Below are 126,635 nucleotides of genomic sequence, written 5' to 3' on the forward strand. Positions count from 1 at the left end.
ATATTATCTTTCGTGTGATTTATAATATTAAAAAATTATATTATCATAATATTATAAAACATTAAAAATGTAATATGTATGTAATGTCATAATATTAGTTGAATATAATTGTATAATAATATGACTCAGGAATTAAGGAAAGTTTTCTCTCTCATAGTAATGTAATTTTATTTCCCAGCACTAGATATATATGCACGCATATAAATTCAAAATTCGATATTTTCTTTTATTAAATTCTCAATATGATGTAAATCAAAATAGTGATTTTTGTTTTACTATTGTACGTAATATTAACTAAACTAACAATAAACATTAAATAATTTATATATAATAGAGATGCTAAAATTAGAAACAATGAAAATTATACATAACAATAATTACACAATAAAGTAGAGAAGTAATTTAAATAAAAAATAGAAAAGATAAAGATAAATAAAATTACGCGTCATTTGATTAAGAACTAAGTATTTTGCAATTACGCAAAAAATATCTAAATATATATCATAAAATAAATTTAATAATAGTAGAGAACAAATTATATTTTTATTATTAAGTATAAATTATTCATAATATATATAACGTAATATATAGATATGCAATGTGTGTAAGTGAAACACTTTATAAAAAAATTTTAATCACATATACATATATACAAATTTTATATTTTCAATTATCAACAGATAGATAAGAAACTTTGTAGAATCTATAGACCATCGCATGTTAAAAGCTCCTATTATAAAATCAAATATTTTTTGCATTCATTAAATAATTACTAATCACAGGATTACCCTCCAAGTATTTGCCGGGAACTAACTTTCTCTAATAATCTCCGAGCTGAGTCTCGGAATTGAGCGGCAAACCGCCTCGGACTCGGCGACGAAGTCCTCTCTTCACTTTTTACTGCCATAGCTCATTAGTCGTCGTCGTCGTCGTCGTCGTAGTCGTCTCCACTTCGCAGCTCATTTGTACGCCCGACGAACAGCAGCAGATTGGCTAACCAGTGATGGATAACGGCAGGATGGAAATTTTTGGAAAATTGAAATATTTCACACACACACACACACATACATATATGTATATAGATATATACGACGAGACCGGCAGTCGTCGACAGCTCAGACCAGCGGCGAACAGCGTCGGGATATTTGGCTCGCATATATGCACTCCGTCCTCGGCGACACAATAGATTTACGTATTCGGGTAAAAGAGGTAGAACAGTGGTACTACGATAGCCGCGGGGAATCAGCAATCTTGGCAGCGTACCAACTGTCGCAAATAGGTATGCACCACTGTGCTAACAGTAGAGAGAGACGTGCGATTCTTCTTTCCCACATCTTTTTCTCCTCCTTTTTTTTGTTTTTTTTTGTTTTGTTTTTGCGATCCACTATTTACAAACATATGTAGACATATGTATGTGCATGTAGCGTATCTACATTTTAATGAACATTCTCTTCCTGAGACGTATAGATATGTATATGCGGCCCGCACACAATTCGTCACGTCCAAACCCGACCATTACGTGTATCCCGTCTGGCATCGATCCTGCCTGAAATTCGTTGCTGGAATGAAATAAATCGATTCGAACTGCAATAAAACATATATCGCGAGCTTATGTGCGATAAGTTATATGGCAAAGCGATATTTTGTACTCTCGATAATTTTATAGCTCCTGGTTACATTATTTATAGACCGAAACACTTGAAAGCACTATATCATTCTAATTTCCATTTCAAGATACAGTATAATTTACTCATTAATTAATTGTAAGTTTTTTTCATAAAACTTGTATAGTATAAGAGAAATTTAGGTTGCATATATGTGCGGAATATTTATAAAAATATTAATTTTGTCAGAAATTCAACATATTATTCTGTCTTATCTCTAATAACATTAAATTGCAAAATATATAATTATTAAAGAGAATATTATATTTATTATTTACATTTAATATAATTTATAATTTTAGCTAGCAATCTCAATTTCCCACTTTAATTTTCCACTTTCCCTTAATTACTTTCTATGAAACGTGAGTTTGATGATTGTCAGTTCATGGAAGGATCATAAACCATTAAACAAAGCAGAGTTTCTTACATTTGCAGGATCAGATTCACGTTGCAATTATCGAGATGGATACATTATCGAACATGGAGATTCTCGGTTCTTATACATTCGAAGAAGCCTAGTTCTCGCGCGGGCTATCGGTAAAAAGTTTTGCATGCTACGCTTTTTTGGCAGGTGAATACACGAGAACCCTCTTACACGCCGACCTGGTTCGATCCATGTACACCCTCACATGTGAAGAGTACATACGCAATTCTGTTCACAAAGGAAACAGTATGATATGTGCCCTGCGAGCGTATTATTAACTTCAAAACCGGTAGACGTAATATTTCGCTCATTACACACTGCAAAGAGATCGCAGAAACATAAACCTTACTGTACTTTACGAAGTATGCTGCCTCTCATATGTGTGTGTGTGTGTGTGTGTGTGTGCCGCGAAATCCCATACAACTTATAACTCTCTCGAGCGTGTACAGAGATGGTTCTGAAAGAAACTTTTAAAGAGCATTTATTACCGGACTCTTGTTTCGCGAATTCGATTCGGTCGCGTCCTTTCCTTGTTTCCATAAGAATGTGTTGCATTTATTTATATCTTCGTTCATATCGAAGATCGAGAAAGCCATGATGATATGGGGGCTAGAGTTTTGCTCGGTGTATTTACGCTCCTTCGATAGATATCGAATAATAAATCTGCCGACCCGTAAATCATTTAAAGAAGGGGAGGGGTTGACGAAACTTAATGTCGCGCAGAACAATAAATACGTGAAAATTAATCGATTTTGAGAAACCACGTTGATTACCATCGCCAAAGTTTTCACGCTCTCTCGCTCGACCAATTTCGCCACGTTGCTGTGTGTCACGCCAACTACTAAATTATTCCTCCACAAGTCTGTGCGCAACTTTATGCATAACATCCTCCGAACGTTTACTTCTCGTTAGATAGGAATTGCTCGCTATGCGATCGATAAATCGACGCTACACACATCTCTCGGCTGACCGAGAGGTGATCGTTGTAAAGCGATCTGCGCTGATGCCGGATAATATATATCGAATATCGAAGGAATACAGAGCGTTGGACGCAGATTGCCGGTTAATCGAGCCGGCCCCTAAATGATTTATCAGTGGATAAAATTTGTCGTGTTAGTGTGCGAGCGAGGGTATAGGGTACCATACGTACGAGGCACGCAAGCGACATTATTTACGCAGATGTGTGCGACATTTCAGAGTTTGATGAAATCTAATTGCTACCTATGGTACGAAACGCAAGTTTCAACCATTCCACACATCTAGAATTCTCCAACTTTTTCCTGCTCTAGATAGAACGTGATGCTTTTTGCGTGCCAGTTAAACGATAATTTATCTATCGATTCTAAATTCTAGTAGTAACACTCCGCGAGGGAGCTTAAGCCAGGTGCGAAAGTCGGTGGCACGTGATCCATTTCTCTCTCTCTCTCTCGATCCACATTCGTATATATAAAATCTGATTCAACTTAAAATTTTCCTTCCCCCGGATATTCGCAACTGTCGTAAAAAAAAAAAAATACAGAGAACTTGAATGAAAAAAAAAAAACGCAAAATATATAAATAAAATGGTCGATTATAATAAGCGCGAGGAGAGATTTGCGTTCCCGCTTTGAATAAATCAAAACGCAATTCCGCTAACACGTTGCATGAAAAATAAAGCGGGACATAAATCACTTTGTAAATGTTTCGATGTTAAATAGCTCCGGAACGGACGCAACTCCGCAACGAACCACATTAAATTGCAATGAACGACAATATCCGCGGCATTATAATCATCGACCACGCCTTTACAACTGTTCGCAGGCGCTCTCTCGACAACACGTGCAAACCACCGCTGCAACCAGTTTCCATTCGAGCGTGGAAACTCCGTAGAGAGATGCTGCACCTGCGATTAACCCAACCCACACAACCCGGCACACACTCTACCCTCGTCGTCGGGGTAGTATAACTGCAGTCCTACGAGCGTGGTGTATGGCGCGCGTGTTGCGCACGTTGTGGCGGTTTTCGTGCCGTGAAGGGGGCGAAGAAGGTGAAGGGGGAGAGGGAGGGGGATCGACGAAAATTCCACGCTCGAAATCCGTCGTACATACGTAGCACGTAACGCTCTGCGGGAAAGTTACACCGGAGGAGACGCGCCCTCGTCTCGTCCTCAGCCCCCTTGCCCCCTCCAACCCCCTTCCTCCCCCTGTCTCCCTTGCCCATTTTCCCGCGCCGGTCCACCCAGTCGAGCAGAATCGCTAAGAAGTTTGGGGTAGTAGTTCTGTGAATGCGTTCAAGTGCCACAATTGCGGGAGATAAGAAAAAAAAAAAAAAAAAAAAAGGAAAACGAAGACGAAGATCCCTTGTGCGATGCTAGAAGAGAGAGAGAAAGAGAAATTCGAAGGGAGTGATATATCCTCGCTATCCGGAGAGGACCCCCGACGGTTAGTAATGCATTCGCTATCGAGAGCTGGTGGTGCGCTCGCTCAAGTTCGAATGCGGTCGGCGATCTTCCGCATGACGGACAGTGGTTCGATGGAAAGGAAATAACGCGGCGAGAGATAATAATTTCGCTGCGACAAATGCGTTATTATATCTGATAGTCTGACTGTCTATTGCGACATCGCAGCGTTATCACGCTGCGAACAACATAGCGCGCGAGCAAGCGTGAAACATTTTGTCGAGTTAAATTAATTGTATGTATGCGTGCATGTGTATGTGTATATATGTACATACGCGTACGTAAAAAAAAGAAAAAAATAGAAATTTGTATTTACCGTATCGTAAATGCTGGATTGAAACTTTTCAAGATACCGTATACACTAGACTGATAGGAGGAAGCTCCCGTATTTGATCATGTCGAGAGTCGAGATGATCTTGCGCAGCGCGATTCTACCGCCTGCGGGATATAGCATGTAAGACGTAGGTGAAGCGTATATTCATGGCGCGAAATAGCAGCGCCAACTATTGTTCATCCAGTTTATGCACGTTCGGACACTCTAAAGAGCCTCCACACGCTACCAGGCACCCAAGCCGACTACTAGGACTATCCGGCGACTAGCAGTTCTCTACGGTGGCAACTCCACCACGCCGACAATTTACCGCGACGTCGCGCACGACAAATTAATTCCCGCGATGCTAACCACCTAACACCTTGTAAACTTCGGAATGATTAACTACCTTAACTGCGCGTACAATAGGTAGGATAGATAAGGCCGATCTATGACTTCCAACCCGGCCGCCCAACGTTACGATATATGGATTAAGCCTACGGTAGAATGAAGCAACTAGACACAGTAAAAAAAAATGATTTATCTATTGGTAATAACTGACTTAAAGCACACATATAAATAAGAAAAAAAAATACTAATTTCTAGTAAATTCTAGTAATACATAATTTTCAAACTTTTTTATACGACATTAATTTGTACATTTAAATGTATTATTATAAAGGTCATTAGATTAATCTGACCATAGAACTTAACTCATAATAAATCACATATCTCTTTGTGTTAAAATTATATTACTATAATTTAAAAAGCATTTCCATATATATTTTAGAAAAAAAGAAGAAATAAAAGTTAAAGTTTATTGCTATTAATAATATTCTATCCATAAAATATCGAGAGCGCGATTATTACTTTTGAAATGGTAGAATATTTCCAATCAAGAATAAAAATATTTAAAAAATCGATATTTATTATTAGCATAAACAATTAATTGTTGATATTAAAAGCATGGATTAAAATGGCAATCATCAATATCTTTCAAATTTTTCATCAATATCTTCGACATTTAACAATATCGACATTACATTACATCATTTCTTTGATGATAGAAAGCTGAGAATTATATATACAAACACAATATTAATTTGCATTATTATATAATTATCTTTAAAATAAGATGTGTGCAAATTTTTCTTATTTTTTATAAATACATTTAATATGTTCAAATGTACTTTTCTCTTATTAAAAAAAAAAGAACTCAAATAAAATATACAACATAATCAAATGAATTATAACTAAACAATTATTTTCAAAATAGATAACTGTTAAATGTTAATTTACATCGAAACATTAGACTCTGTATAAAGCTTCGCTATGATGCGAATAATCAATTTGAAACGAAATCGCAGATATCGCTGCATCATCGAAGTTTGCACGCACCGCGTAAGAGGGGATTTATTTTCGGCCGTTGCGCAACAAACATTTCATCGGAGTAGTGACAAGGACTGAAGTTATCGATCCGTAATAAATCTCTCCGTTATACCGGTACGGTCGAAGCTTTTATCCGTATAATGCCATACAATGGCCGACCGAACCAACCGGTTACAAAATAATACGAACCCTCTGCAGATTTCCTGGAAAATGCGCACCTCCCTCGTCATGGAACCCAGTTTGTTCTCATTCAACAAATCGCTTTAATCTCGCTCGAATCGCACGAATTCGGTCGAAAGCTTTCAGAAACGACGATCCGAGTAAAACGCATGCGACGTACATGCAATAATACACGAAAGAGATACGAAATTATCGTACTATCGTTCAAATGCTCGCATACAAGAGAGATGTAATTAATTATTAAAAAACGAATAAACTACTTGTATTATATAGAATAAGTGATATTTTAAAAATGAATTAATGAGTTGTGTAATATTATACACATGTATATATATATATATGTATATATATATATATATATATATATATATATATATATATATACACACATATGTGTGTGTGTATTTATATATATTGATAATAACATAATTTAATGATTTAATTATAGAGTTAATTTATTCATTGATTTGATGAATTTAGATACCCTAGAAATATCTCTTCAATTTTGGGAATGTTCGACATAAATTATATTAAATGATATTTGATAATTATAGCAAATCTGTTTATAAATATAACTGTCTTGCAACTTACTAAAATTTTATATAAAAATATATGATTTATAGTTGATAGATGTCGCAAAATAGTCAAATTTGAAGATAAAATTATAATTTTTGATCGAAATTATCGCTTTTTATATAGAACAATCTATATATTATAAAAATACCGCTTCTATAAAATACTTTATAAAATACTTCCATAGCTTCAATAATAGAAATTTTTGAATAACAAATACATACATATATATCTCTTGCAGATTAAAATTAATATAACAAAAATTATATAATGCAAAAATATTCATAAGGATGATAAGAAAAAGGAGACAGAAAATACAATTCAAAAGCACAGCAAAATAAGAACTGACAGTATGAGAAGTCTCAGATATTTCGATTTTTTAGAGAACTTGATAAACTGCACGCATCCAACAATAGCTCAGATTTTACGGTGATTGCCTGCCATAACGAAGTTCTACTCTTATGCGTGTTGGAGAGAATGTCAAGCCATCCCGGTTTGGAATGCAATCATAAAAAGCTGAATGAAAATCCATTACTTGGACATTCCTCTTCGATGTCCTGCGATATCCGAAGGATTAATTGATCCGTTTCATTATTTTACCGGTAATAACGACCGGCGAACGCTATTTTCATCAGATTTCCTTTTATTTTTTCGATAAACGGGATCAAATCGTTCTTACTTATTGACATCTGTTAGCGCGTGACAATGTTTCAAGTTACTTCACTTTTTTGTGCAAAAAATTTATTACGTTATACGTATCATATATAAGATGTAAAAAAGATTGCACTGAGGATTAGATTGCAATGCAATAAAGAAAATTATACAATTATCGATTAATTAAAAAAGTAATAAAGAACTTTAACTGTATTAATTAAATTTTTCTACATTAAGTTCTAAATTCTCTATCACACTATCTTAGTTTCAAGAATGACTTATTCATTTAATATAAATAATATAAATATTATATTGTTATAATATTATTTTATTTTACGCAATATATATGCAATATATCTTGAAACTCCTTGTTGAAAAATACTTGGAGCCCAAAAGATGACTATCCTGAACTTTCGAATGCATTGCTTCCTGACAAAACTTTCCGAGGCACTTTCGATCGCAGGTCGAGAGATATATTCAGCAAGCAGAATACATTGCCCGAATATAACGCGAATATCGATACCGAATGCGTTTTATGTTCTCAGAGAGATCGAGCGAAGCAACGAAATCACGTTCTGTCGTGTACATAAATAACCTTATATGCACATTATTTCGTACCAGTTGCGCAATACGGTTGAACTTATGTGGCTGTGAATTACGCAATACCCAACAGTTAAAATGGGCACCAACACTTACTGAATTATTAGGAAGAGACATTTAATAAAAGTTATGTACACTTTTTATAGTTATGTATCTTTCCCCCCATAGGTCGTACATAATTCTAAATTTAAATCTATTATTTTATAAAGCTTTCCAGATTTACGCATTATTGGATCAATAATAAATTGTATATCTAATAAATAAATTGCAATTCTAATTACATTAAATATTATGATTAGATTTTTATTACGCGCGCGCACATAAAATCTTTTTATAAAAATGCTTAGTATATATTTACATATATGGTATTCATACAAATCTTTTATATCGACAAGTTGTTAATTAAACATTAATACAATTTATTGTAAATCTTATTAAACATGTACTTCTATCTGAGTGTCCTCATAATTATTTCTTTTTTAAGGTGCTATAAGCTGAGCACTTTCCCTGTTTAACGTTTTCTTATTACAGTCTTAATGAACATTTGGCTCCTAAAAAACTAACTTTTTCTCTCGCTCTATTATTCCTATTTTCTCTTCTTTAAGCACACACATTTCACTATATCCTTAAACTTTGTCGGATATATCGATACTTCTTTTGCTTTCATTGTTCCTATTTCTTATTAGTGTTGCGTTGATGATTGAGCATTCACAGTTTTAAATTACGATATGTAAAGAGATCAAATAAGATAGTATGAAAGGAAACGAAGCAACGCTAAAAAAATCTCAGAAAACACAACGTATGCAAATCACGCCAACTTCGGATGGAAATACCATATGGGTAAATAAACTGGTCTATGTACAGTTTCCTCGTTTAATTAACAGCGAGAATATTTGATTCTGACCCTTTGTTTACAGTGCACACCATATTTGCAATCGCACCAATGAGACTAATAATCAAACTGTAATATAACGGCGCGGCGTATCTCGAGTGAGCGTACACCTGTAATACTTCCGATGTGAAATTATGTGACTCACTTGCATAAATTTCTATGTAGAGTACTATTACGCAATTCACTCACAGTTATCATTAACAAGTCTAAATAGGCATATATGTATCTCATGAACGAATCTCGATTTCAGATTGCAAACAATACTCTCAATTCTTTTTCTAGCTGCCTGCCTGATATATAAATTGTTCAATACATTAATTTTTATAAATTATAACTTTGCAAAAATATTGCGAATAAAGCCTGAGAAATGGATTAATTAAGAAAAGATATAAATGTAAATCAAAGAAAGGAAAAAGCTTGATAACTAATTGTTTAACAATTAATATTGTTATACAAAGCAAAATATAATAAATAAATAAAGATAAAAAATAAGTTAAAGAAAATACGCACACAGATCAAGCTGAGTGTATATTAATGTCGAATACGAACACATATATTCTGCGTACTGCGCGAGAAACGTGACCAATCTACCTAATTGTGCAAAATATGAAATCAACGATATAAATCATTATGACATATGCTCGTATGGCATATCTAACTTTGATGACGACACAAATCATGTAATAATTTGCTATTGAATGTTCGATATGTAATTTACGATTATTGCAAAGGAAATTTAGTTCCAAAATGTTCAGTGTTACAGTGTATTAAAAACAAATTTTTTGACAGATAAATTACAAAAACTTTTTACTCTCTCGCATAAAATCAAATAAAATATTGTGAGAAATATAAGAAACATTTTCAAACATATTTAATAATAGGACATTTATATTATAATAATTGTTATATAAAGAAGTGTCTTTATGAAGTTAGAATATATTCTCATTTTCAAACTCTTGATAAAATTCCGATCTTTCTCTTATAAAAAAAAATTTATAAATTAATTACAAAAATCTCTTTCTCACAAAGCATTTAAATATTTGTTTAATATCTAAGTGGGTTTAATATATGTATAACTTTCGATATCGTTAAAATAAACGGCTCTTTAAACATTATAACAACTTAAACATTAACATTAATTTTTCATGAAGACCCAACCGCATTATTGACGTGTATAGTCGAAACGAAAACTGCCAATATGTTGTCAGTTGTGCATTTGGGATTGCAGTTAGTTGCGTAACTGTCGATGTAGCGGATGCTAGCAACAAAATGTCACTTACACCGAACTTTCGTAGTGACCACGGGAAGATTTCGCCGCAATTCTCAGGAGTGCCGAGATGTCGGGCAACTTGTAGGATTCCGCATCGTGGATCCAGACATTCGCGGAAGTCTCGGCTCAACACTCTGTGCACTCTGCCGCGAATTGCTATAATAAATTCATAGGCAATTCTTATGCGGCGCAGAAAGGAATGGAGGCCATATGATTTTTTTATGCGCGTATAAAAGTTGCAGCAGAAGTTCGATTAATTTTCAGCATACACTTCAAAATAAACAACAAATAATGCACATTTTTGACAAATTGTGTCTGTTGCAAAGAAATAATTTTATAACATTTATTAATATCTCGTTGCTACGTTATGCTTTATTAATAAATAAAAGTAACTCGAAAATATAATGTACATTTATAATATAACAAAATTATTCCTGCCCTGAAGAATACAATATTTTATCATGTTTTAATATAGACTATCATATACGAGTCTTTTGACATATATGCTCATATCAAATTTTAATTTTACAAAATTAGAAGAATAATATATTAGAAAACTAGAATTTTCATATATGTAATAATAAATTATTAACAATTTTATCGAAAAAACCTACTTTATTTACATAAATAATCAGTATTGTATTATACATAAAAGAAAAGTCGATCAATAACGTGTCTTACTCTTCTTATCTAACATTCTTCAAATCGTCTACGGATCTCAACGTAAATTAATCACTCTTTTCGTCGCTTCACAACACATTTATCACATTTTACGAGGGGACAGATTCTTCTCCTCTCTCTCCTACCGAATGTTTTTAACCTTTCCTTGAAACAACTTGCAGATTTGGTTGAAGATTTTTTCTCTTTTTTTAAGAAAATCAACTAAACCAGAAAAGCACGCCTTACTTTCTTTATTTTAATCCTCTTAATTGAGTTAGCATCTAAATTTTCATTCCATTTTTATATGCATATAGCAATATGGATATTTTTATATATTATATTTTTCCATGTCATATAATAACTTCATTACTTAACTACAATCTACAATTGTTACTGCAATATAATGTTAATGTAATATGGATGGATCTGTAACAATATAATCATTTCATACACAGTATGTAGGAAAAAACAATCTTCTTAGTAAAAACTCTCTTTTACATAACCGAAAACAGCATTTCTGCGTAAAGCAATTTTTGAATAATCTTGAACATACATTTTGTTCTCTCAAGGTGCACTTATTTCAATTAGATCATTATTAATGCAGAATGCTAGATTTTCAACGAAAGAATCATATTCTAATTTAAACAAAAACAAATGTAAAAACAATAGAAAATAAACGGAAACAGTGAAAGTAAAAATTGGCTATAGAAAGAGATACAGTATTATTTAATTTTACAGATTAAAAGCAAATTAAATTGTTAATTTTATTGAAGAAAATGAATGTGACTTTGGACATATACAACTTATTTATATATAAATCTTATTAAAATATTAAATCAATGTTTTCGACGATGTGATTATTTTATAATATGAGTATCGTATTACAGTGTGAGGTGAATTTCATAAATTATTTGAATTTCATAAATTTGTGGTTAGTAAATCAATTGCGCTATAAATGAATTAATTAGTCTCTCATAAATAAGATCATCAATTAATCAACAATATGACGAAGTAAATAAATTAGCAATGTGATCAAACAAATAAATAGCTATTATGTTATGTTCTAATTAAATAAATAAATACATACATTATTTTTTTCTAATTCTTCTCATTAAAATGTTAAAATAAATTCGTAAAATACGTGCAAAAAATTAACTTCTCTTGTCTTTTATTAATAATAAAATTTGAACTTTTATCGAATTTCTTCTTCTAATTAAATTAATTGTAGCTATAACTATTAATTAATTTATTTGTAGTTTAGACGACTTAAAAGACATATTATTTCTTCATTCCATAATTTTCCATATTGTCGAAAAAAAAAAAAAGAAAAAAGACCTTTTCTCTGCCGCGCATCATCGAGCGACAAACAAAAGCGTGAACGACAAGCTTGCGCGGTTACCATATGTCAGGAGGTTTTCGAGTGGACGGTGTACCCTCCCTTTGGGAGCAACGATACAATCTGAGCTCTGCTGACAGTTTTCTTGGCTCCCTCGACTTCCCCGCTATGAAAACCTCCTCGTCCGACGTCTTGCTACCTTGTACGGCCTCGCTCTATCGCCATTTCCACTACTGCTCGTTGTCCTTGTTCCTCCTCTCATCTCTTATACGATCCCGTCTCTTTTGCTCTCTCTCCCCTTTTCTTTTCTCTTCCACTATAGCCGGCTTCTTTTTCCTTTTCTTCGGTTCCGCGACGGTACCTCTTGCCGCACGGGAATCCCCTCTGACACGCAGAATGGATGACTTGAGAATTTCATCTCGTAGCCTTTCGCTCGTGCGTTCTCGCTATCGTCCTCGCTCTTCCGTATCCTCCGTTCTATCTTTTTCTCCCTCTCCCGCTGTTTTCGCTTCTCCTTTTTTTTCCTTCCCGACGCGACGGCTTCTCCGACCGTTTCCACGATCCAACGCGCTTAGCCTTCTCCGTCTTATCGCAAAGGTAGCGTCGTTGTCTTTTGTATCGTGATGCTGTACGCTTTGACGAACGAGTCATCCGCGTGCGGTGTCGCGGCAAATAAATAGTCGTCGTCGTGGTGAAGCGATGCGGAGGATGCCAATTCACACGCGGAAAATCGTATCTGCTGAATCACGCGCAACCATTACGCACAATCGGTTTTCCTCGAAAATTCTTCTTCCGCACGTTTCCTCTTTTTCCTCCCTCTTTCTTTCGGATTCGGGGGCGACGAGCTCGTTTGCCTTATCTTATTAGAGATTTTTCTCGCGAGCTGAAAACGCCGCGATGTGATAAATATTTCAGTGTAGTTTGAGCCTTTTTTCTAATTAAATATTGGATCAGATAAATAAAATTAGATCCGAAGCCGAGTGAAACATATGTCGCAGATATGCGTTTTTGTTAAATTACTTAAATTACTTAAAAGTAGAAATTGCAGAAGAAAAAACTCAATCGGATAGAATAAAACGTAATGCGAATTTGCAAAATTACTACAATACACAATTCTTTGAGAACATTATATGCGGTTATTTAACGTCACATAATCCCGTATTTAAAATATAAACAGATTGACACCGCATTATTAACCGCTATTACAGAAATATTGGAAAGCATCCCTTCGATTATGTGCATTCGTGCAAAATGTCAATCTTGCAGCGCGTGCGCATACATACACATACATCAAACAGTATATTACGTATGAATTTATGAGCATAAAATTGCTATAAATCAATTCCGGAGCGTTTTCGCATTTTCCGCGATGGAAACGACGGTCGCCCACATACCAAATATGCGAAACGTTTCGGCATACCATCCTGGATTTCGTAAACGTCCCAGGTATCATGCTGAATACGGGGATACGTCGACAGTCGCGTCGTTTTACGATGGAAAGACTATGTACGCTGAATAAATATGTATGCCCGCGTAATGCAATATAAGACAAAAAGAAGTGGAAGAAAAGGAGCTTTCTCATTTCGCCGAGTCGTTTAAAAAGGAGCGACTCTATTGTCTATGGTGCATCCAAGCGAGATGCACTTGTCAGCGCAAGTCGAAACAAAATTGGTCACACTTAGAGTTAAACGAAAAAACTAATAATATAAAAAAGGATATTGAGATTTCCCAAGCGCATACATTGATTATTATTATTATTAGCATCGTCGCAGACTCGAAGAGACGCGATAAAATTGGAACGGAATGTTGAATTATAGATCACGATTCTCGTTAGACACACGTCTAGCTTGATTAATTTAAACTATCAAATTTCACGTTGGACCCATTGTCTGCGTTATATTTAGCTGTGCATAATCATTCAATCTAATAATTTTTTCTGATAAGTGCAAACATATTTTATCATTTGCAATGTTCAGAATACATCTCCAGACAGCATTACAATACAGACATTTAATCCTAAAGAATAAAATACTGAAGATTAATTTTAATTAAATTTTATATTAAATAGATAAATATGTATTTAAAAAAATTATTTTGCACAGATAATTTATTTAGTTGGTTTACTTTTTCCATTGAGAATACTCTTATATTTTGTATAGCAACGAGAAATTTGTGTGTATTTATATATCTACAGATTTAATATAACTTAAAAAATTATATATATGTTTATCTAAGAAATGTAAATATCTAAAAAAATTTGCCTTAGCAAATTATATTTCTCAAACTATCCAAAATTTGGAATTGTTATTGTATATTCGTTCCTTGCAGCGTGGTAATTGACGATTAAACAATACGCGAGAATACCTATAAGCGGGAGCTTAGTTAAGCTTTGGTTTAAGCTCGTGTAGTTGCGCCTGTGTGAGCAGGTTCATGTAACTTGTTAAATAAAGGTATTTAATGCTGCATTAGGATGCACGTGTTCGGAACAATGTTGCGGACGATATTTACATGTGTTAATACACACTTATACATTTATTACATATATGAAATATATTCTTTTATAAACCATTATAATAAAGCATGTATAATAAAGCAATAAAAAATTATACAATTAAATTTAAATTAAATTAATCTAATTTAATTACAGAAATATAAAAATATGCAATAATTTTTATTTGAATTTAGGATAGTATAGTATAATTTTCGATATTTAGCGATGAAAGAATATATTTAAGTTACAAATGATTCAAGAGATTAAAAACATCTTTTATTCATTGTTCTATTGCATTCTATCTTTTCTTTCTTCTCTGTACAATACCATATAATGTAAATGAGAATCTGTAAGAAAAGTGATAAATCAATCTTTTTGACATTTGATCGCAATTTAAAACACCGGTCATCAATATTGGAACTATTGTAGCCGCATCGCCGCTTTAATCGCCGTATGAAGTAATTGTTACAGTTTGATGCGCGTGATATATCCGTCGATACTATCCATAGACTAATGTTTAATTCAAACGCTGATCTTTACTTTATGAGAGAGCGAGCCTGGCTTAACCTGGCCTTCTGCGTGAATCCCCGAAAAACTTTCAGCAAAGTTGAATCGCCTTTTTCCCGACGCGGTTATCCACGAGGTATTAACACGGATCGTAAAGCCGAACGTGCCCGTCGGCGATATAACTGCGATACGTTTCTTGTAGAAACTGAGTGAGAAGAGGAAGAGAAAAGAAACGACCGCGGGAAACAAAAGGAACGATCCGAGAAATGCGGGGCGGAGAGGAGAGGAGAAGGACGAGAGAGAGAGAGAAGAAAAGAAGACGAAGGACTTCACGATGCGCATCCACTCGAAGGCTTAATAAACCGATTTAATTAAAGGAGCAGCGTTTCGCGAGAACGAGAAGCGCGAGAGAGGCGAGAAGAGAGGGGCAGACAGGGAGAGAAATGCGCAATTAATGCCACGGACAGTGGAAGAGGTGCGACAGCAGTGCTCGAGTGAGTCCTTCCGTAAATACCCGCAATATTGATTCCCAATTCCTTATTCCAATGTCCATAATCCTGGACTATTACACGCGCAGCCGGCGCGTAATACGTTTGCCAATCTCCATCCACACAAATCCCTAGCCAGGCATTGATGACTAGACTCGCATCCGTGTGGTAGTAGAGAATTAGGAATTATTATTCTCTCTCATTTAATAGTTGCTGTACGCTCCTAGGAATTAACACGATGGAATGATGGATAGAGGCCCGGAAAAGACGGCAGATCAGAAATTTACATCGAACGTCAAAGCGTTATGTATGGTTAGTCCGCATAACGCGGATGAGCAAAATTGGAAGATAAATCTATAATTCGAAACTTCAATCACTCAGCCATTAGCATAAAATCATAAACGCGAGTCAAAAACAATAAAAAATTACACGCACTTTACATATCGTGATTTATACGCAAAGTAAGAATATAGATAGTTTAAGTAGTACGAGTACATATATAGTAGATAAAGTAATACAAGGCAATAATTGCAATCAGCCTTTTCGTCGCGCAATCACTCTGCCATTAGCATAACATAATAAATGCAAGTAAAAACAATAAAAAATAACACGAATTTTATATATTGTAATTTTATTATGCACAAAGTAAGAAGATAGATTAAGTAGTACGAGACAACAATTTCTCATTCGATTAGTCTTTTCGTCACGCAATCACTCAATCATTAGCATAAAATCATAAATGCGAGTCAAAAACAAAAAAAACTACCTGCACTTATATATTGTAATTTTATTATACGCAAAATAAGAATAAAATAATTAAATAAATATCAAGAATTTCTTGCTATATTCAGCCTTTTCGTCGCGCAAATACTCTGCCATGAGCATGAAATAATAAATACGAATAAAAAATAATAAAAGATAACACACACTTTATATATCACGCACACATATGTATATACATAATTTGAATATTTTGTTTTTCAGATCAATGTGTGCTGTGTATTACAACTCCGCTACTATCGGTGAGTGAGAAATTATTTATTTTATAACATTTCTATAGCGGTAATGGGGATGTATATAATATGTTGAAAATATTAAAATAATAATATGTTTTAAATAATATATTATATCTTTTATTCGCGATTAATATTTTTTGACAAAAATTAGTTTATAATTGTAAAAAATATTAATCGAATTTTAAATATTATAACATCCCTTTCTAAAAAAGGCATATTAATTGTAAGTCGATTCTCGCAAGTATTGTTGCATTTTTTCCGCGATGCTGATTGACTGGTTCGATTCGCATTGTACGTTGTGCGTCATATTTGTAGCATCAAGAGGCTGTCATCGCGAGGGTTAGTAGTTTAACAGTTTGTCCAAAATAAAATTGAATAAAATAATATGTTTTAAATAATATGTTATAATACTTTAAACTCGATTAATATTTTTGATAGTTATCAGCTGATTTGTGTTAAAAAATATTAATCGCGGATAAGGTATATTATAACATATTATTTAAAACATATTGCAATTTTAATATTTTTAACATATTATTTTAAAATTTAATTAGCAAATTAATACTTTAATTAGCTGATTTCTGTCAAGAAATATTAATAAAGCGTTACTTTGCTAATTAAATTTTAAAATAATAATATGTTAAAAATATTAAAATAGTAATATATTGTAAATAATATGTTATAGTACTTTGTTCGCGATTAATATTTTTGACAGAAATCACACACACACACACACACACACACACACACACACACACACACACACACACACACACACAGAGAGAGCTGTGATAACTGTCAAAAATATTCATCGAGTTTAAAGTACAATTACAACATATTATTTAAAACTAATATTATTATTTTATTTAATTTTATTTTGAACAAACTGTCAAACTGCTAATCTTCGCGATGACAGTCAATGAGTATCGCGAAAAAGCGACAACAATAAACTTTGATATATGCGAGTATCGATTTTACATATCTTTTTTGGAAAAGGAAAGAATTCATCCTTTTTGTCGCGCAATTACTCTGCCATAAGCATAAAATAATAAATACGAGTCAAAAATAATAAAGAAATAACACGCACTTTATATATCGTAATTTTATTATGCGCAAAGTAAGAATATAGATAGATTAAGTAGTACGAGTCAACAATTTCTCACTACGTTTAGCCTTTTTGTCGCGCAATTATTTAATCATTAACATAAAATCATAAATACGAGTTAAAAACAATAAAAAATAAAACGCATTTTATATATCATAATTTTATTATGCGCAAAGTAAGAATGTATAGATAGATTAAGTAGTACGAGTCAACAATTTCTCACTACGTTTAACCTTTTCGTCGCGCAATTACTTAATTAATAACATAAAATTATTAATGCCAATCAAAAACAATAAAAAATTTACGCACTTTATATATCGTAATTTTATTATGCGCAAAATAAGAATTTAGATAGATTAAGTAGTACGAGTCAAGAATTTCTTATTACGTTTAGCCTTTCTGTCGCGCAGTTATTTAATCATTAACATAAAATCATAAATGCAAATCAAAAACAACAAAAAATCATACGCAATTTATATATCGTCACTTTATTATGCGCAAAGTAAAAATTTAAATACATTATGTAGTACGAGTCAACAATTTCTTACTATATTCAGTCTTTTCGTCGCGTAATTATCTTGTCATGAGCATAAAATAATAAATACGAGTCTAAAATAATAAAAAATAACACGCACATTATATATCGTAATTTTATTATGCGCAAAGTAAGCATGTAAATAGATTAAGTAGTACGAGTCAACGATTTCTCATTATATTTAGCCTTTTCGTCGCGCAATTACTCAGCAATTAGTATAAAATCATTAATACGAAACAAAAACAATAAAAAATTATACGCACTTTCACTAGCGGATCCTGACATCGTTAATGGGGAGGGGGGGGGGGTGCAAAATTATTTTATTTAATATTTTTGATTTCATGATTAGCTTTTATTCCAGGATCAACGACGTCGATAGCTTTTTAATGTTTGTTTTTCTTTATTTATATTTTTTAAATAAATTCAGCAAAACTGTTTCTTTTAATTTGCAAGGGGGGGGTTAACCCCCCAGGATCCGCCAGTGTGTATATTTTTTTTTATATATATATTATATATATATATATAAAAGTATAAGATACACTGTAAATTATACTCATTACGCATTCAAGGAGTTAAGTTTAGATTAAGTCAGACATAGGACGAAATGATGAGATAATTTTGTTGCACAAAAATAATTAGGCGAAATTCTTTATATCTATATAATATATACAATATGTATGTATAAGATGCATTGTAAATTATACTCATTACGCATTCAAGGAGTTAAGTATAGATTAAGTCAGACATAGGACGAAATGATGAGATAATTTCGTTGCATGAAAATAATTAGGCGAGAAATTCTTTATATCTATACAATATATATATATATATATATATATATATCTACTGGCGGATCCTGGGGGGGGAGGAGTTAACCCCCCCCTCCTGCAAATTAAAAGAAACAGTTTTGCTGAATTTATTTAAGAAATATAAATAAAGAAAAACAAACATTAAAGAGCTATCGACGTCGTTGATCCTGGAATAAAAGCTAATCATAAAACCAAAAATATTAAATAAAATAATTTTGCAAAACTTCCCCCATTATTGACGTCAGGATCCGCTAGTGAAAGTGCGTATAATTTTTTATTGTTTTTGATTGGCATTAATGATTTTATACTAATTGCTGAGTGATTGCGCGACGAAAAGGCTGATCATAATGAGAAATCGTTGACTCGTACTTCTTAATCTATCTAAAATCTTACTTTGCGCATAATAAAATTACGATATATAAAGTGCGTATGATTTTTTATTATTTTTGATTCGTATTTATGATTTTATGTTAATGATTAAATAACTGCGTGACGAAAAGACTAAACGTAGTGAAAAATTGTTGATTCGTACTACTTAATTTATCTACATTCTTACTTTGCGCATAATAAAATTGCGATATATAAAGTGCGTAAATTTTTTATAGTTTTTGATTTGTATTAATGATTTTTTATACTAATTGTTGAGTGATTGCGCGACGAAAAGGCTGAATATAATGAGAAATCGTTGACTCGTACTACTTAATCTATTTACATGCTTACTTTGCCCATAATAAAATTACGATATATAATGTGCGTGTTATTTTTTATTATTTTTGACTTGTATTTATTATTTTATACTCATGGCAGAATAATTATGTGACGAAAAGACTGAATATAGTAAGAAATCACTCTGCCATTAGCATAAAATCATAAATGCGAATCAAAAACAATAAAAAATAATACGTATTTTATATATCATAATTTATGCGCAAAATAAAAATGTAATTAGATTAAGTAAGACGAGTACACATATAGATTAAGTGGTACGAGTCAACCATTTCTCATTACTTTCAGCCTTTTCGCTGCGCTGCTATTGTTATTATACCCCGTGTACGTTTACATAAATCTTATGTTATCGAATATTTACATCAACTACACAGCTTTATAAAACGAGTTTATCGGATTTAGTTTTGCTGTGGTGTGTAGTGGCTTAATTCAAGCATAATCTATAAGACTGCAAAAACGATTTGATGGGAGACTGGAGCAATTTATTACTGCTCGGCACGACAACTTTTCACGATGGATGACGGCTTAATGACAACGCCTTTCCAGGAGACCCCTAGACGTGGGATCGATTCCCGATGTTCGTGGATCGCGCCGCATGAAAGAGATAGTGCTCGACGCGTGCGTAGTTATAGCGTCTATGTCCGCGTAGAAAGCGATCCCCACGGCAGAGATTAGCGTGTAAAGTGCTCGAAACTCGTATAACATTACTGCGCTGGATGAAGGTGCGCCTCGATTCTGCTAGGTCGCGAGCTGCCGGGATGCGTGCCCGAGCACACCGGCGATGGCTGCGAGGGGAAGGAAAGAGGATGAACGCCGGGTCTAAAACAAACTTTCCGTTGTCTGCTACAAGAATGATAATGCGGATGGCGTTCGGCACGTTTTGGATTAGGTTTCGAGTACGGGACTGCGAGAGATCGAAAGAGTGACGGAGAACACTTGCCGAGAGTGGAGGTGGTAGAGTAGGGCGTTCGCACAGAGGTGAGAAAGCAAGAAGACCAACATTTCGGTACTGTGTAGGTGCGAAATGTAACGGAGTCGAGTTTGCAATCTCGCGCGCGCGCACGCTTGCAAGAATGAGAAGGGGGATATTAGGAAGAGAGAAAGAGAAAGAGAGAGAGAGAGAGCACAGAGGAATGGCGAAGGGGCGACGTCAAGTTAAACGCGAGGGAGAAAGACGGATATGGCGAGACTGATGGAAGATGGGAAGCGCGAGCATGGGTTGATATTAGGTATTTAATAGACAGCTCTAGGGAGTTGCTCGGGCGAGCGAGAACTGAACTGTAATGTTAGCACGCGGCAGGAGGGATTTCTCATAAGCTGACCTCGGTGAGCCGAGAATATAGTTGAAAGGGTGTCGGGTGAGAACGGAGAGTAGAGAACAGGGCTCGTTCTGACGGAGACTGAAGGCGATTCTTAGTGGTGTTGCGGGGGTGGTGGCGCCGACGATGACGAGTGGGGGTATGAGGGAGGCAGGAAGAGCGGCGTGGTGACCCTACCTCCGGGCTTGTATGCCCTAGACGAGAAAAAGAAAGGGGGACAACTTGAATCTGAGTTTTCTCCAAGTAAACCCCATGGATTACCAGCCGCTTTAACTTAGCGACGCCCCTCGTTTCTCAGGTGTCGTTCTCGGGGTGTCATCATATTGGATACTTTCGGGGTCCCTGGCATGGCGCGCGGGCCACGGTGCTGTTATTAGAAAGAAATTTGATATATCGTCGTAGTTGCGCCAGGATCTACGCGCCGGCTGCGGGCACTTATTCAATGAAGCCAGAATCAACAAGGGGATTTTTCACGCCGGATACAGATCAGACAATCAGACAATGATTGTATATTCTGGAATAGTAAATAATTATTACTTGTTACTATTGAAAAATGTCAAATTAACAACATTATTAAGATTGACATGCAACATATATTTTCATTACACAAGAATATAAAAGACAAATACAATAACTAAAAATATAACTGAGAATAGTAAATCGTTTTAACGATGTACAATTTATTTGTACGCTTATAAATTTAATATATCGTCGAGGATGTAACGATAGCTGTTGAATAAGCGTGTCGAATTTTATATTGTAATATAAAAAGTGTTATAAAAAGGTGTTTAATTATTTTTTTATTCGCTTGCAAGTTTAATTTACAATTTCTAATTAATTTGATCATAATTTTACGATATTGCTGCGTTTTTTAGTGTCTTGTTATAAGCACAGATAACGTCAAATATTTTATATTAAATTTAAATATTAATAATTTCTATCGGCGTGTAATTTGTCAATCTATTTCTTATTACGTTTCATTAAAGCCAGTAATAAATAGCAGTACAAAATTTAATAAAACGAGTTTTTCAAAATATTCCTATAAAATCTTAAAGCAACGCGCACAATGTTTCAAATTTTTTAATTCTGTTAAAGTATAAGGCCTATTTAAGATATTTCAAAAAAATTAACATTTTATTTTTTAATAGAGTTTTTAGTTATATATTACCATCTTTATATCAAGTGATATCACGGATTTAAAAACGTGCTCACATTCCATCCGCGCGCGAAATTGAGTGATTCAGCATAAGCAATAGACAAGCCGTTTCTCTTCTTAAGCTGCGCGCCTTCACCGTTCTGCATTAATGAAAATTCATATTCTTTCCAAGCGACTTGCAGCGGCACTAAGGGATGCTTCTCCTTCCTAGAAATTTTTCGCGATGAGACGCACCCTGATTCGTTCGAAGACATCCCTCGCTCCATTACCCAAATCTTCTACCTCCTTCCCGACTTATCTCACGCACTGACAATATGCCAAATGCATATTCAATTTTGAAAATCCACTCTGCTCAGTTGTAGAATATCTTTGTACGTGACGCGGACATCCAACGTCAATTTGACGATATAACGCGCGAATACGCGATTGTCTTGTACAACTTGCGAGTATTTGCAGTATGAGAGTATGACGTGAACGCTGCACAGCAAAATATACTATTTTAATATTGACTAATTTTATCCTAAATAAAATTAATTCGAGCACGCAGGAGCTAAATCTAGCAAAAATGAAGAAAGAAGAAGTTATTTTTCGCACTTTATATTTAAATACTCATATATCTTCCATAATATTAAGAATAAAAATGACTTATAATAAGTTATAATTAGCAATATCCTAAAAAGAGACAAGTTTCTCTTATTAGACATACAGCTCTCATCGCTCGAATAGGCGCAAAAACGTTCACGACACTTTTGGATCTTCTTGACACGTTTCCTCTCTCTTCCGTCGGTTGTCTAGATGATGACACGCGAGAACCGCGAAATGGCCGCGTGCCATAAGGAGGCAGCATATCGAGGATGGCTAAGCTGCATTCGTGCCATCGTTTGATAATCGGGCGACCGCCGTACATATTTCCAGGCACGTTAGCACGGTCCTCTTGTGAGCTACGGGAATGCTTGAAGATACATCCGCATCGCGTTCGTCGCCTCTGACCTGACAAATCCTATTAAATCCCTTTTCTATATTGCGCCTGGGGAAATGGACGAACGCGGCAAGTTTGATAAAAATGCCTCCCTATCCCCCAATGTGATATTGAACCAGGTAGGTCGACGCTCTCTCGTTTAATGGAACGATTGCCTCAAAGAATACATTCCAATGGCCGAGGAACGCGACCGGCAGGGAGAATGGAATATGATTAGGGCGAAACTACCCTTTTACCGGCGAGTGTCTCGTGGAAAGCACAAAAGACCGTGCATGTAAAACGCGCTCGCCTTCTCCCTCTTCTCGTCGGAATTATACGCGTTCGTATCAGATTTTTCAGAAAATTGGCCACGGTACTCCAGCGAGAATATTTATGAGAGTTTGGGAATACGCATTGCTGCACGTATTCCGCATCGCGGAACGCGGGATCGTTTAAAGAAGAATTCCCGTGGAAAATAAAGCGTTTGTTCTGTAAATGCCACGGTTTCTCTCGGAAGTATAGTATCGATAAGAAATGAATTATATTCTCAGACGAGATGGAATCAATATCTCGAATATTGCAGAATACGCATGTAATATAATTAAATTATAGCGTAAGAGATGTTTCTTGTTAGCAGAAACATGTGATACACGTTACATTTGCTCATAAAAATGTGCACGCATCTATAACGCGAGTATTAATGATGGATATATGAACACGGTAAATATTTAAAATTATATTATGTAGTCATCAAATGCGTTATGCGAGGAAGCAAAAGAGAAAATTTATATCAAACATACCAATTTGCACATGAACACATTATTTTTAATAATGCATAAATTTAAATTCCACTTTTTTTTAAATAATACACATCAACGATGCAGTATACGTAAAAGAAAATTATGATAATCGCGGAAAACAACCGCCCCAGAGCTGAGAGCCACATTGTGTGCCTTTGGTTTCTAATTAAATTATCCTAAACAGCCAAACAATTTTCTTTACGGGACAATGCTGTCTGCGTGAGGATTCGAATTTTCTTTATTGATCGGCAATGATGTCGGACGCTGCTGCATCGAAGTTCCGATCATTCATAAAACATGAGTCTCCATCAGGTAGTACTCCATAAATTTTCAAGCAGGAAACTACTGTGCCTCCATTTTCTTCGGTAGTCTGGAACATTTGTGATGTGGGGGGCCAGATCGATAAAAAATAATTATCTCGTGCTTCATCTGCAAGAAGCAAACAAGCTTTACGTCAATGTCAACTATCGTTTGCTCATCGTCAAAAGATGCGATTTTGAGTGCATAGCAAACGCGCGAGTTTCTCGTCTGCATCATGTAAATATTAGCCTCTTGATAGCAAATATTGTATGAATTCATGCAACCCATTATTTACAATACATTGCGTATATGTGCATATCTCGTTGCATTTTCACATATTACTATATGAAACCCTATATCTTATAGAGAGTTAGCAGATATAAGAAAGATCGTGTGTTATGTAATAATTTTGTGACATCTTATTTATTGACAAGAGTCTAAATTCCAAACATGATAATTATGCGACACAATATTATTAAGTTAAAGTATATGATAATGATTTAAAAATAAATATGCGCATTGTATACATAATTCTGAATTTGCATAATAATTTTATGCTTTATAAATTTTACTAACAATTGAAACACCTTATAATATGCATTCGGTCTCCATTCCCATCTCTGTAATATCATCTAGATGCAGTGCTATCGTATCGATCCGCAGCATCGCGTTGCCAATATATAATACACCTTCATCAAAGGTTCTAAATTGCATCGATATTTACCATGAAAACATATTTCAAAATATACTTCATTATACGTCAATATCTCTCGTTTAATGTAAAGTGCGAAGTTTCCAGCTGATCATTAAAAGTGTATTATCGACGAGGTCAAATATTTCTCTCTCTGTATAAGAAACATCTCCCGTGTATTCGAGCAATAAAAGTCCGAACCTAAATATATATATATATATATATCGAACACACAAATTGAAACGACGTATCCCTTGCTTTCATGTCTCATTACGCTTTTAACGGTGTACTATTCGCTGAGAGCGACAGAATTTCAGATTAAGGCATACGTGGAAGACGTTCCTCCGAATGACTCGAGCACACAGACGAGTAAGCACATTAGCAAAATCTTACCTCCCTCCCTCTCCGCGCGACCACAGTATGTATAAAGGATCCTTTATGTCTACTGCCTGGCGGTGATATCCTACGGGCAATAATAAAACTTTTCCGAACTCAAGGACCGTTCGCGCACGCGAGGAGCGAGGGAGAGACACGTTCTCAAGCAAATACGAGGGGGAAAACGGGATCTCGCGACGGCGGCGGTAGAAATGCCTGCGGCGAAGAGTATCCCGATTCCAGAGACGCTTGTTTCGCGAATCAGAACGCGGCGCGGCGGTTTTCGCCAGAAAAGACAAGTAGAAATTGAACGAGCGTTCGTATACCGCGTTTATTTCGACCTCATGACAAATCCAATCCGCGATAAATTGTAATCGCGATCAAACTGCTTTCACTTGACGATATTGTCGCGATATATTCCTTATAAGCGCGACAATAGGATTCTAAAAATATGTGACACATAACTGGCTGTATACATAAAACATTTCATGTACTCTTATATAGAATATAGATCTGCCGGGAGAAAGATGTAGAATCAGTCTAAAATGTGATTAATTTATATATTAAATCGTCTCATTAAACATTTTGAATTATTACTATATTAAGATAATGAAGAATTCAATTCGTCAAAGTTCTATCTTCTATAAATTGTTTAATACTGATAGATTTAATATTAAATTAAATAAAGATTTTATATCGAACTGCAATACGATCTTGATGAGCGTACTTATCAAATTTATGTGATAGGTACATGCAACTTTCATATAACGACGCAGTGTTATGTAGAGCATTAATCATGCCGCGAAATAAGGGATGCGTTTAATAATCCACTTACACACTGAGATGTAAATCCTGGAGACGCTGCAAGATATGACGTCGAGAAAATTCAAGATACGACCTATTCCAGCGTCTACTGTCGTTACTAATATACAGACGGGGAGGCGGTTCTGTGAGAGAAATAATAGTGGGCGGGAGATAAATAAGCAGCGAAGGAAATAAAGCTGAGGCTGCTGCAATCCGACCGAAAGGTACCGGAGGTCCTCGTGAAGGTGAAGGCGCACCGATGTAATAAGGTGCATCGTGCAGGCAGAATAAAAAGATCATCAATTACCACGTGGAGTCCCGGGGCCGCCTATTTTATACGACCTCGCGAGCTAGCTAGGTTGCGGAATATTATTCAGAGCATTAGGCATGCTCTCGACCGCGAAGAATTTCCATAAAACCGCTATCTGCCATCTAAGACGCCATAGCTCGCTCTCTCCTTGTGTCTCTCCTCGTCCTTGTCTTCTGCAATTCCCGTCCGGTCCTGCCACCTGCACTCTCGCCTTTCCTCTCTTTCTCGCCTGTCCCTGTAAAACGGGCGAACCCTAAGAGATGCATCTTCGTAGCTGCTGTTACACGCCGTTTACGATCATCTTAAAACGCGCCACATTCTCGGACTGGCCCTCCGAAAATGTACTTTAGCATGTTTACCGACAGTATCTTGCGAGCGAAGACAAGGTGACATTAGCAATAACTAGAGTATTGTAAATTTTATATCTTGTTTATTTCTCTATTTATTTTCTATTTACAAGAGTACTGTTAGTAAAGGATAAACGATTAAAAAAATAATCAGAATAAAGATGAGACCTTTAAATTGCGAAGACAAAACTTGACATAATAGATATTTATAATATCTAGAAAACACATTGCCATTCCTAATCGTATAATGAGAAAAATGTGCCAATTAACAAATATTATCGCAAAGTACAAAAGTTCAAATTACCAATTCTTTTTAGATCAATTAGAAAAATTATTTTTCCCTTTCATGTAGCAATCAGTGTCTGGAAAAACGATAATTCCGTTCGCAATCAAATTGGGGCTAATGGAAAAGAGAGTTTATGAATTAAATCAATTTCTCATTAAACTTTGTACGCATTTTAAATATTATTGAATCAGAATATTTTTAATCCCTCAAAGAAATCTATCACGTATCTATTATGATGTTATATTATAACGTAACTTTTTTATAAAGTTCTGTAAATTTTGCGCTGACCCGTGAATGAACAATGGAAATTGAATGAGTTTCACTTACTTGACCGTTTCTGTATAGGAAAATGTCGGTATATATCTTGGCTTAACGGCGAAAATTACCGCTTTCGATTTATATAGAGAATACGTGCTATTTTCTTCGTTTCGCAGCGTGGTTCATTACGCTTCCCTTAAAAGAAAAGCGGTTTAAGAACCCTCTTTATATCCCCTAGCCTTTCGTCCAACGAAAAAATACCCTGAAAGCATGAGTTTGTGTAAAGTACAAGCGGTTAATTAACACACTCGTTGCTATTATACCGAAAGCGGATATAAAAGGATTATAAGAGGTAGATGTTATCTCGCTTATTTTTAATGTCATATATTTGCATTTTTCATATTCGACAATCAAAAGCATTAAATAGATTTACAGTGCAATACAATAAACAATCTGCAAATTTAACAATAGCTTGCAATGATTAGTATATAAAGAAATTTTTATCGGGAAAAATTATATTTCAACAAACGAGCACACAAAATATTTATTGTATCGCGCATCATTAATCACATATAATTATAAATTAATATATAATTAATATATGTAATAATATATATAAATTTGATTTTCTTTTAATGTAATATATGTATATATATTTATATCACATATTTTTAATTTGAGATATTTCTTTAGAAAATAAGTGTCTGAGTTATTTCTCGTAATGTTGCTTTACACATACTTTGCTAGGAAATTTACAATAGTAATAATTCTTTTTGTTTCTACTTTTCTTTCTCTACGTGATATTCGCCATGTTTCATCCATGACAATGTATTCTCATAGCGAAACTGTTTCACGCGTTGACAAGCTGTTATTCGTAAGCAGAGTCGGTAACGGGTGGAATAATTTAGTTTTGCACGGTCCATATCGCTCTTCCAGCGGACAGTTAATACTATCCTCCTCGTAGCTATATTTTTAATGACTTCGTCTCTAAAACCCGTTAGGCAACACCTGTGAAAAACCTGCCCCGTGATTTTCGATTTTAATCACCTTTCTGTACTTTCGCGTAAACATAAATGTGAAAAATTATTTTAATTTTTCAACTAACTCGTGCATGATATCACTTTTTTAATTATTCCATAGATATTAAATTTACATGCCATTAAAATATTTTTTTTTTCATACTACAACGATTATTATACCTATCTAAAAACTCAAACCGCTGGGAATGATAAACTCAACGTTGGTTTCTCTATCTCTTTCTCCCTCTCCTTTTCCCTATTTATTGAATAAAATATATAATAAATAAAATGTTAAATAAACGCGCGCGGTGACTTTTTCCTTTTTATACTATCGCAATATGTAAAGAAGTTACACATAGTCGTTATCAATTTGTATTAATTTCAATAACTGCTCGTTGAATGCACTAAGAGCAGAAGAGCGTTTCTGTCATAAGCGAGAGAAATTAAGGTAAATGTAAATTGTACATTTCGGAAGCACAATCAATTCACATTTGGCAACAACATGGTCAGCCAAAGGGAAGAACGAGGCTGGACAATTTATTCCTCGAGTACCGCGAGGAATAGTTACGATTTGGCCAAAGATATCCGGAGCTTTCGAATACGAGAAGGGTCGTGTTTTCGCAAACGAGGCAAAAAGGGTGCTCCGTGAAGCGGTCTGTACGAGGTTAAACCGCACACACAGACGTCTACCTTTGTGGCAACAGTATTTGCTGCGCTGTGCGACGTTGGCAATTGATTATCTTGAGAAAGGTTGTAGAGTATGAGCCTGATGAAATGAAGATTTGCGTAGTAACTGCTGGAAAATGACGCACGCTTAGAAAGGGAAGATAAATCTCAATGGATTTAAATGAAACATTGATACCAACGCCAATTTTATACATATAGCTGATCGATAAATCAATAATTAACTGTAAATTATAAGTCTAGATACAAATAGACGCTGTTATACGCTTTGTTAATTATTGTTCTTCTGTTATAAAAAATAGAAAAAACTAATTTAATTGATTTATTTGAGCGAAAGCACACAATGGCAAACTCCCTCCTTTCACACACAAAACCAGAGAGTTTTTTATAATATCTATGTTCTATAAAAAAGAAAAAAAATTGTTTTTGTCTATCTAAAATAATTATGTACAAAAACTATTAAAATCCTTTATCAATGTTGACTTACAATTATATTTACGATTATTTTATTTAATTAATTAGTCATCAGTTAAAATAAAAGAGCATAATTATTATAGACAATTGGAAAAAAGTTTGAAAAAAAATAAAGTAAAGAAAAAAGATAATAATAGATATATATTTAACATGTAATTTTTATATATTCTGTTTGATTGAGATATTTTATTACGTTACTGAAAATGAGAGCATATTTGTTCGACGTATATAATTCATTTTTCGACGAACATATATAACTATTCTATTTCAAACAGTTCAGTACTCGGTATTCATTATAATGATAACAAGTTTGCTTTTATTCAATTAAAAACTTTCTACATCTTTTTATCTTATGGCCAGGAAGGAAATATGACAGATTTTCGGAAGCTGCTTGTGATAATCCAGCGACTTTGACGATTTGCGACTCTGTTCTATTCGCGAGGAAAAAGGGATTGCCTAATTAGCTGATTTTAAAGAGTTGAAGAGAACTTACTTGAAAAGCGCTTGCGGCAACTGAAGAAAATGTCTAGAAAAATATGAAGTATAAAATGAAATTAGCAAGCCTTGAGCGAAATATGAAAACATCGCGAGCGATAAAAATAACAACTCTGTATAAGGCTCTGGCTCTCCTTCGAGCGCTTTATACCGTGGTCCTGTGTACTTATGGCGATATGGACACGATGGGCGATCTACGTGCGCGTGTAAGTTTGCGATAATACTATCGAAGAATAACACGTCGAACATGTTTAAAGGATGTCCCTTTACAATTGTGCAAATGGAGGAATCGCTACGTACTAGATGGAACTGTTGGATGAGCCGGTACAGATTCTTATCGTTTCCTGTTATCATTTGCATTTAGACTGTGTTTCCTGAAGCAACAGCGAGCAGCTGAAATGTCTGCCTTGCGCCATATTCGTACTACTGACAATCCGAATCCGCATAAAACGTTACCGTTTACAATAACACACAACTCGACAGAGAACGGAAAATTATATTTGATGACTTTCCACATGGCAATTGGTTGCGTCCAAAGATTATTTCAGTATTATTATGGAAATATAGAAAGCTGTATAAATAATGTGCATAAAATAATCCATGAAGAAATAATTTAATTAAATTTATTGAGATAATTAAAGACTGAAAAAGATTTGCAAACGTACACATTGAAACTAAATTTTTGCATATCCATTTGCAAATCTATGTTTGGGTTACTCAGCGAAACAGTTATAATTTATACCGATATCAATTTATCATAATCACTGACGATATGTGTGCGATATTGATTTTATATACAAATATACAAAAATACCGAGAATAATATTTCGATAAAACTGGTAAAAGAAATGTACAAATTATAAAAATTATAACATCCCTTTTTTTTATTTATAATGCATACCATTTTATTAATAAAAAAAATAAAAAGAGATATACAACCAAACATAATGAAATATATAATAACTTACACAAAATTAATTATGAGAGGCAACTATAAATATATATAGATATTTCAAGTTTAACATTTGATATTTTCAGGTCATTAAAATATAGATTTATTATTTAAAATAGCCAGTGATGTATCATAGATATCTAGATATATCTTATTATACAATCTAATATTAGAAGACTCGTTTGTTTACGAAGCATCTAGTATCGCTCAACGTAGATGCCTTTGTTATCGCCGCCTCTTTCGTTCTATAACCGTCCAAAGGGATTCGTGCCGATGATGTACGAGCTAGCTTATGGAGAAAAGCCCTTTTTTCCCCTCGTTACTCCAAAGTGCGCTGCCAAGTTCCATAATAATTCTTTCCCGAATATCATTATTATACCGTCGGGTCTTCGTTACAGTCGATCTCCCGAATTTTACGTAGCTTCGGAATGAACTGAAGAACGTAACAAAGCAGAATGAATATATATATGAGCTGAGAAAGAGAGAAGTGCCAGTGTAAGTTTCTCTCTATACCCCATTATAACTCGTCAGTACTTATATTTTATATAAAATGATGGGGTAGAATCTTTAATCTCATCGATAATATATCAACTTTTAACAATGTTAAGTACCAAACGTACTGCATATTTTAAAAAGTTGCGCTTTTATAACTGGCACTTAAATGATTTGCTGAAGACTAGACATAATGATATTTTAAAAATAATAAAAATACAAAATTTTGAAAAAAAATTATTTTTATATATTAAACTATTTTTATAGTAAACTTTACTATAATAAGATACAAAGAAAACATGTTTAAAATCAGATTTATGTTATATATTTAATCATAAATTTAACATCTATGAATTATAAATCCTTAAATTATTATAAATGATTAAGAGAATATAAAAAAGTATTTGATTATTTATTTAGCATTTTAAATTTTACATCAGAGACTTTAAAACAGAAAACTATTAAAGAATATTCTTTCTATAGTATCTAAACTAAAAGTTATCGATCTTCTATCTATATATATCTTGCTGAGAAGAATATAGATATAATTTGGGGATCGAATAATTGAAAGAATTAATTGTAACCGTATCTGCCCTCTACGAGAGAAATGTATAAGTTACAGTGTGTAAGTTACAGTGTAAGTCTCATTGGTATATCCAGTAGTACATATAAACGATATTGCAACCAGAAGAGATTTACTTTATCAGAGTTATCACTTGTTGGTGCTCGGTAAGATATCGGATACTGACATAATAGAGATTAAATATTGTTTATATATATTATTTGTAGACAGTAAGATATTTGCAAATTTGCTAATTATTGTCTTTTAATTTAAATTTACATTATTTTATTATAACTTTAATATAATATATAAAATAAGTATTTCTTTCTATACTTATGCCTACAATTTTAATAGATGTTCCATAGATTTATTCATATTTACTATATCTTTTCTCTATCCTTTATTTATGTAATAACACTTCTCAATTGTATTCATAATAAATTATAATAAAATATTTTTGTAAATAAATTTTAAATACATAAGTAATAACTAATTTCAACAATGTTATAATTTAAAGAATAGCAAGAAAAGTTATTTAATAATAAATATCACAAGATTGTTATAAATATAACTACTTCAAATAAATCAGAATTATAAATAAAAATGTGGCGAGTAGAAGAATATGATCTCTGCATAATATATTTTTACTTTAATACAATCTTTTAACTCAGCTTGATGAAACCGATTTAATAAAATTTGCGTCGTCATAAATCTGAAGACTCAATGGAAAAAATAGAAATAGTTAACAAGACGAATACAACAATTCATACAATTATCACGATTGTCTAACATTTATTGCCCAAGTACACGATAAGGTACATTATATTTACATGGGAGGGAAGAGTTATTGTGACCACACAAATGCAAAAACTAATATAACTTACAGCTTAGCATATATACACGTCCCTGAGGCTTATTCTACAATATCGTACACATACTATTATACAATACCAGTAGCTCTATACATTGAAGAAATGCGACGCCGTACAATAATTTATCGGTTATCACATGTCTACGTATGTATATGTACATAGCACATAGGGTCATCACAAACGTACGCAAGCAGTATTGCGAAATTGATGAATCCAATTCGGAAATTTCAGAATCAGACTAGCAATTTGTAATCGATTGGCAGTGCATATGATTCATCGATATAACAAATTCGTTAAGAAAATGAAATGAAAGCTCGACTGATAAATCACTGGTAAATTGCTTTAACGATTGAAAATATTGTATATTCGATATTTTTGTAAGCGATGTGTGTATTATTAATATTCGTAGCAATCTACAGATTCATTTTTATCTACGTTTAACGTATATTTCAGAATTAATAAAAATATCTCACAAAAAATCAAAATACGCATATTTATACTTAAAATTCTTAATATGTTTAGAAATTTCGCATTTCCATATTTCAAATATACATATGTTTATTTTATACATAAATCAGACAATTTAGACATATATATTAATTATGTGAAACAACATATCTAAATTTCTAAAATAATAAATAAAATTTTTTGTTAAAATTAATGGATGTTGGCAGTGCTATATATGTATTTTGTTTGTAAGAAAATTGTAATTTTTTTAAAATAATTTATGATCTACAACTTAGAAAACATTACGTTAAGATATTATCTCTGTTCGTTGATGTATATATGACTATTATTTTTATATCTAAAACATTAAATTTATCTAGAATTAAAGTTGTGCAGAGATGAAAACCTCGAGAAAAATTCTCTTTTTTTCTCTCTCCTCATTATTGACGCTTTCTACAGATGAGTGTATATTATTTATATGTACAATACACGCAATAAGCCTATCATTAAACCATATTCATGGTCTCGAGGTATTTGAATTAAAAATTCTTTATTGATCATTCCGCTAATGACGGAAATTTTCAGAAAATTATTGTCATCCTGTAACATAAACGCAATAATTATATTAAGTTAGCAAATTTTACGCAAACATACAGAAAATACAAAAATTAGGAACATATTCGAGCAACAGGATAAATATAAAATGCAACTATATATAAATAGAATTATATGTTACAATTCTGTACTCATGTTATAACGCTTTACGATGCGATAAATCTGTTTTTGTTATCACAAAATTTCACACATTATTTAAATTATATAATAATTAATTATATAATAATTATATAATAATTAATTATATAATAATTATATAATAATTATATAATTATAAAAATAACAATTATAAAAGACAATTATAAAAATAATTATAAAATTATCATGTTTTTGATATCATAATAATATGCTATCTAAAAAATCTTTGATGCAGTAAGCAGGTTTTACAAAATATTATTACATTGCTGTCATATTCTTGAATGCACAATAAAAAAAACACATATTATCTGTTTATAGAAAATGTAAAATAAAGTAGTCTTCTTTAGCAATTGTATATATAGATCATTGAAATGGCCACTTATAACATAACGTAATATCATAAATCCATCTTGCAACTTTTTCTGTTTAAAAGCTATTTAAACGATGTACTTAAACGAAATCTCTTCTAGATGGAAATATTTTCAGTGAGGCACATTCCTTTTTTTTACGACGACGAAAAACGCATAATTTATGCGTCCAAGAAACAAGATGGAACTCAATAAAATCTATCGTAAAAATATTGCAAATATATTGCTTTATAAAATAATTTAATATAATATACAATGACATTATTGTGGAGGATCTTTATCATTTAAAGTATATATTCATTTATACATTATTAGTTTCCTAATAATTAAATTCCATTACATCTTATTCCAAATTTATTATTATCCTTGCTGCATATATACAAGAGTATTTATTATTTTTATCGTTTACGTACTATAAAAGATATAGGTAATTAAGTTTAACTTTCTAACATTTCTCATAACAGGATAATATAATCAAAATAATTAAAAGATCAATATATAATTTGAAATTAGGCAATCAAAAAATACATTTATAATATTTTCATTATCATGATAAAAAAATAAACTCTCGAACGTAATGCTGAAAAGATCGTAGATTCTGAAAAACAAACAACTTTTTATAAAAAATTGTTTGAGATTCCACATATGCACAATACGCACTCTCATTAAGCACCTTCATATATTTAGACATTATTAGCAAATTGCAAGCTATGTACGCTCTGTTAATATTTTGAGATGCAGAAGTAATGAAAGATATTGTTATATTCTTATATCACGATACTGTATTATAACACAATACTTACGATATGTGAGTATGTATGAAAAGAGATAGAGAAAAAGAGAGAAAGAGAGAATAATACTATGTATATTATTATAACTTAAAGATTGAACAAATCGAAGAGCAGACATTTTATATATTCTGTATGAAAATAAAAGCATGCCTGCATAAAATGTTCTTTTTTAAGTAGATTAAAATTTAATTTTTATACTACTCTTTCACACACATACATACACATAAATACATAAAACAAACAAAAAAATATTTATTTTATCAATTTATGAGAAAGTGCGATTACAAATAATATGTGCCCCTTTTTACTTAATTTACAGACTTTCTTCTTCAAGTGATGGCGAGGTCAACAAGGTTACCGCTCGGAATGGGAACGGTAAAAGCCAGCTACTCTGACGCCTTCAGCGTAAAGAGGTTAATAGATTGGTGGCTTTCTACGTCTTTAGATAGAGAGGTAAGTCTATTAGTACACGTTCGGCTTGCAATGTGTTAATTACGCTCCCTCACGAAGTACCCCGGTCACTCTGATCAACCAGATACTTCGGACCTTTCATGCTTCCATATAAAAACAGGTCTTCACTCTACGTTCACTTTATGCAAATTTCATGTACAACAGGAAGAGACTTTTTATCGGGAACACAGCGACCCTTCGCAGCATTATTCTTATCGACATTACTTCGTTGCGATGCTCGCCACGCGCGATGTTTAATCCCGCATCCAGAGAGTCTTTCTATATTACTTTAATCTTCTTTACGTATAGTTTTTTTTTAAACAACACGGTGGCCTACGTGGATAAACCACCGGCCAATATCGCGGTTATGGCAGTTATTCCGAAATTTGTAAGCAAGTGGCGATGAAACGCCGATGAGGCCGTCGCCGACTGAAAATCGATCTGCTCGTCGCCAATATCATCGCCTTTCAGCATCGGCTCGTCCTTCATACCGGCGGCCTTCTTTTCATGGCTGTGATCGATCTTCCATGTCTTTTTCGACTCCCGTCTCGAGCCCGGTCTGCGGGTAGTTGGCTTATCGATTTCTGAAAATATACGACGATACAATAAATTTGGTAACCAAAGTTAGAGGAACCAAGGAAAGTCAGATGTGTTTTTTTTTTATAAGAAGTAGAATACTTTGTAGTAGTTTTCTATGGATTCTTTTGTGAATTAAATTACTTGAGAAAAGTTTTTTGGGCTTCTTGAGAGAACACATTTTTGTGCTTCCTTTTACCAGACAGATTTTCTAGAAAATTACCGTTTCTCTGGTTTATAAACTTTTTAGGAAAGTCATTTTTCTAACAAAGCCATATACACATCATCCTTTCTTATAAAATGCTAGTGTTTAACATCCGTAATTATATTTGTATAAAATTTTGTTTATAATCTATTGTCAATTTTATTCAAAATTAACTAAAGATTATAATGTCACATTACGCAATTTAAATTTATATTGCTTTATAAGAATTTTCTCTCAATTAATTGCCATATAATCAAAAATTACACTAATGTCTAAATAATTACAATAACATGCATTAATTTTAAGAGGACAAATTAATATAGCAATTTATATCTTAATTACAGTATACGCAATTATAAATATATACGTTCAAATATGTGCACAATTACGACGAAATATGTAGAGAGAGCATAATTTCAAAGTTAATTACAGAAGCTAAAGACCCGTTCTCTTTAATTTCAACCATGTTTATCGTTCAATAGTATTGGTTTTATTAATCTAACCCTAACCAGTTCCAATATAAAATATTTACAACTGAAAGAGAGAGAGAGAGAGAGAGAGAGAGAGAGAGATGCCCGTCTGTAAATAGATCTCTTATATTAAGTATAGAAATGCGGGGCAGCAACGAATAAATAACTGTGATTTTTGCACACGTGGTGTCGATAAAACTCAATAATAATATAAATAAAACGCGCATAATTAATCGCTGAAATTTGTTATTGATAAACAACAGCGAGCACTTGAAAATTCGGGTTGATCATCAGCGTGGAGATCAAACATCCGTTAAACAACAACACGATAGAAAGTCGCTTTACAATCGAATCGTGTTTGAAAAACGAACGGGCGTAAATGGCAAATCGAGATATCGGGGTAAAGTCCTGTCCGCGAGTAATAACTGGAAAAATAATCGGCCAAGCGGTCGGACTTTCCGCGCGATGCTCTCCGGGTTTGACGTATTGGAATGTCGTCCGAACGGCGCGTTCCCGCAAAACCCGGAGAGCTCTTGTCACTTGCACGCTCCGTCGAAATGTCGAGAGTTCGAAAGCGATATTAATTCCCTCGCGCGTGCATCGGCATTGCTGTTATGAGAGTACAAAACTACACTTTTTCTAATTAATACCCGCGGGATGACAGCGCGCGCAACATTCTCAGGTGACAACCGGAAACAATTGAGATTACGGGACACAAAAGTGAATGTCAATATCCCTTCGACAGATTACGACAAGAACAATATGTCGCAAATGCAGTTTTCCTTCAACATTGATATATTAAACAGACATTCGCGTAAACTGACTGAAACTAAAGTACAGTGAAAACAAAAAAAAAAAAATATGTTTGTTAATTATTTTAGCGATCATATTCGTAATTTTTAAAATTATTTAAATTTATAAGATATGTACTTTTACACTTTAAAATATTGACGTAGTGATAGATCAATAATAGTATAATAATAAATTCCATAATTATTATCATTGTAATATAATTATACAAATCTTTTATATTTTCTTCTTGTTTGATCTTTCGAATTTCTCTTGTACGTCTTGTATAATCTGAAAATTATCTTTGCGGGTAAATTCGCAGGAGATAAATATTGAAATACTAATCAACTTTCGTTCGATGTGCAGGAGCTTATCCAACGTTGATTTCAATTCCCAACGACAATTGTGTTTACTTCTGCAAGATCAATGCATTTATGTTTGCCTATAGTACTGTTTACAAATCTAGGAAAGCATACGTTGCATATTCGTACAGTGGGAGATTCAGAATGCGCGCTCACGGCTATTCTGACAGTTCTCTGTAACAATGTAATTTAATAAATACATTAATTAATACGCTTGGACACCGCGTTTCGGCCGAATATCGGGATTGCGGTCAGCTTTATGTACCACACTGTTACCGAGAACCGTTGAAATGGTTATCGTTTCCGAATACCTTAAATTACTAATTTACATTTATTAGCATGCCGTTATATAATTTTCTTTGACGCTTTGCTGTATCTGCGGTAATGAATATTGCGACTGTGGTTTAAGATGCTCAGAGCTCTCTTCCATCTCACTGCAATTAGCCAGTAATGTATTTCACCCGAGAAGGCTCGCGCAATTCTGTTCACTTCACTACCGATGATGCCTGCCATTTCACGGTAACACTCTTAATAGCGTCTGAGCGTGAGCAATGAGCAAGCGTGGGAATAAAATAATTCAACTTGTCTTTTTTTTCTGTTCATTTTCTTTTTAGCTGAATTATTTCACAAAGAATCACCAGAATAATCCAGAGAATTATGAATATATGTACGTTAGAAATATTTCGTCTGCATCATCACTATCGGGAAATTAAAAGATGAAGGAAAGAGAAACAGATTGTAATTATTTTATTCATGGAAATGTACAGACAATTATATAAATTAAAAAGAAAGAGAAGATAAAACTTACGGAACACTGCGCGAACTATTGATTTAATTTACAATTAATTTACAACACACTATAATGCACCAATTTGAGATATAATAATAGAGAATACTAATTACATTACTAATTGCTAATAATCTTTAAAAATTATTGCACCGTAATTCCGGGCGTTGTAAAATCAGATTTACGGGATATAGCAATTACGATTTAATTCTTCCTCAAACTATATACATTCGCTCGCACCGGCGAGCGCAGCAAAAGTGAACTAACGACCATGGGCTTCTATACGGCGCATTTATCGGTCACATCTATACGCGCGCGCGCTCCCGCACCCTCATCCGGCGATATAATGCAATTTGAATATAGGCCATCATGCACAGAACTTTGCATGCCATGCGTGCACGTCATTGTGCAAACTCGGAACAACCGACGCGATGGTGCGACTCGCGCACAAAGTGTTTTATACAGTCTTACGAGTCGTATATAGCCGCCCTTAAAGCAAGCTCCTCTCTCCTTGCAACTCGTCTCTTCTCGCACAAGCCGCGACACGTCTGTCGATAATTGGTCCTTTTCCATCTCTTCGTGTTCTATAGCTCGAGTAAAATTCTCATTGTGAAGTTAACTGACTTCAGCAATGCCATATAATTCACGATTGGTTTCTCTCGGTAATTATTGTTAAGGGTGTCACTGGAAAAAAGAGACAGGACGTGCAGGGTGATTTCAGTGGAGAACGCGAGACAACCCGTTGGGTTAAACTATCGGACTAATTACTGGAGGAGAGTGATTCGTGAGAATGGAAATTCGTGACGGGCGTGTCTCGCCATTCTTGCCGTGTCGTTTCCACCGCAGCGTTTTATTTGCAATTGTCGGTAATTAAGTGCCTCGCGCACTCTCGCTACGAGTCTCCCTTTCACCCCCTTCGTCCTCATCCAATCATCATGAACGGCGCGATTTTCGTTAAAACCGTCACACTCCCTACCTTTCTCTTTGAACGGACCCGCTTCTATCCTTTCGTCGTCGTTACCCCGTCCCTTTCCTCCCACCGTCGACACTCTAATTGGAGAGGCGATCAATTAACATCAGCGAGGTCGAACGGACGGGTCGTGCTTTACGTATTTGGTGTGCTTACCACTTGAATCTCTCTCGTCCGCGAGAGATCCAATGAAATATAATGACGGCAGAACGGGATGGACGCGCGTGACGTAGTGGCACGAAGATGACATGACATGACGCGAGGCGACGTGGCTTCGACCTGGCTTGATTCACAGCAATGTTCTCTTCCAGAAGGCCAGGAAGGCCTTGCAGGCACTTTCATTCTCTATTGTACGCGAAGAAATGACAAGGCTACTAATGTCGTTAGCTAACGAGCAACATCTTTCACGTCTTGTGAGAGATCGTCGGTTCTTTTTATTCCATCACGAGATGGTAAGCGAAGGGATTGGGGTAAACAGGAACGGAGAAAGGTTGTTTGGCTTCCCAAAGTTCGTATGCACGGAACGATGATGGAGTCTAGCGATGGCGTCATGGAACGAGAGACGGGGTACATTTTGGTGCACTGAGATTGGGGCAATTACGTCGAGAAGGTTATTGATCGGCGATAAACCGATAAGTTATCCGCTTAAGAATCACGCGACCGCGCCGCTGATTTAATTCCGGAACGAGATGTTTCAGACTCTGCCCGAAAATAACTGTGTACACACCGAAAAACATGCAGATTTTTTTTCGTTGTATAAATCGTCGCATTATGCGACAATGAATTTTTAATATGTACATTTTTATTTTTATTTAAAAGTTTAATTACGCAAAATTGTGTGTGTGTGTGTGTGTGTGTGTTCTACATTATGTTTCTCAATAATAAATTAAACTAATTTCCTTGTATGTATGTGCGTACAAATCTCCGTAATTTTAATAGACTATTAAAAATAATTAAAAATTAAAATATACAAACTCATTATTTCTTTTTCGTAATTTATTAAAATATAATATTTTCTCTTGTCTCTTTCTCCGCGCATGATATACGTATTACAAGAGAAATTGAAGCGAAAAAAATTGTGCAACGAAATCACAAATTTAATTATTAATATATTAAAGTAATTACGTTATTGCAGCTTAAATGCCATACTATATAGAGCCAAATAAATTATATAAATAATGAAAAAGAATATATAAAATATTACAAAGAATAGATTTATAAACACATTACTCACTATAAAGTTTTATCCTTCCATCAGTTTCTCCGAGAGAATTCGTTGCCACGCACCGAAAGGATCCAAAATCCTGAACTCGTACAGATTTTATCATGAGCTTCATTGTCATCTCATATGATCCCTTAGGGATTGTTTCGACCTTATAGTTCTCGTCTGAAAAGCGTGAAAATACCGACATTTAAACTGTGCACATTACATATGCTGAAATAACAATGTTATCAAAATCAAAATTCTAGGGAAATTTGTACGATTAAAATTAACATTATATCACATTTTACAGTATAATTAATCCAATAAAAAACGGCAAACTTTCTGAATTGTAAAATATAATTCAAACAGATAAATACAGGATTTTTTTTGTATGGGTATGTAGAATTTTTTATGTAGATATGTTTATGTTTAAATTATATTCCATTTGTATTAAATAATTATATGTATAATATGTACAAATATTATAGTAAGCCAGTTGCTTTCAATTGATACAGTGAAATAATATTGCATACATTGTTTATAAATAACAGGTTTATTACATATCACAAATGTGGATTAACAACATTCAATAGCGCAATGAATAAAACAAAAATCATAAATTTCACATGCATACGTAGATTATAATCTACATATATTGGCTCTTTAATCGAAGTCAATAATTCGAGGGAGTTTGTTAACCGGAAGCGCATGACGCGCAAAATCGGCTTTTTTGCGTTGATGTAATTGCACTTGTCCCTCGTTGAAAAGCTAATCCGTTTCATTGCTGCGAATGGAATAGCACTAACTAAACAAGCTTTCACGGCAGCCCAGAATAACAGAAAATTCTGGATCGATGCGCGCAGCAGTAAACTTCGTATTTATGTTCCAAGCAGCTTAAGTATTATAGAACTGTGCAAAGTGTGCATGAAGCAGACCATGTTATTCGTGCAAATGTCATTTTCGTTCTGGCGTGTAGAAAATGGCACAAATATCGATTTTTATATCATTAGAAACTATGACACTGCCAGTGTGCGGAAATGTTACTTTAAAGAAAATTTATATTAATCTTATTAGTACAAGTGTGCATATATACACACATATATATATATATATATATATATATATATGTATATATTGCTTTATTCGTAAAAACACGCATTTTTTCATAAAAATTTATTTATTGTATCGCCGCTTATATAAATATGTAATTTTACGAATCTATATTTAAAAACGTAAACATGGTACAATCGAAAAATAAGTTTTATTATTCACATCTTATCAGATTATTTCTAATAATAATATTGGATACATAAATTCATGTCCTAAAATCGAAAAAATAAAATTATGTTATTGATTAAGCATTTTAATTGATTTATTACTTGCTCATAATAAATAATCTATAATATATTGCGTGTAATAATAAATTTAAATATTAAATATAAAAATCATTGATTTATTCATAAAAATAATTTGTAGCGTCATTGCATAATATAGCGTAATATTTTGCATAATATTTTCTCTTTTAAAATCACCGTATTTATCTCTATTTGAATACTTTTCTGATAAAAATTATACTATTCTAATTAAATATGACACAATACCAGTTAGTATCAACGCTAATAGCTAATTAGCAAAATAATTTCTATCGATATGCACATATGAATGCTTAATGACATAAAACTTCTCAAGACTTTATTTCTATTAGATAAGCGAAACACAAAGGAATATAATATACATGCGCATATATACATATATATGACAGTGCGTAGATTATTGCATTCAAAAATATCTACATTTGCGTCAATCATATAATAAAGAGAGACTTTTGCTTCTTCACAAATTAATCGACAAAAATTAATAGTATAATTTTATTCTCCGTTGATTTTCTCCGTAATTTCTCCAGTTGCGAGAGAAATTCTATCAAATGTTAATTGACTAGATGAAACTTGCGATAGCAAATGAAAACCGGGATCATGGGAACTGCAAAACATTCCGTGTACTTTTAATTAATTCGAATGTACCTTTTCATTAGAGCACTTTGCAGAAAAATTTCAGCCTACCGCGTGTATATATAGGGACGGTGCTGTCACGGATTAGCGAGTCGACACGAGATGGCATGCACACGTCTTAAGTTTTAATGCCACTGTGCCCTTGCCCTTAACCCCTTGGCATATCGCAAAGATGCATGGTAGCAATTAGAGTGAAACAGCCGCGTTAGCGCGGTGTAATTAAGGCGAATCGCATTACAACTGCTCGTGCGTGCACCTCTCGGCGTGGGCACGCGAAAGAAAAGAAAAGAAAAGAACTTATAATAATTATCTCAAATTGGAATGAAACGAGCTCTCGGTTTCAGTAAAATTCATTTTTCCACTTTTCCAGATGGTGAATATTATTCATGCGAATATTTTTTAACGCGATACGGAACATTATCTTAACAAGCACAAATTTATCAGCTACAAATTTGCTTTGTCTGTCCTCAAGAAATTAAACACAATAATAGTAACTTGAATAGCCATAAAAAAATTTGCTTTAAATGTGAAATATATGAGGATAAAGTTAACAATTTATTATTTTGTCATAACAATTTATTATTTTAATACACAATGATATGTATTTCTAATTTATCATTTATTTATATTGTTGGCGAAATTGAAAAATATTTTTTGTGATAAAAGCATAGAAATGTTTGCTCTCACCGTTGGTGATAGTCTCATTTGTTGGCCTTGTCCAATAAGTGATAGGGCTAGGATGAGCTTCGCTATGACATTCCAAGATGAGGCTTTGCCCTTCGTAAGCACCCACTAGTTGATTTTCGATCCAAACCATAGGCTGAACTATAAAAAGTAATACGTTTTCATAAAATTTGCATTAAAAAGTAAATATTATACTGTTAATAATTAGTGTCTATTATGTCGAGTACAAATTTTGTGCAAATGTATCATGTGTGTCTTTTATTATCAAATTCTTTTATTACATTGAGATAAAAAGTAAATAATAAGGCGTCATCAATTTTATATTAATGACGCTAAATTTTACTATAACAGCATAGATATATTTAATGCTGAAAATTTTTAAATTGCAAAAAAATAAGTTAATGAATCCATCGAGATTGTCAAATTCATCCTCAAGATATTTGACACTTGACGCAGTCTTAGGAAGGATTCTCTGCTCATTTTTAAAGTATTTTTCTATGGAATAGGTTCTTCTTATTTTTTAATCAATCCAGAAACGTCACTTGTCCCCGTAGTAAGCGGCTCGTGACATCGCATAGCAAAATTACGTAGCCAGCGGCGGGAAAGATTTAACTCCGTTTTCAGGAACAATGGCCCTCGGGATTAGCTATTCACCATGCCCATTCCGAGAAGCGTCATTACGCGAGATCGCTTACAGCACGCGCGAGAACGACAATTTAAATTATATTTTGTGGCAAGCGCGACGCATAAGAAAGAATTTCTAGAACAGAATACAGAACTGCATAAAATCATTCATGCGCAAGCACATAAGCATAAAAGATGTAACATGGAAACTGAATAATGCCAAATTTTTTCGATTGACACAGTTTTCAACTGAAACAGTTTGATTTCGAAGCAGAAATTATAATAATGCGATATTTTATTACTTATCTTGTAATTTTCTTTTTTAAAGATTAATTAATATATAATAATTGTATATAAAATTTAATTATATATATGTGTGTGTGCGTGTGTGTATGTGTGTAAATTTTAATATCTGATAAAATAAAAATGCATTTGACAATACTTCTCTCGATTGCAATAAAAAAGTCATTTATGCGTTTCCACGTTTCATATTGTTTCAATGAAAAGATGGTCCTTGGTCATAAAACGAAATCTAGGATCACGCAGTAAAATTACGTACAGTGAACAGTGAGAAGGATCCGCTTGCTGACTGTCGGTGGCACCCCGTTCGATGCTATACAGAGATAAGGTCCCATATGGAGACGCGTGATGCGTGTTATTTCCAGCTCTGGACCTTCGAAACTCGTCGCTGCAACAGTTTATAGAGAGATTCAGACATATAAATTCATATAAACCTGAGTTACGACGTCTAAGTTATGTACGTCGCTGCACTCATCGCCCAGAAACGCATCTGACAATACTAACACAATTGTACGCATTTGTGTTACGTTAATTTTTTACGAAATATTCTGAATCGTAAACACATTTATCATAAATTTTTTTCGCAATTTAAAATCTTTATATACAATGTTTTTCTTGAAGTCCCAGAAATGTAACTCTTCCAACCTAATTATCGATTAAATATATTTAATGCTTTAAATTATTACTTTTTAGCAAATACAAATATAATAATAATAATAACATAATAAATATAATAAAATAACAATAAAAACATTTTTTTTAATATAAAATACTTATTAAATTTTTATTAATATTTGTAGATTTTCTTCTCATTTCCTTCATATACCAAATATAACGTATACGTAATATATATCAATCAGAGCATGTGCTTTAATTACGTGATATGTAAGTGGCGAAAATGTAAAATTCTCTGCAACGTTCTGCGTGTAGCAAATTTTTCAAACACGCAATTTAAAGAAACACATTAAATATACTTTTTCATCTACATTTTCATATACCAAAATACAATAAAGCAATTAAAACATTTCGCAATATTAACAGTGAAAAAAATAAAGCATTGATTCTATTAAATAACATATAATTGTATTAGATTGTAAATTGTATTAAATGGAATGCAATATAAATATTGAAGTGAACAAAGTAGTACTCATTATATGTATGTCACAGTTGTAATTTCATGTGTTGTAAATTAATATTTATTCTCTGATGTTTTCCAATAATTTCTGTTTTACATGCTGCAATACGGTCGACTAGCTTAACATTATGAAACAATTGATTTCAAGTTTAATTAAAATGTGTATTTCCTTAATTTCGATATTATACAATTAAACGTGCTAATCGATTTGTATATTGAAATCACAATTAGTTCCACATCGTGAGTGCGTAATAAAGTTAAATTGACTAACTAGCAAAATTTATTTCCACAGATTGATTACCATATAATTTACATATACATTCTTTTATAGATCAGAGCGACCTAATAATCTACACATAGTTGTATATACATATGTATATACACTATTGTTAAAAAACAATGCTCTATAACTTACACAATGTAAAAAGGTTTTTAAGTAATTATATATTAAAAATAATTTATACAAATAATTTATATAAAATAAATATAAATATGAGTGCACAATATGTAGAAAACATTTTTTAATATAAAAAAATTAATAAAATTAATAATATAATTAATAAAATTAAAATTTAATTATTTAATAGATATGCGTAGAATATTTGTACTTCCTTTTTGATAGATTGATACTGGCCATTAATTTTGTCATTATAAAATCATTGCGTTGTCCTATTTATTTAACATTATATATTATTCCTCATATTTTTTGTAGCATTTGAATATATGCCATAAAATTGATGCATAACGACGTCTGCACGATATGTTGAAAAGCGTTTTCCCTCGCGCACCTGTTGAGATCTTTGAGGTAAATTCGCACATCAAATTTTTATCGTCTTCAGAAAGCAGACTCGCTTAGTATGGATTATGGTATAAGAATAAAGGGATAAAAGAACCTCTTTTCGTCTCTTCAACTATTATTGGGAGTCAAACGAAGTGCGCGGACTGAGTGAGAAAATCGTAAGAGCGATGGCGCACAGCTGTACGATGGAATACTCTATTTTCCGGTACTTATCGTCTAATGGAATCGCGATTGAACCTTCCCGCAAAATGAACGCGAGACGAATGAAGAGACGAATAAAGGAACAACGGGACGTGACAAAATGCTTAAAGCGATTCCTTAAAATTGGTCCCGAAACATAAAAAAATTTATCCGGTGAATAAAGCATAGAATGATAGAAACACGACGAACAATGTCTTGCTACAGCGAGATGTTTCTTTGCACTTTTTGACACGAAAGGACGAAAAATACAAGTGTGTTGCACATTGGCCCGTCGCGTCAGTGTTTCCGAAGTACATAACTCAGTAACATACTCGGCAACAAAAATAGAGTAAAAGAGAAGAGGTATGGAAGGATGAGAGAAGAGAATTTGTAGTCGAAAAAGAGAGGGATTAAAGCAGTGCTTTAGCTACCCTACTTGATGTAGACTACAATCAAGAATGTCCGTAGCACTTGCTTGTGCAATTAGTCAGCGAAAGATCTGAACAATCCTGACACAAAGCGGAAAACAAGAAAGATACTATTGAATAAAGCCGGAAACAAAAGCGTGTGAGTGATTGGATTGTGACAACAGAAATCTTGGGGGAATTTGTAAAAAAAAAACTCTTGAATTGAGTGAAATTGTGTCTCTCAATTTTAATTTTACGTAAAATTAATAATATAGAATTAACCTTTTGGAAAAAATATTAGCTAGGTTAGTTATAAATTACATAAAAATGCATGTAAAAATACTCTTGCATTTTAGTAATTATGAAATAAGTTAGTTGTAAACATATAATAATAGTTTAACTTTAAATATCAGCAATCATTATGCTTCGTAAAATTGTCATTAATAGAAAGTTCTCGTTGAAAAATATTCTATCGCAAACGCTTGTATTGCATTCTACAACAATTAAGAAATTAAATTATATGTTGATTATTAGATTTTACTTAAAGATGGCATAACGACAAATTTGTTCGCAATTGTAAACAAAATTAATTTCTTGCCGAATGGGTTAAGTAAATGAGTTTATATTATAAATGCTCGGCAATTTTATTTCGATAGACATTGCGCCGGCGGCAGTTTGTTGATAATAACATCAAGAAAGAAATCATTTTGTGTAACGAATCGTTAAATTTTCTCGCCAGTTGTGAGAGATTGTAGGAAGTGGAAGGATAGTGAAAGAGTAAATTATTGTTGAATGTTATATTGTCGAAACAATAAAAAATGCCAATAGAATTAAAAACTTTATAATTATAAAAATATATATATATAATATACGTAGAAATATTAATAAGTTGATAAAAAATTATTAAAGAATTGAATATTTGAATGGTATAATGCAATGTTGTTAATATGACTTCTCGTTATTAAGATTTCTCTCTTTGTCTATTATTTTATTATAAAAACAAGGACAATTTATACTTTAATTGATTCAACTTCAAATGTATATTCTACATTTGATCAATTCTAATCAGTAAGCAAGTTTGCTTTGTTCGCATCAATTGCGACAAACATGTTAAACCTACAATAAATTCAACAAAAAACTCTCTTCTCTCGTATCATCGATTCACATAGCATTCATGAAAACTCACTCAACGACCCGAGCAAACTTACAATAAACGTTCCATTCAATCAGCACGCGAAACGAGGCGACTTTCCGTTGTTCTCTTTTAGCGCGGAGCAAGAGAAAGCCTCGCAGCACAAACGTTCTGCAAACGGATTACGTTCAATATACGCGACGCGACGCGAGACAACGAAATAAGGTTGAAAGGGGTTGCGCAGAGACCGAGGCGAAAAGAAAACGGAACCGCGGCGATTCGATCCGGAATGGCAAACCGGCGCGACGGAATATAACCAGTTGGAGTTCGAAGCGATAGTAATGTAGCAATAGCGCAAAGATACACGTACCTTGCCAGTTTGACAAGATGATCGTGCCGCCCGACTCACGACGCCACGTGACCGTCGGCTCCGGTGTTCCTGTCGCCGCGCACCGTAACGTCACGTTGCTGCCCTCCCGCACCACCATGTCCGTGCTGGTGGGGTAGTCCAGGATATCCGGTGGCACTGAAACAATGACCACATTGCGACGAGAACGTCCCGGAGATTGCGTGTGTGCGTCCCAACACACGGAGAACATTGCACGGCCAGATGGATGGCTATCTCTCGCTGACCGATCATGCTCCGTCACCCCCTGACCGTGTCGCAATATTCTACGTGTACACCGCATCGCGAGAGCACGCGCGAGAAGCCTTCGTGCCCCATTCGCTTGCATATACGGCGAATTCGCTCGTAAAATCTCGATTTGCCTCGTCAGTGCTCGCGTTTTCGTCTCGTTGAGCTCGAATTCGCTCGAATCTTCGCAGCGTCCCGATCTAGGTCCGACCGGCATCTCTTCTTGTACCAGCCTCCGCTTTTTTCTACGCGAGCTACCTTTTTGTTTCATTGAAAAAGCTTTTCACCGATTTTCGACGCGTGTAACTTAGCGGATCGTAATTCAAGTTGTTTTATTGTATCGCAATCGGAAGCTCGATAGGGTATTGTAGAAGAGCGCGCGGTATTAGGGTAATGAATATATTTTTTTACGATTCACATATTAGTCTTTGAGCGCGAGACCATAAACTATGCTCGATCAAATTTTGGTAAAGCTTATGCGCATATATATATAATTCAAATGGCTGTAAATTAAATAAAATTATGTGCCCTTATTAACTTAAACATACATACAAGTTAACATATTTACATATATCTGCTATGTGTATGCGATAATTTGACAAATCTGATTGCTACAGAGAAAATTTTATAATTCATATCTTTGTATTAATATATGAATGATATAAACAGAGAATCTGAACTAAGAGAACGTAAGTGAATTATTTGAATAACTCGAACTGCATAAGCAAGCAATATATCATACAAAGTAAATCCATCGCATAACTTTATTCGAGTTAGTAAACAATGGTTGGCTATATGGCGGATTGCTATATGTTTAGAAGATATAATTGATAGCTTAGAGAAACTATGCTTATTCCTCTATCTTCTCTAATCTGAGTAAATAAATCAACTAAAATATCAAAACTAAATATATATATATATATATATATATATATATATATCTTTCTGTTTATTTTGTTTTCATACATATCGATGATTTCTATTTCAACTGATCCACCATGTATCAAAATATATAAATTAATTATTGCACGATTTATGCACACACACATGAACGTTCTAAAAGATATAATAATATAAAACGTAGAAAAATATATAAAAGATGAACCAGATGAGAATAGAACCGTTCAATTTTCTCTTTTGCTTTGACAAACGCAGCAAAATATTCCAGAGAAACTGTTCGCCTCAATAGGAACAAAAATTCAGAAAAATCTTCTCTCTCTTGTGGTTAGATTTTTTGTATTTATATAAAACTATTGATCAGATTATTGTATATATTATTTATCGTGAAATTTTTATCTATATTTATCAAATAAGTATATAGATATTAAATCAAAATATAAAATTATTCTATTATGCAAAACAAACTTTTTAAGAAAAACCGCTTTTATGTAAAAAAAAAAAAGCGTTTTTAATTATGTCGTAATTAATTGCAGAAATTACCACTAGTGCAAGAATTATTTTCTCCGGATTATATTAATCTCTTTATTATTAATTGTATTATTTTTAATTATTATTTATTATCTAATTATTATTTAGTAATTATGGTTTTTCATAATATATATTCTTCAATAAAATAATGTTTCGAAAAAATATGATTCTCGTATTTCTACATCCAAATTTAAGGAAGGTCATTGCTCCTATCTATATCGGACAGATTTATTCACGCGCCAATACTCGAAAGTTAAATTAATCAGTATCTCTTAAATAATATTTAGAAGAGATAGTTATAGAAATAGAAGTAAAATAGACAAGATGACAAGATAACAGTACAGAGAAATGAATATTCCACATTTATCTAATTAGAAAATATATAATATAGATATCGTATCATGAAGAATAATACATAAATGCCTCTTTTAAACTACAGAAAAATGTTATAAAAAGTTTTTAATAAAAAGAACAATTGCTCTTACTATTTCATAAATCTGTTGAAAATTTAAACTTTATCTTGAGCTTTACGTATATATATATATATATATATATATATATATATATATATATATATGTATATATATTTAAAAAAAGTATTTCTCCAATTTAGTAATAAAAATTAATTATCTTATAATATATCATAGATATTTGTAATAATAAACATGTGCTATTAGTTTTTATATTTATACTAAAAATAAAAAGTAATTATTAAGATTGCAAGTCTTATTCAATCATTCGCGAAAGAACTTATTTTAATAACAATTTATTAAAATTATTTATATATTAACTTATTTTTTTTCAACTAAAACAAGATACTTCATAATTGTCAACATACAAAAAAAATGTCTTTTTCCCTAAGATGTATATTACTCCCTATGAAAGAGAGAGATTTTTCGTAAACGTAGTTAAATTCATGTTTAATATAATAAATTATTTACTTTTATTGTTATACGCTATACTCAAACTAAGGTATATCTCACACACTAAGAAAAAATACTGTATCAGCAAATTCTCCTCTATATTTTTATCTTTTTATACCGCTTTATGCGGGAAGGAATCTCTTTTTTTGACGTAGCTTGTAAACATTTTTACCTTAGCGTTGGCAACACAAAGATTACTCGCACATATACACGGGACCGCTCTTGCTCAATACAGTGTATAGAATATAGAACAATGTTTACGTCATCGCCAGCACTTCGCGATGATCGACCCACCCTTTTTCGCGAAAATAATCTTTATCGCACGAGGATAAATCGGGACCAGCACCAGTCCCGATACATTTTTCGCGACAACAATGCGAAAAATTTCATTATCGAGTTGCTTTCGAAACGGAATAGAGCCGAATATGGCCGGTGCACATGCAGTTTGTACCGGAAAGACGGCTGGCCTGGAATGGTTTCTCACAGCTTACGCGGACCGAGTTCTTTCTTGGTCACGAAAGAGGCTACCTTCGTGAATAGTCCTCTCTCAGAGACCGACGTCGCGTCCCTCTGGTGAGTTACGAAAGACGTGTTCGGAAGGCAAAGAGGTTCTAGGACGAAGTTTCCGCGAACGCGAAAAAGTACCGGCGTGAATGGTACTTCCGTGTACTAACGACGGGGCGGAGAAGATAGACGAGAGCTGCGATTGCATAACAGTAGAAATTCGAAACACATACATATATAGACAAAACGCAAATGTAGAAATTTTTGTTTATCTGCTGACTGACGAAAAATAATAATTAATAAGTCTGTTTTAATAATCATTTATCAAGTCAACTTATAATTATTCATAGTATCCGATTGCGCTGATGATTATTTCTGGTACACAATCATAAAAAAAATTTGAATAATTTTTCTCATTTTTATTTTATACATGTTCAAAATGTGTAATCTCTTTATATAGTTCTATATATCTAGTTTTTTTCCTCATTTAAACATTATTGAAATATTATTAAGCTTAATAGTTCCAATTCTGATTTTTATAAATAAAAATAAAAACATTTAGTGTTAATATTTTATTCTCATTTGCTTTACCTCTATTAATAAAGCTTTTTAATTATTATTTAATTAATACTGTAATAATAATATTTCACTGTAGGCAAAATTTTATTAAATTATTATTAAAGAATCAAAAACAATTTTGTGTAAATTCTTATTCAACTGAAAAATCAATTTAATTACATATAAAAATAAAATTGATATCATGTGTAGCAGCACACGTTTTTTCAATTAAGTAATGTCAAAGCAATGGTATTTTCGCAATAATGTTTTGCGTGATTCAACAAAGAGAAGATCGAAATGAGGGTGCTCTCTGACGACGCAACAAATCACAGCGGAGAGCAGAACTGTCAAATAGCGTACGGCGGGACGAAGCGAATTCTTCCAAAGAATTAAGCGGCCATCGGCCATCGAGCAAAAAGCAATCCCGCGCCAGCTTCGCTCTACGCGCCCGCGCCATCACAGGTCACAGAGATATCACCGGGCCCGGCGTGCAATTCATTTCGCGCTTTGCCCCGGACTGCGACGGGCGCAAACGGGGCGAAAAAAAGCGCCGTATCCGCAGATAGTATATTTATTGATACGGGAAAACAATTGGGTCGAATTTATTATTTCACGCGTGCCCGCGCACCGTTTCACGCGCGCTGTTATTTTTGTTTGCTTTCACGGATCCAGTTTTATATATTCGCAGACTGTACATACATACACACCGCGTTTCATACCGCCGATATCTTCGAGTGTCCTTTTGAATGGCCGCTATATTTTGCGACATACCGATAACGTTTGAAAAGTTCGATCGGTTCGAACGAACGTTTAGACTAGACCAACGTGATACTAAATTGATGCATGCGCCCCAATCTCCGGAGAATGAATTACGCAAAGATGCAGTAAAAACACTGTCAACTCTCTATCCTATCGCATCAATCGTTAAATAATCTCGAGTAATGAGATATATTAAATCTTTTCTTATTTTTGCAATTATTTTTTCTATCAGTGTTTCATAACAGAATAATTATAATATTTCTCCTTTATAACGCAGTATTATTAGTTTTTTACATTTTATACTTCCCCCCCAGAAAATACACATTTTTTGAAAATTATTATAATTTAATTTAAATGATACAAATCGTAAACTTTTATGTCGAATTTATACAGCGCAAAGTTAAATCTTTTAAATATGTAAATTTTAAGTTTCTTGAATAAATACAAATTATTCAAAACTTTGGAAAATAAATATTTCCTTTTACTGAGAGAATATAAGTTTGAAATTTTGAAGATCCAAATATTCTTCAAATAATTATATTCAGGTCAGTATATTCATAGACGCTCTATGCATTTGCATATATTCATATTAGAAAAGATTTAGTTTATGATCCAATAATTAATCACGTAAGTAAGAATATATAATATCGCACCGAGGCAAATTGACCATACACAGGGGGGACAGTAATTTCGACAAACAAGAAATTTAATAAAACTTATGTTACATGCGATAAGCTTGAACTTATTTTATACATACATTAACAATCAAATAAACAGAAATTACGATGCACAACATTTTAAGATCTGTATAAGATTGTTACATATGTTTATGTATAAAGATAAATTAATAAATAGTTATAAATAAAAAAGATATATATCATTGTTATAATAACAGCAATCTATATGTTGAGTGCAATCTGCAGTCAATAATCAAATTTGCACGAAATAAATTCAATGATAAAATTTCTGCAAGTCAATATTTTGAACGAGGTATCGAATCTGTATGCAATATTTACTATTTCCATATTTCAGTATTTTTATTTTTTTATTTTTTTTGAATTTGTAAACAAGCTGAGAGATTAAATTCTTTCAACAAATTGAATTATCCAAAAGTCATATTATCGCAAAGGCAGGAAAACGAAACAATATTTATTACAAATTGTAGGCTTGCGCGAGTTTACTAGCATATAGAAAATTATAATTGTTACTATGTTGGTTATTATTCTTTGATTGTGGTTATTATTTTTAAAAAAATAATTCTTTTATCGGTATAAATTTAATGATACTTATTCACTTCACTCATGATAATTTACTCGCGTGTATGTTGAAAATAATTTTATATAACAATCAATTTTTTTATCACGCATGCATCGTCAAAGAAGCAATATCGCTGTTTCAACAAAGAATACAAGCGTGATAGGTTCAAGAATGTACAATAGAGACCGTAACGAATTCGTGCAAGTATAATTTTTCTTCTTGCGTCCCACTCCTTCTTAGATGCAAATTAAAGCAAATTATAATACGATCGATGATAACGCAAGAAAGAAATGAACAAATAACTTCTCCATTTTTTCTTTATTCGTATCTCATATTTAGCTAAAATATATAGTTATTATTAGATAAAAACTAATGTAAGTAATTTATTGTTATATTCGGACCATAATACACATAAAAAAAAGTCTATTTAAAAACTGTAAAATATAATTTCAAAAAATAACAAAAACAGATATAACAGAATAATTAAAATTGATCAAAATATTTATAAAATTAGAGACTTTAAGACTCATTCTTATCATAATGATTTGCATCAGTGGCAATTTTCTGTCCCTTCCTGTTCGAACGATGCAAACTACTGAAAAATACGATGTGTCATCCAATAAAACAAAATGAAGCCGGCACATCGCTTTTTTCTTTTCTTCTTGACGATATAGTCGACGATAGGTCGGACCGGAAGAAGAATCTTAACGAGGGGTTGCAGGTGAGGTTAAACTATACGCTTAGAGCCTTTGCGGACTAGGGGGCGGTTTACGGCGCGAGGAGGTCGACCGGTTATTAGAACGTAGAGCACGAATTGCCGGGAAGGTGTCTAATAGCCCGCCAAGAGTACAATCGCCCTCGAAAGGTTTCGATGCGGGGGTACGTACTTTACATATATTTGCATCCCGTCGCCACAAATCCAACCGATCGCGGAAGATCGTTGCGGGTCGACGCGGGGAGGCGTCTCTATCTTGGCAAGCCACCCGAAAGGGCTCGCCGAGGTGTGAAATCTTTAATCTGTTCAACTTCTTTCTCGTCCAGCGCAAAACATTATTTTAAATTTTTTAGAGCAAAGTTCAACAACGCAACAGTGTTCTCTTCTAATGTATATAAACGTATCAAATTATGCATACGTTATGCAAATAGAAATAAATCGCAATCAATATTAAAATAATTAATATAAAACATATCTTAATATTATTGATTAGTTTAAAAAAAAAATTAAAACATATTTATTAAAACATATTTATTAAAACAATTTTATTAAAACATTTTAATTATATTAAGCTTTATTTTAAATCATCTGTATTCATATATACCTTATTTCTATTTTATATTTATTTATAACGTCATTAATCTTAGGCTTTTCTAAATAGATAATAATTTAAATATAGTAGCTGTTGATAGTGTAGATGCTTCTCTTTATCAGATTTATCTAATTTTTTTTAATAAATAGAGACAAGAACATGCTAGCATGTAAAATATGAAATTATAAAATATCTGTATCATTAGTATGCAATAAGTATTAAATCATATTACGCGATAAATGAAACAATTTTTCGTAAAAATAAATGTTTAATTATACGTCCATTCATAAACGTTCAGCCATCTCACTTAAATCCTAGTTAATGTGAGCTTTGCAATGTATCAATGGGATACTATCTGTGAGCTTGTTAAGAGATATAAATCAGTAAAAGCTCAGCTGAGGTATTTATGGAGATACATTAGCTTTCCACAAGAGTATAGAATGCCAGCATTTATTTGGTAATTTCCGGCAGTCCGATATTCATCTCCCGAATGCTATTGCGCCAGAACGCGATAGAGTTGACCAACGATCTCTAGAGATCAGGATTTGTGTCAGACCTTTGTCAAGTCAACCGATAATTGGTGGAAAAAAAGATACGTTCGTTAGTCTAAAAAAAAAAATAATAAGACTGAATCTATGTATATAACTGAAGACTTTATCTAATAAAGACTAAAGGATAATTTTGTCAAGCTTAACAATATACAATGTACATATAAGAGGAAAATATTCAAATCTTTTTCTGAGATCTGTATTTTATATCAAAATCTTTTTAACACGTTGAAAATGATAATATAATTTTACTATTTCATTAGCAAATATTTGATTGTCATTCAATAACGTGTCACATTAAGAAGACAATTGCTACGAATACTTAATATAAAAGCCAAAATAAAATAATTCTATAAGAGAAAGAGAAAATAATGTAATAATAATTTATAACAGTTTAATTGCCAAAAGTTATAATTTCACGTTACACTATAAAGTAATTAAGATAGGATAATATATTTCCCGTTGGGGAACTGGTTAATTAAGGCGAAGATCAGCCTTGCGGGGCTTATAATGTTGTACATGATATTTCCCGGGGTGCCGCGAAACAAATAATCAAGGATTGAATACCGGTGTCTTGTAGTAGCAATCACGGCTTCCTCTAGAGGTACTATGGTGTCCGCCAAGACGACCATAGTTGGCGAAGTTTGACAAGTTGGCGGTAACAGGGACGGTGGTACCAAGTGCCAAGAAAGTTTCGAGGAAGGATCAGTTGATGCATAGTCGCGGGAAGAAGGATGCGCCCTGCCAGCAAAGGACGTGTTCCGCGGGACAATCGCGAGTTACGTATACATGGAAAACGCTGAATCCGCCCTGTGCTTAGTCGAGTTTCGCAACGACTAGTCGAGGATCTTGGAGTTTCTGATGGCGTAGGTTACAAATTCACGAGCAATCCCGAACGCACGATTTGCTCGCAAATATTTGTCAGTAGCGATCCTTAAATCATTTCAAGATTCTCATTTCCCGCTCAATTTTCCGCTTTTTAGGCTTTATAAAAGCCGGAAATTATGCGTAATATATATATATATTATATATATATAAGTTTATATGCCGGTTTCAAATTATGTATACACAACACGTGGCACCTATTACTTTTATTCAATATAATTACTTTTAACCAATAATTACGTGAAAATTATTTTTCACATATATTGATTAATCAAAAAGATTTTTATAATGCGATTATGCGAATGTAAATGTGACGAATGTAATTATCCAAGCAAGCAATTTAAAATTATATATTCTTATAACCGTGTAAAAATATATAATTATATTATACATTATAGTTATTAATAATATTCAAAAAGAGAAGATAGAAAGGAATATATATTATATATATCAAAATTAACGAATTCTCTTGCTAAGTCACATTTTCTTCACAATAAATACATCTATCAATGTCTTCTATAATCATTTAATTTTTAATTATTAAAGTTATAATAATTATATAATATCACAATGGGGAAAAAGATTTTATCAAATGCAAATAAAATACAGATAAATCCTTTAGGAGAGTCTTTATATCTTTGACGTTGCTCACAATTAGCGAACAGTAATAACACCACGGAAGAAAGAGTAGCTTGTAATGCGACGAGTTTCTATCAAAGAAATCCTGTCACTTATAAAACAAATGAACGTAGCATGCAGAGTTGGTATATTCAAAGGATCGCGTTCCATTGCCACTCATCAATGAAATTGCACCAGTTACAGCTGGATGTGTCAGTTTCTTTGTGTAACATGATAATCTGTATTGAGTGCGGAGTGCAACGTAGAGAAAGCATTTGTAATTTTCGAACAGATAATAATGCTGTGCATGATATTATATTCAATCGATGTATGTGATATGTTCTCTCAACGGCGGATGTGGTAACGCTTTGCCCCACGAAAGCTTACTCAATAATTGATTTATCATTTGTTTGATATAATAATAAAACGTCCGAGTTTAATAGTGCAAATAAAAATTTATGTTATATTGTACACGTCATAAACGTCCATTCAGATCATAATATTTTCAATACAAAATCTATATAATAATTATATATAGTATAATGTTTTGAATTAAATAGTTAATTTTTATGTTTTATTATTATATAAATATTTTATAAACAAAATTCTAATATTTGTACGTATAATATGTGACTTCAAAATAGTAATGTTAATGTAATTTTAGAATGTTTTTTTATATTGCAGTGTAATTTTAATTCGCTTTTTTTTACGACTCTGGTTTTTCTATTGTACATATGTCATGTACATTGCATACATATTAGGTATGTGTTTGAAACTATTTTACTTTAATTGAGATATTTTTTCTCGTTTTGCGTTAGAGTTTGCGCAGAAGTTTGAAATGATATTGAGTGTAATTATTTCTTTGCTTATAACATTAATTATCCTCTTTTGTAATGTTAAATGCACGCAAACACATGTGTAATATTATATTATATTTGAAAATTATTAACTTTTTTAAATATGGATATAGAACAAAAACAATCATTTCGAGGAGAATTAAAAGCGTTTGATCTTTACCTACAACATCCAGAAACCCAATGATGCTGGACATCGGGTCAGTATTAACCTGGCACATGTACCAACCGCTGTCAGTCTGGCGCGTATCTCTTATATGCAGATCCCACGTTCGATGACCAATGTGTGTAACTGCGATCCGATGATTCTTCGTGATAACGTGATTCGATATCGTCAGAATCGTCTGCGTATCGACTCGTAACCACGCTACCTGCAACACAAAAAATAAATAACGAAATTGATAACGAGCAATAATATATATAATTTAATTATTTTATTTACATTATTTGTAAAACTTGGTATATAGCATCGTTTCTATGCTTTTGTGTTCTAATACTTTGTTTTCTAACACTTATAATGCGTATAATACTTAGTTTATATCAAGTTTATGCAACGTGTATAACATAAATAGAATTTCAAAGTTACTATACACGACGTGAAAAGTGCGACATGAATAAGAGCTTCGTATTATACGCAGAACTACATCTTATTGCTTCCAAGTATTTTGAGAACTTTCTGGGGGAGGTTTCAAAGCAAGAAAAAGTTTTATGTAAATACCTATATACACGAAATGCAATGCTTCCTAGATATAAATCAATTCGTGCTGACAGCTCAGACGAATTGTGGAAAGTAAAGTGGAGAAATATCGAAGAAATATATAAAAGAGTAGCAATGTTATTCTGTATTAATAAAATCTTTCATATTGATTGGCTTTCTACCAATGAGAAAAATATGTTTTAATATACATTTTTGAAATTATCTTTTTTTTAATTAAATTAAATTTTTTTAAATTTAATTAAATGTTTTTAAAAATATTTTAATTCAATATAGTTATTTTAATTATATACTATTATTATTTGCAACCCCATATTAATTTTTATCTTTTGAATAGTCAGAAAAATATAAGTACAAAAATAACAAATAAAATTTAGCGAATCCTTCATTTAAAATAAAAACAATTGCTCTTTGAAACACATGTTTCAGCATGTACATACAGAATTAAATTTTTGAGATGTATATCCAACTTTCCCGCAACATATCCAGAATGACAAGTGCTATGTAGATACTTCATACTCTTCTCGCCTGTTGCAGGCTGCGCGAAAGGAGTTAATATTTTATTATATCGTGTTGTAAAACAGATTTACATTGCAAGTTTCGTTTAACGAGAGAAGTGAAAAAAATTATATTCGGTTAGGTAATTTTCAAGTTCTATTAGACGTAATATTCCACGATATATTGCTAGAGAAAAATGACAAAAGCGCATTATAATGTCATGTTAAGTGAATTTTATATTAATTTTATATTACAGATTTTTAAATTAGCTTTATAATATAATAATAATAATGTCGCATATGAATTATACAACTGCTGCATATATGCACATATTATAGATTTCTATCATATACAGGATATCCGGTAATAATCACCGCGCCTCTCGTGTGCAGATAGAGTAGAAAAGTTCTCTATCTATTTGCGATCTTCGCAATAATACTTCAAAATGCTTGTATAATTTAATTAATTTGTGGCGCATATGTATATCAGTCAAATATTTCGGAAACGAATTATCAATAACATGGTATCAGTCTAGACGTCTAGCTCTGTATTATTGACATGCTTCGGCTGTGTTGTCATTTGCACGTTTTCCTTCGTCGAATTCTTTTTCTAAATGCAATCGCGATCAATATCAGGAAACTATTTGCTTTGATAATACACGAGTAATGAATAATTGACTTATATAATTAATGTGTAACCACGTACATCACAACGATAGCTCTTGAATCACATTTTTTCGCGTAATTTATTCATTTAATCAAGTATAAATTGAAGTGACAGGAAATAATAAATTTATCGTTTTGTTCCGATCTTTTCGGACAATAATTATTATTTTAAAAATTTTTTAAATTTTAACTTTTTTCGACGATTTAAATATAATTCGGATTTAGAATGCGCAGTAAAGCGATCGAATGGCAGAATAATCGAACAAGGATAAGCTTCGTGATACATTAATTGTCTAATAAATAATTAATCTATGCTTTAAAATGCTTGTATATAATTTAATTATCCGCGTATGTATATGTCACAGTTGGTAAAATATTTCGGCAATGTTGACTTTTAATATATGAGTCAAATAAAATTTCTTTTTTATTATATTTAGAGTATTTTTACGTGTCTTCTCGTTTTTATATCAAAAGCATTAATTTTTTATAAAAATATAATTTGATCTTTAATATGTTATATAACATAGAAAGTATCTGAAACACATATCGAGTCAGGAATATGTTTCAGAATTCGTTTCATTACGTTAAATATCTCATAAAAGCCAAATATCACATTCAAAGAAATATCAAAGCTACAAGTGTCAAGCTATAAAGCTATCATTGTCAGGAACCAAATCAAAGGGCATAATAATGTACGCGACCTAGTTACCGCTTCACTGTCTTGTACCCCGTTCCCTATAAAAGCAATTCTTCTTTTATCTGATCCAATATTCGCGGAATATATACGAGCAGCAGTTTAGAACACATTCTATCGCTTTGTATACTGCAATCTACATCGCAACCTAGTTGAGAGATCTCATTAAAAAAGTAGATAGCATTCGTCGTACTCATTTTTCATAGCACAGAGAGAGAGAAAAAAAAAGACACATCAAAATCTCGCTGAAACGACGCCGCACGCGGTTTTATTTATGAATGTCCACTGCTGAGTCTTTCATGCATCCCCCACCCTCTCTCTTCTCCCTCGGCAATCCCCTCAACTACCGTCTTTCCCGTCCTCATCGCGGAAGCTGTCAACGCGTCTCATCGTCCAAGTGCTACCGACAATGTGCTCGACGCTTACCAACTATGCTCGTAACATAAAGAGGACCAGAATGGAGGAATAGAGAAAGAGAAAAAGAGAGACAGAGAGAACGAAAGAGTGAGAAAGGAAACAAAAAAAAAACTTGTTACGCCAAAGTCGTAATACACTCGACGTCGTTTTAGAGCGCGCACGTCCGCGTTCTCTGCTCCTCCAGAGCTTCTCCACGGCCCGTAGGCGATATGTGTCGCGTACAGTTGCAAGCGCCACGTGCCTCATGTGTGCCGGACAGGCAGAGACGGTCTAGTCGAGGAACGAATAAAAGGAAGGACGATTTCAGGAAGAGCGCCGCTCTCTCCCTCTCCCTCAATTTCTCTCGAGGGCGAGGAACGAGGGCGGAAAAACGGCGGTTTCGTCCGCCGCGAGAAAGAAGCGGAAAAGAAGGTGCCGGAGCCGGGCGCGAACATCATAGGGAGGGCAAGGGCGGTTGTAAATTGTGCGCGCAAGACGGGGGTGCGAAAGCTCTCGGGGGTTGATAGAGAAGACGTGCGCGCACGCGTCTATCTTATACACATATATATATAATAATATATATAATATATATACATGTTTCTTCTCCTTTCTCTCTTCGAGAGCATACCGGTATCGGTATATACATGTCTATTACGTACGCATAACGAGCTCCATGAACACGCTCCACGAACACGTAATGGAAACGCATCATCGTCCTCGTCGTCCTCCTCTTTTATCCCGCGCGGACCGCGAGAGTTGTCGTCGCGGCAATTACTCAAGTTCCGTATTCAGGGCCGAAATGCAACCGGAGGGAGGGCGAGCGCAGCATTGCATTCGCTTGGCGTGACACGTTTCGCTTTTACGAATGATTCGTTTCGCTGGTAACGATGTAATTGCGCGTTGCCGTAATCATGCGGCCGCGTACGCGTTTGAATAAACGCCGCGCGGATATTCCTCTCGTTTTCCGCCGCGTTTACTCCTCCTCTCGTGTCTCTCCGTGGAACATCACTTTTACGTCTTTCTTTTTTTTTTTTTATTTTGCGCACTGTGTTTCCTGCCGCTTTAGAAAACGCGACCACCCAATCTGCCGGTGGTTGAAAGCGGCGTAGGAGAGAGGAAATCAGAACTTGGCGGCGACTCTTTATTTTCGTTTACGTCACTCGCTCGTACAAGACGCGATACCTGTTGTATACCAACCTACTTCTTTTTTCCACTCTTTCCCTCCCTCTCTTTCACAACTAGTCGATACTCGCTTCATCCCTTAGTTACACCTACAGTACGAAAGGAGTGTATCCGCGCGTGTAGTTCTTTAATTTCGCGAGATATCTTCTCGAGGGCCGAAAGCTTTCGCGGACTCGGATTCGCGCGGTGAAAAATGATTCGGGCAAGTTCCCCTCGAGAGTATATCGTGTCCTGACCCGCTGGACGATCGCTCATCCTTTCTCCTTCGATTTCTCTTTTCCGTTTGCGTGCGCTCATGTAATCGTCGTCGGCCAGAAGCAAAAACGTTGGCGCGATGAGTTTAAATAGTTCGAGTCGACGATAATGCCGACGAGACTTCGATATGATTAAAAGAAGGGCAGTTTGAAGTAAATATTTTCTTGTACGATATTTTAAGGTATTTTCAGGTACTTTGAATACTTAGAATCGTAACAATATTGTGTAAAAAATTCAGAACATTAACCATATCGAAATCTTGCTGGCTTATGCTTTTAATAGTACAGAATATCAGACTCATTAACGAAATCCACTAGCGGATCCTGACGACGATAATGGGGGAGGTTTTGCAAAACTATTTTATTTAATATTTTTGGTTTCGTGATTAGCTTTTATTCCAGGATCAACGACGTCGATAGCTCTTTAATGTTTTTTTTTATTTATATTTTTTAAACAAATTCAGCAAAACTGTTTCTTTTAATTTGCAAGGGGATGGGGGTTTAACCCCCCCCCCCAGGATCCGCCAGTGTATATATATTATATAGATATAAAGAATTTCTCGCCTAATTATTTTCATGCAACGAAATTATCTCATTATTTCGTCCTATGTCTGACTTAATCTACACTTAACTCCTTGAATGCGTAATGAGTATAATTTACAGTGTATCTTATATATACATATTGTATATATTATATATATATATATATATAAAGAATTTCGCCTAATTATTTTCATGCAACAAAATTATCTCATTATTTTGTCCTATGTCTGACTTAATCTACACTTAACTCCTTAAACGAGTAATGAGTATAATTTGCAGTGTATCTTATACTTTTATATATATATATAATATATATATATATATATAAAATATATATATGTATATATATATATAAAAGTATAAGATACACTGTAATTATACTCATTACGCATTCAAGGAGTTAAGTGTAGATTAAGTCAGACATAGGACGAAATGATGAGATAATTTTGTTGCATGAAAATAATTAGGCGAAATTCTTTATATATATATATATATATATATATATATAATATATACAATATGTATGTATAAGATACACTGGAAATTATACTCATTACGCATTCAAGGAGTTAGGTATAGATTAAGTCAGACATAGGACGAAATGATGAGATAATTTTGTTGCACAAAAATAATTAGGCGAAATTCTTTATATCTATATTATATATATACATATATGTATATATATATACATATATATATATATATATATATATATATATATATAAGTATAAGATACACTGTAAATTATACTCATTACGCATTCAAGGAGTTAAGTGTAGATTAAGTCAGACATAGGACGAAATGATGAGATAATTTTGTTGCACAAAAATAATTAGGCGAAATTCTTCATATCTATATAATATATACAATATGTATGTATAAGATGCACTGTAAATTAAACTCATTACGCATTCAAGGAGTTAGGTATAGATTAAGTCAGACATAGGACGAAATGATGAGATAATTTCGTTGTACGAGAATAATTAGGCGAAATTCTTTGTATCTATATTATAATATATAATTATATAGATATAATATATAATTATATAGATATAATATATATTATATAGATATAAAGAATTTCACCTAATTATTTTCGTGCGATGAAATTATCTCATCATTTCGTCCTATGTCTGACTTAATCTATACTTAACTCCTTGAATGCGTAATGAGTATAATTTACAGTGTATCTTATACTTATATATATACACTAGCGAATCCTGACGACAATAGCTCTTTAATGTTTGTTTTTCTTTATTTATATTTTTTAAACAAATTCAGCAAAACTGTTTCTTTTAATTTAACCCCCCCTCCCCCCCAGGATTCGCTAGTGACGAAATCAATATCCATTATTATTAAGTCGCACTTCCTATAACGACAGCAGTACATTGATACAATTATATTTGTTTTGTCTAATTGAGACATACAAAATTGTGTCAATTGCTAGTACCAAGTACTTTTGAATAATTAGATTGCATAATGTGCTAATATGTGTTCACATTATGCTAATATAACGATTTAATATAATAATTACATGTGTTGTTTCAAGAATGTTTGTGTTTTACACGAACAAAATCTTTAAAATAATGGTATTGCTTTTCGAATACCGAGTTAAATTTATTTATTAGCATCATTATTGCAATAGTTTATACAACGATTAGGAGAAAATAAAAATGTCAAATGCACAGACAGAAAGACAGATAGCTGCATAAACATGTAGTATAATGTCATGATATATGACACGATGTGAAATTAAAACTACGTCATGAGTTGTGTTATTGTGAGCGTTTCTGCGATATCGCCTGGCTATCGTCTAAAGAGATGGTCTTTACAAGCGTGGCATGAATAAAAAAATAATGTTTTCTCGTCAACGTGTATTGCACCTATGCAACACATAAATTATTCGCGGCTTACAAAGAGAAATGCAGAGACAGTGATTTGTATTCACTCGACTACACATTTTTAAAGATTTTTCAAATATTTTAACAAAATGCAAATACGACTACGCGTTATTAAGCAACGCGATTTTTTAATATATAATAATAAATTAAGGGAGAAAACTATTCGACGTTGCTTCTTGCATAGAATCGAGCTTTTATATCCTTATTTTTATTTGCTCGATTCTGCGATTCGATTGTTTCACTGCGCATTCTTGATCCGAATTATGTACATATATTTAAATCATCGAAAAGTTGACGGAGCATCTCACGTCACTACTTTGCTGTTCAAGTGTCGGAATGATAAACAGAACCACAGTCTGTCAACAATAACACGCTAGACGACATCAAAGTCGAATACTTTGTTATTGATAATTCATTGCCGAAATATTTTACACGCTGGTAAGGGTATACATAGTCTGCACGATACATTTCACAACCTTCTTGTCATTTGTACAGTAAGACTATAGTGAAAAAGCTCCATACATTATTATATTATCGTACGTAATATCATGCGTGTTGAAATGCATGATCATTCCATATAATTATTAAAATTAGTAATTATCAACCCGCATGATCGATTAAATGTACATATATGTCATAATAAAATTGATTTCCATAATACTTAAAATATATTTCGTCCGATGCTTTACTGTCTAACTTTTCGACGACAAGTATTTTAAAATACAAGTATTTTAAAATATAGATTAATTATTTATCAGATTAATGTACCACGGAACTTATCTTTATTTTATTTATTCGATCTGATCGTTTTATTGCAATATCAAATATATATTTAGCAACCGTGTGACAGAGGGATGTCTCTTCTAGTTTTGCGTTTATATTCGTTCTTTTATAATTAATATCTCCTTAATTATTGCAAAGATCGTAAAAGTAAAACGGACTTTCTTACTCGGTTTAATTTGCTCTAATTGCACACGAGAAATGCGACAATTATCGAAAACCCTATATTATATGCGGATTATTAAGTTATTTATTTATTATTAAGTTAGTTATTTATACAAGTATTTTAAAATATAGATTAATTATTTATCAGATTAATGTACCACGGAACTTATCTTTATTTTATTTACTCGATCTGATCGTTTTATTGCGCATTTTCAATCTAAATTATATTTAGATTGAAAATTATATTCTAAATTTTGCGCATTTTCAATCTAAATTATATTTAGATTGAAAATGCGCAATAAAACGATCAGATCGAGTAAATAAAATAAAGATAAGTTCCGTGGTACATTAATCTGATAAATAATTAATCTATATTTTAAAATACTTGTATAAATAACTAACTTAATAATAAATAAATAACTTAATAATCCGCATATAATATAGGGTTTTCGATAATTGTCGCATTTCTCGTGTGCAATTAGAGCAAATTAAACCGAGTAAGAAAGTCCGTTTTACTTTTACGATCTTTGCAATAATTAAGGAGATATTAATTATAAAAGAACGAATATAAACGCAAAACTAGAAGAGACATCCCTCTGTCACACGGTTGCTAAATATATATTTGATATTGCAATGTTTGGAAAGATAATCAATATTGATAATTAAATTTAGATATATCTTGAAATAGATGATAAATATATATAAATAAAATTTTTACATTTTAATGTAAATTATGTGAATCTTATATTAATCTTTCTTTAAAAATAAACGCTATTACAAACTATTTATTTAGAGAATATAATTATAATATTCTATTTTTCGTCTCGTCTTCGATCACTTTGAGAATTCACCAAAAACATAAGACAGAGATGTAGATCAAGGCACATAAATTTTTGTGTTAACTAGAATAACACAAGCGCGCGCCATTCTTCGGTTTTATGTTTAAAAAAATATTTTTAAAAAAATAATATAAAGTTTGTTTAAATTCTAGTAATATTTTTGTTCAGGAATTAGCTGATTAAAGCGTTAATTTGTTAATTAAATTTTAAAATAATAATATGTTAAAAAATTAAAATAGTAATATATTGTAAATAATATGTTATAATATCTTATTTTTGATTAATATTTTTTGACAGAAAGTAGCTGATAATTGTCAAAAATATTATTATATCTCATATTATTTAAAACACATTATTATTTTAATTTTTATAACATATTATTTTAAAGAGTAATTAGCAAATTACCGCTTTAATCAGCTGATTTCTCAAAAATATTAATAAAGCAAAAATTTGCTAATTAAATATATTAGCTTACATATTTATATTTATATTGTGTATGTTATAATTTGCTAATTCAATTTTAAAATAATAATATGTTAAAAAATTAAAATAGTAATATGTTGTAAATAATATATTATATAATACCTTATTCTCGATTAATATTTTTTCTTTCTAAAGCTATATCTTTTCAAACGAATCTTTTTCGAGTTTTAATTAATTATTGATATTATATAAGTCATATATATAGTATCGCGCGCGCTATTAGAATGAAGTTGCCGATGTTTGTAGAATAACTTCGGCCATTACCGAAACGCCGCGAGTATCAGGCAGTTGGAGCTGCGTCCCGCTGTGATTAATTAGTAAGCATAATCGTTAGAAACGATTTCTAACCTTTGTATTGTAATATTTATCTATCGCATATTATATAATTTCAACGTTAATATGTAGGCGTAATTGTTCGAAACGCATATTTCGCGAAAAATTCGATGCAAAATCTCTTTTGGCAACATAACCCAACTTAATCTTGTGTTGCGATCCGTGGATATATTTATCGTTAATTCTGGTTTACATATTTATATTGTGTATGTTATAATGCGAAATAATAAGATTATTCTAATATGTATGTATTTTCTTTGTTACAGGTAGCATTGCGATACACAGTGCGATTCACGCGTCGTGTCGGGAGTGCCGTGTGTTAAGTTTCGCGCGTCGGGAGTGTCGTGTAAAGTGTCGGGCGATCTTAATTATTAGTGTTTTCGCGAATGTCGTGAGTGCTACCATGGACCAAGAGAGGAGGAGGAGGCCCAGGAAGGCATCAGGCGACATCGGGGCAACTGTGAGGTACGCAAAACAAAACATTTTTTCTAAACTACATTGTTTATGAGATATTCAACACACACAAATGTATATATATAATTTGAATATTTTGAAATTTCAGATCAATGTGCTGTGTACTACAATTCCGCTATTGCACGTATCGGTGAGTGAGAAATTGTTTACTTTATAATATTTCTATAGCAGTAATGGGGATATATATAATATGTTGAAAATATTAAAATAGTAACATATGTTTTAAATAATATGTTATAATATCTTATCTGCGATTAATATTTTTTGACAAAAATCAGCTCTGATAATTGTCAAAAATATTAATGGAATTTAAAATATTATAATATCCTTTTCTAAAAAAGGCACGTTAAGTCGATTCTTGCAAGTATTGTTGCATCTTTTCCGATGCTGATTAACTGTTTCGATTCGCATTGTGCATTATATTTGTAGCATCGAGAGGCTGTCATCGCGAGGGTTAGTAGTTTAACAGTTTGTTCAAAATAAAATAAAATAAAATAATATGTTTTAAATAATATGTTATAATATACTTTCTGCGATTAATATTTTTTGACAGAAATCAGCTGATAACTGTCAAAAATATTAATCGCAGAAAGTATATTATAACATATTATTTAAAACTAATATTATTATTTTATTTAATTTTATTTTGAACAAACTGTCAAACTGCTAACCCTCGCGATGACAGCCTCTCGATACTACGAATACAATGCACAACGCGCATCTTGACAGCCAATAAGCATCGCGAAAAAGCGACAACAATAAACTTCGATATATGAGAGTATCGACTTTACATATCTTTTTTAGAAAAGGATTCGAACTAAAATCTACTAAAAATAGTCCAAAGAAAGGACCGAAACTCAAATTAAATAAAGATTTTAAAAACAAGTTTGTTGCGCCTAATTTCTGCGCTTGTCGTTTTCTTTCTGAAATTCTGCATTATATTTCTTTTTAATGTTGTATTCATAAAACAAATAAAAAAATTTGGTTGCTTTGTTTAAAGGCAAATAATACTATAGTAGTGTATATAGCGCAACAGAGACGTACTGTTTGTGTGTATCACGATATATGATATATAAATGTGTTAAATTGCTAATTCGTAAAACAAAGCGTCATTAAACGTGAACTGAAAATCAGTCAGCGCGCGCGTATGTTTACGTTTATTAAAGACAAATATATTAAATGTATCCGGCAACAAAACAAGCATTGGTTATCTAGCGGCATGCTGGAAAACGTTGAATATTCCGATGTATAAATATTGGAAAATTCTAAGCATGAGAGAGATAGCAGTTCTCGTCGGACGGCTATGGTATGGTAATAATCGCGCTTGTATAGCGTTCGCGGTTTAAACGTCTAACGCCCGTCATTCACCCCTCGATCGTGATACATGTGTATGACCGTATCGAAAATTAAAAAGAAATAACGTATGAGAAAATTAAAACGAACATGATACGCGTAATATAGCGATAACATTTATTTTTAGTATTTTGCTTGTTTTGAAAGAAAAAATATTCTACTTTCTGTTGTATGTTTTTATTATCAAATGATCACTGCACCGCTTAAAAAAGCTGCGTTGATATGTATTTCCAGACTAATAATTACTGCATTTATACGAAAGGCAGATTCAATTAGTGTTCAATTTTATTTTGCTTTGATGCAATTAAAAATTTATTTTTTGCATGAATGTGTCTCACGGGACTTAACCGCATAAATTATAAAGCAGGTATATAGATTGCATCAGATTAACCATTATTTTTTAAAAAGCGACTATAATGTATATGAAAAGTAGAAATTGTTGTTATATCCTCGACATTACAACCTCAGCATTATAAGCGATTAAAAGTTAAACAATTTTGGTAAATAAAATTTTAGCATATGTATGTGTGTGTATTTATGTATTTAAATATTATAGACTTTATTTAACTTCAAATATATACCTTTGTCGTAAAAATTTAATTTAAAGGTTATTATTAATCAATTATTTCAGAGATTGAAATTGAAAAATGGTGATAAATAGATTTGACTTGCCGTCAAATTTTTGCTATGCAAATATTTACTTTAGTCTCATCATACAATGCGGCGCTTGATGAAAAAATTCCGCATTAATTTAATTAAAATGTCATTTACTAAATTACTTTTTATTCCAAAAACAATGTTCACGATATGTGCAATAAAAGAATCATCCAGTAAAACTAAATGTAACGATTTTAAACACAATTTGCCATCAACTTTAAATACCTTTGTCTTAAACTTGATGGTATTTTGTTTTTGTAAAAAATTAACACTTTGCACACGGAAGTGTTAAACATACCCCTTAGTGAAGGAGCAACGTGAAGGCTATCTAATCCGGGTCAGGTTACGGGTTAGTTTCACATGTTATCAGAGAACTCAAAGATGAGCATCTGTCCGTAACGTCAAAGTTTACTCTGGACAGAGGACGAAATAGTCGGTGAATTTGATGCAAGTTGTACAGACGAATAATTAGACCTAGTGGTACAATCGGCATAATTATTGTCTACTGCGGCTTACCCCCGCACACTTTCCTCCTGCGAATGTTCAATCCTCCCCTTCACCCCCTTCTCTCTCTCTCTCCCTTTCTCTTTGGTTCGATGTTTTACAACCACTATCAAACGCTCCTACCACCGACAAAACACACGATCACATTAATGAGCCCCAACAAGAGCCGATTGAACGGGTTTTGCCTAAACAAGGAATGCCCTGTTAATTGTAATCGCTCGTCAACCACGGACGCGCTAATTACAAAGGCAATCATCGTAACGAATGTCAAATACAGATAACGCTATCCTGGTCGTTTGTGTTCCCATGGACAGACAGATACGTAATTTCTAAAGCTCGCGCTCTACGACTTGTTTGTCTAGCGCATTACTATTAACATGATTATGTGCAAGAAGAAGTGCCTCCTACTTACGTAAGCTGAAATGTGCTGATTGCAAAGACAACCGCGTTTTAATAAATAGCACAGAGATCTGCCCAGTGTCTTCCTTACGATTAACAGTCGCATATCTTTTGAAACGATCATAAATTATTAATGCGCAATGATGCTGTATTTCGCAAATACATCTGTTATATTGGACGTTAGAGTTGTTATCACAAATAAATGATCGAACAATTTGTAAGCGCGCGCGCATATGATATTCATAAAGATAAGTAAAAAATGTTTACTTAACATTTTTAATTTTTTAGGTTTGCTAATTAATTCTATTTATGAAAGCAAAATTTTTATCCGATGAATCACAACAAGTAAATGCAGATATACAAAATTGATATCTATGTAATGGATATACTTATGGTCGATAAAAAATAAGGTATATTTAAAAATTTGTTATATATAAAAGATTTTATATATGAGTTTTACTTCGTGAACGCTATTTAAGTTGCCGCAATCTGTTAAAAGTGCTTCTTACTTTGGACAAGTACCTATATATCATAAAAGTTGAGTGCTTAAGTTATAACTCATGAAAATCTTTGCTTGTTTATAAGAAACTTGAAATTCTATAATAAACTCCCGACTACTCTCCACATTATTCAAAACAAACGGTCTTTTTGTTCAGGATTATTTTGCGTTAAAACGATCGAAACTTATCAAATTCGAAAGTAAACTGTACTTCTGATATTATTGGTTTGTTAAGCTTAGTAGGTCAGTAATAGCTCAAGGCGCGAAGCAGATAAGTTATATATGTATTATCGCGCAAAGTGACATTGACAGAACATTTTATACGTGTCTTTCTAAGTCTTTTATAAAGCGATCATATAGTACATGATTTGAGAAAAAAAGTAGCTACACTGCCTATGACATGTCTATAAAAGAAACAAAAGCAATTAAATTTTATTACATCAGAGATACAATTGGACAAGCTATCTTTAAAACTGTCTTTTAGTTTTTGTGTATTTAAAAAAAAAAACGAACTGACCCATATGTTTTTTTATCGGTTAAAGGCTAGCTGGCTCGACACGAATAACAAAAAACAATCTGCACATAAAGAAACTGTGCGCACATGTTATCCGGACCGCACAAATTTCAAGGCTTTTCTTTCACTAAAAAATATACAAGCGACATAGCTTCGATCGCCTATGTAAAATGTGAGAAGTTCTAACACCTATAAGGTCATATAATTTTTAAATAGTCCCACAATATTCAAAACGCTCGCATGCATGCAATAATTTGAAAATAAAATTAATTTACACATTATAACACGTTTTGAATAATATAGCTTTGTCCGCGAAGTATTTCGATTAATCAGGACATATTTAATATTTATTATATTATTTATCAATTATTGATTAAATTTTTTATCGCCAATGCATGAGAGAATATTCCCACAAAGATCATCAAAAAGGAAACGAGAAAGAGAGAAAAAAAGAAAAACCCTCACTTCTTTTATCCCTGACAAATCAATTTATAATGAAGGTGAATCAAGAGTTCGATAACATTCGGATTGTCTCGCCAACTAAATACATGCGAACATGCAAGCTGCTTATATCCCTTTTACACGAGAACTCGTGACGCCGCAAAACACGCTCGCGTACGGATAGCGCCAAGATACCTGTCAAACATCCCTCGGTTGGAAGCGTCCCAGGTCCCAGGACGTACCTCGGCGCGTATTCTTCCCCGCTATTTGCCCTTCTTCTTCCCCCTACCCCGCCGTCCGTCAGACATCATTTTTCATATCCCGACCCCCCCAAGAATATCCGCCGTGGGGTGACATTCTCCAACCCCCGACGTCGACAATGTGCTGCGTTGATTGAATCGTCGAACGTCAAGGCGTTCGACATTTTCTGCCTCGATCTTCTTCCCTTTCTCTCTCTTCCTCTCGCCCTTAGTCATTCCCTCTTTCCCTCTTTCTCACCCTTTCTCTCTCTCTATTCCATTCTCTCGTTCCAGTCCATTGCCTTACTTCTAACCGAGATTCAACCTCGAATCACAATCCTTATAATAAGATCTCGCTTGGTAATTCACGTGACGTAACCGTTCGTGTAACGTAAATTGCTTTGATATGCCAAAGACTGCGCGGTCAATCTAGATATTTATCGCATACCAACCTCGCCGGTCCCCATCGTCGTAAAATGCTTTCCAATAACATCCTCGACGTTGACGTAGTAGAGACGATGTCAGACGACTCATGATATTAGATGTATATGAGATAACAAATAAAATTCATTAAAGATGTAAAAAAAAGCAATATTGATTACGCAAAAAATACATAAAAATAGAGCACATAAAAACAGCATAATTGCGTTAGAAAAGTTGCTAGAGACAATTTATCCATGAATTGTGTGAATAACTTTTGACTTTCTAGATATAGAATTTGTATGATTCTATCTCTTTCATATTCTATTCTCTTTTATATTTCTTCTATCATGTTGCATAAAATGCAAACGTTTATCTTTTCATATTTGTAATGTGTCATTATAGTAACAAAACTAGATTAATTAAATTTGCGAATTTTTAAAATGCTTTTTTCATTGTAATAAAGATACATTTTCTTGTGAGAAACGACTGTTTCTCAAGGATTGCACAAGAAACTGGCATACATATCTCCCCGCGTGATGTCCACATTAATTTTCTCTTTTGACCAAGAAAGGAAAAACTGCATGACGTATACTACCTAAGAAAAAGCGGCCATTGCGTTTCGTATTCCTTTACTAGTCATGCGGTCTGTCTTTGTCAGAACAAAGACTTAATGTCCAAGTCCGCTGGAGATGTTTCGCGCGCGAGCATTCTTCTCCGGTCCCAGAATGTATTCCACCGCGAAACGTTAAGCGTTTAATAATTTGTAATCGCATGCCGCGCGCGCAGGAGGTTGCGTCGTGTAGCGGAAAGTCGGATAGACATAAAAATATATATCTGCTCTTAGTCCGTTTTGCTTTGAACGTAAACTCGCCGTGCAAGCAGCGCAGCCGACCAGTTTAGCAAGAGAAATTCAAAGGAAATACTTAAAAGCGATGAAAACTGACGCTAATGGAATTTCGTTGTAACTGACACTTTTTTTGCGCCTTTGTAGTGCGACGTACTCAGAATTATGAACCAAATCGGGTTTTGCGGCTGAAATAAAAATTCTGCGAATGATATTCCGATTAAGCGAGAGACAGTGCACGCAAGACATATTTTTCAATAATGCAATATTCACAATACAATGCACAGTATATCGGCTAAAGCTGTAAAAGAAATGTCTTTAAATTTGATTTTATTTACGTATTCCCATGTTTTTTATTTCTCTTATTTATTATAATATTATTTAAGAGTAAATATATAAAAAAAAGATGTTAAAATGAGGGAACAATATCACCTCTTAATTAAAATTATATATATATATATATATATATATATATATATAATTTTAAAGATAAGTGAAAACTAGAATGAGAAAACGACATAAGAGACAGCGTTTTGTGTTCAAATTTCGAAAAAATGTTTAGATAATAAATGTATGTGCTCTGCTTCAAATTATTTCAAAATTAATTAATACAATTATAAGCATTAAATATATGACATTTTATATTTTCTTGCAAATAATTTTATTTTTACAAAAGAGCATACAATAAAATTATATAAGAATTATGAGAATTATAGGCGTTAATTTCAGAGATAATTTTTTCAATGAATTATTCGTTTCATATTCATAAATAAAATGTCATGTAAATATTATTAGTCGTACGACCCAAAAAAGTCCAATGAAATATACGCATATGTATATCAGTATATTTCCTTTAAAATAAATGCGCGAATGTATACGATGTTTTTGGCATTATCCTAGTTTAATGAAGTATGAGTAGACAAAAAAATAGGTACCGCTGGTGGACCATTTGGTTCTCTCTTAATTTGTCTCTCGCGCAGACAAGTTAGAGCACAACACGGACGCGTGAAATTTCACAAGGAGACGGCAATTACTGCTAGCATAGTTAATAGCTAGTGCATTTGCTGTGGACTTGTTTCATATTCATTAAAACAAGGTATAATTTTGTGGAATGCAATCAAGTTTCTCTTGGTGAAAACTGTACGTTATATTCAATATTTCGACAAGCAAGAAAATTAATTTGTCGCTCGTCGAATGACTCTTGATAAATACAGCTTTTCATCATTATTTATTTCTTCTTCATGATATTATTACAATCGTCCACGTCTGTTGCAATTGTGCATCAACCAATATTATTAATTATGCATAATTTATGTAATTATAATTTAAATTTTATCTTTATTTATCTAAATTTTTCAAAACTTTGTTAAAAATTGTCTTTAATATAATAATAAAACAAAGAGCTCTGCAATTCGCGATAAAAGTATATTGTATTTAAAATTTTCCCCCAAATATGTAAATTTTCGATTTTAATCGCCAGCCAACACTGACGGCCAATGTGACATAACAAAAATCTTAATAACACATAATTTACATTTGTATGATTTAGAATATAATTAATGATACAAAAGTGAATCAGCATATAGCATACACTGCACTTGTATGTCGCGTATATGTATAATATATAAGATTTCTTTTATTTAAATCTGACTCTTGAGATTTTGTAATGCTCATATTTCAATCAAATATGACGTTCAAATATGACGTGAAAGAGAATTGCATAAAACGTGCTTGGCAGAAAATCATACTAACTATTTTTTTCAGCTTTATTTTACACAGCTGTCAGTGCATTTTTATTTTGAAACTCGTATGCAATCGTAATATCCAGAACTAAGCAGCTAATAGTAATGCTCAATAATTCATTAGATCGTACCTGCGTAATTATCGAAACTCTGTTAAATGTTTTAGTTGCGATCTTCACTTTCTAGCGAACTTTCATTTTGATCGTTCGCTACCTTTCCCATAGGATTTCCCAATGATCGTACGACAGATCCCCACAATGACATTTTACTTTACTCACCGGCTCGTCGTCTTGCCATTTTACCCACAAAATGTCACCTGCGAACCCGACGCGCCCCGCGACAAGAAGCTTACGAAAATGTCATACCTTCGTCTCGAAGTCCCTACCGTCTCAGCCAATGTCGTTTCGCATTTTTCGAGCTCACTACGCTTCAGTCCGGGTTTATTTTCAGGCGCGGCTGCATACGTTTTGCGAAGTATGCCGCCGGCATGATGCACCTTGTATCTGAGAGGAGACAAGAAATAAACGGTACGCAGATAAAAGAGTTTTAGATATTTGCCTTTGTGTTAAATGAGAGAAAGATGCAACGAGTTGTTTAATATGAGAATTCTTATTCGTCAAAAAGAAGCAAATGAAATAAATTATCGTCGAATTATTACAGTATATTTGATGGAAAGCTGGAAAAAGTCGGTTAATGCAATACAGCCGAAAGAATAAATTAAATTTAATAAAGCATTTTATTATTTTTGCATAATCATTAAGCAAGAATAAATTTATTTTTCGAAAAATTCAAAACTTGAAAATAATGCAATATAACACTTCAATTGTACAAATAAACAATTTTAATCAGTAGATTTCAATATCAATTAACAATAATGAAATTTCTAAGTAGATGTTTGTAATTAAAATATATAACATTTGTAAGAATCTCTTCTTTTTTTCTAATCTTGAAACGATACGTAACAATATCACAGAATGTAATTTAAATGATAAGTTAGACTTGTGTGAATATTATAATTATGTAATTCAATGACAATAAAAATTGAGATAATATACTTTGACGAAAGCTTTAACAGATAATGCTTCAATAAATTCATCATTATTTGGCGTTTTATCGATTTCTCTAGCATATCTGCAGCTCTCAGAGTGGCGATAAATTAATATGAATTGCAATTCCAAACGGTACCGTTAATTTTTCCTACGACAAAATTGGAGAATGCATTTATTTGAAAACGTCAGAAAAATTACGAAGTTTCTTAATGCAGAAACTCGGCACGGTGACCTGCAGATGATGTAACAATTTGCTCAAGACGGTGTGCCATTTATTTCGTCGACCAATAAGCATATTTTATACGTATGCGACGCAGTATAGTTAATGGTCGAATCATTAATCAAGCGATTATGACGTACGGAATGAACCAATCTGACAGAATAATTTATTCCCTCCACTGAATTTCTCCTTACTTACGGACAAATCTTAAATAGCGATCTAATGAACCTCTGATTTTCTGAATACATTCTAAATGTTTCTTTCGGAAGAATTTTTATATCGAGCATTATGTATTATATTAACTGAAGTATGTCTTATTTACTTATTTTTGTTGAATTGTTTCAGCTAAAATTCTACTATGAATTAGTTTACTATTTACTTTACTTTGATTTATTCTACTTACAATCTAACTTATCACGTACATACGACAATGTAAGGGATACGAAGCTTAAAATCTGTATTTACTTTCTTTTTTCATTATATCTTTTTATCACAACATAAAATAATAACGACTCGATGGCCATATTTTATTCTATCGCCATGTTATCTATTGTCCAATGTTCTTTACAGACATTTATCTTGCAGTTTCTTGATCGCTTGTTACTCCTGCTGCGTAACCCATCCTGAGAATCACATATACATTACACGCACACATACTGTTTGAAGATTTATTTCTCACGCGAATTTCTCTCTTCCTCAATCTTTTTAACCTTGGCAAAATAATTTCCTGCCAAAACCAATGTAATAATACCAACTCTCTTTTCATAACTAATTTATAGACATCTATATATGATAATAGATATATAGATATATTTTTTCAAAATACTATTTTTAATAATTATATTTGAATAATATTTATATTTAATATTTCATGTATTGATGGCGAAAATAACATGTCACGACTTGATCACTGCACAGTTGACATTTAAAAAAATTTATCAAAATACAAAATTTCTGCAATGATAATTATATTGTTGCAAATTCAAGAAGAGATATCACAATTTTCTTCATTTTTTAAAAGCAGTGGTAAACTTACATCAAAGGAATACAACCACCATACTATTAACATTTTCAATATTCATATTGTAAAATTACACGATTTTTGCTAAATTCTTTTTAATACGAAATTATGCATAGTGTGTATATTAAGTAATCAATTGGCAGCAATAAATTTTGTAATTTGATTAATTTTGTATATTGATATTAATATATTCTTTTTATGCAATTATATTAATGCGTTAAATAATGGTATTTTTCGCAAAAGACAATGTTCATCTAAGATGCGATATACAATTTGCAAACATTATATAATAACATTCTCAAATTCTTTTAATAATTTCAATTTAATGATTTCATAGTTCAAACTCAATTGATATAACTTTGTGTGTACGTGTGTGCACCTATTACAAACTATTAAATTACATATAAAAAAAACTATCACGATATTTTTTTCCTGTATCGTGGCAACGTTGAATAGAGAGAATAGAGTTTTTTTTTATGATATTCCGAGAAAGACTCTCACTGGTCGTGCAATAAAAGGGCAGGAATACTGCATCCACCATGGATGAATATAACGCTATTGATAGCAACCGCACTCGCTCGATTTCCACCAGTCATCCACGCGATATCCCAAACTAAACAACCGTGAAGTAATTTCACCGAGCCGAATCGTTTGACGTGATAAAGTCCAATTAACTCTCCTCGCAATTGCTGTATGCACGTGATTCTACGACAGCGTAGCCCGCTTCAAATCGGAATGTATTCGAGGACAGAAGCGACACGGAGATTTGCCGTGCAGCCGTGAGAAGCGGAGAAAAACAGTAAGCGGAATGAAAGGTCGGAAATGGGGTAAGCTTCCTTCCGAAGCCAGCTGTTTTCGTACAAGCTACGTCGGTGTGCGAGCGTATATACATACATACATACATGTGCACATATGTATGTGCAAGCGCGTGTGCATCCTGTATATAGATATGCATCGAGGAAACGCGTTACCCCACTTTCCTTGACTACTTCCGCGCTTCATCTTCACCCTTCGATTCTCACGGTTCTCCGTTTCTAGATTACAAGCTGCAGTTGCCGCTGTTGCAGCGAATGCTGCATCGTAATGCACACGAGAAAGCCCAACGATACCGAATGAAATTGAAGCGCATATCCTATCACATGCGCATCGGAAAAAGAGGTGGAAAGAAATAGCGCGCGTTTGCTCAAATATTTTATGTCGATAATATCATTTCGTCGCAATAAGTACGGTTGCATCAAATACGGCCAATTTCTTTCAGCGTGTTCAACGATGCACGGATCCATTAGCGGAAGATTGCTCATGTCCGCTTCGTTTGCTTGGAGTATCAGAAATCTTTTTTGACATAATCCGAACCTCGTCGAAGTACTAAAAATGTTCAATTGATCCAGAAACGAATTGACTTGAAAATTTTTCTATTTATAAGGTGTATATATCTTTGTTTTATCTTATTAATATGTCAACATCTGCTCCAGAAACAAATTGACTTAAAAATGTTTCTATTTGTAAAATGTGTATTTTTGTTTCATGTTATTAATATGTCAACATCTGCTCTAGAAACAAATTAACTTGACAATTTTTCTATTTATAAGATGTCTTTTTGTTTCATGTTATTAATATATCAGCATCTAAAATTTTTCAAAGATAGCTATATATACTTTTACATACGTTCTTTCAAAAACGTATGAAAAAAATCGATTAATGTATATCTCTATTTCAAAGGTTCTTATTTAGGTATTACTTGCACAAATATTTTCGTACCGGTTATTCTTACACACTATTTATATAAAAATTCGCAATAAAACGTAGCAATTGGCAACAAGTTGTTTTGAAAACAGAAAGAAGCTTCTCCTAAGAACGCAAACAAACCAATACGTGACATCCATGATTCCCAAGAAACGAAAACAGACGTAATACACAAATGTTCGACCAATATTAAATTGAAAAAAATATATAAGATAAAAATCATACTTTCTTACATATAAAATATAGAAAAAATATTATTTTTATTTACTTTATTTATTGTCTTTTTATTTATTGCCATTGCTACTTTTTTTTTAATATCGATGCATTGCTAATCTGCTTTTTTTTATATTTATTATATTAATATTTTTATTAAGAAAATGTATATCGGGCAGTTCAAGAATATAAACATTATTATGAAAGAACATGTAAGTAATATACGAAGATAAAAAGAACATCCTTAAAAATCTTCCTGCAGGAAACAAAAGCTATACTATCATATCTATATTGTACGATGCTTGAAAGCAGTTACTTTGGATGACCGATCATATAAAAGTACGATCCCTCTCAAACAGCTATACAAGATTTGAACTTTATAAGTACCATCATCTGTTGGCGAGAGCCAAGAAGAAAGCTCTGCAGTCTTTTTCTGTGTCGCGCGGCTATTGTAGAAATAAGTGAGACTTTTATATAAATTATGTGTACTACGGATATTAACCATATTTTCTAACTGAAAATTTACATTATCTGTGCGACACCTCTGCAATATATGTAATATTAAGATAAATCGTGGGAGTATTTTTTGCTAATGTGCTAGCTTCTTTAATTTACCTCTGAAAATAGACATGCTTGGTTTGTTTATTTTATATATGCATCGATCGTTAAATCGCATATTAAGCAAATATCAGCAAATATTTCATACCGTCAAAAGACAATGGGTTTGATAAATAATAGGCGCTCGCTTAGTTAGTATTCACTGGCGAACGAGATATTAAAGAGGACATAAACTTGGCGTCGTGATATTTAATATCCGATTCTAACTAGCTGCTAACGCATATATATACAATATATATTATGTGTTTCAGCGTATCGGATTAAGCGCATATTAAATGCACCGATTTTAATGCATTCTTACATTGCATACGGTAAGCACCGTATCGCGCCGCAATGCACGCGGAATCAAGAGTAAATTCAAATTTGCATCGCAGGTCGATATTCCGCATGAGCGGAAGGAAACGCGTTTCCGACCTTGCTCACTTATAATCCACTCCAAATGTAATGGTTTCCTCGATCAATGGCGCAACACACAATGTTGCACAGCGTAACGCAAAGAGCATCTCGGTATCTCATCCTGCGCGAATTCTACGTATTTGGCTGGAGGGCAATTAGTGCCCTCACGATATTAATACGTCCGTTTCCGTATGTAGCCATTGGGGAATACAAACCCGAGAGAATGCAAAGGCATTTGGGTGGCAGGTATGAAAATCAGAGGAAGGCAGCAAGATAGGAGAGAGGCGCGATTAAATCGAAACCGAGAGAATTCCGAATTCGGTCATCTCTCTCGTCTTCGTTTTCCATCCGTGTTGATTTAACTCGCCATGGAACATTTCGTTGACTGTACACACCGGTTATTTGGCATACCTTTTATCTCGCAGAATTAGGTTTAGGGCAAATTGATCGTTCGTTTGACGTCTTAAAACGTACTGCAGAAAAAGCAGACGGTGACCTCTTCATCGTGGTAGCGCAAAGTGCAACACGTACAGAGGAGCACGTTCTCTGCTTAAGATAGAACTTTTGTGTCTGTATACGTAGGTTGTATAGAGAAAACACAAGACGCGGCAAGAGAGACGAGAAAAGAGAATCGGCAAAATAGAAGTGGCGACCCTGGCCATTGACATGTCGTTACTCTCGAGGAGAAATCTCAGCTGGCTCGTATCCACTCTCCCGAGATTCAGGGAATTATCGTCGACAAGATAGTAACTCCCGAAACACGAGCTTCTTCTGCAAGATATCCCTCTGTTGTCCGGTTCGATGCAACCGCGCGCGCCGGTATCACGAATAATTAATACTGCGGTTTGTTTGCACGAACAATCACAGAGCCGAGCTTCTCTCCCTGCTCTCGCGTCAATGACCGCTTTCTCCCGCTTCAGCTATTGACTGCGAGACATGGAATACGGCAGCATTCTCCGAACGTTAAGCACCTTGATCCAAAGTCCATTAAGGCCGACGTCAGATATGTGCGGGAAATCGTGCGTCGTGTCGGTAAGGACCGCTGGGTAATCAAGGATCGTCAAGGGATTGTGGAATATTCCGTGCTACCGTGCCTCTGGTAGATGCGCAATTTGCCGAATGTTACGGCGAGGAAGTACACAATGCCTTTGCAACAGACCGTAATGATTTCGAGAGTTTGCTCCCTCGAGAGAATATTAGTTGTAAGCGTTGCATTACTTGGTGTGTGAGACAACCCGTATAAGGTCGCGCTAAATTCGACACCTTATCGTAATGGAAAACAAAAACCTGAACATTATATATATCTATATATATTTCTTGACTCAAGTCCAAAGTTTCAGAAAACTTTAGAACCCAATATTTTTGCATATAAAAAAATTTTTTAATTGACAAGAATCATAAAACTTAACTGTCTCTTTTTCATTTTTATAAATATCTATAAATTTCCTCGATTTGTTAAAATATGTTACGTGTGTCTTTTTTTAAGTCTATTTAATTCGCATATATTGATTAATTATGATTAGATAATCATATTTATGTGACTTTAGAACTCTTATAACATCATATTCTGCTTATTTTCTATAATACTCACTTTTAAAGGAAATAAAGTTCTGTTTAGAAAATGAGATTACCTTTTGCTCGAAGCATAGTAATAGATGTCACATGACAGCGTGTAACCATTTGGCAACCTCGGTTGGCTCTTGCGAGATCAAACTCGTAATCTGATGGAGCAGTTGGAAACACTCGCAATATAACATATGGACGTTTTACCAATAGTTACAAACATAACAAATAGATACAAACTGCATGAAATAAAAATTATAGAAAATTGCGAAAAGTATATGTTTATATACTGAAAACTAGAAATAATATAGAATAAAAAACAATCTATATACATAATTTTTTTACGTTATTCTTTCTCGCTTATAAAAATTTAATACAAATTTTATATATTTACGCTAACACACACATGTATATTTAATTTATATCTCAGCATTGTTATGTAAAAGCTAAATTTAAAAAATCTATTGTTCCGTGGACACAAACAAACTGAAAATTTTCTCATAAATAAATATAATAGCATTTTATACTGCATTTTATATTGCATAAATGTATAATAATTTATATTACACGATTCAGCGTAACGGAAATGAAAATATGCATTGATATAATGTGTTAAAAGTTATGATTATTTAAAAGGAGAAAAATTCTCTGCGAGCACTGATCTCCACGAAACCCGGCGAGTTTCAAGGACCCAGCTTCAATTAGATTTAGGATCGTAAAAATACTTCGCTGGGGTGCCTCCTTTCCTTACTGCTTCCACTTCCGCAGGAAGCAATTTCGGCTCTTTAATGAAATTTTAAAATTTGCCGCATAGTCGGGATAATACATAAATCGTTTTATATTTGAAGTACGCAGCTTATTTCCGCACTTCATAAGAGAACGGTAGAAATGAAAATATTATAACTGCATTGAATGAGCTCTATTTCGCGATAAGAGAATTGGCAAAAATATATTAGTTGATTTCGAGGGAAAATAACTGAATTTATCTTAATAATATTGCAAAATATTTATCAACATTTATCAAGTGTTAATCTCTTTGTAATCTTTTAGAATTAGTTTTTTTGAATTATGCATATCTATTTGTGATGAATTATGAACGATTTTGACTTTCTAATTTATAGATATCTTTATATTCAAAGTGTAATATTAATGATAAATTTGTAATAATCTTTTTTTTGTGATAATACTACTTTTAGAAATAAACGTTTCAATATGTGATAAAACACATTTTGATAAAAAATGTATTTTAATGAAAAATTTAATATATTTTACATCAATTAATGAAAATTATTTTAAACAATAATTACTGATACATTTCACTATGCATTCAATGCATTTTAATTAAGAACATTTTATTCTGATAAATAAGATGTTTTATAAATTAGTCTTATATAAATTAGCACTGCTTGCTGAATAAAGAATAAAAATGAGCAGATTACTCTGTAACTTATGCGGCGTAATCTGCACAGTAAGTCACAGTGAAAAGTACACTGGATCACAGACGAGCTGCATGATTAACCTTGGAATATATGAAGCTTCAGTAGAAAGTTTTAAAACTATTTTTTTAATTACAATAAGCTTAAAACATTCTTATACAATATGTTTATATGAGGATTTGTGTTTACTTTTCATATATACTTGCACATATAATTGCTTAATAGATTTATAATTTTAATATAACAGCAACAAATGTAACGTAATTTATAATACAAATATACTATAAATAATAATTCTGAAATTTATAAATCTCTTTATGACATTCTAACTCTGCTTTCTAGGGAAATATAATACTTATTATATTATTAATATAATTAAATATACATATACATTTCTATTTATTTTATACAAAACATATTTATAATTATTAAAGCGAATTATTAAATACTTAAATCATTTTCATATCTATCTCTTGAATTTTAAGCTAAAATTTTAGCTAAAAAATAAGAAATAAAAATTTATAAAAATTAATTAATTATTAATTTTGCATATCCCTTTCTTTAATTCTTAAATATATTTCTTTATTATCTTAAGATGCAATCTTAAAATTATCTTGAAGATGCAAATCAGTGCAAACAATTGCTGAAATACTTCAAAAAGAAGAAAATCTAACATATAAATGACATGTTTGTTATTAATTAGCGAAATTAGTACTTTCATATATTATGCAACACGGTAATACCTAACGCAACTCGTAATAAGACGCTTTATGATTTCAAAGCACCAGAGAGTATCTGAGGTACTCTCTCTCTCCTTTCCTCTCTCAAGTCACTATACATAAAATCCACCATTACTCATGCTGCAACTTGAAATATAAATAAACACTCGATGTCAACACTAGCATAAGCTCCCTTCGTATCGTTATACCATTTGAAAGTATATACTTTACGTCTCTTTTTTTTATCTCTATTTCTCTCTAACAAAACGATAAAACTATAAATTCGCGTTTTACTTAATCGCACGCCCCATTAAAGAAAATTAATAATGTATTATTAACTAGAGAATTGCGATACTGCCGGCGTAGAGAACCAATCACGGAGATATCGGTTATAGCTGCGCCGTGTGTGTCTGCCATGTGCTAAAGGGAGTTCCGCTAAAAAGCGTTAATTTTGCGGTGACCGTGTCGGCATCGATTATCGAAAGCGCGCCCCTTTGTGTCCCGAGCAAAGTGGTACATACACGCGCTTTTTTATTATTTGTGCCAAACCCCGCTTTTCACAAGAGCATCGCAGCGGCGGCAGACGCGTGTGACTCGCCGTTTTCATTTCCGCTGAGAGGTGCCGTTGACCAACCGCGTAAGGATAATGCATCGATTCCGTTCGAAAACGCACGAATTCATACGCACACACACACACACACACACACACACACACACACACATATTCTTGCGGTGCCATAAAACAATCTCGCGCATTTTTATCGCCAAAACATTTCGCGGAAGCGACGTTATCTATAAAACTATAACTCCTATACGCGCGGTTTGAGCGCAGGTCTTGGCGAAAGAGAGAAAGAAAGAGATAGAAAAGAAGAGAAAGAGAGAGAAAGTAAGCAAAAGAGAGAATTGAAAAGGGTATCTCTCCCGAGGAGGAGCACCCGAGACTTCCTTCGAGAGGAGGCTGAAAAATAAGGAGAAAACGAGAGAAGGAAGATAGACGAACGACAGGGAAACGATCGGCTGGAAGACGGCGGTCGAGAGAGGACTGGAGCCGCTTAACAAACTGCTGAACTCACACCCCGCGGGATTTTATTTCTACTTAAATGGAGTTGCCTCAGATATGCACTGTGATCCTAGCTCAACCCCTCGTTTCGAATTTATTTGTACCGTTCGTTAGCTTCTCCGTCCCTGTAGAACTTAGCGAACGTAGTTCGGTAATGACGTCGTTCTACTGTTCTTGAGCTATCTTAGCGCCAATTTTCTAAATCGCAAATTACAACGTATCTTGTATTAGCAGAATAGTATAATACCCTCCGCATAATTTTATAATTTAGAGATGAAGTGTGCGTAATATTACACATTTGATGAAAGCAAAAAATACTTTTATTACATCTTGATTTAATTATCTTGTGTAATTCTTACATCTCGTATTTATATTTACGGCTTTAGGTGCACAAAAAAAAGAAACCATTTATAGAAAATTTCTATTAAAAATTATTAAGAATTAAAATTTGGAAAATATTAGCTTTTATGTTTGTTTTAAATAAAGTCACTAAAAAATTAATATAAGCCATTACGAAACTAAAATGATAATAATCTTATAAAGATCTTATTAGATCTTGCTTTCAATTCGAGTACAAAAAAAATTACTTCGATAAACAATATCGCTCCGCAATTTTGTCGTCTGAGAAAATGTATACAATCCGATATCCCTTATCAATGCCAGTCTCAATCGTACGAAGAGACATTAGTGTGCGCAACGCAAAGTGCAATTGCAGCAGCAGCATGGCGCAATATATATATTGTATATAACAATATATATATATATATATATATATATATATATATATAACTGCAACCGCGCGTGGAAATAGAGATTATAATGTGTCTCTCACCTTGTATGGTCCGAGAGTCTCGACGATGCAGGTGAAAATGGCTTCGCGACCCACCGAGACTGTAAGGTTGTTCAACGGTTTGCCGAACCTGGGTAAATCTGTAACACGGAACGTCCTCGACTTAAGTATCACGCCATCGCGCGAACGAACTCTATGTTAACCAGCGGTATACATACATACTTACTTACTTACTTACTAGTACTTATACTTATAGCCCACCTACGTGCGCGCCAAAGTTTGCAAAGTACTCGAGAAACTCAGCGGTGAATGGCGCGAGTTAACGTAAGCGGGTCAAGCTAGGACTAAGCCTGGCGCTTTATAATTCTACGGTGTTCTTGTATTCTCAATTTTGAAAAAAAAAATTATTCAAAACGATCATACGTATATACGTTTATCGTTGTTGTGCAACAAAATTTAGATGAACGTTCATGAAAAGTAAGTCAGAAAGACGCAATCGTCCTTACAGAATATAATAATCTCGAATATTCAAAATGCAAATGAATTAATAAATTTATCTTTAATTAAATTCGGACGAAAAATAAAATTTGCATTAGTTTATAACGCGTACATTCTCAGACTATGAATTCTTTACATATGAGAAAAGATAAACACTTATTTTTCAAACAATAAGAAAATTACAATAAGGAAACGTCTGTAAGAGAGCATTGACAATTATATTACATAAACCGTTCGCCAATTTTCATCTCTCATTATTGGCCTTAATAAATTATCTTGCGATGATTCATTACGCGGTAATGAAATAAATGTTATTGTGAGAGTGATAAAATTATATTTGTACAATATGTAATAAAATTCCTTTCATTAAGCTCAGCTTTATAGACGGTCTGCTCGTCAAACTTAGAAACTTCTAAGAGGCCATTAACAAGCAAGCCAATTACTACTTCAAAGAAAATTTTCAAGACGAGATAGTATACTTACGAAACTACGCGTGATGATACGAAGTAAGTTAGCTACAGTTTATAGTATGGTACGTACATCATCGTGTTGCCAGTTCGGAATTTAATATGTACTTAAGTATTTCTAATCTAATAGAGAATCGATGTTGTCCCAAGCCATATTTGCATATTCAATTTTGCGTGAGATATTTGAATCTATCGGCGAGCTAACTCTCTAAAAACCTTTCGAAAGCCAAAATTTCATGCTAATTATCAATAATTTATATTGCCGTTTTTTTTTTATTATTTTAACGCTTTTATAATATTACACACAGACTTGGATCTTTTCGAAAAGCAATTCTCAAGCGAATCCGACTTCATCTTTTGCGCTTGGTATGCCATATTGAAGCTATCATTTCGAAATGTGGAATCTTATTTGAAATTCTGATGTTCTATACAAATTTGATAACCTCAAACAAATATACTAACAAATAGCTACGTTATTACAATCTATATGTAAAATGCTGAAACGTGAAAATTTCAGCTGTTTTATTATCAGTCATCACATCATACAATTCAATATATACGAATGCGCGCGTTTTAAATATTTACATATCTTTAAATAAAATCCCTACAATTCGTGCTAATTAGAGAAAGTCTTCTTATTTATCAATATAAGAAAAATAAAATAGTTATATCAAAATTTATCACAAAATGCAAAATATAACTGTATAGCGAATATTAATTAAATGTTTGTCATGTAAGTTTCTCGCGTCAGTCTCAAAAGATGAATAAGATCTATCAATTATTGCAAATTGCTCGACTTGCATGACTCGCAACAAGTTATAGTGGTCGGTTAATGATACACATACATCAATGCAATGAATATCACTCTCCCTTATATATCAGTCACTGGTACACATTTAGAAATATAATTATGTAGTAGAGTGACTTCTCTTATACCCTTTCTTTAGACCGATGTAATTGCTTTGTAGTAGATGAATATGATAATTTCACATAGAACAAATTACGTCTTAACGTAGACATCATTTATTTAATATATGGTATAATGAAACGTATATATATTTTGTAATGGTTTATATTTCAATGTCTCAATATGATAATAAATTCAACTCAATAATATATAATTGACAAGCCTTTAAGTTTATTCGCAAACTACAGATATTTTTGAGTATTTATATATACAATTTATAACGTTTATATGTAAATTAAAGCAAGATGTAAGAAAGAGAGAGTACGATTTTCCTCCTTTAAACTACGTTTCTTTCTCCTTCGGGAAAAAAGATTAAAACATCTGCATGCAAGAAAATTGAAAGAAAAAGCAATGAAAGAAGTTGCTAAACCAAGATTTTAAGACTGCCGAATGTCGATTCCTCGGTATATCCTTAAGATCTCTGCATTCAAAAAAGCTCTGTGAAAGCGGCAGCGAATATTTAATGCACACAGGCGCGCTATTTACTTTCAAGTAATCAAATTTCTCATCTACACTAATGGAAGCGTGTAAACAAGTTTTTAACTTCATTAGGACGCATCTATTTTCTAAATGAAAGTCTATGTAAGTTTCTTCCTGCACGCTCCGATTTATAACATAGTCCTTATATATCTAACTTTTTTTAAAGCTGTTTTACACAAATTTATGATATAGGTTTCTGTTTAATAAAAATAATTGCTCAGAACTAAAAATTTTAAATTTATTAAAAAGAAAAATTAATGCAATTGTTTAACACAGCTTAAATTCTTGTCGCAAATTGTTAAATAAAAAAATCATAAGTAGAATAAAATGTTATGTAAAACTTAAATGGTAATAGTTTTATTAAAATAATAATTCCACTTTTAAGCTTATTAATAAAGCAATGCATTCCTACATTTATATAAGCATATATATATGCATATGTTTACAGCCAATTGTATAACTACATTAGATCATTAGATCGTAATACAAAGTTCCATTTTTTTAATTGCGCGCGCTAGCATCTATATAGTTTAATCTTGATAAATAAATAATGCAATTTACATCTTATTTGATTAAAAACTTAAATGAAATTCTCGGCTTATGAGCTAATATGCTTAATAAGCCAAATTATTTCAGTAATGTAATACACAGGAAGTAATATAAACATGTCTATTTATAGCTGTAGATTTCTTGATAAATAAGAAGTTGATCTTTTTGTAACAAAAATACACAATTAAACGTCAAAATTGGAGTTAGATAAAATGCTTGCAAGCAATATGACGTGTTTTGTAAAGTAATCTTTCGAGTGCACCGCAAACTAGTAAAGATTAAATTGATGTTATAAATCACGTGTTAATATAGCCCAGTTCACGAAGAACTAAAATGAAAAATAATGAGCGCACTCCCTCCTGTGCCTTCAAATAACCATCTAATCTGATTTCTGGTAAACCGAGTAAATGGAAAATAAAGATCAGCACGCGCATAAACACATATACACACATATACACACAAAAATGTTACGGATCGATAGTATCGTAGTAATCGAATTGAGACTAATTATTCTGGAAGGAAACACGGATCCATCGTTAGTCGACGAGACTGCTTAAGATACACACAGCCGTGGTAATACATTTTTAATTGAACTTAAATCTCTTCTTTACAACGGCTATACATTCCACTCTATACATATACGTAATTAAACTTGCAATATGCTTCTTCCCTGCAGTACTTTCCTGTACAACCTGAAAAGTCTTGTATAAAACGATTATATAATAGAAAACTTTTTTTATAAAAAAGTTTGTAAAAGTATAAAATATATATTCTCTAGAATATTTCATAAACATAAAAAGAAAATATAGTTTTTAAAAGATGAATGGCGGTCAAAGTTAATTTCTATTTAAAACAGAAATCAAGTATTTAAGAAAAAAAGAAATGTTAAATTTCATGAGAACATTGAGATCAAATTTGTCTTTATTGATTTCGACTCTATTTTAAACCTAGAACTCATATTTGACTCTCACAATGTCTTTTTTTCATTCATAATTTGCTTTTACGAATTTTTAATGCTTATTTCATTATCTAACCACACTGAGCGAATTTTCTCTTAGAATTTACCTTGAAAATCATGGTAATCGTGAGACAATATGGTATGGAAAGAATTTTATGAGAATTTTTCTTATTAATATTTATCACAATAAAATATAAAACATGCTTGATTAATTTTATTAAACTGCATAGTAAAATTAATCAAATATTTTATATTTTATTGTAATAGATATTATTATTTTTATTATGATAAATATTAATCAAAGAAATTCTCATAAAATTCTTTCCATACCGTATTATCCCATGATTACCATGATTTTCAGGGTAAATTCTAAGAGAAAATTCTCTCTGTACATAAATAATCTTTATCATCAATTCGTGTAACGATTCAAAATATTCCATTTGCATCACAATATGCAATGAAAATTACATTCGAGAACAATTCAATCGCGAATTTGTTCTCATGGCAGGCCGGTAGAGTCCGACTTATGTGTAATCTTCTCAGTCTGACCTGAGATCTATGTAAATCCAGATGGAGAGAGATTCGAACGCGTGCGAGGAAAGCGTGAGAGATAAACAGAGAGTAAAAGAGAAAACGGACTCACAAAGAAGAAACGATAGTGGATGAAACGAGTTCTGAATCCTCGCACGTTCGCGTATTATCATTGATAGAGGCATTCCTCCTGAAAATAAACGTAACGATCCTATCCTAAGATGGAGAGATCAATACCCGCCGCGACGACCCATAAACCGATTGGTCTTGAAGCGCAATCAAACCGCTTCCAGAATTATTCTCATCAACAATGCAAACGTCGGCTGGTTCTTAATCTGGCTTCGTGTCGATGAAACGGGCAAGCATGGGGCGCGTAAACGCGACGGCTTCATCCGAGCCGAGTGACAGAATCCGGGTATCTCTTATTTCGAGCACAATATCCGACCGCGAAGCTCATCAATCCTGCGTGTCGGTGTGGCTACAGGCCAAAGCCGCGCCATGTATGAGACAAACTTGCACGTACCGGTAACTGGAAGTTTTGTGATACTATCTATCATTCCTTCATCCTAATGTAAAAAGAATACCAGATTTCCGTGTATTTCGAAAATGCAATATGGACCTTTTTCCTTCTTTTGCATCGAGGAACCGAGATTAAACCTATCTCTTTTTCTATATCTCGCGAATACGAGATAAACATATACTGAATTGGGAATCAATCAATCTCGACATGAATATGTGTGCGCATGTTATAAGACTGACAAATGCTATCCGTTAGCGAATATCTTGATAACTTGTCTGATTATATCGCTTTATTTTCATTTAATATATCTGTTATGAATAAGAGACATAAGAGACATAGAGATAAAAAGAGAGAGAGAGAGAGAAATTTTATGAGAATAAATTGACATTAAAAATTCAAAAATCAACCCGTTTAAACTTTCTGCAAATTTGGCAAACAAACTTGTTTCAAATAAAGCAAAAAGAATTCCAAAACTTATGCGACTGTCTTTGTGACTTTCTACAACTTCGAAACTAAAGCTAGGTCATTCTATGTCAAGTGATCCCATCTGTTTGACTTTTCAAACTCAACCTCTTGAGTTTTCATGGAAGTTGATATGTTCATTTTATCAGGCAGGATAATTAATAAAAATATATGTATTAAAATGAAATTTTCATATAAAAATTAACTTTGTATCAATAATATTCATTTTTTTCTATTGTAACAATTATTATTATATTTTATATTATTAACTATATATAGTAGCTTACATTATCATTCTGCTTAACTGTTCTCAGAAGCTTAAAGTTGAACTTTCTTTTTAAGCTTATTTTAGGATAATTTATAATTTGCGACAAAATTCGGGGCAGAATTTTATGTGTGCCATATATATTTATAATTTTATGTGTGCCATATATTCTACAGTCTATATATTACATATTCTATATATACCTACTCTTTTACATACGTATTTCTTCAAATGTTCCCTGTATTAGTGGCATATGAAACATATATGTATGTATGTACATGGAATTATATTCTAATTTCCGTTACAAATTATAGATCATCTAAAGTGAGTTTAAATGTAAGAAATTAGGGGAATATTTGGAAGCAATAGAACGTTATATTACGGAATACATTTTAAAATCGAGAATTTTCACCTCAAATTAAATAAGAACATAAATTTCGACTTTTGCGAGACTCGATTTGTTCGATTACGTAAAAATGTAACGCGCTATTTTATTTTATTACAAAAGCCATTTCCCAAATGCGGGGCCACATTATTTTGGTTTTATATTTTATAAAGCAATTAAATATGATGAAAACATTTTATCATTAAATTACAGCGTTGTCTGAAACTATATTTACACGAACGCAATGGAAATTTCTATTTTATCACGATAAAAGAGTGTTCATATTTTATTGGAATAAATTTGATTAATAACCAATGCGTGCACGTGCGTGCACGCGAAGCAATACTGTCACTGTGGCCATCGTGTACGCATTGCTAATAGTCATGTCATTAACATTTGCACGTAAAATACATTTCGTCGCTTTCCAATTATATGGATCTCAATTTGGCGCTACACATTTTTTTGTACAAGATATTATACGCTTATATACTTATACATTTTAATATAATTCCTGTACATCTGATAATATATATTAATGTAATGGGTCTAAATAACTATTAAATGCCTTTAATGATTTAGATTTATATACGTTTGGTTTACATTAGAAGAACAAGTTGCATAATTCAGAAATGACCAGGACATTTTTATTAACTTATTTATATTTAATGTTATCTTCAATCAAACAAAAATTTAAAAAAATATTTTTGTAGCTTTTTTTGTCTTGAGAGCCTTGAGAGAAAGATGAAGAAATGGATAGCAATCAAATTAAATATATGATTTTAATTAAAAATGCAAAAGTCGGGAAAAATGAAAATGCCTTAATTAAATGGCTCTCTTCAACTTCAAACATCTTTAATATAATTGAATATAATTATTCTGCGGATCGCAGAACATAGGTTGTTAGCATATCTTAATTTAAAAAAAATTTTTCCTGCTGCATGATATTGTTAATACATTAAAAAATGAAATAAGATTACATCAATAAGTGTAACTGTGTACTGCAATAAAAAAGAATTTGCAATCGCTTAATTACAGATAAATTAATCGATAAAATAAAATATCAGTATTTCATAAATATCGAAACTAGAGTTTATAAGTATTTTCCTTCTTGGATATTAACTGATACTACGATCTTTATTTTGCTATGGCGCAAACTCTGTGTTGCTGGTGTGAAGTAACTCTCTATTACGATACGCTATTAAACTTTGCGACGATGATAAATAGCACGGAAGATATTTGAAAAATGTAGCGCGCGATGCAATGATTTAATAAAAAAAGGAAATATATAAAAAAGATAAGAATTATATTTCGAAACATTAGCTTATATAGAGTATATTATAATTTTATGCGATTCAATGCAATGCATATTTTAATAGAGGTTCATCCCTGATGACATTTCTAAAACCAATGATCAACTAATCATCGAAAGTTATGACGGTCCGAGGATGAATGGCATCGGAATGTCGAAGTTTCCGTTATTCGCGTGGATATAAAAATCCTATCTATAATATCGTTACTGTTTCGAGCCCAGAGAAAGAGTGAGCGTAGACATAGCACTTCACCTCGCTGTTTGCCCCTAGGGCTATTGGGATTCCGTGGAGGTTTACACTCAAGTATCTCGAGAGATCGCTAGCTGTTATATAAATCGTATCTCCTAAATTGGAAAACAATCTCAGTCGGCGTGATTCCTTTACAGTGCGGAAAAACCATGTCTCCGAAGCACTCGGAGAAAATGAAGTAGTCACTTACGCGCGGCGGATTGCTTGTCATATAACATCATGAAAAAATATCAAAAATAAATTCACACAAAAATCATACAAACACAATTGTAATCCACAGCTTTTATCATACGATATTATTATATGAATACCGTGCGAAATTACGTTATATGAAGCAGATGATTGCTACGCATAATACTGATCAAGATACGAGAATGAAAATCGACTGTCATGAATATTATAGATATTGATTCATTGATAATTACATTAAAACAAATCTTTCCAATATTACAGTTGACATATATAAAGGCTCATAGATTATTATTATTATAGAATGTACAGATTTTATATATTTATAAATGGATTTAATTTAATTAATTATGCTATTAAAATTTTAAATATTTTAAATATTTTAGAAATAAATTCTACAATTTATAAGAATATCCAGATTACATTTGAACAAATTGTAATACTTATATATATTCTCTCATACAAATATAATTTATCTATAAAAATAATTAATCTATATATATTACATTTAAATATAATATTGCTTCTTTAAAGTAAATATTGTCGTCCTTAAAACAATAAAAAATGTTAAAAATAATGAATCATTAAAAGAGCCAAAAATATGCGAAATATAGAAAAAAAAGTAGAATAAAATATAATATATAGAATAATAAATATTGTGTCGCTTATATTCTTCTGTAAGTTATAACCGTATCTTTTCCTCCACTGCATTATTCGAATCATAATATAGAACACCCTTAGGGCAGCTTTACTTTCCCCGACGAAGTCAAAAGTCATGCTCAGACCACGTGTTGGAATCGACGATTCCTTCACGAGAACTTAATAAGACAATTGGCCATTTACCGCAATCTCTGACAGCTCTTGTCCGTACGTCACTTATTTAATGATTTTATTACGCCTTCCTCTCGAATCCCCTTGTTTAATTCCTCGTGTTACCATCTAATTCCTCGATAACGGAAGAAGCATCGGGCTCCTTCTCGGAATAACAATGGGCATTCTCTCAGTGTCCTCCCTTCGCGCCGAAGCACGTTCCAGGGCTTAATTATTTCCAAGTGCGATCCTCTCTCGCGTCGCTGCCGGCGGAAAAGTTGAAGAAAGACAAAGACGCGGCGGAAATTTACTCGTTGCATATAACAATTTAAATGGTTAACAGTTTCTAGAATATTATACGCAAGGTTGTTCTTTGTTTCTGCGTGTCTCCTCGTACAATATTTCTTATTATCTTCGCAATCGTGGCAGCCTCGAGCAGCCGCGCGTTCTCTTCGTCAAGTGAACATAAGTCAATTATTTTCCACGCCGTCAAATTTTATCATCATTTCTCAATAAGTTATAAAATATTTTATCACATATCTACGGTCTACGCGCATTATATATGTCTATTATTAAACGAACTTTGGAAAGTAAGCCGAGATATATTCAGGAACGTTGAACCGTTTCCATCGTATTGATCATGCATTCCAATTTCTGCGAGAGAGGCACGATTTAAAAGTAACTCTTTGAAATTTAACTAAACTCACTGTTAACATAGCTCTATTAAAACTAGGACATTGAAGCATATACATTTATAAAGCTCGAATTGTAAATTGATTTTTATATATAAGAATTAAATCGCTGAAACGGTGCAGTTAGATTTTATTAATAAGAGATTACATCTTTCTCTCTCTCTCTTTCTCTTTTCCTCTATTTTTTTCTCTATCTATCTCTCTGTTTTTATCTTTACAATTTCCAATCATCTAAGTTGTTTTTAATTTTCTTTGTATATTATACATATATAAATAGTAACAATTTAATCAATATAGCGCTGTCTATTAATCATTAAACTGTGAAAAAAGTTTTATAATTATATATATATTTGTTTCTCCAAGTGACGTGTTTATATCATGAGATATATAGCACGATTGTAAAGTTTCTTACGTTTTATAATTAGCGAATAATTTACGTGTCTTGGCAATGCGTACCTAAATAAGGTTTGGCTTGAACAGACGAAAAAAAAAAAAGAGAGTATCAGAGATTTTCGATCTCGGACGGACCGCGGATATGGAAGGAAGTCACGCGCGAAGCGGTTTCATCACGTGTAGGTTTCACCATGATGGGTGGAGTGGCGTGAGGACGAAAATTGATTGCGAATAACGCCGTGACGACGTAAACTGGAAATGCGTGCTCGTGCGACGACAACGATTCGCGGTGGCGCGCGCGCGTGTGTGTATGTGTATCGCGTACGCAAATCAAATTAATTACCATGTAGGCGCGGAGAAGAGAAGAGGGCTAACAAATCCACAGGCACGAATCCTCATTTTGATAAGGTCTCGCCGGTCCGAGAGATCGAGTTGCTGCGCGAATCATCGAGATATGCTGGCAAAGGTGATCACGAAAAAGAGAAAGAGAGTGGAGAGAGTGAATAGAATGCCGGGAATCTCAAGGTATTAAACTAGACATCTCACGTCTCTCATAAACCCTAGGCTTTGATTCTAATCGCAACTAGAATCTGAGCTGTCGTCTGCCTAATCGAGTTTAGGCGCTTCGGATCCACTGCGTAATCGGCGCTCGAGACTCATACCTGATTATGCTGCCAGCTATTCGCAACATTGTTACCTGCTGAATCGTGTAATAAACTTGCCAACACGAATAGTTTGAATTGTTGATAGTCGTTGGCTGAACGTAACCGTGCTGATAAACGGGACTGACGACGTTTCGTATGAATTTACCGATATTGTAACAGTCAGAGTTTAAGATTTCGCATATACTTGACCACTAGCGGATCCTGACGTCGATAATGGGGGGAAGGGGGGGGGTTTGCAAAATTATTTTATTTAATATTTTTAGTTTCGTGATTAGCTTTTATTCCAGGATTAACGATGTCGATAGCTCTTTAATGTTTGTTTTTCTTTATTTATATTTTTTAAACAATTCAGCAAAACTGTTTCTTTTAATTTGCAAGGGGGTGGGGGTTTAACCCCCCCCCCCACAGGATCCGCCAGTGTATATATATTATATAGATATAAAGAATTTCTCGCCTAATTATTTTCATGCAACGAAATTATCTCATCATTTCGTCCTATGTCTGACTTAATCTACACTTAACTCCTTGAATGTGTAATGAGTATAATTTACAATGTATCTTATACATACATATTGTATATATTATATAGATATAAAGAATTTCGTCTAATTATTTTCGTGCAACGAAATTATCTCATCATTTCGTCCTATGTCTGACTTAATCTACACTTAACTTCTTGAATGCGTAATGAGTATAATTTCCAGTGTATCTTATACTTTTATATATTGGATGATTGCAAAAGTTCGTGCCCGATTTGCATAGATGGTGGTAATAACTTCAAATCGGGCACGAACTTTTGCAATCATCCAATATATATATATATATATATATATATATTATATATACACAGGTTGTCTAAAAAGAAATCGAACTTTTGCTGTAGAAAAAAAAAAATTCAAGAAGTGTTTTTATAAATACGTTTCTTTATTCAAAATAAGCTCCCTCTGCATCAATGCAGGTGCATTGTCGTGCAATAGCGTCCACTTTCCTTGAGCGCGATACTCCGGCCGTACCCGTAAAATTCGGTTCCAATGACGTTTCAAAATACTCAAATAATATTCCGCAGTGATATTCTGGCCATTTGGAACGAATTCCTTGTGCACGACACCCTTGGAATCGTAAAAACAGACGAGCATGATCTTGACGCGCGATTTTTGGAAGCGAAGTTTTTTCGGTGTGGGTTCGTCTGATGCACTTTCACACAAGGCCACCGCCGTGCGTCAATTTTTGGCTAAAAAAAATATTGTTGCTCTTGACCATCCACCCTACTCGCCCGATCTGGCTCCCAGTGACTATTTTCTATTCCCAAAATTAAAAATTCCAATGAAAGGGACACGTTACAAGGACATTTCCGAGATTAAGGCCGCCGTGACCGCAGTATTGAACAAGATACCGAAACAGGAGTTGGAAAGGTCTTTCAAAATGCTCATTACTCGTTCTGAACGATGTATTGATGCAGAGGGAGCTTATTTTGAATAAAGAAACGTATTTATAAAAACACTTCTTGAATTTTTTTTTTCTACAGCAAAAGTTCGGTTTCTTTTTAGACAACCTGTGTATATAAAGAATTTCGCCTAATTATTTTCATGCAACGAAATTATCTCATCATTTCGTCGTATGTCTGACTTAATCTATATTTAATTCCTTGAATGCGTAATAAGTATAATTTACAGTGTATCTTATACTTTGATATATAATATATATATAAAATATATATATAAAATATATAAAAGTATAAGATACACTGTAAATTATACTCATTAAGCATTCAAGGAGTTAAGTGTAGATTAAGTCAGACATAGGACGAAATGATGAGATAATTTCGTTACACGAAAATAATTAGGCGAAATTCTTTATATCTATATAATGTATACAATATGTATGTATAAGATACTGTAAATTATACTCATTACGCATTCAAGGAATTAAGTATAGATTAAGTCAGACATACGACGAAATAATGAGATAATTTTGTTGTACAAAAATAATTAGGCGAAATTCTTTGTATCTATATAATATACATTATACAGATATAATATATATTATATAGATATAATATTATTTTCGTGCAATGAAATTATCTCATTATTTCGTCCTATGTCTGACTTAATCTATACTTAACTCCTTGAATGCGTAATGAGTATAATTTACAGTGTATCTTATACTTATATATATACACTAGCGGACCCTGACGTCAATAGCTCTTTAATGTTTGTTTTTCTTTATTTATATTTTTTAAACAAATTCAGCAAAACTGTTTCTTTTAATTTGCAAGGGGGGGTTAACCCCCCCCCCCCCCCCAGGATCCGCCAGTGTACTTGACTCTATACAGAACAAGAGATGATTTAAATCCAGACTAATAATTTCTCATATAAAATATATATATTAATAATCCGGTTCTTCCATATATTTATTCGTAGATCTCGATTTTCAAAACTCGAGCACTTTTCAAAGTCGTACGCGAACGTATTAGTAGAACGAGTAAATATAATGTCAGCCACATAGCGTGTCGCATCTGTTGGCATCAAAAGTATGTCAGCGTCGTCACTTCGTTTCAACATTGTTCTCTCTAGCGCTGATAGACGTCGTAACCATAATCTATAACACCCTAAGAATACGCTCCGGCTAATTAACATCGGAATGGGCAGGGAAGAGCGGCTGGCGGGTGCGTTTTCATTGCGCTAGCAATAAATCCAGGAAGCAGATAAGCGTTATCGCGGTCTTTCGCCAGCACCTATCTGTAGCAGTCGTGGTTTCCCTATTCTCGAGCAGACACACGAGGCTACCACGTAACGCGGTCGCCATTGTGGTCGTTATAGACGATTCATCGATCGGCGGCTTACCGAGATCGAAACGATCGAAGACTATTGGGTAACATAAATGATTGTGATATCATGTAGTTAGACGACTTAAATTGAGTAAACCATCTTTTACCAATACTTCCCCCCGCTTCACTCTTTATCATAATTTTTATATCTTAGACTTTGACGTCTGATGTAAGTAATTAGATTGTTTTGTCTTTATATATTGCAAATAAAAATGTTATAAGTAAATACGATTTTATTCTTATATGGCAAAAAATTGTATTTTTGAAATGTAGCGTATACATTTTAATTTAAAACATATTATTTGTATGCGTAAAAGAAGAATGTATAATATATCAATCAAGCGCGATAATAATAATAAAAATAATTTATCGAAATAAGTCATCTAAATTCTATCAATTTTAGTTCCTACTCAAAAGTTTGCGTTACTTATCTCGTACCTCTCGTAGATAAAGTAAAGACGGAACTACAGCCGCGAAACCACCAGTTCCGTAGTAGTTCAACACAAAAGAGTACATTCATCTACTAAATGTACTCTTTTAATAATTGATTTCCGCTTTACTATATTATTCAGAAGAATTCTTGGAAGTTTCATTAATCTTACCAAAAACGTATAATGTAAAATAGATTGTATCGCAAGGAAAGCATTATCTTTTATTCTTAGAAAATTTGTAGATTTCACATCACATTTTAAAGAAAATTTTTGTTATCTTCCTATCTGCGAAATTGCATTTTCTGTTTCGAATATACGTCGACATTGTGTGTGTATATGTGTGCGTCAGATAAAAATTTATGTATTATATATTGTTTTGCACTTTACTTACTCGATCATAAAAGCATACGAGTCCAATTTTATTCCTTTCAATATAATCTAAAACGCATTTGGTTACTTTTCACACATATATATTTATATATATATATATATACATATATATATTCTTGGATAAAAATAAAATTGATACAGTTGAAAGAAGGTTTCTCAAATGTTTATCTTGAAAGAAAATGATTCATCATATGAATAATTTTTTCTCAAATCTAATTATAATATTAAATGTTCAGAAATTTATAATTTAGTATTATAATTTTAGATTGTCTTCAGAATATACAGAAATATACTATTTACTACTACGTTAGTCACAATTACAGAGAATCAATTACAGAGAATTAAAAATTCAAAATATCGTTGATATAATAATTGATATTTATAATATTTAGGCCTTACATCTAAAAACGTATTTCGAAGTCAGATTTCACGCGGATCTCTCATGATCATTGTGATCTATAAGCGCGCTCAAGATAAGTCGCTTTCAGAATTGACCTATCACGATACGAGGCTTAATTGTTGGCGAAATAAATTAACGGAGCGCATGCGATGCGCTTTAATTTATTCATCATTTATCCACGTACAACTATTTCCGGTACAGTGACTATAAAGTATGTTGTTTCAGCATGAACGATACAACTCTTCGTCAGAAGAGAAAGCTTGGGTATTACTAATGCAATTTACTAATGAATATCGAGGTCTATTGTTTATCGATAAATCTCGCTTCGCATAGTACGTCGAGAACTTGCGTACACGAAACAGCAGAATATTCAAGGAGAAAAGTTTCGTCGTTACAGCACAATTCTACTCGCGCTGTGCAAATTATATAATTCTCGGACTATCTCTATTGTATGTATAAAATAAAACAAAATTGAGAGAAAATTATTCTCGAAACAATTTTATTGAGAATAAATTCGTGAAATTGAACGTCGATATTGATACTTTGCATATTAAAAAAAAATATGCATAAGCATTTCTGATATAATAAAAATGTTCGTACTTTGAAGAGCACTTTACGCAGCGCAGTATTAATACTTTTTAAAATTCTTGAAAATCTTTTATTCACTAGCTTTTTTCTATAATAATATTTCTTTTTTAATTGAACAAGCTCTTTCTCATATACATGTTCTTTAACATTTTATACTTTTCATTATATACATTACTCGTGTTTAATAATAGTTTATATCGACAGTGTTTCTAAAGAGAGGACATTATTTCATTAGCATGCTTTTCATCATCCACTGAATTTTCCTACCGTAACTTTTATGACATAACTGAGATAGAATAAGACATTTCTATAGTGTCTGGCACTAAAAAATTGACAGTGGATAAAAAATTTATGCTCGGACAGTACGAGCGCGACAACTTGATGCGATACAACTGACGAACGTCAACAGCAATAACGACGCATTCAAATTTAAGTGGTGCACCTGCAACGACGAAATTGTCGTGAGATTAAATCCTCTACGAGTGTCGTAATCAGATCCGGGTAATAAACTCTCTATCTATAAATCCCACGCGCGTCTCTCTCCATTTCTACACAGCGCTTTCGCGCGTATTTGTTTGTATCCCGCGCACACAATTTCGTTGCTCATGCCATTGCATGCGCCTATATGTATTCTTCCTTCCCCAGAATAATTACCGCGCATTTTAATTAAAAATTCTATTAATTCGCCGCGGGTTTATGCGAACGACCGTCGCGGAACAAACGACGCCGTTCCAAAGTATTAAAAGATAGTTTTAAGAGGCCGCGGAACCGTTCCCACGTAATTCCCGTAAGGGAAGATCCCCGCGCTCTGCGGGAAATGTGCTTTCTCATTTTCTTTTTAATTTCTCCGACTCTTTAACAAAGTGTTAATCCTACGGGGGATCCGGGCAATGAACGGGAAGTTGTCAGAGTTTCGACTAATTGCGTTCGTGAATACGAAAATGCAACGATGCGGGAAACTTCACCGGTGTATCGCGTCGTTAAATTTTTTTTTCTTTATTCAGTTTTAATATATTAAGTCCTAATAAAATTATATCGTTCACAACGCAAATCGCATTTTAAAAACAAGAGAGAAAATATAAAATAAAATCGTATATAAAATATATTAGTATATTTTAGAATATATATCTGACAGACTTTCTAAAAATTTGCGATGCACAATGCGCCGCAATGAAATTACATGTACGGTCGAACGATTATCCTTACTCGCGTGAAATATAGCTTAATTAGCAATTAGCTTGCAAAGTGCATCCGTAACAAAATACGGTCGCATCTGAATATCCAATTTACGTATTGATGTATGGGACCGTCAAAGCGGCGAAGTAATGTAGATATGAATAATAATTAATCGCCATGTGCTGGAGAACTATACAGAAACTTAATGCATCTCATTACTACGGAGATCCGCGTGTTTCACGCCGCCAAAGAAACGTCCGCTTCGGCTTGTATATGCCGGTACAGATGTTTATGTATATGTGTAACATATATATATATATATATATATATATATATATGTATATATACATATAGAAGTACGCGCTGTGTCACCAGTTCGGGATTTGTAAAGGGGAACATCCTGGCGGTACACTTAGTACGGATAACAGCAACGTAAGATCTCGAGGTGGAGAACGGCGTAAAGTTTGAGCTTAAAACACAATTTAGCGACAGCGTGTCTTCTATATCCACGACGGAATAGGTAAGATAGTTTGCGGAAACAGGTGGAGCGAGGAAACTCGTTCGACGTAGCATCCTTTCCGCCTTGAGATTTTGCTCTGGGAAAAACCTCGTCCGGAGAAAAATTTTGTTCGCCGGCGCATAGCAATTAACAGGCACTTGTGCTTCGCATCGCGCAAGCATCGTCGCGCTTTATTTACTTACCTTAATAAATATAGTGTTCTAAAAGCGCGTACAGTATTCTTTCGGACACGATTCTTTATTCAAATATTTTTCTTACTATATTATTGCCGATTTTTTCGCTTTTTTCGCAAAGATTTAATTTTCAGAGTACATGTTAAGTAAAGACTAGTAAGATATTTTTCCATAAACGATTTGTGAGTTTAATTCAAATGATTTGTACAAGTATTTGTAAAAAATAAAGTAATTGAGAATTTTATTTATGATTATTATGCAAAGCTTTAAGATAGCGTTTTTTTTTCTGTTAAATGCACTCTCTCGATGCAATAAATTATATGTAATATATCAAATTATTTCTTTTTCATATCAAAAGAGAAATTCTTTTTAAGATAACTTTAATATCTGATAATGTCTAATTATACAAATAACATTTTATTCAAATAATAAAACAAGTTCTAATTATGTAATTCTGAAATAATATTTTTGTCAATTTTATTGTAATTTTCTTTGCGTGAAATTATAATTATTAAAATAAATGGGGATTATAACGAAAATGATACAAGAGAGATCGAAAATTTAATTCATTGAATTGCGAAGTAAGTCAAAATAACTGACGACTATATCCTCAAAATCTTAACTCAAAATCTTATCTCTACCGTTTAATTACAATGTTTAATTAACGATTAAGTAATATTCTCATAGATATGATAGATATAGATATAGTAACACTTTCGAGGAAATCTTTGCGAATTTTACATTATTAAATTATCTTAGCATATTATTTAGAAACTTTAAAAAATGTAAAAAATATAACTAGCAAAATTTTTGTTTAAAGAATAAAAAATCAATTGTTCACAATATTATTAGAAGGAATTTATTACGGTTCTTGCATTAAAATTAAAAAATAATTTGTTTTCCTTGAAAGAATCATTTGAAATAAGTTCTCTCTAAATCTCATAAGTCTCATTCATCTTCAAAATTCGATCAAATTTAAAACTTGCGATTCGAAATTATTTTATACACCGATATAGAATTAAAATCAAAATTCAGCGGAAATATCTGTCATGCTTTACATTTTAGAGAAAATTTGCAAGTGTCCGTCAATATGCGCGAATTAAACTTTGCTATATCGAGACACGATAAATCTATCTTTTAATTTTTACGATCATAAACAAATTTCGACTATTTTAGGCATCCATTGTTTGGCTTACAATCATCGGCGGAAAGAACACCTGCGCACGTTGCGCAGACCGTAAAACGAGCCCTGCCGCGACCGAGGGAAATCCGAACGTCCAACGAAAATCGATTTGGCGAGTCGGTGGGGAGTCCGCGATACCGGTAATTTGTGACACGCGATCTCGCACCGAATGAAAACTTGATGCCGTCACGTGGATCTGACTGGCGCCACGCAGACGTTCCGGTTATTTCATCGAGTTCTCTACGGTTTCCATACGCGCGCATACCATAGGTGCTTATCTGCACCCCCTCACCCCTCTGTTAGTGAATCAGAGTCTCGACTTTCATGTTCATAGCATTATATTAAAGATCGGTGTGCCGTCCGTAAGTATATCTTCTCAACCTTCACTAAAAAAAATGATTTTGCAACTATAGCAAAAATTTTGTAGGTGCAAAAAATTAACTGAGGTAGATAAACAATTAGCAAATATTGTAATATTGTATATATTTTGCACGTAATCAATCTAAATGACAGAGACAGAACTAAAAAGTTCTATCTGTGACAAACGATAATTCTATCTGTGACAAACGATATTCTATCAGATACAAAAAATAGCGATAATTTTTGTTGCGACATCTAGAAATTTTTTTGCGTGTTCGTCCAAAATGATCGTATATGCAGAGTTAATAATTCAATGTTGTTTTAAGGGTAGCTTATATATAGTAATATATAATTGCCAATATATCGTTACTCGCGTGTGCTTATCGATAGATCCAACTTAATATATTTAATGATCATTAATTTTATTCATGATGTCCCATCTCGCGCCATTAAGTAGTCAATGTCAACCGATGTCGCGCCTCTCACTTTTCATGAAAAAATCGAGCAATTTTTATCTTCTTGCCATCTCAATAAGACTATTTACGTATTTCGGCTGCGACAAAGAATGTTCAAAAATCTTCAGCACCACATGACGCGATTTTACGCACCTGTCGCAGGTAACGAACTAACAATGTATATGTATGTGTGAGAGGCGCATTACACGAGCGCGCATGTATTGCGGCCGACAGTCGCGTGTGCTCGCACAAAGGATCCCATTAGACGGTACGAGCACGCAGATCCTGGCCTTTGAACGTACGCAAATCAGTGACAAGTCGTGTACATACGAACAGGCACTCGAGAAACGGACTTCTGGAAGTACATCAAGGCACCACCAGGCATGTCCAACGTTCCTGTTCGCCATCCTCCTGGAAACACTTGTCTTGCTCTCCGGTCCGACGGTGTCACGGCGAAAATGGATTTTCGATCGCTCTGGTGAGCGAGCACGTGGCCCTTTTGCTCGATCTTATAAGAACCGAGGACCAGACGGCCAGAACTGATCTGCGTTAATGACGGGTTTAATTGGCGAATAATGGGCCTCTGCGGGTCTAACTGCGAGCGGATTGTTTCAGTTTGGCGTATCTACATTTCTGCTTTAAATGTGCTGGGCTTTTTTCATGATAACTTTGATGTTTTGTCCTTGAGAATGGACACAATCGACCATTTCACTCACCTTGCGGCATTTTTAATTATTCACGAAAGATACTCAATGCGATACGTAAAACGCGCGTTTTCATTAAAAGAGTAATAATAATCAATCAAACGTGAGATACACGAAGGAATTCGATTATATTATATTATGCGCGGAATATTATATTAATTACTCAACGTAAAGCATGGATTTTTTAAATTTATAAGTGTTGTACTTGTAACAGTATTTGTAATTAATGCAGCGGGGTTAGATAAAAAAATAATCGCACTTTATATAGTAATATAATCCGATACCCGATATCCGATATTCTATTCGAAAATAATTCGCTATTTTTTATTTATTATTTGACATAACATTTGACTGATATTATTCTTGAATGAGAGAAAGCGCATCTGTCTAATATGTCATCGAGATGTAATTTATAAATAACATACAATGACATTTAATGTAACTTCTGTTGAAATAAGATTTATATTTAAAGAAACATTTTTATTATTTATAAAATCGATTCTGTGCGTTCATTGTCAGTCATTTTCGAGTGATATATTTTATCTAGTCAATATTTTATAGCTTACATTAACTTTACCTACATTTAGAACATAAACAATTTTAAAAAATACAAAATAAAATGTCAAATCGCTTGATAGATGTAAAGAAAAATCATCACTGCGAGATAAATAAATCGTTTCTTCATTGCAAATTGAAATCCGGCGGATATCGTTTGTTAATGCGATGTCGTATAATATCCAGGCGAAATTAGACTTTAAGGACGAGAACGTCGCTCTCTCGCAAGCCCAGAAATCTCGTTCCGAGAAAAAGTGGACGGTCTGTGACAGTGGAAAATGGGATTTCGATCGTTCGCGGGACACCAAGCTGCCGCTGAAGAACGAGCTGTGGCCAGCTGCGGTGGATCGTAAAGTAGAACGGGTGAACCAATCAGAATGAGAGAGAAGGAGAGACAAAGACCACCCCCCCTCAACCCTCCGCGGCCCCCTTTTCCCCTATAATATTAAGCCAGGATATTAAACGTCTACAAAACGTTGAAGCGTTTCCGGACGGATTCGCTGTCACCTTTTTTTTTCTCTTCAAAGAAATAAAGGAAAAGAGCACCAAAGACACACGATGCCGCCGTAGAACTTAGAATGACGCGCTTCATGACGTAAACCCGGTAACTTCCCGTGCGACAATACGGTATGAGAGGCAGTCTCGTGCAAATGGCATGCGTAATCTTTAAAAGAAAGGACTTCGCAAGACAATCCCTCATTTCCCGAGAATACAAAGATATACGCAATAGCTCTTTTAATAGCTACGTTGACCGAACGATAAACTTCAACTCAGTTTGTGTCTCTGTATAAAAAGTAATGTCTACGCTATGTTAGCTGCCATTAAGTTTTTTGGTGGAGAACTCACTGTTTGGAGAACAAAATGAGGAAATGAGAGACGATCGGCCAGAAAATTCTCGCTTGTGAATAAATTTCCGGAATTCTACCAACGACCTCAACACTCCGAATGATTTTCAACGACCCAGAGTCACGGATGGCAGAGTTGTATGCACGTATACATACATGGTATATCACGATGAGGATACATACATAGTCAGGATATCGCGGAAGATTAAAGGGGACGAACCGGTCGGGGGGTGAGATCGAAGAAAATGCCAGCTGCGATTATTTGCGAGTGACGCCGTTGAGATCCGAGTGCCTCGTACGTTTAGAGGGTGAAATAAGAAAACGCGGGCGGGTATTTCGAGAGAAATAGCCGGCGAGTTTCATGACGATAATCAAATGACACGACAGGAAGGGCGACGCCGGGGAAATATGAGGCATTGGCGAAGCGGGAAAAAGGGTACGGACTTTCCGAGATGTCGTAAAGTCGCGCGCGCGAGCTACGCGAGAGATAGGGGCGAGAAACGGTTCGAGGTAACAACGGATGGAGAATCGAGTAAAGAGAAGGAATCCGAGAAGAATGCGACAAAGAGACCAACGACCGCACACACGCACGAGGTGCATCGAAATCTTTCGGATTGTTGGATTTTTTTCACAAGAATGATCGAGGAGGAAGCTTTTCCTCATCTTCATCATCTGCGTTTCGACACGAGGAAAATAATTCGCGCCAACTATTGTGTGCATCCGTTGTTTCGTTAAAAGAAATCGTTTGTTTTTATTGTAGTCCAGATTGAGAATGAAACGTGATCGATCGAGATGCGACATTTTATGTACGTACAAGGAATGCATGGCAGAATTCCGTTGAATTTCAAGATTTATAGGGAGATATTAATTTATTGGTCACGCAAAAAAATTAATTATCAATATAGTTAATTATAAATGTATAAAACAACAATAGAGTGTCGCTTCATGCGCAAACATGCGATTTATGTTAACGTCAACACATTCAATTAACCAGGTGGACAATAATTTAGCGGTGGATGGTTACCCGACGGTTCCTTGCAATAACCCGATAGTTTGAAACACTAAATGAATTAGTTTATAGAGTCTACAAAGGACGCGATCTAAATGGGGAAACTAATAAAGCTCAAGAGAACTTTGTAGAATAATTATGCCCATACATCTATCAATTTTTCAAAATTATACAAGTTATATTAAGATAATCTAAGATTACAATATAAAAACAGAGAGAGAGAAAGGGAGGGGGGATATAAATTACCAAGAGAGTTGAGCAAGCAAAAAGAAGAGAACAGAATTCATTCTAATACTGCCAACGTCCCCCATACCGCCTTACAAGTTCGACGATTAACCGCAGTGAAATATGATCGCGCCCCGAAATTTACGGACAAATGGAACAAGAATAAACCAGGTACGCGAGGCCGTTCGCGAGCATTGGAGTGATAATCTGTAACGAAGTAGCGTGATACCGACAGCACGCGGCGCTCACATAATGATTGTTCAAGCAGACTTGAGTGCAACTAAGAGAAAAGTTGGACCGGCACGGGTAGACTAATTAATTGGGGTTAAATAACTGACTATATAACTGCTATAAAATACTCGGTGTGTCGGTAGTTTCGCGAAGGTAACGCGCCCGCAACGTAAATCGGGAATGAGTTGGCAGGGAAGTCTTGGTAGCGACTGCAAGAATCGGTAGTCGAATCGGTAGAGAGTAGAGGGGTGGATCGTACCATTAATGAGGTTGATAATGGGTGGTTATATAGTCCCTCGTCTCGGCTCGATAGCTCGCCCACCCGTTGGCTTCTACATCTCGCTCACCTTTCTTCTCGCCGCCGCTCATTGATTTCACGGCGCAGCGGGGTTAATCGCGCCACGAGAATTTCGTATTTCAGCGGGTTTTTAGCCTTCACTCGAGTTTAAACACTCCAGCCCGGAAAATATGCCGTTAATTAAGCTCCTGATTCTACTTCCACTTGTCTGTCGAAATGCTGGAAAATTTCCTATCTATATAGCTCTCCGATTCAAGCTTTACACGGCAGTTTCGAAAGGATCCAATAGCGATTCTACGTGTGCTGCGAGAGAAGAGGCGTTTAAGACAATCTTTGATTCCATTCGTATTACGATTGTCGCTCTAGGATGTCCTGATTTGAAGGAATATAATAAAACTGAATCGAATAAAGTGTGACTGCGCGGTAATAAGGTCTTGTTAAAAAAGAGTCGTCGTTTGGATGAGCAATTATCGCCGAGGTTTTAACCCGCGTGATCCATTTGTAAAAATGTTCTCTCATAATTTCCTCGAGATACGTCGCTGCGCGTCTACTCTTTTTTCGCGCGTGCTAAGAATGAATAATTGAGTGTTCTTCATTCACACGCCTCTTCTACCACGTGAGAAGGGTGTAATGCGCCGTGACTAAAACGCGGAAAGGACTCAGGTCGCGGAAACGCGTAAACAGCGGTAGTTGTAAAATGTCGAGGAAAACAACGGGGTCTTGCCTTCGTCGTCGTCGTCGTCGTCGTCGTCAGCGTCTAAACGACGCCCGCGAATAGATTCATTCTCGCGAACGGTGACGTCGGTCGTTATGGTCCGCGCGAATTGTCAAACTGGTCGTTCAACGCCGGCATAAAGGGCGAATCTCTCTCTCTCCCTCTCTCTTCCAGTTTCGAATCAACGCCGACAACAAGTTCGACCGCACTTGGCGACAATGTTTGGGAACAATCCAACGATGACGATGAGATATAGTCCAAGTCTGTCCGAGTGTGAACGTGCGGCGCAGCGTCGCAAAAGTTGTTCACGCCTCGATCATCCCTTCAAACGTCTCCGTGTTCCGGAAACGCAACTGTTGACGCAGAAAACGAGGCGAGCTTTTGCATTGACGCTAAAAGATACGCCCGCTTAAATATATATGTATAGGCACATATATTCGTCTCGCTCCATCACCCCGTGTACTTGTCAAATCGGGATCGAATATTCGATCCCGAAAAATCCCGACTGCACGCTTGTCGCGAAAAAAAATCGAACGATCGCGCACTTTCGAAAACTATCGCGATCACGCGCCGTCTCGGTCAGCGACCGAACGAGCGTGCGGATCTTTCATAACTCGGTTTCGTGATTTATTGCGACCTCGGTGATTTTTCATCGGGCAGCCTACGAAATAAAGTGATTGATTGCGCGCGAAAAGGAGCGACGGTCGAATGCGGTCGGACGAGAGAGAGAAAGAGAGAGAATGGGAGATATATTTGTCAAGATCTCTCCCCGGGTAGATCGTTAATTTACGATTGTTAATTCGCGAAAGAGTTACCATGCTATGATGAGTAGCACAAAGATAAAGTTAGTTCGGACAAGCGATAAATTTGCGTGATATACGATATAGCTATTAATGTTTTGTTAATCAATAAGCAATAAGAATTAATAATATTTGATTTGCAGTTAATAAAATTATTAAAGTAATGCAGAGGAAAATACAACTGTCATCAACAAGTTTCTGTATGTATCTATCTTTTTAATGTGTTAGAAATATATTATTTTGTTTAAGAGCACAACTTGTTCTTTTACAGTTTCTATTTCAAATTAATTAAAAAACTTTTAATTTTCTTTTAATGCGGTTAAGAAATTCTGAGCTATTTTACTTAAGACAAACGACAAAAGATTTTACTCAAGACACTATTGCAGATAAACTTATGTTTATAAAATTTCGTTATAATAATTACTGAGATTTTCAAATGTATAAATGAGATATTCATTTAAAAAGTAATATTTCTTTCTAATCAAAGTTACAATTTTTAAATTTAAGAAAAATAAACATTATAGAACCATTTATTTTACATGAACACAACATTTGCATTTGCATGCAAAAACATTAACATAAAAAGTTAGGTAAAATAAATAAGCAGGTTGATTTGAATCTCTGGAGCACTTTTTTTCATATATGAATTTTTGGACTACATTTTTGCGTGAAAACTATTTTAGTGTCAATAGTATTTTTAATTGTGAGCAATTGAGCGCATATATGTAGGAAAGTCTAAGAATTTCTAAAAAAAATTAAATTTATATTCTTAATAAATTATTTATATTAAACTGATATACTCTATAAAAAGTTGATACATATTATCTTTTTCTTTGTGTTTCTTCATAAAAATATCATGTAATCGATAATACAAAAATATCATCTTTAGAATTTCATCAGATTCAAATATAATATACCAAGTAACTCATGTTAAAACTGTCATGTATAAATATGAAAATCTAAGTCTTAAATAATAAAAATAATCATATGAAACGAACGACAAAATGTAACTAATGTCCATTATAGATCAACCACGACTGCTCTCTGACATAAAAAGCCACGTATACGTACACAGAAAACGAGAGGAACAGTACAACAATGTCAGAATTACGAATCGGTATTACGTCGTAGGCCGATGATGAAAATGCGGCAATGATAAATGCTCCTTTTTCCTTCGAACGAACGTCGTTAGCGTTGCCCCACGATTTATCATTGGTAATTAGCCATGAAACTCTCGTAACATACAAGTACTTAGCATGACTGAGAGAATATGAAGAATTACACATATCTGAGTCTGAACGCGACAAACAATGATAAGGGGCGAAAGATATGGGGAAAAAAATTGCGGAACATTAAACTTGTGTTAACAATTAGGTTGCAGAGTTAATACCTGTCAAAAGAAGATCCAAAACAAGTCAACATAACAAAACTTGCATTGACTTTCGTATTCTATTAGGCATAAAAATTCGTATTTATACTTTTCATTTAAATATAAGTATTCTGATATAATTCTATATATATTTTTATGTCAAGCGAGTATGCTGTGTTAAATATTATCGCATTAATCTTTTGAATATCAAAAGACTTTAACAAGATTGTTATATATTCGGAGATTTTTTTCTGGAAATATCTATTTCCATATCCATCTTTTTATGGTAACAAATGTGTCTTTTTGGTCTAAAGATATCATCTACATTTAGTATAAAATCTTATCAGAAATAGCATTTATATCACGCTGATAAAATTGTGTCACATAACACTGATTAATAGATATGACCTATAAATTGATTTAAGATGTTACTATTAATTCTTTTTAATAATAACAAGCAGTATATACTGCATTAATCGAGGTTAACATATAAAAAATATGTTGCAACTGCAGTTCCACAATATAATAGATGTCAATAATATGAAATATGAAGTTATCTAAAGATATATGTATGTTTGAACTAGCACGATGTTGTAAACATCGTTTCGAGGATATGATAAAATTGGTGATTGCGGTAACAGGCGTTTGTAAAGGTCGCGAAACCGTAAAATTGAATTAAAACCGATGACAACGTTCGCCTAGCAGGATTCCCAATAACGTTACTGTTATAGCACGTTGTGCATTTTTCCGCTTATTCAATGAAACGATCCAATTTCGTCGTGTTCTACATATCGGTCGATCGTGGGAGAAAAGCATGTGGCACCTTATTCGCTCGCGCGATGGCTGTTTGCGTGACAATTAGAAGGAGACAAATGTAGGGAGCCAATATGTAGCTATAGGAGATGCGTGCAATTCGTTTCGTTGTCATCGTCGTCGAAAGCTTTCGCGCCACAACACGCGGGGCATCACTCCGCGAGAAGTTAAAAGGTCGTTAGCTGCGAATTCGCGACAGCGGACTCAAAATACCGCCATAATTTACACGGCCATGTCCCACTCGACCCCGTCGCGAGATTGTATCACCCTCGCAGGTGTCTAGCCTGCATTCTCGCGAAGGGACATGCAAGCACGGAAACGCTGTTTAACAATTCCATTCTTGCTCTGAGAAAACGTTTCGCTTAACTCTCTCCGCCAGTTTCGAGGCTAACTCCCATGCGAGTTTATGGAAGAGAGTAAGTCTTCAATTTCCGCGCGCCGTGTTGTTTGTATCTAGCTAATTCTCCTACGATATACGATACAAGGAGAAATTTGTATTGTATACTTTATAATGTTCTATAGAAAGAGAGTAATATTAACATTTTCATTTTCCTTTCAATATAAATTTATGCGAAGAATAATTTTATATGTATATTGCTATTATATTAGAATATAAAATATATATATATTGAAATCCGTGAATTGCGTTTTCAAGTTTTACAATATGCAAAAAGCTATATATTTGAATATATTCAGGATGTGCTACTATTCAGTTCACTGCACCTCTTCCTTCGTTTATTTTCTATTTGACAATTAGTCGAAATATTCGTGCTCGAAACATTTTATATGCTTTTTGTATGCTTGTATCCAATATTGGCTCTTAGCAATCAAAGGGCAAACGGATAATTCTCTGTGAAAGACCAGCATGAAAGCCTAATAAAAACATGTAATTTTATTAATCCAAATAATTGATTGTGTTGTAGAATCATTAAATTATTCATATTTTTTAAATTTAATTATTATTAAAAAGATAAATTGTTGTTAAAATTGCCATGTATTAAGATATCCACGGCACATTAAACATTAATGTCATCATATTAATTTTGTGTGCGGAGAAATAAAATTTAAAATATCTAGAAAACTAACTTTGAAAAGCAAAATTGCGAGAGCGATTTCATCTTGTATGTGCGCTATCGATAATAGTTTTTAAACAATAAAATGTCTTTTTTCAAATTAATTTTATTTTATGTTCAAATTTTATTTTTACGACAAAAAAATATCTTGAGTAATATTATATATATAAAATTATAATTTCTCTATATACATTATGCTATCTACACATGGATTTTAAGAGAAAAGTAAATGGTAAATCTAAGCCGTTTTATATATATATATATATATATATATATATATATATACCCTGAATAAAAAACCTGATAACGTCACAATGTTAGACGCATGAGAGAAGAAGGATTTTATCGGCCAATGGGGCTCGTTTAAGTCATTAGCTTAGGAGTCTAAGCGTGCTCGTGTTGTGCACCCATGCCGAGGGCGTGAAAGAAATTAATTTCGCGATAGCCCCGAGCTAATTGCGAGCTGCACTTTGAAGTCGCCCTCGATATATCACGATCCACCGAATGCATAAACATATCACTGCTCTCTATCCTAATGAGTTTCCCGAGTGGCTTCAACGTATCTACCATCGCATCGTTCTTCGTTCTTAGAACTTACATAGAAAATGTTACGTTTTCATTATTATGTTAATATCTTTAATATCGATTGCTTCATCTTCGTGTTCTTATTTACAGAGCAATGGACATGCTTTGTATAATTAAAAAAAATGTAACGTTTGAATAAAAAAATAATAGAGTTTAAATAGTATAAGAGAGAGATTCGAAAAAGTCACGTACTATTCCTAAATTTGGGAATAAAACTTTATATAACAATAGTATTAAAATGATAAGTCGAACAAGTTAAGCAGCTTCAAAATAATTCCGCTCTCGAAATGCACCACTCAACTTCAACGGCGAATTATGATGGAGCAAAATATAATTAAAAGACTTTGTACGACGAAACTTACTCGTTGAAATATAAAATAAATTTTTATAGTCTCATAATTAAAATATTCAGTATATTTCTTTGATGTATTTTAAGAAGTGTCACGTTACTTTCAAATAAATGAAGGCAACTCACTTATTCGTATTATTAAAATTTTAACTATATTACTTTTCGCGCATTCGTGAATTTCATCCTGGTATTCTGTCAATTAAAATATCACTCGCTAATTATAAATATAAGCAAGAGGAATATACCTTTAGATTAAATATAGACTGCGAGAAACACATAATTTTCCAGGCTTATCGTCATTTTTAGAAAGCGCTTCTCTATCGTAAACGAATAGCGTTGATGCACTTTGAGGCTGGACCGCGGGTGTCATTATACATTCCCCTTTGCTCATGCTAAAAGATGGATGCATGAGACATGACGGTGCAACGCAAAAAGAAAAGAAAAAAAAACTGAGAACCGCACATACCTACCGAAGCTAGGGTGTGCCAAAGCGTGTGTGTTGACTGCGCATATTTATCTAACATATGCGTTCGTATTTCGCTACTACGGAGATTTCGAAGCGCGAAGCACGGAGTTGCTAGTTTAATACCGATTCCGCGTGCAAATACACGGGAGGGGTGTGTCGGTAGTGGTTTGCTGTTTGCGAATTAGGTGCAATCAAACGCAAAATCACACTGGCAAATATCACACGATTTACCAATCACAGATTCCTGCAATTAATTGCTCGGCGCGATGCGTTATTAGCAAAAGACAGTTTCGCCACGTTGAGATGGTATAGGATGAACTCTTGAACACACCGTAATTGCGTGTCACCGTAATTAAATTTCCCTACTGCATTTTGTCATATCTTAGTTATAAAAATTATTTATTATACGTGTTTAAAAGTATTGTGCTCATATGCATATTTATTTGATTATTATCTTTTATGCATAATAAAAAACAAAAAATTAAAATTTGAAATATACAAACACTCGAATATTTTATAAAAATTGATAAACACACTGCATATTTATATTATATTGCATTTATATTCTTTTAGTCATATTTTGTTACTTATATTAATCAAATTTTTAACAAAAAGTTTATAAAAAATCACAATATTGTACAATTTTTAGTATAAAAACTTTACATTTAAGCTTTAAAAAGTATCAACTCGATTAAATGTTCACTTAAACTAGAAAAGAAGCTATCGATATTCTCTTATATTCACACAAGATTCAATTTATTAAAACTTAAATTTTTACTATGCTGGAGTTTGATGGAAATAGTTTTCCATCTTAGATAATAATTTTAACAAGAATAAAATATCATTTTAGACTCATTGAGAAATCTAACATTAACAGATGATGTAAGAGAAACTGCACAGTCTGTGTTAATAAAAACATGACAGTAAGGAAGTAACTTATAATAAAAGCGTAAGTCCTTTCCAATGTGAATAAAATATACGTCCACGCGTCAGTCATGCCGCCGTCAACCGTCATCTCGAAATAGGAAATATCCGATAATTGTTCCGCTCTCTCAAACTGTGTACTTAACAAATCAAATTGCTCCTTGTAAACGTCGGCGAACTGACGTTTAGTGTTTGAGGAACACTTATTTTAGCAATTAATTTAGCCTTTCCATTACCAGATTGCTTGTTGCGAACATCATTTTAATCGAAGTACAAAATTTTACGATCAGTTCAAATCACGGCAAATGAAGATGATGTAATGAGCAATTAATATACCTCGTCAACGCAGTTATAGGAGAAAAAATCTATAGAATTCATCAGTTGAGAAATTTATATATGTCTGTCTAATTTATACATATGTCTCTATCTAATTTATATATTTCTATCTAATAAAAGCGTAAAGCACAAGATAATTTTACATAAATGTGACATCGTAGAGAATAGATATACGTACATTGATCTAATATAATAAATAGTAACAGCTTTATGACTGAGGCGAATAATAAATGCGATTTCAGAGATAAACTGAGATTGAGAATTGAGACTGAGAACTGAGAATGAATAATAAATGAGATTTTAGAGATAATAATACAATTAAAACCGTATTTTCAACGGCATTATTATGAATAAATGAATCATTATTGAAAACTATGATAAATCCAAATTATTTAGTGCAAAGAATATTTATGATTTTATATGTCACATTTCCTCAATTAAAATAAATTGCGTATAATATATAGAGAAATTTAGGTTTCATAACTTAATATACTCGTATCTTTAACAGAATTTCAAATATCTAATTTTATAGTACGAGTAACAAAAACTTCTATTTTACTAATCGTTTACAATTTTTTAAATATATATTTCCGATGCCTAGATTTTCACGCATATTTTTATGAATTACAAAGTATTAGAATTCTGGAAACAGAATATACTAATTTTTAATCATATGCAGATAGTAACATATAAAGCTTTCACAAAAATATCAATTTAATCGAATATGGAACGAGAGCCTCCTCCGAAAATACATAAAAAAAAACTACACGAAATCGAGACTGTACAAAAAAAATTGAAAATTGGGAATTCATGCATCAGAAAATAGAGCTCAAAGTCCTATGTTTATTCGCAAAATATGTATAAAATACACTCGGCCGGGATATCTATCTATTTTATTCGCGCACGATAACAATTCTCGCTGATAGCTTTACTCCGCCGCGCCGTGCATAAATTAAAGCTGTAACAATTTTGAGAATCGCAATTCTCGCGTAAGCGTATGCGGTTTTTATCGATATCTCTTTGCGGCGAAAGTAACTCACGTGACGACTACATTTAAGGGTGCGAGCGTTTTATTACGGGTCTTATCGCGCCGTATCAAGGAGCAACTTGACGCAATCCGAAGACGCTGATTAAAAACCCGGGGTTCTTCGTCCCCCCTGCTCCAAATATATCACAGGCGGGGATTTGCAACTAATTCGGGACTAATTCGGGCGGTAAGAGGCGGACGATTAACGGGAAGGCGAAGCCAAGTAGATTTACGGAGTCTTCGGTCGACGGCGCGATAATTCGGCGTTAAGTCATTAGACTCCTCGCGCGATTACGGCGCAAGCGGCGCATAATAGCGCCGGCGTATTTCAGTAGCACCTAATCCGGGTGGCATACCACGTGCCGACACGCGCCGCGCGTCCGGAAATCTCGCGATTACTCCCCCTTTAAATTTCTACCGTTTGTCTCGCCACCGGGACGTAGGAATAATCGCCTGGGCGCGAGAATAAACGGATCATCTCCGGCACGATCTACGAAGTGTCCCGTCTGATGGCTAAAGAACCCATTTCCCAGTCGACTTGCCGGGAAAGAGAGAATAATTATTATCACGCGAAAGAGGATAAGGGGAGAGAGGGTTCGTTGGACTAACTTCTGCCATGATAATTTATACTTGCCGCGATTCGTATAAGCGATTGCGGACGAGGGTGGACTGGCAAGGAGAAAACAAGCGAAAGAAAGGGTATTAAAATAAATGCCGAGGAAAGAACAAGTTAGGAAAGAGAAATACAAAGAAAGAGAGAACACAGAGGGATGCCTCGATTTCATACTTTTCCATTTGCACGCACCTATTTTCAATCGTTCGCGTTTACGAGCAAATGCGAATCCGCGATTCCAATTGATACGAGGAAATTTTCGAGAACAAGAGAGACTATTCGCCCTAAAATAACATTAGATTCGAAGGATTCCGTCGTAGTGTCGCAGCGAGAAAAAAAATTAGACAAACAGTCGCAGTTGATTATGATTCGAAACTCGTCGTAAAGAGGTTTACGTTTGAACGACGCAGTCCCACGTTCTCTATCAATGAAATAACGTAAATTCGCGTTACGATACTGCGGTACAATCGTTCCCCGCGGGATCGGAGCAAAGCTCCGGGAAAGCAAAGCAATGCGACGCAACGCGACGGCTTGGGGTGGCGCGGAAATAGGTGACTCGATCGCGGCAATCTTATTCGTTTAAATTACGACCGGCCCGTAATCACCTACTGACTTTTATCATCCGCATAATAAACAAACCACAATCGTAAAAACCGACCGTAAAATTCCGCCGAGGGAGAGAGAGAGAGAGAGAGAATGCATTTAATGCTCGCATGCAGACCCCGTCGTGTGCGGAACAGTCATAAAACAGCGCAACTTTTTCACCCCCTTTTCTCGATCCTCCCACGAGAGGAGGATCCTGAACGTCGATCTCGATCACGAGAATCACGTGTCACGGATTACAAGACGGCAAAGAGACGAAGGGAATTTTCACTAAGAGGGAACGTATCACAATTGCATAATATTATCGTGCGTAACATCGTTGAGGATCTCGTGCGGAGCAGTGCGGGGAGATCATGATCTGGCGAAGATACTCGGACTCATTTACCTGATGACGGATCGTTCAGCGCGGTTACCCATGTCGCGATGCAGAACACCGGGATCGCGAGAGCGTGGAGCATATTGTTACGTCGACGACGCGGCTACGTCAACTGAGGAGTAAAACGCGCCGGATCCACTTTGCCGCCAACCACGCGGGCGCCTGCGTGTTACGTCGTTCCGCGATTTTCGCGACTCGTCGGGAGATCTGCCCTCGGGTTATTAGCAGGCCAGATATATTTGTTTACATTTATCAAGAGCAATTCAACGATGAGCAAAACGCGAAAGCATACGTTTTGCGAGTAGACCTTATATAAGAGAAAAAGAGATTTGCACTGCAATTTGCATAAGAGATGCATGTGTTACATGTGCAAGGAGATCACTTATACAAGTTCTCATTATTAATTACTTTGTGGAAGAAATTAATTTAATAAGATTGAAAGATTTCTCAGAGCGAATTATTGACAAAATCTTTTCTGAGCGATACATGAATAACAAATAAAAATATACGATCGAAATTTAAAATTGCCACCAGCGATATATTTCCAACATATAAAGCTCGCGAAATAAATGTATTATTAATAAATGGTCGATATATCACGGCTTTTAAATCATTCGATTCGACGAATTTGTGTATTACCGCGCGTTCTTTCGATCCAAAAAATGATAGGCAAATTATATGGGCAAATCGAATTGGCGAAATATTCAAAGCTGACGATGCGAGATATTTTTAAAAATCAAGAATTATTGTATTAAAGAAATTGTGTAATTATAAATAATTTAAAGTATTTCAAAATCAAATATAGAATGTTTTATACATATATGCACGTAAAGACGTGTGTATGGTATATACAACACACAGATAAACTAACCATTAATTTTAAAAATAAGAAATAAATTAAATAAATTATAAATTGCTTTACCTCAAATATTGTTTCACTGTCCTCTGATATCTCCCCGAGCCTTCTCTTTCTTGTTCACCTTTTGCTGTTCCTTTACAGCTCACTCGCACGATACTCGCGAAAACACTGTTAATTATGATCACGCGCGTACTAACCAGCAAAACACAACGATCGCGCGACATTTTGCACGGCACTCCCTATGTTAATCACACGCGACGCGCATGTATATTATGTATATTACACTTTATTATGTATATTACGACGGGAGCACAACGCGAAAACTCGCACGAAGTTACGATCCATTCAGCACTAGAAAATCCCGCAACTTCAAGCATCACTTACCAGTGCCACCACTGCCACTTTTGTTGCTAACAAATTTTATACGTTTATACCTATTTTATCACCTCATACGTTTAATTTTACTATCTCACGCCGTATAATATAAATGAATAAATGCATAAATTGAAATTAAAAATAAAAAAATTTGCGAATAATCGTTAATTGTAATTATCGTAGTGTGTAAATATTAAAATTTCGAGAGAAAATACGACGACGCACTGAGCAATTCGCTGCTTCCTTGTCCGAATAACGTCACGCAAATAATAATAACATATATATATATATATATATATAACTATTATATATAAACAATAATACGCTGTTGACTGATGATTTTCATTGGAAACATATTTAATGTAATATATAATAAATTTAAAAACAGAATATTCTATAACGTTACGTTATGTCACTCGTTTTTTCAATATTTTTTATTATCGAAAGAGGAGGATCATTTTATTGATATTTTCTCACATATTTTTAAACACATTCTTTTATTTTTTAAACAATTTTAATCATTAACGGCGATAATTAATTTTTTCATAATTTTATGGTCGCCCTTTAAACAATATAACATTATCTTTTTTTTTCTTTGTCTCTAATCTTATCTTGTACATATATTAAACAATTAATATATCGCGGTTTTACATTAGTTATTATTAATTATTACTCGATTCGTATATTACAGTGCATTATCGATCCAAAAATGAACAAATTGTATAATTAAATCCGCAAAAAAATCCAAGCACGATGCAAAATACTTTTTAAATCAGAGTTAGACAAAAAATTATTACTCGTAAATATTGCAATAAAATGATTTATAATTATTATTTTTTCAATTTCTTTAAATTAATAAATTGCGCAAAATGCCTGCTTTAGTAAATTATTATATGGTCTCGATACGCTTATGAATTATTAATTGCAGAATTAATTAATGACGCGGGCTGATAATTACTAATTGTAATAATTATAAGGATTACATTTGACATTTCTCGTATTTTTCATAATCGCGTTTCAAAAGGTAATGCGAGCAACACAGCACTTCACATAGTTACCTGCTCGATTCTTGCCACACGATTGACAAAACAATAAGACGACGGTGTATAAATACTTTGTATATTATCTCGCCCTTTCGATTAAAAAAAACGAGATGGACAAATTGTATAATTAAATTTGTGCAAAATTAAAACGCAATATAAAATATTTTCAAAACCAAGTATCATAAAAAATAAGTTGCAGTCAATATCGCAATGAAACAATAATTTATAATTTATAAATCAATCTCTATTGCTTCGATTTTTGTTTCAAATAAATAAAAAGTCGCACAAAATACTTATATATCGATAAAATTTACTTCATGTTTACACTACGGTTAGTCTTTTCGTCGCGCAATCATTTAATTATTAACATAAAATTGTTAATGCCAATCAAAAACAATAAAAAATTATACGCACTTTGTATATCATAATTTTATTATACGCAAAGTAAGAATGTAGATAGATTAAGTAGTACGAGTCAACAATTTCTTACTATATTCAGCCTTTTCATCGCGCAATTATTTAATCATTAACATAAAATTATTAATATAAATCAAAAACAATAAAAAATTATATGCACTTTATATATCATAATTTTATTATACGCAAAGTAAGAATATAGATAGATTAAGTAGTACGAGCCAACAATTTCTCACTACCTTTAGCCTTTTCGTCGCGCAATCATTTCATTCACTGGCGGATCCTGGGGGGGGGGGGCTTTTGGGTTTAAAACCACCCCTTGCAAATTAAAAGAAACAGTTTTGCTGAATTTGTTCAAAAAATATAAATAAAGAAAAACAAACATTAAAGAGCTATCGACGTCAGGATCCGCTAGTGTATATATATATATAAGTATAAGATACACTGTAAATTATACTCATTACGCATTCAAGGAGTTAAGTGTAGATTAAGTCAGACATAGGACGAAATGATGAGATAATTTTATTGTACGAAAATAATTAGGTAAAATTCTTTATATATCTATATAATATATATATATATATATATATATATAATATATATTATATCTATATAATATATATTATATAGATACAAAGAATTTCGCCTAATTATTTTTGTACAACAAAATTATCTCATCATTTCGTCCTATGTCTGACCTAATCTACACTTAACTCCTGGAATGCGTAATGAGTATAATTTCCAGTGTATCTTATACATACATATTGTATATATTATATAGATATAAAGAATTTCGCCTAATTATTTTCGTGCAATGAAATTATCTCATCATTTCGTCCTATGTCTGACTTAATCTAAACTTAACTCCTTGAATGCGTAATGAGTATAATTTCCAGTGTATCTTATACATACATATTGTATATATTATATAGATATAAAGAATTTCGCCTAATTATTTTTTAAATAAAATATATATATATAAAATATATATATATAAAAGTATAAGATACACTGTAAATATACTCATTACGCATTCAAGGAGTTAAGTTTAGATTAAGTCAGACATAGGACAAAATGATGAGATAATTTTGTTGCATGAAAATAATTAGGCGAAATTCTTTTATCTATATAATATATACAATATGTATGTATAGGATATACTGGAAATTATACTCATTACGCATTCAAGGAGTTAAGTGTAGATTAAGTCAGACATAGGACGAAATGATGAGATAATTTTGTTGCACAAAAATAATTAGGCGAAATTCTTTATATCTATATAATATATACAATATATATGTATAAGATACACTGGAAATTATACTCATTACGCATTCAAGGAGTTAAATATAGATTAAGTCAGACATAGAACGAAATGATGAGATAATTTCGTTGCATGAAAATAATTAGGCGAGAAATTCTTTATATCTATATAATATATATACACTGGCGGATCCTGGTGGGGGGGGGGGGTGTTAACCCCCCCCCTTGCAAATTAAAAGAAACAGTTTTCTTGAATTTGTTTAAAAAATATAAATAAAGAAAAACAAACATTAAAGAGCTATCGACGTCGTTGATCCTGGAATAAAAGCTAATCATGAAACCAAAAATATTAAATAAAATTTTGCAAACCCCCCCCTTCCCCATTATCGATGTCAGGATCCGCTAGTGGTTTCATCATTAACATAAAATCATAAATGCGAGTCAAAAACAATAAAAAATAACACGCACTTTATATATCATAATTTTATTATGCGCAAAGTAAGAATGTAGATAGATTAAGTAGTACGAGTCAACCATTTCTCACTACGGTTAGCCTTTTCGTCGCGCAATCATTTCATCATTAACATAAAATTATAAATGCGAGTCAAAAATAATAAAAAATAACACGCACTTTATATATCATAATTTTATTATGCGCAAAGTAAGAATGTAGATAGATTAAATAGTACGAGTCAACAATTTCTTACTATATTCAAGGGATTAGCCTTTTCGTCGCGCAATTATTTAATTATTAACATAAAATTAATTAATAATAATAGTCGCAAATTGTCGCGTTTGGCATCTCCTAGCACCTGTTGCGATCGTAGTACAAGGATAACGTTATTCGCGCACAGTTTGGGTCTCGTAGCACAAATGACAGCAAGATGAACGGGGGCGCAGCAGTGTGCTATATATTGCAATGTACATATTTATATCTTCTCTTTCTTTTTATAACAAAAAATTGACAGTTCTTATGAAAAATATTATATAGAAACAGTAATTATAAAAATAGTTCTTATAAGGAAACTAACAATTTTTTCTTATTAAATAGATTCTTTAAACTATTGCGTCACATAAAATTATGCTATATAAAATTAAGATTACGAATGCATTTGTGATTAATGTTGAGAATTTTTTTTCTTTTAATTTTTGTAGGAACATACGCAAGAAATAAATCTTGTCTGACTGTATAAGTCTACTTTCATTCTGATTAACGAGTACGTCAATCGAAAAAGTTGAGAAAGAGTTTGCATGATAATTACTTTCGCAATAATTACATTGCCTTGTAATCATTCTGACGATCTTATTTCGCTCCGCATCTGCTTCTTGTTCAGCACGGGCAAATTTTAAAACACCTTGATATTCATTCTACACGAATTTCAATTATGAAATTTAGCTTATACCATTTCCAATGTGTGCTTATTAAATTGAAAATCTTCAGATGTATTGTATGCATTTTGTACTATATACTTTTTTCATATAATTTTATTTTGTATCATTTTCTTCACATCGCATAATTATAAAAGTTATAATATAAAATGCGTTTAAATTAATGTATTATTCTTTTTAGTGATGAATGATGCTAATTATTCTATCCAGAAGAAGAATACAATAATGTTAGCAACGATTGATATCAATCAATTAACTTAAAATTATATATTAATATGTCATTTATAATAATATATTTGACATAATACATTAATCATCAAAAACATTATCAATCTTTCCTTTATCAAAGATGTACGATATTTATATTTATATATATTGGAAAAAAGCGATGATATTTAAACTCACTCATTTTCAATCGATTCATATATTATAATGTAAATTTTGTTTATCATTTACTGTATTTTGTATAAAGTTAAAACGTTATAACTTTGACATAAATAATATTTTATTTTACTTTTTGTATTTTATACGCCCCCTATTTGCGCTTAGATTATAAATTAATCATATTCAAATGTGAATTAAATTATCTAGCATATAACACAAAGTTGAATAAGTTGTTTATCCAATGTTAAAAGCTTTACATAAATTGTATTTTTTTGGTATTATTTTTGTGATAAGCTTTAAATTTAATAATTATCTCAATAAAATCTCTGTTAGCAATGGATAATAAATAATTCAATCTTAAGCCTTTATCACAAATTAAAATTCTTTCTAATTACGTATTTACTAACTTACGTATTTACTAGATGGCTGATACTTTATCGATCATGAAATTGACATTATTCCTGCATTACGCGAAAATAAGTATTTAAATTTGAAGTTATTTATAGCAATATCAATAAATAAAAATAATAATTAAAGAATATAAATAAAATAAATAAACATATATACAGAGAGATTATATATACTTAATTTGTTAACATTTTTTATAAAGAAAAAAAAGGAATAAATGTTTTATAAAATATCTCATAAGTATGCAAATATAATCTTAAATTTTTTTACTAAATAAAATGGTCAATTGTTTTTTTTCGGTTGGTATGATTTTTTAAACTTTTACGTTTGATGCAGAGACCTAAAAATATGTCCATTTTAACAACTAAACAATTAAAATTGTTACT

The 126,635-nt window shown here is 33.2% G+C and overlaps 1 protein-coding gene across 1 annotated transcript; it reads right to left on the minus strand.

Moving 5' to 3' along the window:
• Positions 1–35,718: 35,718 nt before the first annotated feature.
• On the minus strand, positions 35,719–120,208 carry LOC145933878 (neurotrimin). Its single transcript, XM_083033887.1, has 8 exons — positions 120,121–120,208; positions 87,345–87,442; positions 59,101–59,308; positions 49,033–49,188; positions 45,269–45,397; positions 44,089–44,226; positions 41,423–41,575; positions 35,719–36,613 (listed from the first exon to the last, which is right to left on the minus strand). The coding sequence occupies exons 1-8, from the start codon at positions 120,191–120,193 to the stop codon at positions 36,363–36,365; spliced, it is 1,206 nt and encodes a 401-aa protein (XP_082890013.1). The 5' UTR covers positions 120,194–120,208; the 3' UTR covers positions 35,719–36,362.
• Between the last annotated feature and the right edge of the window lie 6,427 nt (positions 120,209–126,635).

This window comes from Prenolepis imparis, unplaced genomic scaffold, assembly GCF_030444845.1.
Source record: "Prenolepis imparis isolate NDT839.2.m4 unplaced genomic scaffold, iyPreImpa1.0 SCAF_3, whole genome shotgun sequence".
Lineage (NCBI taxonomy): Eukaryota > Metazoa > Arthropoda > Insecta > Hymenoptera > Formicidae > Prenolepis > Prenolepis imparis.

Bases quoted from the DNA above. Each gene is read 5' to 3' on its own strand.
- LOC145933878 (XM_083033887.1), bottom strand. From the start codon at position 120,193: ATGCTCCACGCTCTCGCGATCCCGGTGTTCTGCATCGCGACATGGGTA. The intron at 45,398-49,032 runs GTACGTGTATCT...AAACTGTTGCAG, and splicing joins CATCTTGTCAAACTGGCAAG to CGACGAGTTTCGAAGGTCCA. The intron at 36,614-41,422 runs GTGAGTAATGTG...GTATATTTTCAG, and splicing joins TGGAAGGATAAAACTTTATA to AAATCGATAAGCCAACTACC.